Here is a 138,787-nt window from a genome sequence, read left to right as displayed (position 1 = left end):
ACCGCACGGGTGCAGCCGCGGTGCCAGTCTCCGCACTCCGGCGTGGGACACCGTGGCCGTCTGAGAGCAGCCCAGCCAGCAGCTGGTAGGATGGGGTTTGGGACAGGCCATTAAGTGGCTGTTTGGGGTCTGGAGGCCAACAGGCCCAGCAGGACATTCAAGCGTAGGTGCTGGGCATCCTCACAGACGGAGATAAGCCATCCTCCATGAACACGGGTGACTGCCCCCCTTTCCTGTTGGGACAGGCAATGGACTTGAGCAAGCGATCCTCAGATGTACCGCAGGCACGGAGCAGTGGTTCCTTCTCCACATCACTTCCGAGCGCGACCGTCAGCTCTAAGCAATGTCTCTCCCTTCAAATGCCAGATGGACTTCAAACTCTGTACGGGCATCCTGGAGAGAGGGGAGGCCAGAAAATCCCCCCAAACCAAACCTCCAGAGCCAGGCCTGGGAAAGAGGAACACTTCACATCTTCATTGTGTCACCAAGTCCTCAGCAGTACATAGCAACAGGGAAACACAATTATTGAGACAAATGCAGCTGCCTCCCACATGAAGGAAACAGAACTGGTCAAAGCTGGGAAGCTCGGGAGGGGGGAAGGAGAAAATTTTCATAAAATACTCTTTTAATGGCAGCGGGGCTAAACGCGCATTGCACACACGCGCGCGCACACACACACACAAAACAAACAAACAAAAGCCCTAACACACACTGAGGTCCTCCAGCGATGCCTTGAACTGGTTTGTGGGAGGGCCTCCCTGCAATGCCACCATCTCGATGGCCGCCCTTCTCCTGCGCGGACAAAAGGCAGCGTCACACACGCCTGAAGAAGCCGGTCCCAGAGCCTGTTTGCTGTTCTTTCCATTGTTTCACTTTAATGAGTTGCTAGCGAGGGATGACCTTTCCCTCTCCCTCCTCAACAAAGAAACAAATACATTTCTCAAAATCACAGGGGAAAAGAAAACATGTCAGAAAGCGCGATGACCGCAAAGCTACCAAACGTGCCATTGACAAGGACCAAGAGAACTGGAGCGAGCTGGCACGGTCGAAGAGCTGTGGTGACCAGGGGGCATCAGGAGGGCTTCACGTGGAGGGGATGCTCCTGCAAGCCCGGGGCTGCAGGTGCAAAGCGCTCGGGGGCTCAGGCTTTCACCAAGACCTGCACAAAGCAGGTCCCAACAATCTCCTCTGGGGTGGGACTCCATCTGCCAGCCAGCGAGGGGACTCATGCCAGGCCTGAAGGGTTGGTGCCCCAGGAAGGAGCAAGACCTGCCCGTACTCACACACCAGAGCCGAAGCTCCTGGGCCCAGGTTCACAGAGACCCCTCAGCCCCCATGTCCTCACCACCCCAACACCTCCCTCGGGTACAGCAGCAAAGGGCTCGGACCTCATTGCCCCCAGCAGAGGGAAGCTCCAGCAGCTCGGCCAGGTCCCTGCCTGTCCCTGTGCCAGGGGTAAGGCAAAATCATTGAACGCTGAGGTCAGCGCAGCCCTCAATGTGCACTTCAGCTTGGATTTATCCTGCTTAATTTTAACATCTCCGCAGTTAGTGGAGGAAGGCAGGTGACTCCTGGGGAGCGCCCTGACCCAAGACCAACGGCACGGCCCTCTGAAGGTGCCACCTTCACTACAGAGGAGGTGCTGCTCCTCACTTCGGCACAGTGTGCACCGCTACTTCAGCTCTGGGACAACAGCGCTGAAGCACAAAGTCTTCTGCTGACACAGTGAGACCAAAACAGGCCTGTGACCCCTCCCGGTGTCAGCTAGCCAGGCCATCACTTCACCAAGCCGTTGTCTCCATGGCTCAGTTGTCCTAGACCTGCCCAGATGGCTGCTTCTGGGGCTCCAATGGCCACAGCGGCAGTCAGACCCAGGAGTGGCTGATTTGTTTTTAAGGGCCCCACCACTCCTTTTCCATGGCATCTCTGAGCTTCGGGAGGAGAGACAGTCTCAGCCATGCACTCACCCAAGACACCTGCGCCGGGGAGGGCTCCCTCCGCTGCCCAGCACCGATGGGCTGTAGAGAAGGCGCAGGTTTTCCCCGGCACTTCCCACCCTTCAGCCTGTTGCAAACCATGTTGTGTATCAGCAGCTCCACCCAAATCCCTGCCAACGTCCAAACATCTGCAACTCCTTAGCATGCGGCATTCCCTTTCTTTATTTCATTGGTGTTGCTGGAGTTAACCTTCCCACTCCCCGGCTGCGGCCTCACAACCACCACCCAGCATCTCGCCGGGATGCGGTGGCTGCTCGCGGGTGGGCGTGCTGCCTCCTGGCTCCGCAAGCGTTAACGCCGCCAAGCTGCGGGCACGTGAGCATCGCTCGTGCCCTTCCCTCCCATGGTCCTTTTTTTTCTGGTGAGCTGGTTTTCCATGAATTTTGGAGCTCTTGCAGAATGTTTAAGCTGCTGCTGCTCAGCATGGAGAAGCACAACTTCCATGGAAAGCTGGTGGAAAGAGTCGGAGGACCTTTTCCCTGTCTTCTGGGCTCCTGGTGCCAGCAGCCACCTCTTCCTCTCCCTCCCGTCTTGCTGAGGTCCACCCGTCCCCTGGAGGCTGGACATCCCCCTGCAGAATTACAGCTGCTGACCCTGCCATACTTGCACAAAAGCACCCTTCCTTGGCCCCATGCACCATGCTATGCCATGCCCGTAGCTAACTCCCTACTCTCTCCTCTCTCACCGCTTTTCCTCCGCTAAGAAAATCCTCCTCAAAAATACCTTTTGCCCTGTTTATACCTGTGCTGGCTCGGGGAATGGTAAAGATGTGCTGTTGCAGGTCGTCCGGGCTGCCCCAGCTGGAGCATGGCCAAGCACCGGGACCAGAGCCTGCCCTCCCCGGCCGCACAGCAAGAGCACGGAGTCGGAAAAAATTACGTGGGAGGTTTTCCGTTGGAGGACACTCCTTCCCTGCTCAGTGTTCGGGTCTGGAAAGCTCTCGGAAAGTGAAAGGGGTTGACACTTTTGCTGGCAGCGGAGTTCAGCAGGGGTCAGGGCTAATCCAAGCAGAGCCGACGGGAGGGGAGGGAGGTGGCGGGGGGAGTCGAGCGTTGACGCGCTGAGAGGTAAAAGCTGTGTCAGACACTCCCAGGAGGGAGGAAACAAATGTATAATCAAAACAAAACCAGCTGGGGCTCGCGTGGTTGATGGTGGGTCTCTGGGGGGCTTGAATTTTATGTTCAGCTGCTGCGGGCAGCATGGAGGGAGAGCGGGGCTGGGGGTGCTGCTGTCGGGGGCCATGGTCGACTCACCCACCTTGCAGGCAGCCAGGTATCTACCTGGCCTCAAAAACATCTGGATGCCCAACAGTCCTCAGATCAGCCTGCAGATGCTCAAGGCTTGTCTTATGTCCCATCTCCAAGGGATGGTCGGGCGGGAGCTCAAGCTGACAGACACCCTGGGAATCGGGTTAGGACTGCTGTGACATCCCAGAAACACTCCCGCTCCCCCAGCCCATGTTTGCACAAAGCTCCAGGCCCTGGAAATGCAGCCACCAAGCAAAGCTCACCTCCCAAGCGGGAGCAACTCAACAAAACCCAAGCTGCCGCCCTCCGGGCAGCTCTCACCCCGCCAGCCGTGCTGCGCGGCTCCCGTCCTGGCCGGACAGAGCTTTGGAGGAGTCCTGCTGGGGCCCTGGAGGTGCCGGGGGAGCCACGCCGCTCTGCGCGCGGGTCAACACAGGGCCCAGGGCACCGCGCACGTGCGGAGCACCAGCATGCATCTAGAGCAAAGGGGAGATCTTTGCCTGCCAGGACATGACTGACTCGATGTTGAGTCTTAGGCACAAGTCCAAGCCGTGTGATGATACTAAGCAGTGTCTGATAATAAAATCAGCACCAGACAGCAGAGCCCATTTGTTTCAGATCAAGGGGATTACCAAGACTTTTACAGGTTTGCTAACAAACAGTGGGGTATTTGTGTGGAGTTGTTCGGGCCAAATCCATCTTTCATCCAGAAGTCTCCCCACAGCTCTGACGCTGGGAGCTGGGGGAGCTGAGCATCTCCATTTTTAAGACATGCCTTTTGTTCATCTAAACAGGATGCAGGATTGAAAAACACATTGAAATCCCTCATCAAAAGCTAGCCAAAATGCATGGTTTTCTAGCACTTTTGAATGGTTTTGAGTTGTTGTTTTATAACTCGGGGGTCTGAAATTATTCATTTCCAAAAAGAAAGAGGATGCATAGGCAACATGATGTTGGGGGCATGCAGGTGCAGAAGGGCACGTGCTGGTCCTGTTCCTCCAGCCAGGCAGGTCGCAGCCCTGGGCAGTCCTCTGGGACAGGGTCTGCATCTGCGGTGTTGGAATTGATGTTCCTCACCGAGCTCCTGGCCCTGACCCATCCATTACGCTGGTCCCCAGCCTTGAGCTGGGACTGGGAACCCCAGGAACCGAAACCCCAAAGGCAGGCTTCCCTTCAGCAGCACCCATTCATGGAAAATAAGCAGTCTGTGCAGGGAAAAAACCTGCACAAGCAATCAGTCTAGGGCATTTCAGGTTCTTTTAAAGCATCTTAAAGTTTCAGAGTCTTCAGGCCATGCTAGTATCACGTTTTCAGGTTTTCTCCATGGTGGTGGCAGCTCAAGCCTTCCTTTTCCTTGCCAAATCCCCCCAACCAAGCAGAAGCCCCCAGGCACTGTGACTCCAAGAGCTTGGCCCTTAGGAGGAACAGCCAGGACTCGGGGAGAGCGATTTGGCAGAGCTGCAGTGCAAAGTCGTGACATCCAGCTCTCTGATGGATCAATTGGAGGAGATGCAGGATGCACCAAGGGCTGTCTGAGTCACGCCACCGTCTTTAAATCACTCCCTCTCCCAGTATCCCCAGTAGCATTGATAAATGCATGAGAAGATGCACTGTCGATGAGTATATTGTCTGGGAGCAGCCCTGAACGGCTGCTTGGGGACGGCACGATGCCGCAGACTGGTGAAGCTTTATGACTGCAATTTCTCCATCCAGATTGCCCTGGTTTTGCATCGCCGCTAAGCCTCTCACTGCAGCCATCTCCTCCCAGTCCCCACAGGCAGCGGGGGGGTGACTATGTCCATTTTACAGGCAGGGACTGAAGGCATCAGCGGGTCCCAAGCCCAGCAGGGACTTCTGCCCGCTCGACGGCAGGACACGGTGGGATGGCACGGTGCCTCAGCGGAGCGGGGACTGGCTGAGGACCAAATGCAGGAGGTCCCCAGGGAGGGCTCCAGGACGGAGGTAGAGGGGATCTGAAGCAGAGGGGGATGGGACGGGGGGCTGCTCGTGCACCGACCTGCCGACAAGCTGCCTCGATGGGGCTCGACGCCCCTCCAGGGACTCTTCCTGCCGGGAGCAGCACAGCCTCTCCCACTTGCCCCATGGACCACCAGTGTGGGGTGCGTGGTGCCCCTGTCCCCCCATGCCCAAACTGGCAGAAGCCCCTCCTGGTGCAGCCCTTGGGGAGCCGCACCAGCTGCAGGAGCCCATTCCTCCCCAAAAGTGTGGCAGAGCCAAGGCTGCCAACCGCACGGCATCTGAGGGGTTAAGAAAACTGAACCTGCCACAAGAGATTTGAGCAGAAACTCCACTAGAGACCTTGAAATCCTGTTAATTGATGCCACACATGTGCTGCATTTAACCTCTGCCCTTTGCTGTAATAGTTTACACAAGTGGCACGAAGGCCGATGTCTCCTGATGCGCGGGGGCGGTCTGCGCGAGCCCGAACCCGCTGCGATCGGGCCGGGCATCCGCCGAGCGAGGGTCACCTCCTCGGCACCGAGCTCCTCCATCCCAAAGGGGCTCGCGAGCCCTCCGCCAGGCGTTTCAGCTCGCAAGCTCTTGCGCAGGAATCAGCTGCTGTTTGCGGGCAAGTCCCAGGCAAAGGAAGAGTTCATGTGTAATTATTCATTTATTTGAAATAAAACCCTCGCCACGGTCTCTGGGGTGAACGCAGTCCTTCCAGCTGGTGCCCGGGCAGGCGGCGTCCCCACCGTGCTGGGTCTCACCCAGGGGTGGAGAGAGGAGCTACTGCTGCTTGTGGTTAACACCAAGGGTGTGGGACCAGCGTCTTCCCAGCCCTGCCAATGCAAGGTTTGTTCTTTATCACTCATGAAAGAAACAGTGGAGTCAAAACTGAAAAAAAATAAAAGATCAGAAGAGTTATGGCCATTGTTAACCCCTATTATGACCAGGCAAAGGACAGAGTAAACAAATCCTCCCAGGTTTATCCACCTTAAAAACATCCGAGTAGGCAAAAAATTAAAAAAGAAGAACCTCGTAACTCCTACCCGATCCAGGTTCGCGCTTCAAATCAGCTTGTTTCCTCCAGTGCCCAGGCTTCGGGGTGGGACACAAGAGAGGTTTGCTCTGGCAGTGGGGCACTGGGAGGAACAAAGGGAAGGTCTCCAGGACAAGGGAGGAGACGCCAGGACTTGCTGCTGCTGGGAAAGGTCCCAGGGCCATGGGGACTTGCAGAGTTAACAGCGATGATGCTCTCCACGCTTGTTCCTCAGCCTCAGGAGCTGATACTTCACCCAGGATGACAGTGCCCAGTTCACACATGAGCTGTTGCAGTGGGAGCCAAATCCCAGCTGACACATGGGCAGGTACGTGGTGGATCCACCAGGCTCCCCCCAGGCTGGGTCAGTCAAGACACAGTGCTCTTGGGTCGCCAGGGCCGTGCCAGCAGCAAGAGCAGCCCATCAGCCTTCCAGCCATGATGTATACATATTATACTATTACTGTGGTAGGGTTAGCCATGCAATAGGTGATCTGCTCTTGGACAACCCAGAGGTGGATTTATACCGTGTCTTTTTTCATTGCCACTGTTATTACCATCCTGTCTTCACCAATCAGGTGACTCAGGGCCATGACCAAGGTCTCGGATGAAGAAGGAACTGACACTGCTCCATATATTGAAGTGCAGTAGCAGCCCTCGATGTTGGGTACTGTGGAGGTAAGAGCTTCTGGATGCAGGAGAGCAATCTACTCCCTTTCCTGCTCGTCCAATGGCTCCCACAAAAATCCCTTCTGGTAGAGCCATAGGGCAGGGAGAAGCTGCACCCCGTGATGAGCATCTGGCTGCCAGGGCTGAGATTCACTGCAACCTGCAACCGCCTCTCACTCACAAACTGCTCCATCAAAGACAACTCCTAAAGGTTCCCCTTCAAATTCATACCAAAAGATGCAAACAAAAACGTCAGTTCAAAAGCATTCATTTTTCTTCCTCTTGGAAAGATTAAAGAGATGTCAGCTCTCATTTCACTGTTTCTGCCTTCCCTCCACAGACCATGGGGGACTGGCAGGGAGAACCCTGACGCTGGTGGAGAGATGCGCTCTGGAAGAGAACCGACCCCTCCGTGTTCTTCCAACCAGCCGTAATTTTAAACCCCGTAACGCTGAAGGTCCTATTGTATTTCAGAATATTTGTGATCAACCAAGCACCTGTCAATCAAAACACTTGTGGGGACAGAGAGGACTGTCCTGGGTGAAACAGTGGATGCGAGTGAGGCAAGGTGTGATAGCACGAGGGGTTTCTCAGAGATGCTTTGGGCCAGGCTCTCACCACCCCATCACCTCCGACAAAGCCAGATCCCCCAAGGGATCAGCGCCCATCAAATTAAAGGCTGGATCTTCAGTGGCTCCTGCTTGGAAGTGTGTGACCAAAGTTTTGGGCAGCGGCGGTGCAGGGGGCTGCCGGGGTCCCGCGGGCACGGGACCTCTCGCCGGCACCGCCTCCGGGTGGGAAGCCATTTGAGCGCGGCTGCCAGCGCTGCTTGCCTTCGGCATCATGAGAGGGAAGCAAAGCGGGGAACCTCACCCTGCGCTAATCAGCCAGGCCCTTGTTTTATCTTCAAATGTTCCTGCACGCAGCCATTAAAACTGCCCAGCCAATATCCTAGAGACGATTCTCTTTGAACGGCCGCTTTGTCTGGTAACTTTATTTACACTTTTGATGCCAATGTTTATCCACTCTTTAAAAAGCTATTCAGAGCGTCTCCCAAATTAACTTCAGATGTGAGAGCAATGGGAACATTCCCTACATCATATTTCATACACTTTCGTGTTATTTAATTCTTGGAAACTCTTTTTTTTAAATATAAAAATATTTTTTAAAAAATCTCCAAGGTTTTGGAGAGTATAACCTCTCCCTGTGTGGTCTGCAAAATCTGGCTGTAAAGCTCTTTCCTAAAGTTCACAAACTCCATTATAAATCGTCTCCTTATCTTGCTTATTGGGTTTCTGTTTTCACATACATCCTGGATAAGAAAATGCTCCAAGTGGCCTCCACCACCAATGGGCCTGCTCCTCTGGCAAGAGGAGCTCCGTCTGGGGATGGCTGGCACGGATCCCCAGAGGAGATGGGGATGGGGTGGGATGGGATCGGGTAGGATGGGATGGGAGGGATGGAATATGGGGTGAGGAGGGATGGGGTGAGCGGAATGGGATGGGTGGGATGGGATAAAATGATGAGATGAGACGAGACGAGACGGGATGGGACAAGATGAGAAGAGACGAGACGAGAGCACTTGCTTTTCCCCATTTCACCGCAAACCTTCCCTCAGATTTTAATCTTTTTCCTCAGGATGCCATAGAAAAAGGAAACCAACTTTCCGCACAGGAAAAAGAAGCCCAGAGCAGCCTGGTACTCGCAGAGCTCACCGGAGACCCACCTCTGAGTCCCCAGAGGGCTGGGGCAGGCCACCAGGTCTGCTCCGCATCGAGGCACCTGCAGCGGCCCAGCAGACTCGAGCCCATCCTCCGGCCCCAGGAGGCGGCTGCAGTCAGTGCCTGGACCCAGCCCGTGTGCCCATGAGGGTCTGCGCATTGACTCTTCCAGCGGTCGACAGCTGGAGTTGGAGGAAGGCATCACCTATACAGCCGGGATGAGTCTTTCCTTCTCCCATCCCCACCCCACTGGTCTGGCACGGCTCAGGCCATAGGCAAGCAGGTTCCTCCCCTCGCCGGTGAAGACTCTTCGCAGCCACCATTGCGTAGACTGCGAAGGTCTCCCTGGAGGCTGCAGCAGAGCTGGCAACACCGCCGGCTCCAAGACGGAAGGCGTCACTGCCTCCGGTCAGGTCTTGGGCTATGGCTTTCCAGCTGTGAGAGAAGTTAAAAGGCCTCTTCCCAGGGGGGCAATTTTCAGAAAAATCCAGTAGGCAGCTGGAGACAGCCTCCAAAACCAGCCGGCAGAGCTGAAAATCCTGCCTGAATGCAGGTATTTCAGCAGCAGCTGGCCGATGGTCCCTACGGCAGACGGACTCCTCCCGGCCCGCAGCCCGGGATGTCCAGCGGAAGAAGCCGGGAAGCCAAAGGTCCCGGAGCAGATCCAGAAAGGCAGACTGTTCCCGCTGCTGGGCCAAGCCGGAGCAGTGTCCGATGAAAACCACTGCATCTCCTGGGACACTGCAGCTGTGAACAAACCTCTGGACAGGACTGAGAAGGACCTGATGACAGCAAAGGGCTTGGACAGGGAAGAGGGAATCCGAGACACTGTATTATTTGGACTCATTAGCAAGCAAGACTTCCATGTGGTTAACACCCGCCCTGCTCCAGTGCCAGGACCAGTGTGCCAGACAAATCCCTTCCTGACCCAAAAAAAAAGGGGTCTGGGAAAATGGAGGGTGGCTTTATCACCAGCCCTGCAGCCATGGCGGGGGGTGGCCATGCCAGCCCCCTGGCAGGGACCTTCCCCAGGGTCCCCCCGGGAGGAGGCAAGGCTGCACGGCAGGTGCCGGGCTGCAGGGCAGCATCCTGCCGGCTACAGACCGGTGCTGCTTGCACCCGAACGCCTCGTCCCGGGCACCCCAGCAGGGACAGAGATGTCCACGGGGGCGGCTGGGGTGGGAGGAGAGCCAGGAGGGATGCAAGGGAGGCTGCTGCCCTAACCCCGGCACGGTCAGGCATCCAGGTGAGACCGTGGGAAGGGTTTATCACCTTCCCTGGGTGGCAGGGGCGCAGAAGGGGTGGTACTGCATCCTCCTGGCAGGCTCAGAGACATCTGTTATTTATAGAGCACTTGGGGATGCTCAGAAGCGAGGCGCCACACAAGCACGAAATGTCATTACAAAGGATATGATTTAAGGCCGGGCAGGGCCGGGAGGGGAGGGGGATCCAGTTTGCGTGGAAGACTATACAAAATAAATCCTGTTCGAAAGGCTTCCCGCCTCCACAGCAGAAAGTGGAGCTGTATCAGCCAGCCTGTCTCTGCCGCGCTCTCCTTCTTCCTTTTACAGGCATGGAGAGATTTTTTTTTCACTCATCTTTGCTGCAAGACTTGCTGGGTCCCGCCAGCTGATCCATGGCCAAGGGGAACATCAAGGGAGGGGGGAGACAAAGGGATCCAGCTCTCCTCCAAGGTGGGACCTCCACAGCCACGTCCACCCTCAGCCGGGTGACCTGCAGGGTCACCAGAGCAATGCGGGCATCAGAGGGATGCAGCACCGACATCACTGGCCACATGCACCAGCCGGGAGAGGCTGCAGGAGAAGGAAAGCTGGTGAGCCACATCTCCAGTGTGCCATCACTCTACTCCTCTCATTATAGCTCTTCTGCTCCTCTCATTACAGCTCTGCCCAGCCCTGGGCTCCCCTTGCCCAAGGTGGCCATGGCCGCGCATCTCCTCCTGCTGCCGCTCTCAGCCCAGGCCTCTGCTCAGAGAGCGGCTGGACCCGCTCTCCCCTTCCCATCTCCAGTGACAACACCTGACCGCACCGCTGGCGCTGTCCACACCGCACAGCCGGAGCCGCAATGGTACCCATGTACCAGCCGACATCGCTGCCGCTGGGAAAAGAGTGCCAGAGAAGCTGCAGGAAGAGCATCGCTCAAGCCCTCAGCTGTCATGGATGTGCAGACATGGGAAGAGCTGGGCAGGATCCGGCCGTCAGAGAGCAACCTGTGAGCCACTGGCGGAGGGGAGCTGATGGGGAGACCTGGGCCAGTGCCTCACTCCTCTGCCCCCCGCGATGGCTTGGGCAGACCTTGCTGGTGCAGCTGAAGACATGTCCAGGCATCCGCCCTGCCCCTCTGCCAGAGGCTGGGAGCCCAACCTGCCGCAGACCGTGTCCGTCCCTCGCCAGGGCTCCATGGCGGCCAGGCGGGGGTCCTGGGGCAGCAGCAGGGTGCTCGGGGCTCACCGGCCCACGCCCCAGCCCCACCGCAGGCTGGAGATGCCCCGGGTCAGGGCTTGGCCCCGCGCTGCCGCCAGAGCAGGAGCAAACCAAAACAGGGCTCCAGTCGGCAGGAACCCCCCCAAGACTGCTCTCCTTGGCTGGAAATGGGACAAAAGGAAATCGTGGCCAGAAAAGTTTGCCAAAAGTGTTACTTTTTTTATTTTAAGGGAAATTTCAAAATTAAAATTCCTCATTTTCAGCTTTCCCGTGAATTCTTCCCTCTCCCCCCACCCAGGGCAGGTAAGCAGCCGAGTGCCGTTTCCACAGGAAAGGAAATCTCCTCTCCCCTTTCCCTTCCATTTTCTAGGAAGGAGAGGAAACTCAAGATAAAGCTAGAGGAAGGGGAAGCCCATTGAAATAAATTAGCCAGGAGCAAAGTCATTGGGAAATGTTAAATGAACAAACAATAATTTGCTGCTCTCAAATTTCAAACTGAACCAGCTCTGCAGAGGACAGGGATCTCCATCCCCACTGAAGTTCAGGCAGAAGAAGAGGAGGTCCTCTTTGGCTTGTCTTGGCGATGCCACTTCAAGCCCTTCGGGGCTGTGGTGGTTTAACCCCAGCCGGCAGCTCAGCCCCACGCAGCCATTCGCTCGCTCCCCCGCAGTGGGATGGGGAGAGAATCGGAAGGGTAAAAGTGAGAAAACTCGTGGGTTGAGTTAAAGACAGTTTAACAGGTAAAGCAAAAGACACGCACGCAAGCAAAGCAAAACAAGGAATCCATTCCCTCCTTCCCGTCGGCAGGCAGGTGCTCAGCCATCCCCAGGACAGCAGGGCTCCATCCCGCGTAACGGTTACCGGGGAAGACAAACGCCATCGCTCCAAACGTCCCCCCATCTTCCTCCTTCTTCCCCCAGCTTTATACGCTGAGCATGGCATCCTATGGTGTGGGATATCGCTGGGGTCACTGGGGCAGCTGTCCCGGCCGTGTCCATCCCAGCTCCTCGTGCCCCCAGCCTGCTCGCTGGTGCGGCGGGGTGAGGAGCAGAAAAGGCCTTGACTCTGTGTAAGCGCTGCTCAGCAATAACAAAACCATCCCTGTGTTATCAGCACTGTTTTCAGCACAAATCCAAAACATAGCTGCATACTAGGTACCATAAAGAAAATTAACTCTATCCCAGCCAAAACCAGCACAGTGGCTCCTTTCCACAGCCGCCTGGTCTCCACCTTTCACCACGGAGAAGAGGAGCCTTTTTCCCAGGAGAGCCTCCCCGAGGTCTGGATTGTTTTCTTTCTCCGCCAGCTCCGAAGCTCCAAGCCTGGATACCTCTGTGATCTGGCCTTAAGTCAAGCAAGACAAACCCTGGCCTGCAGGCAGCTTTAACGAGGAATTTGCAACCCTAATTAGAAAAATAAGGGCATATTCACGCAACGTATAAATATAAAACAAAGGTTGAGTTTAAAGATTCAGGGTCTACAGAGGAGTGAAACCAAAGAGGCCCCAAAGTTTCCGAGTTCCTGTTGGCTTTGGAGAGAGGTCCACGCCTGGAGAAGTTCAAGCTTCTCCAGATCTCCAGGGTCTGCAAAACCTGTGCCGAGGCTCTCCAGCGAGCAGCCTTGCTCCCACGGTTTCCGGCATTTCCTAGTGCGGGAAGGTCTGGGAAACACTGCAAGAACAGCCTTTTGCGAAGTATTTTGGCACCTTTGCTTCCAACAGGGATGCAGAAAGTACAAAGGCTGCAAAACCTAAAAAAAATTAGGGGGAGGGGGACTAACCAAAGGTTTCAAGCGTTAGCAAGTTTGACTTGGGGGTGGTTCAAGTTGGGGGTGAAAGTTCGGGCAAGGTGCTCATTCTCCGTGAATCAGAGCATCCACATTTATCCTAACGATCACATGATGGAGCTGCAAGAAGCTGAGGATCAAGAGGCAGCTCCCAAGGGACAGGGACTCATACCAGAGCCAGCCCCCGGGGCCAGGGCTGCACGCTCTCCCCGGCCAGGGCAGCCTGGGCCTGGGAGCTGAGCTTCACCCCATGCAAGACATCTGAGCACAGATGGAGGGTGACAGCCCAGGCAGCACATGCAAGAACCCCTGATGCGGGCAGGGAGGTCGAGCAACCCGATGGGAGTACCACCTCTCTGGTTCAACAGCTGGAGATGGTCCCAGGATGACCTGGAGATGGTCCTAGGATGACCCGGAGAAGGTCCCAGGATGACCTGGTTTCCCTCTGAACCCTTAATGACATGCCTCCACCCACCGTGGAGCCGGTCGCACCCACTGAGACGCGGCACTGGGAGGCTGATGCCCCCATGCAACCCCACAGCGCTGCCCGGCCAAGCCGGTGGAGGCACCTGAGCCCCGAGCGTGGTGCTCAGGCTCGCTAGAGAGCAAGGCAGCAGCGCGGGGTGAAGGATGGGGACCGGGTGTTGCGCTCACGGCTGGCACCGTCCCCCTCCAAGCAGCGCTGGGGAGTTTTGAAATTCTCTAATAATGGAAAATTCCTTCTTCTCGCCCTCAAAAAAAAAGAAAAAAAAAAAAACCACAAAACCAAAAACTTGCTTTGGGCAAACTGAAGCATTTTTGCTCTGCTCCGGACTTTCCTTGATTTTGACTTTTCCATTTTGCCTTAGACAATATGATGCAACAGCAAATTACAACAAAGTGTCATTTTTTCCCAAACCTGCACTGGAAATGGCCTGTCCTGAATCTGCCGAATGGAGATGCGCTGACACTGCTATAAAAAAAAAAATGGGAAATAGATCCCAAACTGAAATCCATGCAGCTTCCCAGAGCCCCGCCACACCATCCTGCTGGACACCGCATCCACCCATCAGCATTTCGCTGACCGGCTGCATTTGCAGCGCTTCCTTTCTGCTGAAGCACCACATCAGCATCCCTTATTCCGCTGTTCAGCCAGAGCCTGTACTCCAACCTCCTCCACATCCCCTAGTTATTATATTGTGTGTCTTACGCTTTGTGCTCACAAGGTTTTGAGAAACAGGCTTGCATAGGTGTAAAAGATGCTTGACAGAGCTCATGGCCTGTGTAAAGGCAGAACCAGCGTCCCCGTTTTGCAGACAGCAAGCCAAGTCAAGGATGAAGGCTGCTCGTGGTTGGCGTGGCTGCCCCATCACACCTCGCTGGAAATGCCTAGAAACAAGACTGGAGGGTTTCTCAGGTCCCCAGTGGAGGCTGCAGCTGAGCCTGGTAAAGGACTTGCCCCCAGGCCCTAACGTGGCCCCAGGACTTCCAGGATGGTCCATCCTGAAGCCCATCCTGAAGCCCCCAGCCCATCCCGAAGCCATGCTTTCCACCAGGGCTGAGATGCTACAGCTGGACCCCAATGCAGGCAGGTGAGACAGGAGCATCCTCAAAAAGACCTGTAGACTGGGAAAAGCCTCTCCCAGTCCGCTCTGCTCGGCGAGCCCAATGCCAGTCCCTCCCTATACAGTAGCACCCATTTCTTCAGAAGACTTTGAATAGGGAAGAAAACAACATATGCAATCCAAATTACAAAAACAAAGCCCAAACAAAGACCATAAAATCTAATAATTAACAGAGCAAATAAGCTGAACGCCCATTAGGTTGCACATATTAAGTAATGACAAGTAGTTTGCAATAACCACTTCTGAATGGACTTCACTCAATATGCATTTAATTAGGGTTTAATAAAGCAACAGCATGTTCTTAAAGGCCAATTAGAAACATATTCACTGAGGTTTAGAAGCTATGTAATAGATGCCTGTAGGAACCAGATACGTGCTGATTACATAGCTATTAATCCTCAATAAAGGGTCTAATAATCATTTTGTGCTTCAGGAGCAGGCAGCTGCTTTATTAAATCTTAATGAAACGCATACTTGGGAGCTTTCCTTCAAAGCCAGCCCGCATTAGGAAGATGGGCTTAGAAGTGGCAGTCTGCTGAGAGAAAAGACCCCCTCCTCGTCACCGCCTCTGCCATCACTGCGGCGGGTTTGAGGCCGACTCTGTCCCCGGAGCAGCCAGGATGGCAGCGTTGGTTCCTGCTCCGACAGGAGTGAGAGGTCTGTGGGTCTGGGAGCACCCCGAGACGGTTCACCCTGCGCTGAACACTTGCTCGCATGGGGAAACACCTCCATGAATCAGAGCATCCATCCGATTCACGGCTCCATGTCCGGAGCATCCCTGCGCAGCTCACACCAGCACTCCGGGCAGGAGGGGACCAAAGCCCTGGGCTCGGTGGGGTGGTGCCACATGCCATGAGGAGCAGCTCAGCCACTTCTCCAGGAATTTACCTCCTGCCTGGATTCCTGGCTGCCTGAAAAGGAGCCAGACTGAAGTGAGCTCCCACCCAAAGAAGAGCTGGTCTGATCCAGGGCCTGGGCCAGCCAGCTGGTGGCTTCTTGCCACGTTACCTGTAGGATCGGAGGTTGGTCTAAAACCTGCCAAGCCATTACCAAGTCCCCGTGGATACACCCGGACAAGCTGTGCCCACGCCTTTCCACCACAGCTCCGTCGGAAAGCCAGCAAAATGGCACGGCGGGCTTAAACTGTCAGATTGCAAAAACTTGTAATAAACACCCATCTGTTTCTTCACCTTCTGGTTTCCCAGCCCTCTGACTCATGGGTTTGGGTTTTCCACAGTGGCTGGAATCTTCAGCAACAGGAGTTGTGATGCAGCCACACTTCACCCCTACACTGCCCTGGAAATGAAGATGTACTTGGTCCTCACCCCAAAACAGCCAGGAGCAGAGACCACCCCAACACAGCAGCCGGTTGTCAGCTAAGAGCTGCCAGCCCATCTTCCCCTGCCGCCCAGGAGGACGAAGGCACAGCAAGCCAGAGCCGGTGCAATGGGGCCGGAGCCAGGAGGCAGCACCTGGGGACAGATCCGAGCCCCGCAGCCGTAAGCGGCTCCGTCCGGCAATGCGAGGCTCCACACAGCACTGCCCACCAGTTCAGACTGGGGCTGGAAGGTGCAGGTCCCAGTGGGGCCCTGTCTCGGGCCAAGCCTGGCTGCTAATTAGCAGCCCTTGTTAAGCCTGCAAGACTTCAGCAGTGCTGGGACTGGCAGCCTGCCACCTGCCCCGGCGGTGCCTGGGCACAGGGCACCGCGGGGACCCCATCTGCTCACCCCGGCTGCACCACGCCGGCTGTGGGTCCAAGCCTGGGCGGTGGGTGCCCGGTGCTGAACTTCACACGGGAGCAGCCAAAAGCCAGGAGAAGCCATGGGGAAGAGTGGCAGCAGCCATGGGCACGAGCAGCCCAGGGGTGAGAGGCGATGGAGAGCGGCGAGGGTGGGGTGGCCCACGCAGAGCTCAGCTCCAGCACTCTCCTATGCTCCCCTGGCAGCGGGAGCGGGCAGAGCAGGGAAAACACCCGGGATACTCACTTGACACCCCAGATACACTGCCCTTTTGAAAGCTCTCTGTGGTGTTCCACTCTAATGAGCCCAATTAAGCGGAGCTCCGCCCTGCAGGGCTGGCTGCTCACTGGCTCCCATGCTGGGTAGGAGGGGGTCTGGCTTGCCCCGGCAGGGCAAAGTGCCCCCAGGTCCTCCTCCTGGCCATGGGGCTCTGCGGCCGGGGGAGCAGCTTGGAGGGGCAGTGCCCCACTGGCCCACGGCTGTGGGGCTGAGGAGGGCACCCCCAGGGACCCACCGGCTCCGCGACGGGGTTGCCTCCGCCTGCCTCTCCTGCCTGCGAGCATCACTCGCTCCCCTCACCTGCAGAGCCCCCGGCTCGTGCAGAGCACCCTCCGCTCCAGGGCACCCACATCCCCACGCCGCCCAGACCCCACGCCGCCCTCCCAGCCCCATCCGGGCATCGCTCGTGGTGCCCACCTGCAACCACAGCACCCAAGCATCCTTCATTTTATCACCCAGGTCAGGCATGCACACCTTTGTGGGTGCCTGAACCTCCAGGATCCACATTCCCCAAAATGGCAAGACCGTCCCCTCCCATGCCAACAGCTTCCCTGGCCAAAAGTCTCCGAAAAAGGAGTCACGATGGGCCATAAGCAGGGTGCCGGGGAGTGCCCGCGGGCAGCTCCGAGCAGCTGGTTTGCGTTAGGTGCTGTCGGGCCTCACCTCACCGCAGATGGACAAAATCGCAACATCTCCTGTGTTATTAATTAATATGTTTTCACAGAAAATGGAAACTTCTTTCCAACCTTGCGGAGGAGTCAATCTGCTGCACAAATTGGCCCTACCGACAGCCCCAGCGGGGGCAGGAGCCTGCGGGGACAGCCAGTCCGGGGGAATCAAAGGGACAAGGCATTTCGTTACTATTGCTTCTCCAAGCGATGAAAAGCTGGACCTGGCCAGGGTGCAGATCGCTCCCACCTGCCCATCTGTCCCTCTGCGTGCCCTCCCGGCTTGGCATCCCACTGCCTCGTGGGGATGGAGAGCCTCAGCGGTGGTTCCTGGTGAGACCCCACACGGGAGATGAGGAGCTGGGAGCTCCTCTCTTCTTCTCATCAGTAAAATACCGACTTAACCACAGACACCCACTTTTAAGCATCTTCTCTGCGTCGGGGAACCAGGCTGGAGAAAGATACTCCATGTGACCCTCACAGACTCTGGTTACCTCCATTAGGAGTCTTCAGGTGGTCCTTCCCATCCAGCCAGAGGTGGCTGGACTCCACGCTGCTCTGCTGACGAGCTCAGAGCACAGACCCCTTGGTTGGGCAGAGGTGCCCACGGCTGGCACAGCCTCCCCTCGCTTTTGGGACATCCCGCTCTTCTTGTTCAGCCAAGCCTCGTTTGCCCACAGCGTTGCTGGTCAGCAGTTTTCTGGTGGAAAACACAGCTTCTGCAAAAGTAATGTTTTCCCCGCAAGACAGTTCTGGTTTTCTCCCAGAGGCCAAGCCTCAGGCTTGTTTAGCTGAACCGGAAGGGTTTGAGGTCAGCTCAACACGAAACCTCCCGTGACACATCACAGGTCGCTGTCGTGCACCCCGAGTCCCACCACGAGAGCCCAGGCCCCCACGAACCTCGGTCCAGGGAGAAGAGCAGGGGCTGGCGATGCCCCGCCAGCTCAGGAGGGCATGGGCTGGGGTGTGGGAGCTGAAAGTGAAGTTTGCTGAATTGAGCACTTCTGCCCTCATTTGTTTTTTTTCTTTTTGGAACTTTCCATCCCACAGAAGATTTTAACAAGTTGATTTTTCCACCCTCTTGAGGACAAAAACAAATTCTGAAATATCACAATTTCCACAAGGGCAAAACTCCTGATTTGCAGACACTTTCTCCCAAGACCTTACCCCAGCAGTGCTGCCAGGAGGCCCCAACCACCCACGCAGAAGATGCCTACATATGTACACATATGTCTGGTTGGCAGCCCCTTCCCCAAGAGGGCTCTTGGGTGTTCAACAAGGCACGAGCCCACAGCATCCCATCAGGGCCTTCGTGTGGTCCCCTCTCCCAGCTTGGCCATGGCATCGGAGACGAACACAGGTGCCATCCCCACCAGCTTTTGCTGAGCCACAGAGGAGGGGGACCTGTGGGAATCACAGGCTGCACAAGGTAGGGCACGAAGGACAACCACGCACGTTTGGGGCATCCTGAAGATCATGACCTCAGAAAAGATATATGGAGGCAACAAGGCTATATTTAATGATGATGTCCAAGGGAAGGCTATTTTCTTAAACAGAAGAGCCACCAAAAGACCTGCCTGGAAGTCAAGTTTGAGCTTGAGCCCCAGTAGAGGGCACAAGGCAGAAGTCTTCAGCAAGGATTCTCTTGTACAGGGTCTGCCTTGCCCGATTTTCCTCCCTGTGCCCCATCTTCCAGTTGGTTGGGTCCTACATTCAGGAAGGAGGGTGCCAAGAAAAAGGTTAATTTTAGTGGGAGCTCACAGGGATGCATTTAGAGACACCCCACAAGGTTACACCAAAAGGTCCATCTGACTGGAGTTGTGTGTCCAGCACTGACTGACAGTGGATGTTTAGAAGAACTCAAGATAGACCTTCCCAGGAGAAGTCAGCTACTTTGGGACATCCAAATCACCGTCTTCAATAGCCACCAACACGCTAACATTTGTCTGATCCCCTTTTTGAATCAAACATGGTCAACTGGTGGCATAAAATAAGCCTGCCTGTTGGCTAGCTCTGAACAAAAACTGCAGCTAAGGCATTGCAGATCATCACCAGCCAGTCCCCATCCCGTGGGGGCTGCTTGCACAGATGAGAAGGCCTTGTCATATGGCAATTAGCTACAAGGAATCCCCCAAACCCTCCAACACTGCTGCTCACTGCCTCTGGCCCTTGCAATAAACTTACTGCCGCTCTCCATTTCAGATGGCCAGCTGTTCCTTATTTCTAGACCTGTTTCCTTTCTACTAATTAATCAGCTCCAAATGTCTCTCCGCGTGGCCTGCCTGAACATGAGGCCAGAAACGCGATGTCGGGACACACTCACCCAGACCCCCTCATGGTGAGGGGCCGGGAGTGCTGGCAGCAGGGCTGGGATGGCCCTGCGTGGCCACCGCTCTGGCCACCATGCTGCTCCACGTAGCCAGACCCTGCATTGCCCCGGGTCCAGGGCACGGGCAGTGCTGCCTGTTGGGCAGGGGATGGTGGACAGAGCATATTGATGCTGCTCAGCCCGTTGTGCTGGCTCCCGACTCCAGCATCCCGCTGAAGGAGGCAAGCATTGGCCCCATCATCATGTGCGACTGCAACTCACCTCCAGGCAGAGCTGGGGTTGAAGTCTTGGGGGGAAAAAAATGCATTCACAAGACAAAAGAAAAGCAAAGGGTGGATGACGCACTCCGCAGAGCTGGCCACAGCAAGGTCAGCTTGACTTACCCACAGCTGACATGCCCTGAGCAGAGCTGCCTGCGCACCGAGGCAGCTGCGGGGAAACGCGAACAGGGACTCGCGTCCAGGGCACCGGAGCCAGCGGCTGTCCCGGCCCCGAGCGGAGGAGCTGGGACCGGAGGCGCTGCCAACACGCCTGGGCTCTGCTGCTTCAGCTCGTGGTCAGACTCCCTTCCCCTTGGAAAAGCTGGAAGGAACCAAATTTTTTCTTTTATTATCTTGGATCTGACTTGCACAGGGAAGGTGCTCCAAGGCCGCCTGTGCCAGGACATTCACAAAGTTTCCCAGCAGAAGAATGAAGCAAAACAAGGGGAAGCTCTTTGATCTTTATGGGCCTGACGCTTTGAGCCAAGGAAGCGGCAAGCATGAAGCTGCACTTCCCATCCAGGTTTGCGATCGTCCCTCCTGGCCACGGCCTCAGACAGCAGCACCGAGCCTCTTCCCACCGCTGGAGAGGCCCCGTGGCAGCAGGGCTGACCACAGAGGGGTGCTGGGGACCAGAGCCTGACCTCGACTGCCGCTCGCCTCAGTGCTTTGTCTTCATGAGTGAGAAGGGACACCTGGTAAGCCTCTTCCAGGTCTCATGGTGGAAAGCATATTTAAGTTTGAGGTTCCCCCACACGTACAGCACAGCCGTAACAGCACAGGCTGCTGCACCACCGTAAAGCTCTGCAGATGGAGGATGCCAACTGAACAACAGGCTTTTTTGCCATTTAGTCACTTCTGAACCAGAAAGATCACTTGGGAAATTCAAACTGAAATCTGGATTTTGAAGATTTCATAGTACCAAGGAGGATTTTGGTGCTGCATTTGTCCGACTCTGCTTCAAAACCCCATCTCCCCCAATGACTGGTAGTGGCTACCTCCAGAAAGCAAAAGGTTGCAATATGCAGCCTGATGGCCTCTTCCAGAGGTGGAGAGTCCTTGGTGCAAGGCTGTAAAATGTAACATGCCTTGGGTTTCTGCAAGTGGAAGGACTGTGGGGAGGCAGGACTGTCACCATGGTAGGAATTCGGGTCCTTCTTTAGGGTCTCAGATTCCCTGTTGCAGCTGTCTCAAGTCTGCAGCGCTGGCCTGGAAATTGGGCGTTAAATAGATTTGAGTGAGACTTCCAGCACGGCCTGCCGCCAGCCATGCCGGGAATATGGGGGGTCTGCCTGGAAGAGCAGAGGCAGCAGCAAGCCAGGGCCAAAATAATGTCCAGAGCAACACAGGCAGGCCTGAGTTGGTTGGGCTGGCCAAGTCACGAGAGCCAGGACTTGGTTTTGTTGGGACAGTGGTGATTCCCATCCCACTTCATGACTGAAGCCACAGGGCTGTAGTCCCCTGAGCAAAAGGTACCTTCTTATTCAGCTCCCAGAGGCTACGTGGTGCAAGGACGCTTTTCCTTGCACTGCTGAAGGAAGAGGAAACGTATGGAGCATTCAAATACCACTGTGAAGAGCCCATCCATCGCTTGTGCCACTGCACGGGTCAGATCACCCAAAGCAAGCGAGGGCTCCAGTCCAGCAAGCCAGCAGCTCTTCGTGCAGTAGAGCTTGAATGTTGGCAGATCTTACAACACGGGGGCTGCAAGCCCCAGAGCCTCTCTAGAAACCACTCAACATGGAGAGCAGGGCTCTGCCAAATGGAGAGGCCTCAGCAGCTACAGCACCAGGGCAAACAGCTCGCTGGAGCCGTCCCACAGAGCTACTGGCTCCTCCTCCTGCCCATGGCATAGCTCTGCTGAGATCCGCCTCACCGGCAGCGCGCTGCACCCACCAGCATCAGACCCTCCAGCCTGGAGCGTGCCCTGGCCACCTGCCCTGTGCCACCCCACACCGCGGCCCCGCTGCCAGCTTTGCTCCAGCACTGGCTGCATGTAGGGTTTCAGGACCTCCTCCTGCAGACAGATTTGTTTGTGCCAGCTGAGTTGCTCAACAGGATATTAGCTGCCTGGGCGGCAGACGCCCAGCACACAAATCTCCACCGAAGGATTGACGCCCTGCGGGCATGGGGCTGGCAGCACGTAGCTGCCAGTCCCACTCCCCCGGGGCTGCGCAGCCAGCCCCCCAGCTCTTCTTGGCGCGTGAAGAGCCCTCATCTTCCCCAGGACAGGAAAGGAGCGATGCAAAGTTGTACCAAGCACGTTCCCACGCTGCCGCCCGGGGACAGCGCCAGAATGCCTGTGCAGCTGAGGCCCTCAGACTCGTTGCACCAGCGGCAGCTGCCTGTGAGGTGGATGCAGGGGGCAGGCAGAGCGTGGCCGGCAGCCGAGCTCCAAAATCCCAGCTCTTCCCAGCCCTTCCCAGCCCTTCCCAGCACATTGGAGGGAGAGTGGGAGCCCGGGCCGGAGGTGAGGGGCGGCTGATGAACGAGGTGATAACACCTCAGCAGATGGCTCCAAAGGCTGCGCCGCGCTTGGGGGGCGTAGACAAAACACAGAGGGGAAGCCCAGATGTTTAACTTCAACATCTGGATGTGATTCCTAAACAGAGACACTCACATCTGACCATTCTGCCTGAAAATAAATGGTTTGTTTGACCTTTTCTGTAGCCCGCCCCGATATTTTCTGGGTCTCTCCTAAACACACGGCAGCTGCTCCCTCCTCGCCGGCACCAGCCGCGTGTCAGACGAGCGCCGCAGGCATCGCTGCGGGCACGGCGGCAGCTGTGGGTGCCCGGGACACGGCATCAGGGGACGCAGGGCAGGGCGCAGCTCAGAGCAGTGCCGTGAGCCCAGTGGGATGGAAAACATCCTTCTGCATTGCAGCCGCCCTGTTTTGAGCTCCCACTCAGAACATTTTGGAGCAGGACACCAACGCTGCATGCCCACCCTGACCAAGAGCCCGGCTCATGGCCTCCACCTGCCAGGTGTCTGCTCCTGCCCAGAAATCCTGTGGGAACGGCGGGGGGGACGAGACTATGGAGAGGGACTGGTCTGCAACCATGTCCTGCCTTCAGCCCATGCAGTCCCCACCTGCGACCCACCAGAGCAGCCCGGGTGCCTGAGCACCCCCTCGGCTCGCCCAGGCACCCGGCACAGCCTGGGTCTCCTCTCACCGCAGCAGCGTCCCACGCCAGCAGCAGGGACCGGCAGCAGGTGGCTTCTAAGCCAAGAAGGGACAAACCTGCTCGATGCCTTGGGAGCGCTGGAAGAGCCTGCTCGGGGAGCTGGGACATGCCCCAGGACATGCTGAAGCCAGGCAGTCCCTTTCAGAGAAGATATCTGATCCTGGATCAGAGACACCACGCGCCAGAGAATCCACTGCGCTCCTAATAAGTGGAAATTGTAGGCATTTGGTGGTGTTGAAGCTGACAGTGAAGATAGCGATTAGTGATGACGGGCCGTACCAATTAAGGCTAATCTGCCTAATGGCCAAGTCTAAGGGTAGTGTGTGTGACTGATGGTGACAAGTGATGGCAGCTGGAGGAGGCCACAGTGACCACAGAGATGCAAGACAATGCTGGTGGCAGACAGAGCAAACGAGTGGTGACACAGTGATCTGTTACTTGGGTTATTTGTAATCCTGCAGACACATCTGGCACCCAGCGTGCCACGGTCCTGCGCTTCTCCTGAAGCATCAAGCAGGCAGCACTGGAGGCGAGACCTCGCTCTGCGGCTTCCCGCGGGCAGCGTGGGATGCGAAGCAGCGGTGGCACAGCCTCCGCAACAGCTGATATCTCGGTCCCCTCTAGCCCGGCTCTGCCAGCGCCCTCCGACTCAGCAAGAGGAGGGGAGAGCCGGCAGTGCCCCCCCAGCACAGCGGGACAAGGAGCCCGAGGCCCTGCTGAGCCCCGGCAACCGGCGGCCCACACCGGCCACCCGCCCTGGCACAGCCCCACGCCGGCTGGTCCCTGCGGTGGGAGCAGCCCCGTGCCAGCAGCACGCCGCCCCACGAGCTGCCAGCTGCGGCAGCCGGCCAAGAGCGATGAGCCAGGGTGCCGGGGCGGCTGTGGGGCTATGGGTGCACTGGGTGCTCCATGGCCACTCATAGCCCAGCCCGGCCCCGGGCACGCTGCCAGTGTCCCTGTCCCCTCCTGCGCTGCCTTTAAGTGTCTGGCACTGGCAGGGAGGAAGGACAGGGATGCCCCAGGCAGCAGAAACACCAGCGCGTCCCAGTACCGGTGTGGGCAGCACGTGAAAGCCAGACTGGCCCTCGGGGACCGGGGTGATACTGCACACGGGTGAAAAGAAAAGGGCAAAACATGTCAGCTCGCCGCGATAAGAGCAGTCACACAAAGCAGGTGCCATTCGCAGAGCAATATGTTAACTGTCATCGAGCCTGGCAGCATGACAAGGGCCAGCACCTCATGCCCATCAGATTTATTCTCTGCCTGAGGTTAAAGCTGGGCTCTGGTCCAAATTAAGCTGGTGCAGATCAGCTGAAAGCCACCCAAGTCTGACCACAGAGTTACTAGCACTGGTAGGGTGCAAGCAAGCTCCAGGACTGCTACTAAAGGCTGAAGCTCTGCAACCTGAGAACTGCTCACCAAGCCTGCCAGTTTGGGGTTAGAAAGGCTGGTTTTGTGGCATCTCCCCAGGATGGGTCCCCTCCCACCAGGAGCAAGACAGGAGCTCTGCTCGCACCAAGCCACACTCTCCAGCACCCAGCACCTTTACTCGGGGTCCTTCCCAGCCATGGTGATGAACAAGCTCTGCCCAAATTCCTCTCTAGCAGGGCTGCCCTGCCCACACCGCAGCAGACCACAGTGCAGCCACATTCACCAGACACTGTGCTCGGTGTTTGCTTCTCCAAGACAATCCAGGGAACGCGGCTGATGGAGCTGGGAGTACCCTGGTGCTCCCACGAGGACGTGGCTGCAGCCCAGGTGGTAAGAGCTCACAGGCAGCCGGGGACCTGGAAAGGAGGCCGGCGGTGGTGGTACCAGCCCAGAGCCGACCTGGCAGCCCATGCCACTGTCCTGGCAGGAAGCACCAGCAAAGGATGCGGGCACCAGTGGCATCTGCAGCCCCAGGTCCCCTAGTCCCGCGTCCCCACAGGCTCGGGATGCTCTCCACCGGTGATGCTGGGGACGGGCAGCATGGCACGACAGCACAGCACAGCAGGCGTTTACAGAAGACGTGCCCCAGCGTGAGGGCACGGCGGGGCACTTCCCGCTCTCACCCCCAGCACACTGATTTTATCACCAGCCTCAAGACTTGGATGCATTTTAGTCTCAATTTTGAATTTGCTCTGGTTTTAATTTGTGGGGATGATGCCGTATCTAGTGCTGCAGCCCTTGATTAGCACGCACACCGGCACACACAACATTGCCAGACTCAATCACACATGTTTGATCAAGACCTCTTGGAAATCTTTGGATTCAGACCAACTTTTCTTTTCTTACATGCGTTTGTTGTAGTCCGATATTTATAGTTTACTTAAAATAAATGGCTCCTTATGTTTCCCGCTTCCTGCTCCCGAGGGGAGGGTCTCATGGGGTTGCTGTCTGTCTTCTTCTCTCTTTCCTCAACCTTTTGCTATTTTTTTCCTCTTCCATAAACATTTTTTGAGCGGATCCTACATTTGCCAGATGCTGCTGAGCCTCATCTCAGGTTTTTTCAGTGGTTCTGGTGAGCGAGACACTGGTTCAGATTGAAGCAGACAACACAGTGCACCAGCAGGGCAGCTGGACCTTCACAGAGCAAAATGCTGGAGGAGGAGGAGGATGAGGAGGATGAGGAGGAGCCAGGGTGGTCTCCGGGACATGGGAGCCAAGCATGGATCCCAGCCATGATGCAGACTCGCTCCTTTGCAGCACTGCGAGGATGCAGCACCCAGACTCACGGCTGCGGCAGGGGAGGGAAGGGGTGGCAAGAGTCCCTGCGCCCACTCTCGCTTGCCCCGCTTGGGTTGTGAGCACAGGGCTCCCACCTGCAGCCCCCCACTCCAGGAGAGACCCTCTCCTGGACCAGGGTGCGATGCCAGGTGGTGGAGCCCCATGAAGGCCTCTGCTCCCACCTGGGCCAGCTCCAAGCAGGCTGCTCCTAGGCTGCTCCAGTCAAGGTCTGAGTGTCTCCAAGGCCAGAGATTCCCATCCCTTTCCAGTCCTCTGTTCCAGTATTTGAGCACCCTCACAGTGGCCTCATGATTTGTCCTTGCATTTACAGGGAATTTCCCTTGTTCTAGCTCTTGCTGCTGCCTGTCACTGTCTCTCTGTGCACCTTCAAGAAGCCCCGGCTGCACCTTCCCTGCACCCTCCCATTTGGTCTTGGACAACCAAATGCCCTGTGCCCTACAGCAAAGGGAGCACGAGTCCTCGACGGAGGATGGAAACCTCTGCTCGGCAAGGGCAGGTCTGGGGGAGCCAGAGAGGGGGACCTAGCAGACCCCCAGGTGAGGAGCAATCCCCAGGCAGCTCCCTGTTGCCTCGCAGCATCTCGGGGCACAAGATGCAGGGATGTTGCTAGAGCATCCCTGCCGACAGTGGGAGGACGGAGGGATTAAACCAATGTTTGCGTGGCCTTTCCCATCCAGCAGCCTCTTGGCAGCTCTCTCCATCGCTGGGGCCGATGAGCCCCATTTGTTTTGGAAGAGCCATTTGTTTTCTAACCCTCTGCTGCAAAGGGAACATTTCCGCTGCGAAAATTATCCTCCCTTCTTGTTTCAGGCCCTGGGGCTCCATTTGGCCCTGTCTCCCCAGGGGCAGCCCACCTGCACATGCTCACACCCAGCCCATCTTGTAGCATGCACGTAGGATCCCATATTCCCCGTTTAGACTGGCCTGCACACTGCACATCCAGACACCCATGTGCAGGCTCAAACACTGCCACCCACGCACGCCTGCAGGCTCACAAGTGTGCAAGCTCACACGCTGCATCTTGCACACACACGTGCAAGCTCACACACTGCCCTTCTGCACGAGCGTGCCAGCTCACGCCCTGCCCCTCTGCACACACGCATGCAAGCTCATGCCCTGTCGCATTGCACACGCATGTGCAAGCTCACGCCCTGTCCCATTGCACACATGTGTGCAAGCTCATGCCCTGTCCCATTGCACACACGTGCAAGCTCACACACTGCACCCTTGCAGGTGGCTACCATCGCCTCAGGACGGCAGCCTGGGGACCCTTCTCCCCTCTCCAAAGCACAGCCATGGTGCACGGAGGAGCCCAGGCAAGCTGGAGGAGAGCTGGTCGCACACCAGTCCCCCTCTCAGCCTGCCACAGGGCCAAGTACGGTGGTGGGCAGGGCTGACTCTGCCGTGGCTTTATGGGCAAAGTGGTGCCCAGCACTGCTCCGACCGCAGGCAGGGCTGTGCAGGCAGCAGGGCTGAGCATCCTTGGAGAGAGGCTGAAGCCCCTCTCCACCCCAGGCACAGAGGGGACGGCGCCCAGGACCCTCGCCCGAGCAGCAGCACCCCAGCGCTCCCCGGCTCCCAGGAAAGGCCCTGCAGAAAAAACAGAACCACAGAGCGCTTTGGGCTGGCAGGGCCCTTCCCAGCCCATCCCGTCCATCCCCCTGCCAGGGGCAGGGACAGCTTCACCCAGATCAGGGGGCTCAGAGCCCCGGCCAGCCTGGCCTTGAAGGTTGCCAGGGATGGGGCATCTCCCACCGCTCTGGGCAACCCCTGCCAGTGCCTCACCACCCTCAGCGCAAACAATTTCTTCCTTCTATCCAGGCTGAATCTCCCCTCCTTCACTTTCAAACCCTCCCCCCGTGTCCTGTCGCTGCAGGCCCTGCTAAAAAGCCTGTCCCCCCCTTTCTTGTCGGCCCCCTTTAAGCACGGCAAGGCCGCAGTGAGGTCTCCCCGCAGCCCCCTCCTCCCCAGGCTGAACCCCCCCAGCTCTCAGCCTGCCCTCACAGCAGAGCTGGGCCACCCTTGGATCGTTTTTGATCCCAAAGGCTTCATCCAAGAGGAAACCTGGATGTAAAGGCAGGAGTAAAGCCTGGCTTTCTCCTCCAGGCAGCCCCGCAGGCACGGCGTCCCGTCAGGACGCACCCCCGGCTGATGGCACCACACGGGACTGGGCTGTTTCCGTATCATAGTTTGACCGCAGTTGCTTTTTTCCTTTTCTTTTGCCTTTCTTTTCTCTCTTTCCTTTCCTTCTTTTTTTTCTCTTTTTCTTTTTTATTTTCCTTTTTAAAAATTATTTTTTCTTTCCTTTTTCTTGCTTTTTTCTTTTTCTTTTTTTCCTTTTTTCTTTCTTTTTCTTTTCCTTTTTCTTTTCCTTTTCCTTTTTCCTTTTCTTTTTCTTTTCCTTTTTCTTTTTCTTTTTCCTCTCTTTTTTCTTCCCTCTCTTTCCCCGCCTGCTCCGGCTGCATGCAATCCACGCAAAGAGCATTTGACTTTCACACACCCGTTAATCGTTCGCCAGCTCGGCTTGCGAGCGGGGCTGCAGCACATGGGCGCGCAGCACCGTAGGGCTGGGGCGGGGGTTAGGACTGGGGGGGACAGCAGCACAAGCCTCACGGCACCGGAGGCGGTGGGATGCGGGGACCCGTGGCTGGGAAACACTGGTGGATGCCCCCGCTGTAATGAGCAAAAACCCTCCACAAAAATGCTCCTGCCGATAGCATTACAATGGGCTGAATTAAACCGCCTCCTCAAAACGCTCTCCGCTGCGAGCGGGGCCACCAGCAGCCGCTGCCTTGGCACTGCTGCCTAACCAGCACCCTGCAGGCAGCTCTGCCCGCCCTGCCTCCGCTCGGGGCCGGCTCCCCACCCCGGCACGGCCCCGGCTCACTGCTGAAAATCTTTGAATCTCTGTGGATAAAATGTTCTCAGAGAAAAGGGGATTAACCTGGGCGAGGGGTGGCCTCAGCTCCGGAGCTAGAAGATAAATTGGGCCCCTGGGTGCAAAGTGACAAAAGGCTCGAGGGTCCTCCCGGCCCAGCTTATCCTAGAGCAGGCGGGAGGCCGCGGGGATGGACAGCCATTGAAGCGTGCAAGAGGAGCAACTTCGGACAGCAAACTCCAACCAAGAGAGGAGCACAGCATGGGCCGAGCAATATTTTCTAGAGTGTTTCTGGGCAGAGGTCCTGGGGTTCACGACAGAGGAGGGCAGCATGGCACCTGGATGGCTGTGGAGGGCAAATCCCACGGCAAACCAGCGCCAGCAGCTGCAGGGTTTCACCCAGGAGCTCAAACAAGCATTCACGTCCCTTTCTCCTGGTCTTCATCAAGCCCCTGGTCTTTGCCGAGCCTCAGCCCTGCTCCCATTAGCACACCGATCCTCGGCAGGGGGTGGGACGATGCCATCATCACACAGCAAGAAACAGGACCCAGAGAGCCAAAATGCCCCGAGCCCACCGGGCTGCTCACAGCAGGCTGACGGCCACATCTCCTGGGCACGAGCACAAACTCCTTGGCCGTCGTCCATGCCCCTGGAGGCCTTGTGGAACCTGGAGGCACCAAGGGGCTTTGCTCCCCCCGGGAAACCAAGACCCAGCACGGGACAGGGTCTGGGAGTCCCACGGGAGTGGAGAGCGGGGCCGCGGGAGCCAGCTCACAAATTAACTCCCCAGACCCCCGAGCCACCGTGCAGTGGGAGGGTGCCGTGGGGGTGCCAGGGCTGGCCGTGCTCGCCCGAGGCACGCCGACAGCTCTCCAGCCTCTGCGAGAGCAGTTGATGTCAAGTGGAGCAAAGCAACACCCCACAGAGCTGTGGGGTCAACGCAACCTCTGGCTGTCCCAGGCAGCCTCGCAGAGACATCGCCAAGCGTGGCCACAGTCACCCTCACACCCTGGGAAGTGTCCCCCACCCATGGACCATGGTACCCCCGGTGCGGCCCCAGGGATGGGCGCGACACGGCCCACTCCCCCGGGACTGCGACCCTCCCCGACTTCGACAGCTCGCAGCTCTTTTTGTCCCGGCACAAGGAGTCCTCAGAAAGGGTCCAGGGCATCCCCTTTGGAGGGGAGCTACAGCCAAGCGCCTCGGGCAGGCCACGAGGATCCTGAAGCATTTCGGAGCGCGGGGGCAGGCCAGCGGGACCTGGCAGGCGATGAGACGGGAGGACAATACAACGGCCCATTTGTGCTCCCGGCTCCCGGCCCCCCCGGCCCTGCCCCATGCCATAGTAAGGCTGGTATTCAGGAATTAATTGATGTAATTAAAGTGTGGCATGACTTTGCCACGGCCTCTGAAGGCAGTGGCGGCGGGCCAGGGTCTGCGGGTGGAGGAGGAGCCCCTCGCGTGCTATTCTCCCTATAGAAAAAGGGCAGATCTTGGGCAGATCCAAGGCATGAAATTGGTATAAAGAGATTGTCAGGGAAGCGTAACAGTGCCGGTCTTGCCGCCATCAGCAGCTGCTGGGTGATAATTCATCCCAGCAAGCTGCAGCATCCCATCCCACCGCAGCAGCACCTCTGGCAGGAGGTGCCAGACCCGACACCGAGTGGTGCCCGGGGATGTGCCAACCTGGCTGGGCTCCATGGTTGCTCCGCTCCGGTTCTGCACCACGGCTTCTGAGCACCGACAGGGCTTGGGTACGGGGCTGGGGGCTGCGCTGGCAGGTTGGGGTCCCCTCGCCTCACCCCGGACCGCACACCACAGGACAGGAACATCTCCCGCCTTCCCCTTCCCCTGCCCCAGCTCTCAGAGGCGGCACCATGCAAGCAGTGACAGTAACAATATCCCGAGACCGAGAGCACACAGGGTGAGCGAACAGAGCCTGGCCCTGATTTCTGACCGCTTGCCCGGGTGGGAATAATTTTCCCGCTTGGGTTCCTGTGTCAGAGGGCTGCCGAGCCTGGGGCTAACCGCGGCACGCCAGCTGGAGCCCTCCCAGCTCACTGCCGGCCTGGCAAAGTTGTAAGCAAACCCCCTGGTGCTTTCAGCAGCCGAGGGAGAATGGAGCGGCACGGCCCGGGGGGAGCGGGATCCCACGAGGGGCTCTGCGGCGAGCTGGTGACAGGGGCCGCCTTGCTGTTAATGAGCTGCAGAAGAGGATGCAAACACCCGCCCCCTCGCCTCCCCAAGGGCGCTGGCTCCACAGCCGCCCCAGCAGCTTTCTCGGGGGATCAGAGCAGCGGCAGGCTGACCCCGGCGCTCCTCCGCATCGCCCTGTCTGAGCACCCAGCATGTCCATGCCCAGCGGAGGGGATGCGGGGTGCAGCTCGGGGTGCTGGGCCATGGGCCACAGTCTGACCCTGCAGCACCAGGGTCTTGTTAGTGCAGGGTGGAGGAGTCCAACGCCTTCCCTACAGCACAGTGACAGCATCAGGCCTGACCCCTGTCCCCTGCCAGGGCCCCCACGGGTCCTTGCACTGCTTCTCCATCCGCCCTTCTCGGCACAGTCCAGGCAAACAGCCCAGCCTCCTGGCCAGAGGGAAGGACAAACCAGGAGGCTGGGAGACGAACGGCTCTGGTGTAAGCCTCTCCCCAGGGTCTCCATCCCAGCACCGCCACACCCCCTGCGCCCTCAGGCAACGGGCAGTGCTTTGGTTTCCCCTGGGAAAGGGAGAAACGAGCCGTGTGCTGGCTTATTTCAGATGGCCACAGAGGGGTGATGGTTGTCCCTGTGCCGGAGTGGCATCTCCAGCCAGGCAATCCATCCCATGTGGGCCTTGGCATGGCAGAGCAGGATTGCGGAGCAGGCAGGGCATCCACGTGGCTGCAGCCACTGGGCTCACTGGGCTGGGAACGAGCCGGGAGGCCAGCGCCTCCGAGGACCCTCACAGACCGTCATCCGGAGCAGCAGGAGCCACTGGGTTCTCACCACCGCTCCACCAGTGTGGAGCAGGAGGGAGAGCAGACGTGAGATCAGCCTCCGGAGCAGCCTCTGGAAACCCAAACAGAGCAATGCAGCTGCGTCACCGAGAGCTGGGGCTCTCCCCATCCCTCCTTTCCAAACCCAGGAGCCACTTCTCCTGTGAGCCACCGCCAAAGCCATGCACCAGCTCCTCTGCCTGCAGAAACCACAGCTCCCACGCCTTGCGCGCTCCATCCTCTCATGGTCGCTCGCCAGACACTGCGGCTTGGCCCATGCCCCGCGGACTCGGCGCAAGTGCGCCTGTGGCCCAGGGTAAACAAACAGCCTTTCCTCTGGGGCTGTTGCCTCTTGCCACCGCAGCTGCCTTCGGCTGGCCTGGCTGTGCCAGCAGCACGACGGAGAGGTTTAGCAAGGTCCACCCCTGTGGTCGCTGTGGGCTCGGCTGCCGGCGCTGCCTGCCACCACGGCTGGCGGAGAGCAGGACTGAAACAACAAACAAACAAGAAACATGCATGGCTTGGCTAGGCCTGCACATTGGAAACAGAGATAAGCTGCTCCAAAAGCCGAATCCCAGCGAGGCAGTGGAGCGGGGAGGAGAGGGCAGCGGAGCTGCCACGTGCTGGCTGGGGAGCAGACGGCCCCGGCAGATGCCAGCGCCCACCTCTGGGTGCTGGGGAGGTGAAGCACCCCAAGGTGTGAGCGGGAGCGCCCAGCCGTGCCGCGGCCGCTGGCTCTGCCGCACAGCGCCCAGCTCCGGCCACGGGACGGAGGGAGGTCGGGCTGGGCTGGAGAGCGCAGCCCCACTCCCTTGCACTGCAGCGAGCCCTGCCAGAGGCCACGTGGCTGAGCACACGCGGTGTCGGTGGTGAAACGAAGGGCAGTAAATCATTAAGCTGCTGTGGCTGAGCTGTTAAGACCCCACGCTGGAAGCCCCTGGGCACCTCGACTTGCCTGCGACCACAGGAGGGCTGGAGTCAGGGTCTCTGCACCGGCTTACCGCCCTCTCCGCTGCGCAAGGACCCTTGCGCTCTGCCCTGGCAAAAGAGCAGCATTGGGCTCATTATATTTTTCTAAACAACCAATCTTGTAAGTGCAGTTTGCAGCAGAGCGTCTGCTGTGAAACCGGGACTGGGTTATTTCCACAGCCCTGATTCTTTGGAAACTGCTGAAGCAGGCGAGAGAATAGTTCATGGTCCCCTCGAACGCACCCGACCTCCCTGGAGGAGCTGGCTGAGTTAGTGGTTTGAGCAGGAGAAGACTTGTGCTTTATTCCCAGCTCTGCCACTGACTCGCTGGGTGGCTGTGAGTGAATCACTTCCCTCCGTGTGTGTGTTCAGCTGGGAAGCGCCGGCTGGGGCAGCTGCTGCTCCTCAGGCACCAGGCGGCCGTACCTGGCTGTCTGCAGGACGGGCAGCAAAGGCACAACACGGAGGAGAAGGGCGGCTCTCAGCTCCATCGGGACCAGCCTCTGCCCTGAGGACCAGGTCATCCCTGTTAACAGGCACAAGGTAAAGCAGATGACACCCCAAGCCGTACCCAGCCTGCCTGAAGTACAGCCTGCCGCAGGCAGAGCGGGGACAACACCGCCTGTGCCACCAACGTGGTTTCCGTCCTCTCTCCCCCGTGCCTCCCTCCGCCATCCCCACATCCTTGGAGCCTGTCTTTGCCTCGGACAGCCTCACATGCTCCATCAGCTGAGGGCAGATGGGGCTCCCATACCCCACCCCAGTGCCACGTGCCTGGTCGGAAAGATCCAGGTCAGACCCAGCAGTGGTGTCCCCAGGATTTCAGATGCTTTGGGAAAAAGAGGCTTGTTGCTAGAAATAAAACTTTAAATGTGCTGGACCATCGTGATGACTCAGTGCTGTCAATGCTGTGCAAGCTCTGCATCTTCTGGGCTTGCACAGATGCACACCAGTCGGGGGCTGCACCCACGGGCCTGCGAGGTGTTGCTCCCACGTCCATTGTGCCACTGGGCAATGGCAGCCACGGGGCATTTGGGGTAGGGATCACCAGGTCCTGGAAGAGCTTCCAGAAGAGTGGCCTCTGGGACGTTACAAGGGGATGAAGTGAAGGGAAGAAATGCAGAAACTGGTGGGGAATGTGGACGGGAGTCCCAGGTCAGATGTCCGGGGACGTCAGGAGGTGCAGTAGTTGTGGCTGTTTGGAGAAGAACAAGGGTCAGTCCGTGAACACGAATCCCCCTGATGATATTGGCTCACGGTTTCCTTCCACATGGCATTACCCAGGGACATGATGTTCTCTGCAGTTTACCAAAGAGAAAATCGTGGCAGCAAGAGGCAAGTCAGCTACAGAGGTCGGCAGTGGTGTGAACTCGGAGGGCAAGCTCGGAGCACCCTGCCCAGCACCTCCACCATGCACAGCCTTCCCAGGAGGGCACTGTTCCCCTCTGCAGGGCACGCGGGTGTCCCAGGCGTGCAGCCAGGCACCTTCCCCTCCACAGCGCAGGATGAACAGCCTCAGAGACAGAGAGAGGAAAAATACCTGCATGGGAAGACAGGCGTCTTCCACAGGTAATGCAGCTACCAGGGTCCCAGGGGAGAAAGAGCGGACGGGGAGGGACCTGCCAAAGGGAACACGCAGCGGTCCCCAGCGGCCAGCTTTGTCCCCAGGGCCGCAGAGGGTTGAGAGCAGCTCTCCTCCACCACAGACGGTGGTGCGGCCCTGGGCACATCGGTCCCCGTGCCCACGAGGGCACTCCCCAGGGATGCTCCCGCAGACCGTGGCAGCCGAGCTCTCGGCCGGCGACTCCCGGCACAGCGGAGGCGTGAGGGCTCCTCCAGACCCCCTGCCACCTCCAGCAGATCCGCTCCCGAAGCCTGAACACTTTGTTCCCCTCCACTTCCCAGCTGGCTCCAGGCAAGGCAGGGCTGCGATGTGTTTTGGGCAGGCAGCACTGCCTGCCTGCCTGCCTGCCTGCCTGCCTGCCTGCAGCGGCTCCGGGCAGGGGAAGAGCACCCTCTGCCGCTGCTCCGGCCGGCGCGGCTACAAATCCAGCACCCAGCTCCCAGCCTGGAAAATGAGAGAAACTCCAAGGCCCGGGCTTGTCACCAGTTTAACAGGCACAGCAAAAGGAAGTTTATAAATCCGGTTCGCTTCTCTAAATGGATTTGCATTTGGCATCTCTTTCAACGAGGGCAATGAAAACAGACTTTGATATCATATGCTATCATTTTACTAATAAAAACAGGCCACAGTTGCCAAATACATCTGAGCATCTCAAAAGTGCTCTTTGAATTAAAGAGACATTGCCAAATTTAAAGTGCATGTTCTTAGTTTAGAAGCTAGACTGCACCAATTAGACATGAGTATACCAGCAGAGACGAAGGATGCAGACTGGCTATACCCAGTATGTTCCTACACACATCCATACATGCACACAGCTGCTTGTATAGATGTGTCTGGCCTCCGCTTTGCTTCAGCGGTAGCGTCCCCGAGCGCAGAGCGGACGTCCTGGGCCCGCTCCCTCGCGCACACCTGCCTGGGAGAGCCGGGCTCCCACGGGATCCGGGAACGCAGCGCCGCAGAAAGCCGCAGCAGCGCGGCCGGCTCCCGGCAGCCAGCGCGGGCCGCAGCTGGCCGTGCGCGGAGCAGCGCGCCTCGCCGGGAGCCAGCGCCTTGCCGCCGCTCTCCCACGGCTCTGCGGCCTTCTGGGCTGCTCCCACCTGCAGGAAAACCTGGCGGTGAGATCACCCCGGGGATCGGCCGGCCGCCGAGGTGAGTTCACGGCACAGAGCTGAGAGCCCTCGGGCTGCAATCAGAGAGGACCTGGGCGCGGGTGGGAGCCAGCGGCTTTCCAGCCCTGCAGCATCTCCTCCAGCGTGGCTGCCTGCAGCAAGACAGGAGTGCACGAGAGCAGCCCCCGGGCTGCTCTAGCCTTCCCCAGCTGCCTGGCCCAGGGTTCAGCATGCCCGCGGGGCTGTTGATCAGAGCATGGGGGCACCGCTTTTGGGGGAGAATGGGGGACCAGCAGCCAGGATGGTTGCAAAGTCTGTCCCTGCAGATTTCTATCTCTGAGTCGCTGGCTGATGCTGGCTAACAATACAGGGAGTTATCAAAAAAGCAGTTGTCGAAAGGGATAAGTCTGATTGTTCTTGTTCCTGTCTGCCTAAACCTGTCTGCATACCTTCACGCCATGTTGACACAGTCCCCAAGGCTTGGAAAGGGTCCCACTTCCCAAAAGTCAGAAGTTCAGAGAGCCGCTTTGAGGAGTCCCAGCCTCTACTCGGCATGCAGGAGGGTGCAGGGGGACCGGCCGTCGCTCCCGCCGGCCGTGTCCCCTGGGGAGACGGGACCTCTGTGCCGGGTCCCCTCTGGAGATGCCCAACTCGCTCCCAATCTCAGCTCCTCAGGAAAGGGTCTAAAATTGGGAGAGGTGAATCACCCCCTTCCTTGTCCCTAGGGCAAAGCTGGTCAGGAATTTTCTGTCACTGTCATTTTCCTAAAGGAAAATCCACTTGTGCCCAGCCACGCTTCTCAGCTCTGTGACCTTTAAGACTGACTGTCTGCTGGGAAAGCAGGAAACAAACAGATTTGTTTGGTTCAGTTTGATCCGACTCGAAATATTTTTGGTTGTGGTCCTGATCCAAAGTGTTTCATCTCAGATCAGTTCCACATTAATCCATAATTCCCTGGCAGGCTGCGCTGCCAGCAGCGCTGTGGCTGGGATGCTGCTCCCTCCTGGGGCCCCGCTCCTACCATCCCGTGGCTGCGCGGACCGGCGCTGGCCAGGTGCGCCCCGAGGGCCGCAGGCAGGAGCGTTCTTCAGAGGTCACGGGCCCCCGACTGTGAGCACAGGTCTGCGACAGCCTCCCTCACCGCCGTCCCCGAGCAGTTCGGTGCCCACATCTGCGCGCTGGCTGAGAACTTGGCCTATAAAGCATCAGACAGGCCTTTGCAGCTCAGCGGGAGGCTCCTCTGGAGCAGCTCCTCACTGTCTCCTCTGCAACTTGTATTTGCTTCTCTCTGCTCTAGGACTGTCCCATTGCTTTCCAGCATTTGCCCCGTCACCAGCGACCTTTGTCTTCCAGACGCTGTACCCCTGCCCTGCTCATAGTGCCGTGTGTGAGCACGGGGGGAGCCCAAGCCCTGTGTAACAGTCAAAAAAACCTTGGCTGACTCTTGCTGCTGGTCTCGCCGGTGTAAGTCAGTCAATGTTGCAGGACACGGAGACGTGGGGGCGGAGGCCGGCGCTGCCGGTAGCAAAGCGAGGGCATCGTGTCAGGGACGGCAGCGAACAGGGGCTGTGAGTGCTTGTCCCACGCCAGCTCCCCCAGGCCAGCCCGGCTCCAGGCAGGCGCGCTCCCAGCGCAGGAGGTGTTGATGGAGCCGCGGGCCTGCGCGGGGGCCTGCTCACAGGCGGTTGTGTCTGAGACAGAGCAGGGTTGCTGCGACCGGGGGAGCAACCGCAGGCAGGCAGAGAGCTCGGCCAGGAAGGCAGGGTCGGGTCCTGACATGGCATGAACTCGGGGTGCCACATGGCACAACTGTGCTGTCCCTTATTCCAGCGGTGGTTGTCCTCAGCGCCAAGCAGAAAGGATTTGCCGAGCATAAGGACAGCACCCTTCCCTTTGGCAGGGTGCACCCGCAGGTGTGCGTATGCAGGGAGCTGGTCTGCAGCAGGGTCAGCTCCAAGGGCGTCCCTGCCGGACGTGCAGGCAGCTCGCTGTGCTCTGCCCTGAGATCGCAAGGGAGGGCTCGAGCATCACTCACCTCACCTTGCCACTCACTGCAGAAGTTTGTCCAGGCACCAAAACATCCCAGCCAGCCTCCGTGGCTTTATCTGGAGGGTAGAAAGGAGCATCTCAGTGAACCCCTGTCCCGTTAGTTACAGTCTCCTTCCTCTCCCTCTTACAGAGCAACTGCAGGTGATGTAGGAGCCAGCTAGTGCATGTCCTCAGATGGGAGGGAGCAAAAGGCACGCTGAAGCTGAGGACAAGTCAAGACGGTGGCCTTGGGTGGAGCCATTGAAGAGCGAGGATCCTGATGAGCACCAAGAACCTCTGTGGCCCCGCGCAGCCTAGAGCCCACAGCCGGGGCAGTGCCGTCAGCGGGAGGACACGCGTCCTCCAGCAATACCTGTGAGTTACCTCAGCGCCTCTGCTTCCCACTCTGCTGCAAAACGGGTTTATAAACGGATAGATCTCGGCCATGGGAGGCTGCCGGACACACAGCCTCCAAGGAAGATTTTCAGGTTGGTACTGCAGAAAAATCGTACAGCATCTGGGTGTTTCAGCCTGCCTGGCTGAGATAGCAGGCACACATTATCATCTCAAGCAGGCCAAGGCTGCCAGGAGCAGCATTACGAAGGCAAACGTTTGGATGCTCGAGATTGCTCCGTGGCCCCTAGGTACATCTTCGCTGTCTTGTTTGTTTCTGAAGCACTCCTGGTCTCCGGGCCAGCTCCTGCACAGGGGCACAAGACACACCGCTGCTCACCCGAACAATCTGTCACTTGAGCACCCAGCTCCCGGAGCATATCTCCTGGTAGAAGACTCGCTTCACTTCCCTCTGACTCTCAATATTTAAGACTGCCAGCCACACCAGGGGAGCATCACCTCACAGATACAGGTCCCACGTGCCATCCCCCCTCTGGACGGGCACATCCCCCCTGCGGAGGGGCAATTCTTCACAGAACCACAGAATGGTTGAGGCTGGAAGGGACCTATGGAGGTCACCTTGTCCAGCCCCTCAGGGTGGGCTCTTTAGAGGAGGGAGGCCCACATGGAAAAGCACGTGGCTCTAGGGCAAGGCTATCCTGACATGTCCACAGGCAACTGCCACAAGACTGTGCCGACACGCTCACGAGCAACCGCATCACCGCTGCTTAGCCCATTTCTGCCAGCTGCCATCCGCGACCATGCGGGTGCTGCAAGCCGTGGAAACGCATGGAGAGCTGCGGCCGTGAGCTGACTCCAGAAAGAGCTGCATGACTGCAGCGCGTGGAGCTGCTCAGGGGAGGTCACAGCCTGCCCAGCTGCTGATGGTTTCTTTATTCTGGCTCCCTTTTAAAATTTTTGCAGTTCTTTCTCTAGAAACACCTTTGCTGCTCTCAGCAGTTGTTGCTCTTCCTAACTCAACTGTAACTTGCTTTATTTTGTTCTGTTTATCTTTCCAAGGACACTTTGCCTGGTTTTCCTTATCTCCTCTCTTCTTTTTAAAAAGCCTTGAATCACACCAGGGCAGTTACTCTGCTCACCATTTTTGTGGTTCGTAATACGTTGCTTGTGGTAACCATCGCTCACACCAGCTACAGTTTGACCTGCCCTCTCCCTTGCTGAGTTTTGTGGGAAGGAAAGCTGGACACACAGCCTGGAAGGGAACTGTGACACGCTCTAATCCTGCAGATTAGGCGTAATTTATTGTTGTAGGGCAAGGAACCAAAGCGCAGTCCTGTGCTGCAGGGGCAGGCTGGCCTCTAGCTTCTACTTTACTGCCACAAACAAAAATCCCAGGTAGCCAGGAAAGCCAAGCAGACCAAAAACTTCTTGGGTCACCTATCGCAGCATCTTCATCCTCCTGCTGGTTGGAGTCCAGGGGGCAGGACCTGTCTCGAGCAAGCCCGCTCTGCCAGCGCCAGCACGCCTCGGGCCGCTCCGCTCTGCTGCGGCTCGCGTTGCAAGACTCCAGCACCTGGGAAAATGAGTGCTCTCCCTTCTGTGTCCACATTGTGTTCAGTGGGGCTTGCTCTCTGCTGGCGGAAGCCCAAGACCAAAATCAAGCATTTCTTAACCCAGTTTTCTCCTCTGGCTATGTGCGCACCTTAGTAAAGTTCTTTGAAACCCGGCACAGCAGGATCTGCAGTTTCAGGCCAGCTGCTGCAGATCAGCATCTCTCAGCTGGTTCCAATGGCACAGAACTACTTTACACCAGCAAAAGATCCCGTCCAGGAACTCGAAGCGTTGTTCTCATTACCTCTGCAACGCTTTTGGTCACAAGCTATGGAACGGTGGAGCTGGCTGTTTCAGCCTGGCTTCCAGTAGAAACAAAACTTAAGTAATCACGCCATTTGTGTTTGTTCATCCATCCCCAACAGCCTGGGAGCTCAACAGCACGTTTCACTCCACTGGCAGAGGGGTCAAGCAGCTAATGGGCTGACTCGATTCGTGACACGAGGTCCCGCTCTCCTACCAATTGCATGGGAGGAACCCACACAGAAAGCTGCTGTGAGAGCTCAACTTCTGCCAGACACCAGAAAACAGTACCCAGAGCTTCCCCAAATGCCCTCCTCATGCAGAAGCTTTAGGCAGGACTCACACTTTCCAGGACACCAGAAGATCCACCAGAGAAGACAGAGCCCTGGGGAGAGGAGGTTTCCTTGAGCTGGCCGCTCAGACTTGCCGCCTCCGGTTTTGCACTGAGGCTGCCACCACCATAAAACAGAGCAGTTAATGCTGAGAAACAGAATGACCAAGAATGCCAGTACCTGATGGAAAGAAGCAGCCCCCTGCCTTGGGAGACCAGCACCCAAAAACGCCAGGCAGCATCAGCCATGCCCAGGCCCCAGAACTGCAGGAAGGGCCACGATTTTCCCACCCTTCCAGGAAGGTTTTAAAGGCAATGGTGTCTTTTCTCCAGGCTTCACCAAACACTCAGAACAAAATCCGGGGGAAACAATAGATGTCAGTGACTGATGTGCCCACTACAGCACTTGAGCTGTTCATAGGAAGAAGCACAAAAATAATACAAGTTCACTGTTTATCTAACACCGGCCAAGGGCAAAGTCAACAAACAGCCTTGGTATCTCTCAGGAGACACAAAGCTCTCAGCCCCAGCCTGCCCTGAACAGGCACGGGGTGCATTGACTTTGGCAGCGCTGACTGCTGCATGCTGTCATGTCAATAAACATCCCCATGCAGAGTTCTGAAGGAGGTGAATGGTTGTGGGACGTGGAGAGGAACAGCGTTTGCTATAAAGAGACAAGGGAGAGAGAAAAATCAGTCTTACAAATAACACTTCACTCTATGATATGCCCATGAATAAGGAAAAGTAAGAGCGCTGACGGGGGAGGCTGTCCCAGACGCTGCCTGGAAGACGCGGTGTTGCTCGTGCGGCTGTGCAGCTGCGTACAGCCGAGGAGGCGGTGGTGCTGATGATGTGCGCCCACCATCCTTGCTGCTGCTTTCCTGTGTGCTTCCAGGAACGCCCTCACCTCGCCGCACAGCGTGGACCTCTCTGGTTACGCCTCTCCCAGAGCACGGTCCCCATGTGCCAGTTTGCACAGAGAGGGATGCAGCTCTGTGCAAGGCTGCGGCTGGAGAGCCAACCTGGGGCAGGGCTGCTCCGAGCCCACACCTCCTCTCAGATCCAGCCCCTTTCCCACCCTACGGCCCACGGGCAAGTCATCAGAAAAACGACATTAGGCTGATGCGGTAGCTTACACGTGGCTCCTGGCGATGCTGTTACTGTGGGAAACACACAAGCACAAAACTATGGCTCACACTGCAAATTTCACTCACCGAGATGTGACTAGCCTAACACAATCCCTTCAGCTGATTACTTTGGGAAGGGAAGCTTGTTTCCAACATCTTCAGAGAAATGGGGCTGCCTGAAGTGGAACCAAGAAGCAAACGAGCAGCCCGGGCAGCAGAGAAAAGCCAGGCCATCAGCCCTGAAATGCACATCACAGCATAAAACATGATGGCTTGCAAAGGTCCCTCCGAATAGCAGCTCTGCCCTCCAGTGTGTCAACCTTTTGCCACCAATCTGGTATCGTCCACAAGCTCGCTGAGGGCACTCTAAGCCATTAATAAAGGCACTAAACATTATTGGTCCCAGTGTCAAAAAAGCATTGAGTATCTCTGCCTTTCCATGTCCTTTGTTTCTAGGTCCTCTGCCCCGGTAAGCAGTGAGCCCACACTTTCCTTAGCCTTCCTCTTGCTGCTGGCATACTTGAAAGAGGTCCTTCTTGGTGTCTCACATCTGCTGGCTCCAGCACTGCTGAGCTTTGGCTTTCCTCACTCCGTTCCTGGTTGCTCCGGCAGCGCCTCGATGCCCACTGCAGGTAGCCTGTCCCTGCTTCGGCCGCCTGGTCAGGACTCCCCTCCTGAGCTCCTCCCCGAAGCACCGCTCTTACACCAAGGAAGCTGGTCTCTGTCCAAGATGCTGATATTTCAGTGGAACCAGGATGAAAAGGCAGGCAAAGCCGCAGCCCAGTCTATCCAGGGGGAATCGAGGGTGAAATTCCGCCCTTCCCAAAGCATCTAACCCCCATGTACAGTACAGAACCATTTTAAGAGCAACGATGCCCCCTGCCTGTCTCCGTCCCAGCGCTCTCTTCCCATTCCTTTGAATTTCCCGGCTGCAAATCAGTTGATTTAGATCTGTCCCCTCTCTCATACCACAGCTAGGGCATGCAACTCCAGGTTTAGGGGAGGTGGGACTTTCAGGACTGGATTCTGCTTCAACATGGTGTAGGGTAAGGGTGGCTTCACTGAACTCTGCTGTTCAGCCTGAACCAGGGCTTGGTCATGGACAAGTCAGGCCCCTTTCAGAGGCCCACATCCTCGGGAGCACCCAGAAACTCAGCTCCTTCTGTCCTCAGTTTCATAATCCATACTGGTAGCTTCATCTTGCCTCTCCTTTCAACTCCTTCAGCTTTTCCAAACTCCGACTGTGCCAGAGAGAGGATATTGCCCAGATCTTCCCACTGACCTCACTAGTGTGCTCTGCATCTTCTTGCTCTCTAAGGGCAGCACCTTGTCTTGACTCACGGCTTTCTCCAAGTGGAGAGAACAAGCAAAGATGGAGGAGAGGCAGGTCACGGTGCCAAAGGAGGCCTGCTGGGCTGGAAAGGGACAGGCGTTTGTGGAGTGCACTGATATGCTCTGAGCCATGACCTGGGTCCTCACGGGGAGCTGGTTGCCTGAGTACCCTTGGCTGTGAAGAGGACTAGGAGAGCCTGTCCCCAGAGGAGATCGTCGTGACTCCACGGAGCAAGGCAGGAGAGCTGCCAAAAGTACTCTCTGGAGAGACAAGGGCCTGGGGTAGGATCACAGACATCCCTGACGCAGAGGAAACCGGGTACTGGGAACCTGGAACAAGGGACGGAGAAGCACAGCAAGGGAAGAATTTGGGGCGATGAGTCACAGACTGAACGCAAACACAGGAACAGGCTATCACGCGGTAACCAGTTACTGCGTGTCAGCATTACAGTCCATGTGCATTCGCTTAGTCCGTGCAAATAAGGTCATTTCAGCCAGCTTGGTGCGGTTCTGTCACATTGGCTAACTCAAATTGACTTGCATGTGCCATGGATTAAGGGTGTGCACATGGATGCCCCCCACCGTCAGCTGATGTACAGCAGCATATTCCTCTGTGATAACTTGTCCAGCCTGTCCGTGCCTCCAGCTTCATAAAAGCTTCATCAGTGGGACAGGGAAGCCTCAAGAAAAAGCACCTGGGGCATGGTAAGGTAGCTAAGGAGGTCCCACAAACCAGGGTGCCAGCGGGGCTACGTTCAAGCACAATGAGGAGCCATCCCACGCCATTTCTGCCTTCCATCTTGGGCGTGCCTTCTCCAGCACCACAGCCTCCCATGTTCCTCTCCTAGGCTGGAGCCTACCAGGCTTGGAGATGGCTGCTTGACAGAACTGCCTCGTTAGGAGGTTTCGCAACAAGCTGCCTGTGACTGTATTAAGCGGCCTGCATCATCTGTTTTGACTTTGCTGGATTTGTCTGTGTTCAATATATTTCTTGCAAGGGTCCCAGTTCAGCCCTCATTGACGTCAATGGGAGTCAGTCCATTCCCTTCAGTGAGAGCGAGAGCTGTCCCTTGGTGCTTGTATCTCGGCTGTTTCATTTCAATGCCCAGCTCCGTACACCCTCCTACCTTTCCCATCCCTTCGACATGGCGGGCGGCTCCAGCCTGTCCCTTCTGGCTGACTAGCGGATCCTGTCCCGAACTCGCTCCTTGTTCCCTGACAGCGTACCGCTCATTTGTTGTTCACCACATATCTTGATTTTCTGAGCACCTTCAGCATCGTATTTCCTCAGCTGGACCCTCAGCAACGTTTCCATTTCTTAAACATAGACAAAGCAAGTTTTGTTGGCTGGCCTCTCCACCTGGGCGATACGCTCCTTCTACAGCACGCTCATCCACCTTGGCAGTAAGGAAGGCTTTCACTTCAGTTAGTTTTGCTTCTGCGTTAGCTCCTCTACGATCAGTTCCTATGCTAGCTTAGATCTCTGTGTGGGTGATTATCAAAGAGGAAGGCTGGACAGCCACTGGAGACCGAGAATCTGGTTTCAACACCACACTCTTAAGGAATCCCACTGAGATTTCAGATAAGCCATTTAAATTCTTTGCTCCCTCCTGTAAAACCAGGAATCGTGCTCCCCTCTCTCCAGTGTTTTTTGACGGTGAGATGCCCTTACAGTACTTTTGAGACCACTACTAAATCTCATGCAGAGAACTTTGCATCCCCAAGCCTTTTTGAGTTGCCTTTTTGAGTTAGCACCATCGTTGCTTCTAAAACACTTCAAAAATGAAAAAACAAAGATGCAAAATATTAGCTGATCAGCCACTAGATAAACCTTTCATCACATCCACGGACTGCCAGAGAAGAGGCAGGACAACACAGGCCATGCACGCATTGTTTTAAGCCCTTTCCTAGAGCACTCGCTCCAGCGATGCTGGGGAGAGGATCCTGCACTAGACAGCTCCATGGTGTGACCCAGTACAGCCTTGCTTACGTTTGCACGTTCATCCTGGAGCCAAACTGTCTGTCTGATTTATATTATCCTACGGAAGATCTTGAGTTAATGGCACTAAAGTTCTCCAGAGAAGACCCATCTCATGGAAGAGGGAAAAAGACAAGGAAAGAGGGAACAACGGGAACTCTTCTCCTTCCACATCCCAGCTGGGCTTGGCTGGAGCTGGCTCCAATTATGCTGGTGGAGCCCAGCTCTGTGTGCACTTCTGAGGCTGCCACAACATCTCCCAGTGCCAGAGACGCGCTCCCAGGCAAAGCGGGAAGCAGATGGGCTGAACGCGGCACCCCCACCTCCTTGCGGCAGGCACAGTTTGAGAGAAGGGGATCGTTTTTATCAATAACAGATATTCTGCTGGAAGGGGGCAGGCTTCCTGTGAGCTCCGGCAGTGAGGAGGGAATGGCAAAGCACTCAAACAGCAGTCAGCCACGGTTCCAGGGGAACGCTTTCAAGATGTGGTCTGTCCCACTGATAGGCAATCACAGGGAATTCAGCCTCGGGGGCAACCCTATATCCCACTGGATTTAGAGATGAGAAGGAGGACAGACAATGCTTCAGAGCTGATGGTGTCCAGGGTACCCCTGCACATCATCTCCCTGGGTTTCTGCCGCAGGGAAAGCCGCTCTAAAGCGCTCACGCCCGGCTCCCGTCTCGCAGGCACATCATGGGGAGTGAACTGTCAAAGCCAAGGCCAGCCAGCATCGCGCCCCCTCAGCGCTTCGCCTGCACAGCGCCGGTACCAGAGACGCAGGGGATGGGGACACACAGTGACACTGCTGTCCGACTAAGGAGGAGCCAGGGATGTGAGGAGGGGGAAGGAGGAGGGATGGAAAAGGTGAACATGGGCTGCCAGAGCCTTGCTCAGGTGGGAGCTGGGCAGAAATGGCAACGAATCCACTATTTATGAGGAGTAAAGTGTTACAGAGCACAGCTGGGCCTGGACTACCTTCGCCGACACCACGGCCTGCCAAGCTCCTAATAAAACCCAACGCAGGTTAACTTGGGTTCTCATGGTGCTCCAGAGCAGCAGCTTCCCCTCCCCACCTGGGGCCCACATGCGCTGTGAAGCAAGCGCTTCCCCAGCATCTCACCGCATCCAGGGCCTCGGGGGCTTCCCCACCCACCGCCGAGCGGAGCAGCCCAGCAGCGGGTCCATGCCCTCACTGCTTGCCCTGCCCTCCGCAGCCCCACCTCGCCACACATGCCTCCCGCTCCGAGCGGGGATGGAGTACGCCCACGGTCTGTTGTTGTTGGTTTTGGCTCAGCAGTAGCAGGCTGCTTCCAGCAAGAGTGGTATGAATAATTGCCCAATTAACTGGAGGAACTTCCAGATGTGTGTTTGCTTTCATACCCATCCAGCCCCCCTCAATCCCACGTGCCTAACGCCGTGGAGAGCGGTGGGGGTGGGAGAGCCAAGGCTCTGCTAGCTCTCGCAGCAGCGTGGGCAGGGCCAGCCTGCTGCCTGGCTCAGCTCCCCTTTCCATCCCCACCTCCCTCCCACTCTTTAAATGGGGAAATGGTCTTTTTTTAACGACCCCGGGGAGAAGGAAATTTGCCCTGCCTGCCAGAGCTTGGCTACGCATGCCAAAAGCCGAGCAAGCAGAGAAGAAAGCTGATCCCATGTTATGATTTTTATCAGGTGCACACAGAGTGAACCCTCTTAAGACAGGTATTTTTTGCCATTTCCCCCCCCTTTTCCCACTGAATAATCTTGCACTCAGCAGAGGTTTCATTATCAGCCAAACTGCTTTCACCCTGCGGGATGCACCGAAGCATTGCAAGATTGTGGCTCTCCTCTGTTATCAGTGGGATCCAGCCCGAGCATTGCCACCCATCCGCTTCGCACCGTCGGAGAGAGGGGGGCTCTTCCTAGGATCCGGGGGGAGATTTGACCTGGGCACAGGGTGTCTGAACTCGGTCAACAGAACAAGGCCAAAAGGTGGCTCAGACCCCACAGGCGACGTGAGCTTCCCACCCTCCCTCGCTCGCACAAAAAGCGCAAGGGGTGGCTTTCACCTCCTCTGATTTTAGCGCCCGGTTGGGCACCTGAATACCTGAGCTCCAGTGAGAAGAAACAGAAGCAGCTCGGCAGCGACCTGCTCCATCCGATAGTGCTTAAGACAAATGAGCTGATTCACTCACGGGAGGCTTCAGTCTCTCCCCGCTGCACAGCACAGATGGAGCTCAAAGGACAAAATTACACCAGATGGCAAACTTCGAGACAGCCACTGTTTGGGGAAATGAATGCCATCCAAAACACATGCCCTGCCCGACCACAGCATGAGTGAAGCAACGCCAGCTCAAGGCATTCTCCCAGACCAAAACCTCAGCCTTGGGACCCCTTGGACAGGACGTCCAGAAATCCCAGCAGCTAGGGGCAATGACTCTGTTTGGAAGTGGCATTAGCTTGGCATTGTGGGCATCACACGACTCCTCGTGTCATCCAGCTCCCAAGGTTTTATCTTGCAAACCTTCAGACGGCAACTAGCGGAGAGCGCCTGGGACTTAGGCACCAACACAACCAGAGCCAGAACACCTCCTTTAGCACCAGCACGCGGGTGCACGTACGGCGCTGTCGAAGCAGAAGGCTCACAAGACCTGCTTTTTACCCAGCAGCTGCCAAAGACGGAGCCACAAGAAAGAGGACAAACTGCCATGTGATCCTTCCCCACGGTGTACGGAGAGCCTGGCTCCCTGCAGGCCAAGCAAATGCTCTCTCTAACTAAGCAGCTTCGGGGAAAGCGTGCTCCCGAAGCTGGGGAAATGGTTCAGACAATGCTCTGCTTCCCCATCCTTTGCATCAGGACACCTGGACAGGGCAGACAGCCAAGCTCCAAATGCCTTTAAAAGATGAACGACAATGTTTTCCTGAGAGAAGCTCAACAGCCAACATTAACTTCTCAGTAATCAGCAAATAGCCCAGTGTCAAAAACACTTTTCCGTGATGAATTTCCATACCGCACATCGCAAGACTGGGGTATAAAGTCCCATTTCTCACAAGTCTCTCTTCAATCACTGGAAAAGTCACTGCTGCCAGGAATGACTTTCCCTTGCCCCCTAGATTGCTATTCAGATCCATCCCACCTACCGCAACGACGATTCATCTGTCCCCTTCTCTCCACAGCACATTTCCAGGGCGATTACAGACGTGGCGAACTAAACGATCAGCTTGTTTGCTTCAGACAGAGCACGAACCTGGGTGCTGGGGAGCAGCTGGCCTGCCGTAGTGCCCGTGCTTCAGGAGGAGTTACTCACAGCTCCTGTGCTGGATCTGCTGCACGTGGGGCAGCTTGGGCACGTGTTCCTCCACAAAAGGACAGGGCATCAGAGCCTGGGGAGGAAGGAGGAGCTGCCACGGTGCGAGGAACGGGAGGAAGGCAGGGGCTGAGATCCTGGCCTGGGGCGTGGAACTGTACAGCACCAGAAGCAGCAAAGATGGGGAACTCGATAAATGCCCGAAGGGAGACAAAACCGCCTGTTTCCTAAGGACAACCAGGCCTTTCGTCTGTCCTGGGCCCTGGTGTCTCGGGCTGGTCTGCCATCCGCGGGGCCGGGCGCTGAGCCTGCCCGCCCACGGCGCTGCTGTCAGGAGGCAGAGGAAGCTTTCGGGCTCCGCAGTATTTCGCAAGGGTGGAACAACTGGCTTCCCCTGCGCAGCCGTCGCCCTCCCCACCACCCCGCAGGGCTCTAAGTGGGCCATAAATGTTTTCAGCGTGGCACTTTACCAAGCATACGCCATAAATTACAGTCCCGTGCCGATAATAAGTCAGGTAATAGCGCCACTTTTTTGTCCTGCCAACTGCACAAAAGGTGGCAGAGGGGAGGGAGGGAGGCGGGGGAGACGCCTATTAGCACCAGGCTGGGTTTTACACGCGATGGAAAGTGTTTGTTCAGCTGGAAGTGAGAACGGTCCTTAACCCAAGAGCGCGCGCTAATGAAAACAGAGCGTGCAGAGGGGGCGAGGGGCACCGGCACAGAGTGGCAATTCACGCTCCGGCGCAGGTGCGAGGGTGGCGAGCAGCAGGCCCGGGTCAGAGCGCCCACCGAGCCTGCTTTTGCTCCGGCTCCTTTCACACCTTTTGGAAACGCTAATTGCAGGTTCTGCTTTGCCCTGAGGGAGAACGCGGCCAGGTCTGAGAGCGCCCGGTGCCGTGGCTTGTGGGGCAAAGCCCAGCTGACGGCTGAGCTGGGGACCTGCCCCGGCCGTCGGGCTGGGACAGCAAGGAACCGCTCCAGCCAGAGGCCTCTGGGCACCAGACCCTCTCCTCGTCCTTCGCCCAGGTGGGTTCAGCCTATTCTCAGGTCTCCGGAAAGCAAAGCCGTGGGATGGCAGCCTGGTTTTGCACACGCTTGCCCAGCCGCCTCTGCTGTGAACTCTGCGGGCCCCTCGCCGCTCCCACTCCATCACGCCATGTGGTAAATGCACCCAAGACCCGGAGCCAGCTGCCCAGGCGGAGGCACAACGTTACAGTGGACATCACCGCCCAAAAAACCAGATCCTGCTTTGCCTGGTGAAAGCCAGTAAGTCCCCTGAGAAGAGGCAGTGCTGCGTTTGGGATGGTGCAGAGGAGTACAGGGGGAAAGACGGGACCAAGACAACACAAGAGACAGCGCAGGGCGTAAATCAAGCAACATTTAGCTATCCATCCATGTCTGCAGCATGTGACTCACCAACAGTCCCTGGAGCTTATATGATACACCTGCCCTTAAGAATAAACCAAACTCCTTCAAAATCACCCTCTCAGGACAAGCCCTGGGAAAATAAGCCATTCCCTAAGACCCCACAGGTCGTCAGGCCTCCATGGGTGGAGGCAAACTGCCACACGCAAGATCCCTCTGCAATGAACTCCCTTCCTCCGGATAGTCAGGAGCTGGAAAGGGTGCCCCAAAGGTGCCCAACAGCCCGAGGGACCTCTGTGGACCTGACCCTACCGGGTACCTAATGCAACGGCGGTACCTGCAGCCAAAGCCGGGTGCTGACAGGCAGTCATCACGCATTCTGGAATACCTGGCGCAATATGCTGCGAGCGTACCGCACGTGTCACCACACAGCTATGTCCTGGTCCCCTCGTGGAGGGCAGGGATTAAAATCATCCAGAAGGGAGGCTGCTAATTCCCTCCTAACAAATCCCCTGCCCGCGCCAAGAGGATCACCCAAAAGCTAACCCTTCCCGTGGCGTTCAGGGTAGGATCAGACGACTGCCCGCGCCCGGGAGGCAGGAGGTACCGTAGCTGGGGAGAGGGAAGGGACAAAGGAACAGGAAAAGCTGGCTGCAACCCGTCCAACCCAACAGAAACATAGCGTCTGCAGAGCACTCCTTGGAGCCACGGAGAAACGCGCGGCCACCCTCACCGCAGCGTCCCGCTCAGTGTCCTGAAAGCATCCGCCAGCACTCTCCCGGTTTCGGCACCTTTGGCTTTAGCCTCACCCTCATCGCCAGGAGGAACATCAGCAGCTCATCCGACGGGGCGGAACCAGGCCTGGCTGCTGCAGGTGGAAGATAAGGTGATCCACACCACTGGGCAGACCTCCCATTAAGGCGCTGGCACGTGATGTGGGAAGGATTTGCTTAATTATCCCAGGGTAATTCCCAGTTTTACCCACAGGAGGTCACACTTTGCCAGGCTTATCAGCTTTCCACGCAAGCGGCCCTGCACAAACAGCATTGCCGTGGGACCAGCAAAGCCACAGCTTTACTAGCCCAGCTCAGCGTTTGGCCTAAGTCCCTCCTGCGCATCCTGGCAATCCCTGCTGATGCTCCAGCCGCTCTCCTGCCCGGCCCGCGAGTGCCAGCCTGCTCTCCAAGGCTGCTGGACACCTGTACGGACAGCTTTCCTCTGTGATGGCCCATTCCACCCACGCACACATTTCTCACTCTCTTTTCCTGCTTTCATGTCCTTTCCCAATCCAGCCTTCCAGTTCCTCCACTGCCCCTGCCAAGACGACTCCGTTACACCCAGTGCCTAGACCATAACTCCAGCCTGGTTCCATAAGAAAATGAGAGATATACAGCTGCATGCACTGGAGAAATTTCTGTTCCAATACATTTCAGGAAAACGAATACTTAGGTGCAATAGCATCCACACACAAAGAAACGGTTCAGTATGAGCTCACCCATTACTAGTTTTCGGAGAATAGAGAGAGAAGCCGCCCTGAAGACACAAACTCATAGGAAAACAGGCTTCACTGAGCACTGCACTTGTGGAACTACTTATTTCGTGCCACGTGAAAGTTCTCCAAAACTCAGGGAGTTGTTGGTTGGCAGCCCTATAAACGAATATCCTTCACTTATCCCCAGAAAGCCCTTGCAGGCTCGTTGCCCTCAGCGCCCAGGGGGGCCCTGGGTCTTGCTCTTTGTTTGAGCCGCCGCAGGGTTTGGTCCTTAGCACCCCTTGGCTTCTGCAGAGCTGCAGCAATGAACCCCTTTCTCCAGGAAGAAAAGCAGATGCACTCAAACACATTTTCCACCAGCCATCAGCTAGGTAGTCAAGCGTGGTTTGCACCCTCTCTCTCGCATAGCCACAGACGGTCCAACAGCCTGAGCACAGGCTAATGAAGATTATTCCCATGGCCGTGCAGTCTCCAAGGCGTGAAGACAGCAGACAGCATCCACTCTGCACACATCATCTGCCGTTTTATCAGCCTCTACGAGCCCACGGGCTGCTGCCGGCTGTTATCCTGCCCCCCTTCTGAAAGATCTCCCCGCGTGGACCTTGTCCCCGTGCAGGGCGCTGCCTCCTTCAACGCTGTCCCCTCATGGCACCGGGGTTACTGGAATGATAAAACCCTCAGGCAATGTAGAGACTTTGGTGACAAAAGTGTCACCTTTATACCCCTAAAATATCTCTTGATAGTGCACCACTGAGCCTTCAATTACTTCTGCTTTCTGAACACTGAGAACAACCCTCTGCCTAACGGCTATGTTCAGTCCACTTGACGATCTTAAAGGTCTTTTCCAAGCTACCCGATTCTATGATTCTATGGGTCACACTTCAGCAGAGAAATTCCTGAAGTCCCGTCCGTCTCCCTGTGCCTGGTCCCACTTTCCTAAAGCCTGTCGGTTCCCAGTTCTGTTCGCACCACGTGAACAGCTTCTCTCTGCCCGTTTCCCTGGAGAAACACGGGAATACCAGCGTGCTTCACCTCAGAGGGGCACCATGAGCCCAAACACACAGACCACGCAGGCCCAGGTACTGCCGTGAAGGGATGCTATACATACTGAAGACAGAGGGAAGCTTTTCAACCTCAGCAAATACTGCCCACACTTATCTCTGTCCCCACACCTCTCCCTCTGCTTTCATCCTCTTCCGAACCTGCTTTCCTTGCTAGCTCAGCTTCGTTTGGCGTAGGGAACGTAATCCTTTCCACGAGTGCAAGTGCCCTCTAGGACCCTACAGAACCAAACACAAGCGAACGTAAAATGATGCGCTGTATTTCCAATTTACACGTGGATAAACGAGCGATTTCCCAGCACAGCTTCTGGCAACGGCTCTGCCACGTGCTGCCGCGACACAGGCCCGTCGCTGCCGGCAGCAGCGTCGGGGGCCGCACGGGAGCCCCGAAGGCGGCACAGGGACGGGCCTGCCCGGTGCCTCCCCGGCGCTCTCCGCCGGCGGTGGAAGCAGTGGGACCAGGCTGCCCTCCCAGGCGCTGCCGCTGCAGAGGCAGGCGAGCCGGCACCGCCCGGCACCGCGCTGCCCGAGACCCCGCTAACCGCCTGTCCCCGGCAGGACGCACGCTGCGTCTGTCTCACCGCCCGGTAGCTTTAAGGTAAATATGAAAAATCCTCTCGAGACCCCGTTTAAAATCCAGCTGCAGTGGTTACAGCTCCTCTTTGTGTTTTATGTCTCACTATCATGTCCTGTCCTTTCCTTGTGGTCCCCTGTGGTTTCTTTCAGATTGCAAACCTTTCGGGTAAGGGATTTGTTATCTGTTTGGCAAGAGCCCGCGTTACCAAGCTGTGTACATTTACAACGCCATATAAAAGATTAGTACTTTATTGGTCACTTAAGCATTCCTAGTTAATAATCTTTAATGTGGCAGTTATTTATCCAGTCGTAAACAGAGCACTGCTGCCAAGTCAAGTCAAATAAACACTATGCAAGTCCTTCATCTTTGAAATGAACCCATTTCTGTCCCGGCCATTTCAGGCTTTGAAAAAACCAGTCGCTTTGTTACTGAGCACAAAACTCTTCAGCTCTTAAGGTGTTCTTACAGCAACAACTGTATCTAAGATTTGCACTGAGCTTTTCCCCCGAGCCCTCCGCAAGGCTGGTCAATGGCGTGGTCTCCAGCGCAGAACCACAAGCTCGAGGCCTCTGTGCCCAACAGCCCTGCCTGCAGCGCCAGCACCGACCCTCACCGCCACCACAGCACCCCGTCACCCCCCTGTCACCCCTCACTGTCACCCCATCATCCTTCACAACCCCCCTGTCACCCCTCACACCCCCCTGTCACCCCTCACTGCTACCCCATCATCCTTCACAACCCCCCTGTCACCCCTCACACTGCCCTGTCACCCCTCACCGCCACCCTGGCACCCCTCACAACCTCCCTGTCACCCTCACCACCATTCCAGCACCTCTCACAACCCCTTATCACCACCCTATCACCCCTCACACCCCCCTGTCACCCTCACCACCACCCCAGCACCCCTCACAACCCCTCACACCCCCCTGCCACCCCTCACAGCCCCGGCACCCCTCGCAGCCCCTCACCACCACCCCGGCACCCCTCACACCCCCCTGTCACCCCTCACCGCCACCCCGGCACCCCTCACAACCCCTCACACCCCCCCGTCACCCCTCACCGCCACCCCGGCACCCCTCACAACCCCTCACACCCCCCCGTCACCCCTCACCGCCACCCCGGCACCCCTCACAACCCCTCACACCCCCCCGTCACCCCTCACCGCCACCCCGGCACCCCTCACGACCCGTCACACCCCCCCGTCACCCCTCACCGCCACCCCGGCACCCCTCACACCCCCCCGTCACCCCTCACCGCCACCCCGGCACCCCTCACAACCCCTCACACCCCCGCACCCCTCGCAGCCCCCCACCGTTGCCCCCCGCCCCCTCCCCTCTCCCCGCCGCGGCGCCGCGCGCTCGCCCTCGACGCCGGAGACGCCGCGCACGTGCACGCGCCGCCCGGCGGAGCGCAGGCGCATGCGCGAGCCCCTCCCGCCCCCCCTCCGCCGCGCCCTTTGCGCATGCGCGCGGCGGCGGCGCTCGCTCGCGGCCCGGCCCCGCCGGAGGCGGCCCGGCGGGCGCGGCGGCGAGGGCGGCCCCAGCGCCGGTAAGGGCGGCCCCGGCGCCGGTAAGGGCGGCCCCGGCGCGGCTCCGCCGGCACCGGGAGCCGGCGGCGGGGGTGGACTTCGGTGCCGGGACCGCGGCGCGGCGCCTTCCCGGCGAGCGGGCGGGTGGGACCGGGAGGGGGGCCTGCCCCGAGCCCGGCCTTCCTCGGGCCCCTTTCGCGGGGACTCGCTGCCGGTGCCGGGCCGGGCCCGGGCCGGGCCGGGCCGGCGTGGCTGGGGAGGCGCTGCCGGGGGAGGGTCGGGCCGCGGCCCCAGCCCCAGCCGCCGTGTCCCTGGGCTCCGGTGCCCGCCGTGACGGCGGTGGCGCCTCGGGAGCCGCCGGCGTCCGAGCTCGGCCCCCTCTCCGCCGGCCCCGGCAGGCCCGGCCTTGGCCGCCGGGCTTGCGGCAGGGCGCGGAGGCTCCCGGAGGCGTTTAGAGGGCTGCGGTGGCGCCGGTCCGCTGTTGCCGGCCGGTCCCGCCGGGAGCGGGGGCGGCGGCGGCAGGGGCTCCCCCCGCCCGCGCAGGTCCCGCCGGCTGCTCCCCGTTGCAGCGGCCGTTCGTGCTCGTGCTCTGCAGCTTCTCCCTTGAGTATGTTAAAATTTCTATCACGAAAGTAAAATTTTGTTAGGAGTTTATTTTCATGTTGGCCTTTACCTAGGAACCGCTCTCTGGAGCGTGTATACGTATGTTCAGCACATCCTGAAGCGGACGACGGGCGCTGGGATATTGGGGCTGCCAGAATGTTACCCAGCTGGACACCGCCCTTAGGGCGCCCGCTAGAACCTGCCAAAGTGTTCCGCGGCCTGTCTGGGCCGACGAACAGCAGAGCAAATAACCAAGTGACTTGCAAATGCCCAGAGTGCGTGGTTGCCTCTGGCCCCGGGTGCTGTCCGAGGGCAGCAGGAGGGGTGATGCCTCGCAGGTGCTGTGTAGCTCTGATGAGAGGGAAGTTGGTGGTCCTGCATCAAACTGTGTTATCTTAAAACCTTGCATTTTTATATCCAATTCCTACAGGAAGCTGGAGCATCTGAAAGCTTTTCTGGCTTACAGGAAGTCCCTGTAGGATTGTCAGAGCATCCGGGAACACCCGGCGCACAGAAATGACATGGATCACATCTAGGGCTCTGTTTTACCAGAAAAGGGATTTCTCTGTTGTTAGAATTTCCTTCTTTGTGCAATCGCTAGCAGTTAGACCGTGTTGCAGAAGACTTCTCTCTAAGATAGTTACTTTGCAGGAGCAGCACTGATAACTCGAACCCACGGACTCCAGCAACATTTTATGTTCGCTCTGTGTTGCTTCCAAGCAATACATGATACTTCCGTCCTTTGTAATTTGCAGAATGGCTGTGGATAGTATCACACAATAATTAGCTATTGGGAATCTTTGTACCGCATGTCTTTTCTGTCATTAATATTTGAAAGTTTGCAGGTGTTCCTGGAGCTAGAATTTGAATGCAAGGGAAAGCAGCTTTCTGCTTCTCTCTTTTTGCTGTTAATAATTAAATGCTGCCAAGTGAATGTTTATAACAGGCTGTCTGTGGACCTGTCACATATTTAAGCACCTCTGCTCTTCCCAGCTCTCTCCTTTTATTGCGACCTTTGTTTTCTCCCCTTGGTTATCTTTGCTTCTTCATTCTGTTAATTTGAAATCTTGAAAGAGCCTCCTTCCCCTCGTCAGCCTTGTCATTTGGACTGTAAAGAAAACGGATGAAAAAGCTATTCCTGCACTAAAATTACCCTGTCCGTAAATTTAAGGCAGGCGAGCAGGCAAAGCAAACCAGTCCACACTGCACACGTCTCTCACCATCTCCAACACCAAGGTTATTGCAATCTGATAATACCACCCCAGCATTTGTTTAGATCGTAAGTGCTGAAGCTGGATGGAGTTAGTGACAAGCAAATTATTGGCAACAGACCTTGAATTTAGTCCTTGCTGTTCTCCTAGCTCTTTGGAATATACCCTGCCCTGCCTGTGAGCTTGGGGAGGCCGTTAAAACTGCTTGTGCCGGGCTGTAGGGATGCATGCGCAGAAGCAGACAGATATATGTTAACACTCAAAATAGGTAAACTGTGTTAATAGTCTGAAAGAAAAATAGCTATTTATATTCCATCTGTACACAGCCTTGAATTGTGACTGAGAACTAAAGAACTAAAATTTCTTTTAAATGTCTGCTCCTTTGGGGATGCCTTTGCTGCCCGTAAAGGTTCTGACGTGTTTGCATGGTGTGTGACTTGGGGGGGTGCAGTGGGGTTTGTCTAAGTAATGCTGGTTTCTAGCCATTTGCAGTGCCTTTTGTGCTTGACCAGGCAGTCACGCGACCTTTCTGATATAAAAATAGACAGACCTAATTGCACTACATTAATGATTGACTTGCTTGGAGTCCGTGTGTTTTGGGGGGAGTACATGCTGGAGAGGTCCAGCTGTGGAATCAACTGTTTTAAATTCTCTGAGATTAATATATGATAGTGCTCGTATCTCTGGTGTTCACACTCCTAGGCTTTACCGTATCTCATTTGTTCTTCTCTTGCTTAAACTGCTAAAGTTCAAGGACAATTACCTGAGCTTTCAGACACGTTGCAAAAAAATGTGTGTTGTTGATTCCCACTGTCTCAGGAAAGAGGCTCAGAAGAAATCTCATGCCTGTAGTAATGCCTATGTCTGTATTAATGAGCATGCTTAATTGTGCTTGGGGTGTACAAAGCTACATTATGTTAGCAAATAGGTGTAACTTTGGTGTAGCTACACCTACACTGGATTATTTTGTTACATTTTTCAGGGGAAAACAACTTAAGAAATAACTCGTACACAAAGTTGTTGCAACAACTGTATGTTGCAGGAAACTAGAACTGGGTTATTTCAAAATCTGCTAGGCTGAAGTCATTCATTTGAAAAGAAAAATAATGTTCATCAGATTAGTTCAAACTTTTCTGCCTAATAGGACAAGGGCCTGGCATATCAACCCTCAGCAAGTCAACTGATCTGAACCCATGCTGCATTGCGTGTCTTCAGAATACAGTTATTTTTGTTTCAGAACTGGGGATCTACATACTGTAAGCTGCAGAACTGGTATTCTAAAATCCCCTACCTGTTAGTCCTAGGAAGAGAGACCTCTCCAGAGGCTGCCTGCTGAATGCAGAATTTTGTAGTCCTGTGGAGAGAGGGCGAGGGGGGAGCACAGCAGTCAGCTGCAATGAGAATGTTAGCTAAAAGTGTTTATGACAAAGATGCCACAAGTAGTAACCCTGCTTGTGGTTTTAGAGACCGAAATGAGTTGTTTATGCTGTAAGCACTTTAATAATGTGGTTAATTAGCTGCTCTTCTCTATTGTGAGGATGTTTGTCCCCATGTTCTCTGTAGCACAATTGCAAGTATGAAGGTTGGAAGCCATGCAGAAGTGCAGGCAGATACCTTTTTTTTTTTTTTTTAAAGGTATGGAGGTCAGTGGTGCACCTGATGCACGTGGATGTTGCCCAATGCATTGTTTAAAAAACAGTCTAATTTTTAATTTTTTTTCCCCCCACCGACAGGCCCAGCAGAAGGGAGTAAGTCATAAGAAGGTCTATACAAGGGCAAGTTCTAAGGTAAGGATTAATAAAAGCACTTCAGTCTGGGGGGTGGAGGAGTGTTGGGGTTCTTTGTTTTGTTTGGGGTTTTTTTGGTAATATCTTCACTGTATACAGAAAAAGTTTGCTTTATAATCTGGTTCCATGCGGAGACAAGATTCCTGCTCCTGCTTTATGTTTCAATATGCGTGTAAGCCCTCTCCTCCACTTGAGAGGCTTTGAATCCATTGGCCAGTGCAGGGACACTTGACAGAGGAGGCGGCGTGTCAGGTATGTTAAGTCCCTTTAGGTTTACTCAGAACAGGCATAGGGCTAAAGAACACCATCAACAGCAAGGCCTCTTCTTAAATATCCTGTGCTCAGGCCCCTAACTGTCTTAATGGCCTTCTAACGGGGCTCGTCTTCCCAAAGTTTTGCCCCACTAGTAAGGCTAGAGATTAGCAATGTACACTAATAGTAAGATTCTAAACTCAGCAGCCAATCTGTTGTTATAAATGCCCTTTGATTTTAAAATCATAATCAAAATAATGCAGGACTAGTTTGGGATTCTACATTGATTAGTTTTTCATTATGAGGTGCTGTTTCTGTACCTTTGCTGCTCCAGAGGAGGTGCGTGTTGCTACTCTTTGACTTCTAATAGAGCATAACTTTGGAAAGACTACAGAAATAAGTATCAAAATGAAGCGATATATTGTTCAAGTTCCCGAAATGCAACTGTTGGCATTCTGCCTGAGATTAGGTCCTCCTTTAACTGTGAAGTGTATTTGCAACTGGCTTGATGTTGGTGTCTGAACCCTCTCTTGTGTGTAGGAGAATCTACCCTTTGTTGTTTCAGGAGAGGGGTAATCCGTTATCAGGGATACCAGATTATTGAAGCTTATCTTGGGGGGAAAGGGAGAAAATCTGAGGGTTTTGCAGAGCTGGAAGAAAATAAATCCTGTATAAAATGACAGCTTTAACTTTGTAATTCTCATATGCTCGTCTTACTGTAAATCGGCTTTTGTTTTCCAAAAGAAAACTTCTACACCCTTAGCACTTAGTGCAGAGAATAATGAAATAGTCTGAGATGATAAGATTTTCCTACCCCGTTTTTAGCTGCCAGCTGAAGTTATGGGAGCACAAAACTTTCCCTGGAATCAACAAGATCTAGTGATAACTGCTGGTGTGACTGGAGCGTCCCTCCCGTTTGCTTGCTCCAGAGGCAAGGAGTGCATGCAGCAGTTTCCATGGGCTCGCTAAGAGAGTAAGGACTTGTGTGCTCGGTCAGGCCAGGGTTGCTGGTTCATCTGCCCGTCATCTCATTTAGGTATCCCTTAAGCTCTCCAGCACTGCCGGGTTAAGGCTTTGTGTATTCATAAATTGCACTGGGAGGTCTTAAATCAGTGTAAACATGTCCTACCAGTTAATTTAACAGAAGAATTAAATTGGTGTAAGTATCCACACTGTTACTTTTACTGCTTTGATTAGATTAAGTTGTGGTTTTGTTTTTGAAGACGATGTGGGGAATTGGGACGTTGGCCTGTTTCCTTATCAGACTTTAAATGGCACAGTTCATATGTTGAACCTTTTGCAAGAGAGAATGTGCAACGTTCGTCTGTGGGGACATATTTTTGATAAATGTGAATATTGTGAAGAAACTGAATTCAAGCATTAGTTTTTAAAAATGTGATATATATTTGTGTATGTATTTTATATATACAATATGTATATGTACAATGCAATGTATGTTTTGTGCGTATTTGTATATATATTTGAATGGAAAGTGTATTTATATTAACAAGGTACAGGCTGAGACTGTGATGAGCCAGTTCTGCTTGTACATCAGTGGAACAACAGGGGCTTCCCTGTAGCCTGTGGACAAGGCTCCTGTTTCTACCTGGCCCAGCCTAGCGGACATGTGGTTAAATCCTACGCGGAAAAGCTACCATTTTATGGAACAGGATAAAAACAAACAAACAAAAAAAACGGTTATATGGTATAGACCATGACTTGGAGAGTGCCGAGGTTGTCTGTAGGAAAGTGTACGTGGCTGTGTAACAGGGTGCGTTCGTCTCCATAAAGCAGCTTGCGCTCTCTTTCTCAGCGCGATACGAACGGTGGCAGCCTGAGGCCGGGGGCTGCTGTTAGCCAGGAGGCTTGCGGTGTTGTAGTCGGGCCGCGTTCATCTGGGGACCGGCACCCGCTGGGCTTTGGGGTGCCAAGTGTTCAACAGCTTAGCGGTCGCACTGTCACGTAAAGGCTGGCCCGGAGCAGAAACCACACGCTTCACGGAGAAAACTCCTGGACACGCTGTTGTGATACTTGGTCACAAAACCTATTGAAAAGGTCTGATCACGTACTATTGAAATTGGTCAGAGAGTGGGAGGAACAGGTCTGGGAGGTATGTGCTCTGTAACCTGTGAAAGGTTTTATTATACTAACAAACCCATAAACATTGCCATTGTCTGCGAAATGCTTCTTGGCAAATGTGTCTCTTGGGTAGCAGAAAAGGTCACACCTAAGATTGTGTCTTCTGCTTGTAAAAATCTCCACGTTTCCGTTCATGCTGTCAGCTGCTGTTCTGGACCTAAAGAAACTCTAAACACGTAAGAAATAAAACATGGCTACGTGTACTCCTGTAGAGAAGGCTTAGATAGGAGGAAAAGAAAGAAATCTGTGTTCAACATAAACAAATGCAGACATCATGTCTAAGAGGAGAACATTTCAAAGCACGGATGTTTAAAGATATTTTTATGCCAGTAAGTGTTTGTAGTGGAGAGGGATCTAGAGGTGATGGACGTCAAACTGACGGAGAGCGTTCGATGCAAGAGAGCGGGAAAAGGGGTTGGTTTATTGCCTGTGGATTTGCTACCATGTCAGAGCTTTTCACTGACAGTTACACTGCATCTTTAGTTGTACGTAGTGGACTGTACTTCCAAACGGAGAAAGATATGAACTGAGGTGTTTAGGGAAAGGGAGAGGAAAAAAAAAAAGATTGAAGATTGCATGTTCAGTGTAAAAATTTTTGTCAGAGCCAGAGTTTGCTGTTGAAGGGAGACCCATTTCTAGTTACTTCAGTTTTTGAAAGAAAGGGAAGAAGAATAATTAGCACAATGTCAGGGATTTTTTTGTTGTTATAATTTGGAAGAAACCAGAAGGAAAACGCAGTCAATATAGCAGGGAAATTGTATTGATTTTTCTGCACTACTCTCACAGATTTTTTTTTTTTTTTTAAATGGATCATTTTTAATACATTGTGTAAAGTAGTTTTGCTGCTTAAATGCAGTTTTCTTTTTGTTTGGGGGGGGGGGGGAAAGATAGGAATTGTCCTCTCTTTAATTTTACTAGTTCCTTGGGTTTTTATGACGTGGACAGGACAGAAAGCTCCTGATCTAAAGCTGCGATAACATTTATCATCCAGTATCCTCTTACAATGCTCTGTTCTTCAGCCTTTTTCACCCTTTGTGGAACCACTAACCATTTCTTTTCTCTTCCATTTTTTCAACAAGAGTGTTTTGGGGTTTTTTCCAGACTTTTATCTTGTTTGGGTTTTGTGTCTTTATTTTGTACCTCTCTGGTATCTCAATGACCGGTACAGCTCACAGCACCCACAGTGACTGAGCGCTAGAAGTGCTCGAGTCGTCCCAGGGCAGGGGATGGGAAGGACGGGGTGCTGCTTTGCACTGAAGTGCTTGCAGATATAAGGCATGCACGTTCTCCTAAATATAAGTCCTGTCATTTATCTGGCCAGCAGTGAAGAGCTCATTGTGTGTCTCAACTTTTGACTGTGATTAAGTACACAATAGATTAATCACAGTTAATTTAAAGATCCTGTTTAAGAAGACAGTAGTACTTTCCTAAGAATGAAAGCATGGGGTTCTAGGACAAACCTTCTGCGGCTGTACTTCACCTGCAGTGGTGACATCCCAAGAGAAATCGTCTAGATGCCTAAAATGATTTGTCCTGTAGTGTACCCTTCTATCAGGTCTTCATCAGTTACTCAGGAAAGCGAGAGGTTCCTAGACTTTGTCCCAAAAGAGTACCAAAAAACAGCGGGGAGCAGCTAGCTAATCCCTTGTTGTTATTGGTAAACTAGTATTAAACGTTATCCAGAATTGTATTCCTGGAGCCCAGCTTGTGCTGTACACAGCGCCCAGGGCGAATCATAGAGATCGAACTGCATTTAACCTCGTTAAAGCAATCCATCGAACTCTGTGTACGTTATCGAAAACGATCATCGCTCCAGAGTGCATCAGCGTGGTCCCGATTGCTCTCCTACACAGGACAAGCTAGTTGTGTTCAGCTTGTTGCTAGCGCTAAATGGAGTGCTTAATTTTGCCTCTGATGCATGCGTCTTCCTCGGTGATGTGTGGCGTAGGAAGGAACTGAGGCTGTAAACGTGACAAAACGCGCTTCTGAGCAGGAGGTGCTGGGAGGAAGGGGGACGGCACTGTGGCGTCCAGTCTTGTTTCCAGGTCCAGGCAGCGGAGGTTTCAAGGTGTGCTGGTGTAAGTCTTGGCTTGGGGGAAACCGCAGGAGGCACTGAAGCACGCGGGGAGGAGCGAGGAACTGTCTGCAAGCTGTCTTTTATTCTGCAGTTATCGCTGTCTTGCTGTGTTGCTTTGTTCTTCTGTCAGGTTCTTCGGTGTATGAAGCAAACATCTCGGATGTGACTGAGTATTCCTCAAGGATGGGAAATCCTCTACCCAGTTTGGGGTTTAATTTTCTCTTACTGGGATGAGGAGTAATGGCTAGCAGTCTTGAGGAAGCAGTTCTCATTACCTGTTCATGTGCCTCCTGCACAGATGAGTTTAACGAGGTTATGATAGAGAGTAGACTTGAGTCTTCTCCCTGGCTACATCACTACTCAACAGTATAAACAGCAATCGATATGCTGCAGGTCTGGGAGTCTAGCATTAGTCTTGATCTGTAGAGCAGCAAAGAAAATACTTGCTTTCTGTTAGCACGTTATAAAAATGCATGCCAAAATTTTGGTTGTCAGTATCTAGCTGCATCTGTACAGTACGTAGCAAAAAGCTGAATCAAAGGTGTTGTAACTGTCCGTGGTTAAGATGAAAAATGTTATTTTCAAAGTTTGGGTTTCTTGTTAGAGAGCAGCTATGCTAGATTTAAGTGTCTTAATTAGCCATTACTTTCAGAACACAAAGTTGCAAGAATACTTCAATGGAGTAGGGGACAAGGTTTTCCGGATTAATTACAGTTTGTGTTTTTAGGAAACTTTTCTGTGTCTATTAAAAGAATATCAAATCACGTAATCTCAGGTTTTAACCACAGTTGGAATTTATTTTTTAGAAGTTTAGAATGTAAATATTTCGCTACTGTGGAGTACTGCATGTACTCTGGATCTGAAAGAAATAATTGTCCTCTGGGTTAGTTGGACTTCAGGTGTTTCAGTTTGCTAATTCCTGCATTTTGGAAAGCAGAACAAAATTATTAAAGTTGGCCCTAGGCATCTTATCTTTAGTGAAATTGTAGCCCTATATTGCCCTTAATGAAGGTAAGTCATAATGCAAATCTTCTCTTTTCCTGCTGTTGTATTTTAGACACTTTCATAGAATTTTTCTTCACAGGCAGTATCGGACTTTTGACTTCACGCTTGGCTTCCCTGCTGTATATTTTACAAATTCAGCGCAGTTTTCAGCTCTCTTCTGAAAGTAGCCCAAATGACAATGGGGAGAACTAAGGGAATGGAATGGAATGGAAAATGTGGCTAGACTAGCAAGCTAAATATTTCCTAAAAATTTAGTCACTGACTGGAAATCATGCCAGTTCTAGTTACCATGGTCATTGCTTGGTTTTGAATTGTAATGATTACTTGCTTGCTTCGTAGTTTAAACTTAACCTTGAAAAATCCTTTGCTTGTTCTGCAGCCATTTTTGGCATATCTTCAATATGCATTTTTCTAGTTCTACTTCTCACTTGCATGGTTTTTTTTTTATATTGCACTTAACTGAAGAGCTCCGCTATAGACTAATAGATCTAACAATCTCAAAATTGTGTGGCAGTTACTAAGAAAAAAAGCTTTTTCTCCTGGTTCTGTTCTTCTGTGTTAATTCCTACTGTTTTGTAAAAGTCAGTCTGATCAGATAATGGCTGCTTCCCCTTAAATAAGGTACATATAACTTTCAAGCGTTGTCGTTATGAGTAATGTAATTTTTTACTAATTTTTACAATCCCCTTATAGTTCTGTTCTAACAGGTACTTGAAAGCGTTTCGGTTCTGTGCGGTTCAGGTGCTGATCCATCCTGTTGTCCTCATGTCCAGTTAGAGGATACTTACCACAACATGGTGCTAACTTCTCTAAAGTTACTTCAGCAAGAGAGAAGGAGGTTTGTTGCGATAAGGAGGTATAAATGTTTCTCTCCGCCTGCCTTTAACCATGTCTTTATGCAAACATTACATCCTGAAATGCTTTTTCTCTTCTGCCTGTGTCTTACCCCTTCTGTATATGTGAAAGCTAGGTAGTTTAGGTGAAGATGGGACTGTGACACAGACACGCACTGCTCCTTAACTGACACCCCAGCCTTCGGCCCCTCCGAATATGTCTGTACTGCCTGCTTGCTCCCTTGCGGTACGAGAGGTGGGTAGGAGACAGCCCGACTAGCTAGCCCTTTGCTGCTGAACGAAAGACAGCTTTTGTCTCCTCTTCCCACCAGCTCAAGGTTAAACATTGCTCTTTACATGGTTGCCAGAAGAGAGAGAACTTGCCCAGAGGGATGGAGGGAATTTCGGAAGGAGTGGGAGGAGGAGATGGAATTTTCCTGAGATTTCTTGGGCTCTTCTCCTTTGGCAAGCAAATACTCCCCATCCGAGGCCTGCAGGCTTACAGTAGCTGTTGGCACAGCGTCAGGAGCTATGCACCATTACACTGAAGCACGCTAATTCTGTTGGTTTTGCAAGCACAGTTAAGAGCTGGTCATGCTCTGGCAACCTTGACAATGCCCATTTGCTTTGCTGTCATTTTTTCTTGCAGCATCTAGAGCTTTGAAAAGCGTAAGCAGCCAGACCTACTTGCAGACCCAGCAGATTTATCCCAGCCAAAGTATGTTTAAGACTGTAAGCTCAAATCAAAAGTTCTGGCACTCTGACTTCCATCCTCTAGCCACGGACTTCAGGGAGCTCGCTGAGAAGCACATGCTCATCAAATTCATCAGTTTCTGGAACGGGCAGTAAGTTCTGGAGGGAAAAATGACTGTTTGATGCAACCTCTAAATACGCCCATGTCTCTGAATGATAGAAAATAAGACAGGAGAGAGTAAGGAGGAGGGAGAAGTCTATAGGAGAAAGGGCAGTCAAGATGTAACTCCGAGTATCTTAGAAGTTGTCTTGTACGATGGACATTTTACTTAACCCTCCCTAATATAAATACAAGCAGCTCCCAAGGGATCATGGCAGAAGGGGGAAGCTGTTGCATAGTGGAGACTCCAGCAAGCACAGCATAGAAACAGTTTCTAGGCTGAAGTGACCATGAACAGAATGGTTCATCTCTCCATGCTTTGGTCACTGCTAAATAGGATTAAATTTCTCTTCTCCATGAAGATCTTATTCTAGGGTTTGAATTAAAGATAATGAGTTTCCCTATGATTCCCAGCTGGAGAATGACAGAAAAATGCTAACTTCCACAGAGCTGACATTGACTCGGTGACGGACCGGTGTCCCACCGTTACGGTCTTTGTGTATCCTGAAGACGTGCTCTCAGCGCACACTGAGAGGCATCGTTTCTCAGCATCGTAAGAGGTCTCGCTTTCAGAACTGCAGTTGGGGCAATGTGTTGCCCCCTTTAATTACAGTCTGAGAATTAGTTTCAGATGTGGAAGAATACAACAAAAAGAAATGGTGAGCATTTCTGCATTGCTCTTGCATTGTACAATGATTACTCAAAAAGAATCATCTTTTTATTTCAAAAAAAAAACTGAAGTAAATATTTGGTAGAGAAGAGCCATCTGAAAGCCGCCTCTGAAAAGCTCCTGTGTGTTGCTGCCAGCCTTTAAAAGAGGAGTTAAATTTTGGAGTTTCAGCATGTGATTCCAGACTACCCGGATTAATATTTAGTAAGAATCTAAAACTGTCTGAATCAAATGTATGGCTGTCCAAGCTAACGCTAATTATACGTTTACGAACTTCTGTCTACTTGAGGCAAAATGTTTGTTTTACTTTCCTGTATGAAGTAGGGACGATGAGTTGTCTGTCTTGGTGGCGTATCTACCTTATGAGTTTCAGATCATTGTAATGCACCTCTCGTAGGAAAGACCACACTGATAAATGTCAAGTTCCACGCATTTTCCAGTCAGTTGACACAGGAATGACTGAGGGTTCTTTGGAGGCATTTCAGTAACTGTTTTTGTTGATTTAACCTTGCTACATAATGTCTTAATTGTACAAAACAGTTTTATAGGCCTGTTATGTTTTATAGGGATTATCTGCCTCTGCAGAGTGTGCCGCATCAACGGCCGTGTGCTTGCTAGCTTTGATCTGGCACTGAGGACGCGTTGGCAGAGACGTTCCCGCGCTGGGCAAGCCCGTTGCCTGCTGTTATTAGTGCATTTTATTCTATCTCCCCTTCTAGTTTTGCACCGACTTGATTAAAGCTGATTCAGGTCTGGCTGCTAGTGGTTGCAGTCATGCTGTCTGCTGGGACACAGGTGTCTTGACTTTCAAGCTGGAGTCAACTGGTCGATCATGTAAACATGTGGTTTGAGGAGCCAGAGGCCAGAACCTGACCTTGCAGCTCCTGGTGCTATCGCAGTGGTGTGCGTTTTGAGAATCTTCCAATGTTGGTGGTAGCAGGCCCTCTAGAGGGTGATTTGATCATAGAAGCCTGAGCAAGGTCAGGACCAGAAGCCCAGTGCAGCACTCGAGAGAATTAAGAAGCAGTTTCGTGAAGCTGCCGTCCTGTCCCGCAGTCAGAGCGGGGGGTTCTGTCCTGCGCTCGCCTCGGTTCTGGCACCAGCGTTGCTCTGGCTGCGCATCTTGCTTATCCGATGGAAAAGAAAAATTGTACCAGATTAACAAGCTGATCTCCGTGACTGTGTGGCCACATAAGTGCTGGTACCAGCATGAAGAAGTGACCAAGAGCGCATGGCTGTGGCTGGCAGGAGGTCAGCATCTCTCGTCACTGGCCGCACTGTCTTAGTGTAAGCTGCTCGTGAGGCTGCATCCTTGCGGTATAAATAACGATTACTTCCCCAGAGAATTAGGAAGAGAGATTGCAAATTGAAGGGGCTTTACAATGGATGTTTTTGAAGTGGGAGGCTTCTGTTCTCAAAGTGAGAAGTTAACATAAAGGTCCATGCCTTGGCTTGGACCTTCAGTGAGGGAAGTTCACTCCCTGGGGAGATGTCCTCGGAATCGGCCTCTCGGCTGGCCGTTGGTAAATTACTTCGGTATGGGATATTGACAGAATGGAAGTAAAGTTTGGCTTAAAGATAAAAAGGCACGTATCTCTAACTTTCTTTGCTTTAGAAAACAGTTTTGGCATTGCAGGAACAAGTTGGATGTACGTGTGTGTTCCTGAAGCAAATGGGAGATTACCTGTTCCTCAAGCCTCTTTTTTTTTTTTTTTTTTTTTTCTTTTGCAGGAAAAGCTGCAAGTCATTTAATGACCAAATAAGGTCTCCATTCTTGTGATTTATCTGATATGCTTCTCCTGGAGCCATGGATGAATACAACCGCTTTGTGGATTGGGACAAAATGGATGTTACTGTCCAGAGCCAGGATGCGAAGGAGCTAACCTGCACGGAGTTCCAGGAGCTCAAGCAGCTGGCCCGGCAGGGCTACTGGGCCAAGAACCACTCTCTGAGAGCCAAGGTGTACCACAAACTAATCAGCAACATCCCATGCCGCACAGTGACCCCAGATGCAAATGTGTACCGGGACATTGTCGTGAAGATTGTCGGAAAGCGTAACAGTAGCTCCCTTCCACTGCCGGAGTTTGTGGATAACAGCCTGGTCCCCACGTACTGCTTGAATGCAGAAGGCATCGGGGCAGTCAGGAAGATTATATTGTGCATTGCGAATCAGTTCCCAGACATATCATTTTGCCCAGCGCTACCTTCTGTGATAGCTTTGCTCCTCCACTACAGCAAAGATGAGGCAGAGTGCTTTGAACAGGTTTGTCGCATCCTTGCTTGCAATGACCCATCCAAGCGGCTCATTGATCAGACGTTCTTGGCTTTTGAGTCCTCCTGCATGACCTTCGGTGACCTGGTTAACAAGTACTGTCAGGCGGCACATAAGCTGATGGTGGCCGTGTCCGAGGATGTGTTGGAGGTGTACTCCGACTGGCAGCGGTGGCTCTTCGGAGAGCTGCCTATGGTGTACATCGCTCGGGTCTTTGATGTGTTTCTGGTGGAGGGCTACAAAGTTCTCTATCGTGTTGCGCTGGCTCTTCTGAAGTTTTTTCACAAAGTCAGAGCTGGGCAGCCCATGGAGTCTGACAGCATCCAGCAGGACATTCGAGCTTTTGTGAGAGACATTGCCAAGTCAGTGTCCCCGGAGAGGCTTCTGGAAAAGGCCTTTGCTATCCGCCTCTTCTCGCGGAAGGAGATCCAGCTTCTGCAGATGGCCAACGAGAAGGCTTTGCAGCAGAAGGGCATCACGGTCAAACAGAAAAGGTAGGGCTCTCGCTACAGGCGGCCTGAGCCATCCCGTGAGTTTGAGCGGTCGGTCAGTCCTGGGTGACTGCTGGTGGGGAAGGAGAAGAGCTCTACTGGTGCATGCTGCTATCGCGGCTGATTTTTTTTCCTCTGCAGAAAAAGTCAGCAGCCCCAAAATAAAGCGTTGCTGGGATTGTAATGAGAAGTGTAACTGAATGTTATGATACAAGAGAAACAAAGCAGTTTCTCATAGCTTGCTCCGTGATGAATTTATAATTATTTTTTACAGGTACGTACTAATTGCAAGTATTGTACCTCAAAATTGTCTTTCACAAGCTGTTTTTAAATTAAAAGGCATTTTAGCAAAGCTGGAAAAAACACCGATGAATTACTTGGAAGAAAAGTAGCCAAACAAATGTGAAAAGTAATTCTTAAATATGAGACTATTTGTATAAAATGTCAATTTCATGCTGCCCAGTACTGTGAATTCGGCAGTTTCTTTAGTGTAAGTAGGCAAACAGTCTCCCAGCTGGGAACGTTTTGCTTATCTGGGGAGTTATTTTAATGGAGCAAGGAAGAAATAAGTTTTATTTACACGTTACTTTTTAAATTAGTTTGACTGCAAGCCTCCTGAAAGTCAAGAGTATCGTAATCATAGGCAGGAGTTGACCTGCTTTGTGACAGGTCCACGTACTGTTAGAAATAATGATTTTGGAGGAACCATGGAAGAGAAGAGTGAGGATACTGATCCAAACGATGGTTGCATAATCACAATTTCTTTTCAGAAATGAGGGGAGGAAAAGCCAGCTGTAAAACTAGTAAATTAAATCCTGCTCCAGTGGGATAGTAAAAGCCACAATAATAAAACGCTTAGCTGAAAGACCTCTCCATGTATATAGAAAAGGCAGCAATATATTAATCTAAACAAAATTAGCATCTTGCCAAGTGCAAATGAATGTGCAGGTAAATACTGGTGTTGTAGGCATGTTCTGTTTCTCCTAAGGCCTTCTGTGACTGCAGAAAACTTCTCCCAACAGCTTTTGAAATCTAAGTTTAAGTGTTGAGCAGTTTTATCAGCTGTCCTGACCTCTGAAGGGAGGATGACTTCTAGAAGGCTCCTGGGTCAGTAAGTGTGATATCTGGGACTTGGTATTCCAGAGGGACAGTCTTTCATTTTTCTCAAAATCTTTAAAAAACAAAAGGTACCCGCCACTGATGTATTAGGATCTTACAGACAATTGTGTTGCTGAGTTAGTCACAGTAGTTGCAAACAGATACCATTCCATGGTAGTGAAATATATACTTAACCAGATTTCAGCCTATAAAATAACATAAATGTTAGCTGAACCTCTTTCATGTGCCCGAATACATGTAAAGTTCCCTCCAGTCTTTTCCAATGGTTTATTTTTAGATTCACAGTTTGGTTTACAATTAGCTTGTGCTTTATCTTGCTTGTATCTTGGAAGAGGCTGCTCTGTCAGTCTCAAATATTTCAAGGCCTTTAGCCACTGGAAGGTCACATCGGGTAGAGCTCAGACCACCGTATCTGGGACTCACAACCAGAAGTGTTAACTCTTCCAGGGTGTAGCTTTTCTTTCTGCACTGAAGTTCGGAAGAGTTGTAATACCCTTTCTGAGTATATTCTTCAGCAACAGAATGAGAGCTTTAAAAAGAAAAAAAAAGAAGCCAACTGCAAAAAAAACAGAAGCTCCTGCTGTGTTAACTGTTGTAGAGGTGTTCTTGCTCAGAACAACAGTGACGCCTTCAAAGGCAGTGAATTCGCACCCAAATAATGCCAGTAGTTACTGCCTTACCAGGCGGAGTGGCTAGTGGAAAACTTTCATCCTCTCTCAGCTGCTTTTGTAAACATACGGAAACCTCTCAGTGTCCCCTGGCACGGCGCTGCTGCGAGCTGGGCTCGGTTTGGGTCCCAGGGTAGGCAGGTGTGGGTGCTGGAGGCGTGAGCTTCTCTCCAGTGCTCGGCGGGATGCGGGTTCTCTTGTCCTGATGTGTCTGGCCTGTGCGAGGAGAGGATGAATTATTTTCCAATCAGATAACTACAAGCAGGTAGCAAAAAAGGAAAAAAAAAAATAGAAATAGGAAATATTTTAACCTGTCTGTTTGTTTGTTTTTCTTGTGCTTGGTGATTCGAATCAAACTTTACTTTGTTTCTCTCCAGGCTCCTTTCATTCACTTTGCTGCGGATGTAGGAAATCACTGATCTTTTCTGTCTTTTTTTGTCTTTCTCCTTCCACGTTCTCCTTCTGTCAATTCCCTGCCCACTGCACCCCTCCTGTTTGCAGTGTTGCATCTCCCCAAAGGTAGGTTACAACACGTGAATCTTTGCGCTTTGCTCGTTTCTTCTCTCTGTGGCTGGTTATTTTTTCTGAGGCTGTCGTTATTGCTAATGCTGGGGCAGGAGAAGCAGGGCAGCAATTATAGCATCCAATTGCTGTGTACCATCTCCTGAACAGACTCTTGCAAAGTTAGTTCAAAGCACCTGCAAGGTTGTAAGATAAGGGGTCATGGGCCAGCCAGTCAACGTCGCGCTTCCACACAGCAATACAAGCCTCTGTTCCCAGAACGGAAAAGTGTAATGTTAATGGTGGGATATAATTCCTTTCTTCATTGTAAGAAAGTGTTATTTTTTTAAAAACATCTGGAGTAACGTCTTCAGAAGTGTTAGGTATTGTCCCACATACAAGCCTAGTACATGCTGTTGCAATACATGTGAGACCTACTCAACTTTTTTTCTTCTTTGCAAGCTTTCTGCAGTTAATTGGAAAGATGTTGGACTGAACCCAACTTGGCACACTCCTAAAAGTGACTTGTCGCCATTCATACTATGTTATATTTATTTTTAAGTAGATTTTTTTAGAGGCAAGAAGACAGGCTATTTTCCTGTGTCAAGGAGGTCAGAGTTACTCAGCCATATAGCATTAATGGTTAATGAAGTCATTCATCAAGCCTTGGCCTGAAAAGCAAATCTTAAAGAACAAAACCCAGTGGATTGTGATATCTGATAAGCAGAGAACTTGGAAAGGAGAAAGGCTGCCCTGTGAGTATTAAGTACCACAGATGTATGGGTTTAAATGAATGACTTTGAGAATCTTTTGGCCTTGTTGCAGGTGCCCTGAGTTAACTTTAGTGAGTAATGCACACTAACATTTGTACTAATGTATAAAATCAAAATTGAAGTTAATTTCCTCATGTTTTCATGTCTGAAAGAACACCTTAAGAGACTTACCAAAGCATGTTCCACATCATATATCCTGCGTGTTGAGGATTTTACCTCTAGTAAATCAGCAGGCTGTTAATTCCAGCCAAGCAAGTCTTCAATGTCCGTGTATTATTTTACTGTAGTTACAATGTTCTGAAAGCAGCAGAAAGCCTTGATTTCTGCTAGGAAGCACATAGTTTGGGTTTAAGGGGACTTAAGTAGATGCAGGGTGTCTGTTGACACAGATCTCAACACAGGATTACGTTTCGGGCTCATACACCACATATGGCTCATACTGCCATTTGTGACTGAGAAACGACATATCACTTCTACCACGCGTTTATGCCCTAACTGAAATTATAATGGACTTTAAAGATAATGCAGACCCTGTAAGATTTGACCCCAAACAAAGTAGAGCAGGAAGATGTACTTCAGTGAGTCAGACCCTGGAGCCTGGTATTTGTCGTCTTGGCATACGTACGGAGCCTGTCCACTGTGACAGCTGCTACCGCGTGCCGCCAGCGTTGACTTGATCTTCAGGAACTTTGAGGTCTCTGAAGTACATTGTGTTAACGATATAGCTGTAAAAACAACATTCCTGTGAAAATAGGAAATAAGCTGCTTTATTAAACATTTAAATTGTGCTACTTTTCTAAATCTCATTTCCTTTGGGATAGTAACACTTGAACGTGTCTTTCCAACGTCAGCAATCAATAGAAAGTTGTCATGCCGATCCCAATAAGCCAACATGAAGAATTGAGGAAAACGCTCATGCAGGGTAAAATCTTAATGAATTTTTTTGGTTCTAGTGGTAGGCTTTAATGCAGTGCCAGTCCAAATTTAGGGTTCTCTCCAACTGCTGTTTTTTTACCAGATAATCCTGAAAGACCTGGTGTGGTAAAGGCTAAACTTAATTTTTATCAACCAGTATAAACCAAAACGTTGTTTTTTTTTTTTTTTCTTAGCCAACCTGTGTGCTGTTCATTTTCACTCATTTACTACTTTGAAAAGCAACTACTCTAGGCAAGAGCACAGTCTAGACAAGGTGGCCCAGCACCCTGTCCAGCTGAGTCTTAAAAGTGTCCAGAAATACTGTCAAAAATGAGAGGATGAATACAGGTTAGATACTTCTAACTCTAGTTGCAATTTTCTGACATCCCCCCAAAAAAACTTGTATTTTTGTTAAGCAGCGCAGAGTTTGGTTCGACGTAGGTGCGGGCTGTGTATTGATGCTGGTCTCAACACAGGATCAAGTTTAAGTCTTAAGCACCTGCAGCTGTGATTTATGACTGGGAAATAGCAGGTCATTTCATTTCAAATCCTTCGGTCAAGCTACGGCCAAGATGTTACTGAATGGTGACATTAAATATAATGATTTGCCGTGATATTCAAGGGGCAGGAAGGGCATGCCTGGAAAAGTTTTAAATGGCCAATACAATGGTAAATGCTTTCTAGTAAATCAGGAAGATCTGTTTGTAAAGATGGTATTCTGCCTACACGGAGAAGTTGTAGGAAGCCACAGGGTACTGAAAGTGATGTGCTACTGTGAATACTGCTGAACACAGGCTTCAAGTGGGGTCTGGGTAGGAAAGTCCCCTTAAAGCAGCAGTTCACAGTAGCCAGGAGAAGGAGCAGAGGCAAAAGAGAAGGTACACTGAGGTTGAGAGCCGTTTAGGAACAAGTACGTAAGTTTAGTTGCCCAAACAGATCGCATAAGTGTGAAAAACGTACATACCAAGCATACAAATAATTGAGACTTGCTTGTTTGAGGTTTAGTAAGTTTAAAACTGTTTTGATATTTCCTACTAACTCTTAGCCTGTTTAGCATCATTACTTTTCCTCCAGAAATTCACTGTAATAAACTAGTTGACTGCCCTGAATATTTCTTAATTCCATGAATGTGAGAAAAATCTAATTTCTGATGAACTGAAACCAAGGCTTTGTTTCTCAGCTCTGTTCTGTCGCGCCACCAGTCTTTAGCTGCAGACCAGACAGGACCAGGAGGGCTGAGACCTAAAGTAAGATTCTGAAGGTGTGGGTTCAAGTCTTGGCTCATACTTTGCTTCAGTTGATCTCTCCTGTGCCTCCGCTTGCTGTGTTTAAAAGCACAAATAATGTCCTAGTCAGTGATACTGTAAGTTTTAAAACCCACCATAGGTGTCCATATGAGTTCTTTGCTAATTAAATAATGCAAGGTAGCGATGCAAGTAGTAATTTGGCTCATTTTGCTAGAGGAAGCAGTAATTTTTTTTTAAGTGGCATAAGGAGTCAATTCATTAGAAATGCTGGCACTAAGGCAGCTACAATAAACTGCAGAAAGCATTTCCCAGTGTCTCCAAGGAAGCACTGCTCTAAAGTACAGTGCAAATGCTGCTGATTTCTTGGTACTATGAGCCAGAAAAATAATAAATAATGTATAGTTTGTGTGTTTTAGGGAGTGAGCTAAGCTATTCGGGTACATGCAGATAGGCAGTATTGAAGTCCTCTTTATGTTCCATGAAACTGAGAGGAAAGAAATGTGCAATTGTCAAACAAACCAACAAACAAACAAAACCCACCAGAAATTGGCAAATACTTGCAACTGAACCCTTGCATGCAGAGCAAACTGCCTAAAGCTTCATTTAACTAATGGCTACCCAGTAACTTAGTATCTTGTGTAAGTTCCTCTGTCACTGCCACCATGTACTTGGCTGTCACCCTTGCATTTTAAAAGTCTTTAACATCGGCCACGGACGCAATAACACTTGTTTAATCCCCAGGCTCTGAGTTGGTATGCTTATTTAATCTGAGAAATGAAGGCTGGTTAAGATGATGACGATCATCATCATTATTGTTGTTACCTTCAAATGTTCAAAAGCCATGAATCAGTTCTGGTAACTGTGTGGGACCCCTCTGGGGAGTGCGGAGGCCTGCTTTCCGGCGTGAGTGTCTGGCATTCCTTCGTGTTTTCAGGCTCCATCTCTAACCATGAACCCAGGAACTTCTTTGATTCTTAATGAAGTGGAAGTCATTGGTAATGACGTGTTTCCAAGAGGTGGAACTTTTTGCAAAAGCTTTAAATATTTGCCTTGGATTAAAATCGCTTAGCCTGGTAATACTCATTCCTCTTAAGATTTCTGAGGGTTTCAGGAATTCTCTAATTCCATGATACAGGCAGGACCTCAGAGGGGGAAAAAGTAGTACCTCTTCCTTTCAGATCCTGGCTGTTTCTTTAGGTATTCTGTTCTGCAGGCTTAAATCCTAGCGCCAGTGAGACTGCCTCAAACAGCAAATACCATTTGATCTATTTAAGGTCATGGTCATCCTAGCTGGCTCACCATTACGTCCTCTCTATATAAAGGTGCAGGCCACAGCTGCCTTACAGAGGAGTTGCCCCAGGTATTTCAGTGAGGCCGGACCACTGCCTCTTGAGGATTACGTTAAACTGCAGTAGTTTATCATCTTCACTAAGTCATGGCCTTCTAACCCCATGGGCTGGGGCTTTGAACAATGGCATATCTACCAGGGTCTTTTAGTGTTCAGCTCTCTTTGCATGTTCCTGTCCAGTAATCTGAAACTTGTTTTGTTGCTAAATTGTTGTTTCTCAATGTTTTGTATTGTATTTCTCAGGCAGAATGTGCACTTAGCAGTTCATGCTGAGAACTTCAAGTCCGAAATTGTCAGTGTGAAAGAGATGCGAGATATCTGGTCGTGGATCCCAGAGCGATTTGCACTTTGCCAGCCCCTCTTGCTTTTTACCACCTTGGAACATGGCTGTAGTCTGAGCAGGTAAGGAAAACCTTCCCTGCTCTTCTCTAACGTAGGGCAAAAAAGAGCGACTGGCGAACTGCTCGCTGGATTGACAAAAAGGCTATGCCTAGTCAAAACTTGCTCTGAAGAATATTATTAGCAAGGGGATGTAACCGTGACAAATTCCTCTTGGTTACAGCATTTGACCAGGATACTTCATATGCCAGAACATGGCAAGCCATTTTTAAACTGTCCAAGACCAATTGGAAAAGTCAGACTTGCATCAGTTCACAGAATATGCTGGTCTGAGACTGGTTCATTCCCTCCTGGGTATGAACGGTTTAACTCAGTGGCTGCTCTGCAGGCTCTTTTGGTAGGTAACCACATTCAAACTGATCCAAAGAATAAGGGAACTGGAGATTCCTCTACCTATGAATCTGATTGTTGTTATTTTTAAAGCAGGATAAACTAGGTACGAGTTCTCCTTGCACTTGACACAGAAGACTGTAATCCTGTAGCTCCTAATAATGACTTTGACACCTGCAGTTGAGGTACTGAGGCGGGGAGCGGTCTGCTGTCCCAGCCCCATGTGCGTATGAGGAAAAGCAAGCAAAGAGAATGCATCATCATTATTTTCTGTGAAAACTGAGAGCTCTTCAGACACAGCCATCAGTCCTCAGGACACAGCTTCCTTTAGCTTGTCGTAATTCAAAATGCCGTAAAATGCCACTGTTGTGATAGGTAGTCTAGTTATTTTGCAGAGGCATAAACAACTGTACAGAGAACTGAGTAGAGAAGAACTGCTTGATAATGTTTGTTTACACTCAAGTCTGTTATTTACAATGGACTGTAGAAAGCATTTGCAGGAATATCCTTGGTCTTCAGATGTCCTTTTTGCCGTGCCATCAGTTGGAGGAGGAGGTGGTGCCTGACGTTGAGGAGGAAAAGAACTGCAGTTGGTGGTAGCTGAGTGCTCATTTTTGTGTACTCTGCACTGCAGGTTCTATTCTCACAGCGAGGGACATGAACCAACTCTTCTCCTCATCAAGACCACAGCAAAAGAGGTGAGTGGGGTGAAAGGCAACTGATTAAATTAGGCTTTAGGCAGTTATGTAATGCGGTATTGCAACACACAACTGTTTATAATAAAATGAAGAAGCAAGGGACCTGAAATTGCTTGGGGTTTTGTTTTTTTAACAATGCGTGCTTTAAATGGTTCCATTTGTTCATTAGGGGACTGTGCATTCTTGGGTAAATCTTGTAAACTAGGTCTTGGTCAGCTGTTCTTTCTCTTGTAAGTAATGTGAGCTGATGGACTAGAGTAACTCAGGGAGCTCTTGGACAGACTCTCTTAATTGCAGAATCAGAGGGAGAGGCCAGGAAATTGTGGTGAGAAACTCGTAATTCTTGGGAGATATTTTCATTTTCTTCAGGATATCAGGAGAGAATGTAGCAGAATTTAAATGGTATGAATAGTGTTGGACTACATGTGGAAACAAAAGCTTTAGCTTCATCTCATTCTTGTTTGGAAGAAAAAAATAAAACAAGAAGGCTCTGAGAACCTGAGGAGTGCACGCAGGTGCCTTATCTAATGACTGTGTATGACAATATTGGACAACATAATGTGAAAACAGAAACATTAGCTTCATCTCATGCATTATTTAAAAAAAAAAAAAAATGCATAAAAGAAGAAAGCTTCCCAGAACCTCCAAAGGAGGGCACACAGGTGCTTCCTGTAACCAGCACTGGTCGTCTGCGCCACTGTGCATGACTTCCAAATATTCTGTGTATAACGTTAAGCTGTTATTGCAGCCTGTGGGCTTATATTTCTACTTACGTTCCCGCAGGATGACTGTCCATGAAACAAGCCCATTTCTACTCCTATTTGCACCTACCTAATGCTAATGCTCCAGGCTGTTCCCTAGTTCTCTGTATGGTTTCTGGCCATCGCAGGCCTGCATTGACATGCCAATGGCTTATAGAATGCCTGTGGTATCTAAAGGGAAGAGGAAAAATATTTATTTATTATTTTGCTTCTTGTGCTGGAGCATCTAAAGTCCAGCTCTGTAAGTGATGCTGGTTTTCATAGTATGATTTGTTTCTTATCCCTCAAAAAAAAAAAAAAAGTAGTCCAAACAAAAAAGTAGGAGAAAAGTATGGGGTTTTTTGTTTGGTGGTTGTGGGTTTTGGTTTTTTGCACAGGATTACATTCATCTTTTATTCATATGTCTATAGTTACATTTTAGAAAGACGAAAACTTGCCTTCTGCTTTTCTGGCTCTCATTTACTTCAGGCATATCAGATCAAGTGGAGTTCTGGGCCATCTTTTTGTTTGTGCACAAGATTTATCTATATAAATACCTGCTCTTCAGTAATTTTGTCCTAGGAGCTCTGCTTGTGATGCTGGAGGAGGCTATACAGCGAACGTACCTTAAACAATTCTGTTTAACCATAGCTTCTGGGAAAAAAATGCAGGGTTGCTTTCACCCCTTTCTTAGAACTTCGTTGTTTGGTCTGTGTCCGCTTGGCAGTGATGCTTATTGCTGGTAGTGAGAAATTCTTCTGGTGCAAACAAAACACTACAGAGAAAAGCTCATCCCTCTAAGGATGTGTTTTTCTTTATTGGAAACTAGTGAACACCATGCTGTTTGCATAGGCTGGTTTAAATATCTGAGCTAGTTCAGCATTGGCTTAGCTAAGCTGATTTTAACTTACAGTTTGAAATGGAGAAAGCCACCAAGTTACTATTCATGAGCAGAAAATGTTCAAGCAGAACTGCTCATACTGTAACTTGTGGCAGTACTGTTGCTTTGGATGCCAAAATGGCAAGTTTGGAGTGATTTGTGTTTTGCTACCTGGGGTTATGTTGGAACATTTCTCCTTCAAGGCCTCAGAGATGTGAAATAATTTATGAAACTCTTAGGATTTAAGGGTACCCACCAGTGGATTAAAGCAGTTTAAATATATCTTTAGATATATTTAAAAACCTGTGCTGGCTTAATCCACTCATATAGAGATTTTGGAAATCAAACTGAAATAAAACCTTCAGTTCTGCACTCTGAAACGTTGGTATCAATTGGTTTAACACACTTTCTTCTTCAATGGGAAGCCTCCTGACGATGCTGTTTGTGCTAGGTCTGTGGTGCCTATCTGTCAACTGACTGGAGCGAGCGCCGGCGAGGAGGGAACAAGCTGAGTTTCTTTGGAACTGGGGAGTGCTTCGTATTTAGGGTGAGTAAAGTTTTATTGTCGCTACCCAGTAGCAAGGCAGAACCGCTGTGCTGGTGTGAGTAACTCTGACTTCCTTTCCACTTGAAGAGGCTGGATCATATGTCCTCCTAGTTTATAAAGTCTACTGAACTCTTCATGTGGAGGAGAAAATTTTACTCTTCAGTTTTATGGTAACTCTTTTTCTCCCCTTGCATGGAATATTTTCTTAAAAGATGTAATAAGGTAACTCAGAAAACACTGCATCGTTTCTTCAATCACCTAAAAAGCAAAGATATAAAGAAAGAAAATAACATCTGGCCTAAAAGACAGTTTGGTCCAGTCTTTACCGGTAATCGTGCAGGTGGAGTCTGAGGGGCTTCAATGTTCTTTGCTGTGCAGAGCTCTCTGTGTAGTGCGTGTGCCCTAACTAAAGCTTTGCTCTTCTCTGCCCCTATGCAGCTGCAGCCCGAAGTGGAACGCTACGAGTGGGTGATCATAAAACACCCAGAACTGGCCACAGCTGGTTCGGAGCCGGAAAATCATGCCTCGCCAGCTTCCAGCACCCTCTCTTCCGGCAGCGTCCCGTCAGACCCCTCAGATCGCCTTTCTCCCTTCTTATCAGCTCGGCACTTCAACTTGCCTTCCAAAACAGCCTCCATGTTCATGGCTGGCAGCAGCGAATGCATCATTATAGGTCAGTCAGTGTGAGAATTTGAGCATACATCCTACCAGCTCTTCCTATCCGCCTTACATAAGAGACTCACCTATATTTACCACATATGTATTTCAGTATCGCTACAGTTAGAGATAAAAGCGGCCAAAACCTGATATTATTACCCAAAATTTTCTGTGGGAAAACTTGCATATCAAGCATTTTAGAGTAAGATAGTAACTCGTAACTTTAAGCACAGCCATAGCTTCATACTGCCTAATTCATGATGAGAAATAGTTCTTGAAGAGGAACTTACTTCGCACTGAGGCTTTTGAAACACAGGGTAAACTATAAAACATGGTAATTCTCCTGGAACTTTATTGGATCTGTGGTGCTGCTGACTTGGGCAAAAGCCTGCTTAGTAAAGTTGTCACCTAAATGGGATTTACAAAGAACAGGTATAAAATCGTAGTTGTCCTTTTCCCAAAAAGCTTTACTTGACACTTGTTAGGAGAGCAGCTAGCCTGGTGGTTTCCTCTGTAACACCAAGTGCTGGCTGATTCCCCACTTAGCAGCGTGTGCTCCAGTTGACCAGAAGTCGGGCTGCTCCAGTACCAGCTAGGCTGGTGAGAGCTTCAGTGCCTGTGTCACTGAATAGATATTGCAGAGATCTTTACTCTTGAGCATATATCCCACCAACTCTTCCTGTCAGCCTTAGATGAGAGTCACTTGTATTTACCATATATTACACTATGGGTAATAATAAGAGAAATACAAGCTTGGGTAGCAGATATGTAGAAATGAATGCTGTACACAATTCCAGCTGTAGACCAGGATTTCCACCCTTTTGATTCTTCAGATGTTTTCGGTAGCTATTCTTAGACAGTTGCCCTGTAAGCAATAGGGGAGTCTTCCTTTTTGTTTTCCTAACACATTTCTGTCTAAGTTTATTTCACTTCACTGCATCCTCTGAATGCAAGCTTTGTCAATATTGACATAGACCCACAGATAATCAAAACGCTTTTATCTCTGATGTGTTTTGTAATGATTTAGAAGACCAAGCCAGTGCTGTTACTTATTGATCTTGTTCTTCTCCCGGCTTTGATTTTTGACTGCTAACAGAATTCTTTGTTTTTTCTCTACTGGAGGGAAAATATGCAGTTGGTAGCTTCCAAGATCCTACAGCACTGAAAAACAAATCTTAAATGCAGGCATTTGAGTGAGGCTTCTTGTTCTTACTGACTTGCATTACTGTCTTTTTAAATTTAAAAAAAAAAATCATCCAGTTCTGATAGTGTCATTTAAAAGTTATGCATTTGATCATACTCAGTTACACCTGAAGACAGCAAGCAAACATCACTTAGGGCTTCCAGTTGTTCCCATGAGAAAAACACTGAAGTACTTTTTTTTTTTTTTTAAATAGCAGTTTCCCATGCTCAGAAATGCAGAGACACCCTTACACTTGCCTTTGTCTCTTCACAGGAGGTGGTGATGGCCAGGCTCTTTACCTCGATGCAGATCTGAACCACGGAAGAACCAGCCACTGCAATACTTTCAATAATCAGGCACTGTGCTCTGAAAGCTTCCAGATCTCGGTCTTGGAGGTGTGGGGCTTCAGGGACACCATGAATGGTTGATGTGACTATCATTAATCAGCTAGTTTTGCAGTTGTCCTAGGATTCCCAAGGCAAATTCTAATGCAGGAGCCAAGTTAGAACGTAATTTCTGTGGGGCTCAGTGTTTTTTAGTAATTACTAAGTGGTGCACTTGAATGCAGGGCTTAGTTGTTTACTCTTATTTTAAGACAGGTCAAGGTGAAGTAATGTATCTGATTAACTCCTCAGCTCTTTACCTCTAGAGACCTGGATTCAGGTCCTGTTATTAGGTAAAAATGAAATGTAACGATTTCAAACCATCCTAAATGGATACAAGTCCGTCTCACAGGATAGGTTTGCAGTTTGATGCAGAGCCTGAGAGGCACAGAGCTGGCTGAGGTGTGCTGTAGAGCTGTGTGCCACTGGCACCAGTATCTGGCTTGAACCCGTAATATCAAATGCCTGTTCACGGGGAACACTGATGACCTCAGATCTGAGGTAGAACAGTAGTTGATAAAATCATTGCCCTGCTATAAGCAGACACTTTGCAGACAGATCAGCACCATTTCGTAAGTTTTGAAAGCCCTCAATTCACACAAGAGCTGTGATTGCTAGTTATCGCTCTCCTTGCACCTGAGCCCTTGACACATTCCAGTTGCGTCTGTTTGAGGAGTCTGCCTCTGAGAACGGCGTCCAGACTGGACAACGATATCTCAAAGGCTTGATTATGTTTACATTCCTATTCCATATCAGTATAAGGACTTCGAACTGACTCATGTTTCAGGCAGCTGAAAGCCAGAGCATATATGCAGTGTTCAGAAACTTCCCTTTCTTCATCTTTCCTGGAAGTTGAAATGGAGCTTTAAATCTGAGAATATCTGTGCTGATATCCCTACGTATCTGGGGAATTAGACATTGTGATACAGAAGCTTAATGCTTTCCCCACAGGTAAATGAAGGGAGGTGGGAGGGGAACCTTCTGTGTAATGTTATTCTGGGAGTGGACGAGTTTCCCAGGAGAACTCTAGGTGACACTCTTTCTCCATATCATGAGTCCTCCCAGTGATGCGATCCTGAAAAAGGTAACGCTTTTTTGCCAGCAGTGTTTTGGTAGGGTTTGAGTGATGCAAAGAGGCTTTTGCTTATTCCTGAGAGTTCATACAGTTCTCTGCAAGCCTGCCCTGTGGCACGCGATGTCTGGAGGCAATCGCCCAGTGTCTTTATCTAAAACTTGCGGTATCTGCTGTGGAACTTCTCCCACGTGGAGCACGAGTTCTTAAACATCGATGGATAGTCCAGAGCATACGACAGGATGCTCTCAAAGCTTCAGTGGGTGATTTGCTAGTAAGAAGATTTGTCACAACAGGTAAAATGAAGGGAAAGAGGAATTGCTGGGTTTTTCAGCAGTTCAATCTAAAAAAAATGCTTTAGAGTGGGGGGAAAGGTTATTACTACTTAAACTTGAAGTTCATTAAAAGGAAAAACTAAAAATTTATAGTGATAAAATCTCAGCTAGGCTGGCCAGGGTCATGTTTAATGTTCAGGGGTCACAGGTAACGTTGGCTTGTTTAGCTTGCCATCAATGAAAATTCCATGTGTCTCGGTACAGTGTTGCCTCTTGCAAAGTGCGTAAACAAACATGGCAAAAATGTGATTTGCTTCTTAAGGTGCCATTTTGATTTTTTGTCAAAATAACTCTTCGAAACACTAGACTGTGTATACAACAGTTTAAGATGTCTTTTGCACCATTTATATTTGCAATTAGATTATTTCACCCTGTTTGAGAGTCAGCACTGAGCCTCTCTTTCTTTCCCACTTCCCACTCAGTGAGTTCTGTCCAGCTGTCTTTTCGTAGGTTTACTGTAAGTTTGATTGAACTGGAAGGGCAGATATAATTCAGTTATATTTATGTATTTTGATGGGGAAGAACTTGAACAGTCATATCTGGCTTTTTACAAATACTGGCTGATGCTGCCTTCTGTTATTTTTTCAAAGCTAGCTGTATCACTGTGCACTTGCTAGTATCCCACAAGCGTCCTCCGACAAAAGAAATCACTCAGAAAATGTAACCCATTTAGTAGGTTCTCTTAAATGTAGGTGGGATTTCAGTTTTGTCCATATCTTCTCTCTTTCAAATTTGTCTTGAGGTGCCCTTGGGGGGAACAACCAAAAAAAAAAACCCACAATAGCATTAATTTTCAGCTTGTTAAGTTGTCAGAAATTCCCTCGAGCTGTGTGTTGGCAGGATTTGTGGGACTTTAATATTACACTCAAAATGAATAGGTCTTATCTGCAAAATCTATCCTGCAGCTGGCAGTGGTGATGTGATTTTCTTGCTCCCTATCCCTGCCAGATGCAGCTGTGTCAGCGAAACCCGAGTGCTGTACCATGCCTTCAGCCTTATCTAAGAAACACTGTTCCTTTCCCTGCTCTGTTCTTAGATTTGGGTGTTTGAAATCAGAAGTAACTCATAGTTGCTCAGAAATTCATCATAGGATATTAGTATGAGAATCCACGGAGCAGTACTGAAAATCGGCAAGGTTTAGGCATCTGAGTCTCGAGTGTCTTTCAAAAGCCAGTCGCAGGCCTCACCTCAGCTTCCCGTGTGCCAGATGAGTACAACTTCTGACCCCCCGGCAGCGAAGGTCCACAAAAGACCCCTTTTTGGTAGCTTATCTGGGTGGCCAACCAGTCTTTCACATGGGACTAAAGGTAAATCTTCACCCTTAAAGTAAGGCATTGCGCCGGGGGGCTGGCAGCGTCGAACAGCTGCTCTGTCCGCGTTTGCAGCTGGTGTGGGGTGCTGGGAGCAGGCACTGCGCCCAGAGCAATTTGGGCAATGACCTGTCTGGGTTTGCAAATCGCAGCGGCGGGTGAAGGGGTTAACGGGTGACGTCCTGCTGCTGGCGGCGCGTGTTCCTGTCCATGTGGCAGGGATGGTCTTGGTTTGATACCGCACTGCCCTGCCGCAGGCATCTGCAGGACCAGTACCCGTGGTTTAAATTTTGAACGGCCTGAATAAGCAAGAAGCTGCAATAATCTTGCAAGAGGAATCGCACAACGCTGTGTCATCTTCACACAGTCCTTCTGTGCAGTAAAAAATAATGTTCCTTTTCATGTGCTAATTCTCGTTATGGTTGTGAGACACCTTAGAGGAATAACATTGTGACTTGGTTGTCTTTCCAGTAGTGAAGAGGCTTTTTTTTTTGTCTGTGTAGTTGATGGTTGTTGCTGACCAAGTGTACATCAAAGTTCAGGTAATTAAGCCAACAGTTTGTGTTACCTGCAGAACTCCTGAGGTGGAGACCGCGGGCTGGTTTGTAAGACAATGACTACAATGGGCGCCTTATCAGAAAGTTAAAATTATCTGAAGTACCCCAGCTGTGAAGTGCTCGGGTCACGTTGTGACCAATGTTGTGATCAACGACTGTCGATGTAGTTTGTAGTCCTGCCGGCAGCAGTGGCAGCGAGGGTGCCAGTGTGGAGCGCTGAAGGCTGGGCGTCAGCTACCGCCGTTCTTCAAGAGCGTATTTGCTTTCCTGAGAAGCCATTTTTGCTTTGTAATATTCTCTTGAAGGCAGAAAAGGCTAGAAACTCCTGACATCAGAAACTTGAATTTATTGTAAATGGCATCTAAGCTGTTTCCAGGCCACAGGAGCCATTCCCAGCTGTTAGCCGGGCTGGACGGGCTGCATCCCTGCACCCAAAAGCTGTCATTCCTACAGATCATGCACTTTGACATGCCCCCTTTTCTGATGAAGTATGTTAATCGGCCTCTTATTAATAGAGGCTAGTTAACCAAGGGAAAGGAAAAACTCCTGTTTCCTCTGTGTTCAGATAACTGAAGACAAATTGGAGGGGTGGGCAGTACTGTTCTTTAAAGAGATCAACTTCATGCCAATCGAGATCTGTGTTTAGCCATGGAGGGGTGGCACTTGCAGGTCGATCAACTGCGATTTATGTGTGTGCATTGAAATTGTGTGCTTTGTCCTGGAAATCCGTCCTCACTTTTGATGGGGAGCGAGCTCCTGTGCCCACTGACCGCAGGGTGGCCGTAGCGACGCGGATGCCGCGGCCGGCGGGGACCAAGAGCTGGAAGAGCTCAGCTCCTGCGACTGACACCCCGAGTCCGGTTGTTGGGCAGATCGGAGGCTTGGGCACCCGGCTGTTCACGTCGAGATGCCTTTCTGCCAGCTCTCTGTCATGAATTTCAGACTATTCATAGTTGAGATGAGTGTGCGTGTTATTTGGGGTGATGATTTTCTTCAGATGAGTGGTGGTGTGCTGCTGAATTGGTTTTCTACCCTGTCATTGGAATCGCTGCCCTACATTGATGGTATTTTTGTCACTGTGCAGAATCTTGGATTGTATTAAAAGGTGTTTGACTGTGGAGGCAACTGACTTTGTCCTTCATTCAGTTATTTGCCTTCCTGTAGACCTCATAGCGAATGCTGACACTGGGAAACAAACCTCAAAGCATGTGTTCTCTCACATGAACTCTTAAAATCACAGAATCATTCAGGTTGGCAAAGACCCTTAAGATCATCGAGTCCAACTGTTAACCCAGCACTGCCAAGGCCACCACTAACCCATGTCCCTCAGCACCACATCTCCCTGGCTTTTAAATCCCCCCAGGGATGGGGACTCAGCCCCTGCCCTGGGCAGCCTGGGCCAGGCCCTGACAGCCCTTTGGGGGAAGAAGTTTTTCCCAATACCCAACCCAACCCTGCCCTGCCGCAGCTTGAGGCCGTTCCCTCTCGTCCCATCGCTTGTTCCTGGGGAGCAGAGACCGACCCCCCCGGCTCCAGCCTCCTTTCAGGCCGTTGCAGAGAGCGAGGAGGGCTCCCCTCAGCCTCCTCTTCTCCAGGAACCTCTCTCCATAGACTTCACTGCAGCAAAGCAATTACACAGTTCCTGACCGTTTTAGGAGATCTCACGATGCTTCCACTGAGATCAGGTGCCAAACTGACTGTAAAAAACCTGAGATTGGCAAATTCTGAAATGAGCCTTCTTCCCTCTGGCAGAGCCAGAGAGCATGTTCTGCCCCAGCCCAGCCTGCGTTTGAAGGGGAGGTGTCTCCTGGATCGTTGCAGCGGTGCCGTCGCGTCCTCCGCATGTCCACGCCGCCATCCATGGGCTGCAGCGCTGCAGCGGCTGTGCGCCAGCAGGCAGGCAGCTCGGGCAGGGAGCTGCTGTCAGAACGAGCATTTTTGTTCCCCTTGATGGCTTGGTTTTAACCTGGATCTCTTCCCTGCCCCTGATAACAGCGCGGGTGCTTTTGCCGTGGTTGAAAGGAGCGTTTCTAGTTTGCAGCACTGGTTTAAACAAATATTCCTGTTATTTAAGCCTAGTCTTTGCCAGGGCCTGAAACTCAAATGTAAGGCTTGTGGGAACTAGAGGAACTTACTGGTATAGTTGGAGGATATCGAGATCCTCTGCGCAAAATGCCTGTGGAGACTCCCCGCAGGCGACGGCCAATGGAGCAAAAAAAGCTGTTTGAGTTTCCAGTGAAATTCCACTAAATTCTTGGGGTTTGGGTGAAACTCCTGGCAGGCACGAGGGAAAAACAAAAGCCCAAACCCCAGCATATGCCCACAACACGGGGCCTCCTGCGCTGCTGCGCACGCGTGTGTGCAAGGGCAAAGCTGTGCTCTGAGGCGATGCAAAGCACGAAGGAGGGATGCGGAGCTTGCAGAAACGATTCACAGCTGATTTTCCTGCCCGCTCTGCGCTGCCAGGAGGGTTTGCTGCAAAGAAAGCCTGTGGCCACCAGAGGTTCCCCTTCGCCTGGCCCTCGGCTTCTTTCTCCTCCATTACAAATAAATCCATTCTTGCAAGCCAAAAGTCCCAGAATTCGGTAAACATTATCAAGCTGAGTACTTCTTTTTTAAAAGAGACGGGACTAGGGAAAAGGGGCATGAACAGGCTTTCTGCACTTGATTTCCAAAGGTGAGCTCTGCATTAAATACCATAAATCACAATTTTGCAACTCCCTTCAAGGCCTTAAACTTAATGACAAAGGTGCTCAGTAGCAGGAAAACATAACTGGGGGATCTTGAGTTGCTCAGCAATGCGGGCCGCCGGTTTTGAACCTTACAGCTACTTCAAGCTGTGTGACTGAGGACCTGAAAGGAAAACGGTGTGCTTGATGGCATCGAGTAGCGGGAGCTCTCTACCGTGCCTGGAGGGCTCGATGAGGGAGTTATGGGTGATGTCTCAGGGCGCCGGTGGTTCCTAATGAAGCTGGAGGGCTGCCCTCTGCCTTGCCGTGGTGCTGCGGCGTCAGAAGAGCGTCGTGCTTGCTAGTTGTGCCTTTTTTCCTGGATTTTCTATGCGCAGCCTTTTCTGTAAACGTGACACGGATACCAGCTTCCTTGGGAGATGTTTTGTAACCAGCTGATGGCACAAGGCTGCTTCTGGCAGCAAACTTAAAGGTTTTCCTGCCTTTTAAAGCACCCCGTTGGGTGTTTCCAGACCTGCCCCGCTATCGCTCTTCCCAAGCACCGCTTTGGGCTGCGGAGCCTCTGCGTGAGCAGCTGGGAGGGTCGCGGCTCGGCTCCTTGGCCGTGCGCTGGTGCCGTAGGCTGCTTCTGACTCTGTTCTCAAATCACGCGCACGGCTGCTCACTGGAACTGGATCCAGACTTCAGCTGGGCGATATCTGAGAGCGTCCAGCTCCTGTTTTGCTAACCTGGTGCTGGCTTCTCTTGTGCAAATGTAGATAAGGCGCTAGGACTGCCTGCGCTGTCCCTGAACCTGGACACGCTCCTCCCGTTGCTGGCACAGCTTCAGTTCATTGCTTGCTTGGTGAGTCACCTCCCTTTTTGTGGTGAAGTTGTCCTCCAACGTTAAGGGCTGTGCCCTCCGTCTGCCGTTGTCTGGCAGGGTTTCTGACTGGACTTGTCCTCCTGATCGCTCCCGGCCGCAGGGTGAAGGGGGCAGCTTTGGAAACCCATAGGGAAGAGTGCAGGCCCAGCCAGCCAGCGGTCAGTGCCTCGTCCTCCCAGCCCGCCTGATGCTGGATCCTCCATGCCGCAAACCGCTGGGAGTCCACGTTTTTGACCTGTGAGTGGTGCAGACGGAGCAGCGGCAGCGTCGGCTCCGCCAGCTCGGAAGGGCCAGCGGGCTGCAGCCAGCGCTCTCCCAGTCGCCGTGGCTGGGGCGCAGTCTATTTCTCTTCCTCAAGTGTTCCTCCTCGTGCTGCGAAATCCTGCTTCCTTAGAGCCCTCTGGGTTAATGTGAAAACCCGCTTTTGCCCCCCCAGCAGTGCGAAGCTCTGCTGTGCCGCAGGGATTGCCTCAGGCAGGCAGTCCCTGTCGAGAACCATGGCACACGGGCTTCTGCATCGCTTACCTTCTGCAGGGGTCTGAGTGTGCCGAGCTTCGGTAGGCTCATCTTGTTGAGGCTCTGAATTCAAGCCCAACAAAGACCGCAACTAGAACGAGGTTGGTTGCTCACTGTGAATCCTGCAGAGAACAACTTGTCCAGTTGTGTTCAAGGGAGGTTTAGGACCAAAACTTCAAGAGTTGTCACTGCTGAGCTGAGTAGAGGTGTGTGTCCAGGCTGGTATTTTGTCCCTTGACCTCTTTCATGCTGAATGCTATATGCTGATGGAGACGGCCCTTAGCAGCGAGAGGGCGGCTTCTGCCTGCTCGAGCAGCACAAGGCCGGTGGCTACGGGGTCTCACTGGGCTACGGGGTCTCACTGGGCTGCGGCGCCCCGCAGCCACAGCCGTGGCAGCCAGCTGGCGGCCGAGCTGGCAGGATAGGTGCAGCTGCATCAGTCCTTTCTGTCATCTCAGCACCCACAGAGGCTTTGCCACACGCCAGCTGCGTCTCCGCAAGCAATGCAGCAGGCACCCTCGCTCGGAGGGCAGCGTGTAGGGACAAAACCCTTGGGGACGGTGGAAGAGGGGAGTCGAGGGTTCCTCGCCGCCTCCACGGCCAAAGTGCTGCGGGACCTTTCTCATGGCCACGCTCACGCAAATTTAATGGGGGGAAGAGGCAGCAAAGTCTCAGATAAGCTGAGTTTCCCCAGGTTTGGCTGCCTGTCTCACAGACCCGGGAAGCGAGCCGCTACTGCTGCCTCCCCGAGGGAAGGGCCGCAGCGCGGGTGTCACCCCTGTTGGGTAGGAGAGAGCCCCCCGTTATCCACCCTTGAGGCAGAGGAAAACTGATTGCAGCAGTCCCACAGCTCACAGAAGCACTTGCTGATATTCTCTTCCTCTAAGGAGCGGCCTTATTTTTACCAGTTGTTGTAACCTATGCGCGTAAGTTCCTTATGCTTTCTCTTACGCTGCAGGACTTGCAGCCGCGGCTCCTACATAGTGGCTGACCTTGCACTCGTTTGGGGCAGATAAAGGCAAAGTGCTTCCCAACGTGGCAGCCTCGCTTGCAGCCGCGCCGTGGGTTGTGCTCCTGGGTTTGTTCCCCACTCGTGAACCGGTGACTCTGGAGGGAGCAGCTCAGCTTCGAGGACTGCAGGGTTCTACTCAGCCGTAACTCCCAGCATTTCTGAGGGTGTGGGTCTTCTCGGGACAGCTTCCTTCCCTAATGAGCAATAACATAATCACGTACATATTTTTGAAATTGCAGAAGTGGAAAGTACAGGAGGAATAACTGACTAGCAGAGGAAATTTGATTAACGTGTTCGACACAGCCCTGGGGGTGGAGGTAGGGACAAGCGCAGAGGTTTCCAAGGAAGAGTCAAAGCACCTCTCTTTCCAGGACGGCTGCCTACCTTGTGCTCAACCCCCTGGCAGTTTTGGAGCTGCCTCTAGCTCGGACTGGCACCTTGGAGAGAATTTCTAGCCTGTATTTGGGAGGGGAGATGTGCTGCTCCTTTGGCCGCTGGGAGCAGATGTTCGCGCGAGCCCACCTCCAGCTGGTGCCCGCCCCGGCTCACCGGCAGCCCTGCAGAGCTCTTGGCAAAGAAGAGGGCCCAGGGCTCCCAAAAGAAAAGGGAAGGGCAGGCTCGTGGCCCGTAAACCAGCATAAACAAGCCCCAAGCAGAAGCCTTTGGCCTGAATTGTGTCTCATGACCTCTGCCGTGATCCGGCTCTCGCGCAGCCAGAACCTTCTTGCGGGGGCTGGATCTGTGTTTCCTTGTACACACGACAAGGGTATGCGCTCATGACCATCCGTACTAGCCAGTTCCTGCCCTGCCTTTACGCTGGTTTTTTTGAGGCAAAGGATGTTTTTAAGGGCTTAATGTTTAATCTGCACGCTACTAACCAGAAGAACTTGCAGAGGTTAAACAAGACCGGGAGACGGCTGCACAAGGTCCTCTTCCTTCCCAGGGTCCGTGTGCCTCCGGCCTGGGAGGTTTTCAGTAGCGCAGGGATGTGAAATCCAGCCGCTCGCTGGGGCTGGTGAAAGGCGCATGATGAACCACCGCCTCCAGGGCAAAGGAGTTGTGCTGCGAGCACAGGAAAGAGGGAGAATTAGAAAGTTTTGAATTTCTGGGCAGTGTTTTTGCAGAAACACGCCGTTCTTGGCAAAGCAGGAGCAGACGTGTTCGGCAGCGAGCCCTCCGAGGCCCAGGGCACTGCAGCAGCAACGCCTTTCCCACCGGTCACGCCGAGGCCGTGGGACCGGCTCTGTCCCTCCTGCCATCAGGCACGGGCTCCTAGACCACCTCAGGGTGGGACCGGGCGGCCTCCCCCCTCCCAGGGCTGCGCGGCTGGGGACCAGCAGGTCCCACTTGAAACCCGGAGCCAGCCGCTCTCCGCCGCGCAACGCCTCTGCCCTGGCCTCAAACAACCCCCGGGTTTTCTCTGCAGGACCTTATCTCGAACAAATCTTCCCCACTGCTGGTTGCTCACAGTCGCTGAAACAACCACAGAAGGGATCTGTCCTGAAAGCCCCTGGGGGCCAAAAATCCGTCTGTCCCAATCGCCAATGTTTCCTGCGGCCTTTCCCGCAGGGGGGCACGCAGCTGGGTTTAGACCCCGTGGTCCCCAGGGGCTCCCCGGTGAGGTCCAGAGCATCGGGCTGCCGCCCCCATCCAGCCGCCCGGCGGGCAGCTCCTGGCCCGCGTCTCCCGCTGAGCGAACGGCGAAGAGCCGAGCGCCACAGGCTCTGCCAGGGCTGCTGCAGCCCACGGCAGCTTTTCTGCAAGCGTGGAAATGGGGCGGGTTGGCCCACGGGGATTGCGCCGGGACGGAGCAATAGCTTGGGTGAGCGTGGTGCCTGTGCATCAGCAAATATTACTAATACATATGTAGCTGTACAGGCATTCTTAAATAATGAGCTATTCCTGAGCTCAGGCTGCCCCATGTGATCCTGACTGTGTCAGCTGATGGGAAAAAATCCCTTTATGGAAGAAACGGCGTGTTCCTCGGAGAGGCCCGGGACCGTGCACATCCCCCGTCTGCTCTGTGCTCAGCCGGCTCGGGGCCAGCCGCGCGCGAGGGTGGGGTGAGGACAGAGCGAGAGGATGGAGGAGGGACCAAACGCAGCCTTGGCTCCAGACGTTTGCCTCACTGGAGATTTACCACCCTGACCTTAATTAAGGGGCTGGAATATAATCGCAGCCCCCCACGTTGCTGGGAGGTGTCCTCCCTTTCCCGGCACCCGCCAAGGGGTACCCGGGCGCCTTCCCCCTCCGGGGACAGCGGGGCCGGGCTGCGGGGAGGCCACAGGCACTGCGCTCATCCCGGGCTGCCCCCGGGTTCCGTCGGGGGACTGAAGGCGATGGTGCCTCCCCCTCCCTCTAAAGACAAAGCAGTTACAAAGCTGGATTTATTCCCACTGTAAAACCCCTTGGTGTTATAAAACCCTCAAAGCAGTGCTGGAAAGCACGATGCTTCGTTACCTGTGTTGTCATCTGGGCTTCGTGCTGCAGGTCTCCGTACTTCTGGCTTTCTGAACCATGCCAGTATATTTCAAAACCTGACAGAAAATAAAATGCATAAAACCAGCTTCTTTTAATCTGTTCCACATATGCTGCCCTTTACTTTCTGCACCATACTTACGTGATATGGCAGAAAGAGGAACCGATAGTTTTCATGTGTCCCCCACATATTTCCACTGAGTCTCCTCTACCTCTTCCCCTTTTCTGAGCCAATATCCCTCTGTGATCTTTTCTCTTCCACAAACGCTCCTGCCCTTTTCATCCGCATCCACTGAACTTTGCCGTCTCGGCTGTGTCTTCTTCAAAACCCGGTGGCCAATGTAGTCATGCCTCTCTGCCCCCAGCAAAGCGCCCAAATCCAAGATCTCCCTGCAGCCCTGAGATGCCTGTTGAGCCTGTGATGGATGGCCAGCCTAAAAAGCACTAAAAAGCAGAGGCCTGGGCTTTGGAAACCCTGCGGTCATGGTCCAGATCTGCTGCTTCGGTGGCTTTGAGGTGAGCAGGTCCATGCTGCAGGACCGCGCTGCAGGTCCGTGGTACACGGTGACATCTCCTACCCAGTATCATCTGTCTTGGGTGTTTCGCCCTTGAGCAGTGCATCTCCTGCCGACAGCTGTGGCACAGCTGGACCCTGCCTTTCTCTGAGGCTTGGGGTGCGCCTGTCATGCAAATACAACAGGAGAGTAGGAACCCGCAGGTAACCGACCCGCTCCCTTCTCTGCTGAAAACTTGCTCTGCCCCCTTTGGAGGTCTCTGCATTTCTTTGCGGTCTTTTCTCTTTGCCAGTAGAGCAAAGCCATCTGATTAAGGCCATGTTTGGCTAGACGTGATGGAGCTTCCTCCAGAGCAGGGGTTTGATGCCATGCCCAGCACGGCCCAGGACGGGCATGGGTGAAGGAGACCGCAGCACCATCCCCAGCGCGCCTCCGGCTCCCCAGGAAAGGCTGTGACGGCCCCCGGCTGCCGGAGGCCGTGGTCCCACCAGCACCTGCCTCCGCCATCCCCGGCTGCAGCGGCTGGAGACGCTCGCTGCTCGTTCCCCTTCGCAGGCGTGCGCAGAGCTGGCCCAGCCACCCCGGTCTGGCAAATCCCAGCCTTGGGGCTGGGGCTGGCGGGGAAAGTCTTGTGATTTTTCTTCTCTCTCCTGCAAGGCGGCTCTAAACAACAGTCCTCAGGGACTGGGCACGACCCTGGCTGCAAGCACCAGCGCTTTCTCTCTGGAGGTTTAGAGGAGAAGGCAACACATGAAGCCAGGGACAGGGGAGACCCTGAAAGCTCAGCCCAGCCCAGCCCACCCCGTCTCGGGATGTGAATTTTGCACAGTGGGGGTTTGTGGTAATTCCCTGCAGCCCAAGAGGAACAGAAACTCCTCCCTCCCACCGCCGGGGCCTTTCCCGCATCCTTGTGGCCTTTCTCATTCCCGATGAGATGCTTATTCCTGATGAGGCATCCGTGCTTTTGGAAAACAGGCGCTGGCCTCCGCAGCCAGCGCACCGGCACAGCCCGGCGGGCACCGCGTGGCCGCCCGCCCCGGCGCGGGGCTCCGGGCAGCTCAGATAAGCAGATGTGCGCTTCATCCCCATGATTAGCTAACCGTCCTCTTGCTGGTGGCGCGATGTTTCGCATCGGGTGTTGTAGGAGGGGAACTGCCTGCAAGAGAGATGTGAAACCCAGGAAACAGAAAAATTACTCTTAAAATAAAAAAGCCTCGTGCCTTGCCCGGCAGCGGCTCTGGAGCCGGCCAGGGCTCAGCAGGCAGCTCCCATTCCCCAGCAAACGAAGCAAGGAAATAACGGCCTGAAAGGGAAATAACAAAAGCAAAGGAAAACATGTTCCTTCTCCCTTTCAGCTTGTCTTTGCTAAAACAAAGCGATAACCAAGCACTGTTTAATTTGGTTCACCCACAGCATTTTGGTTCAGGTGCTGCTGGGCAGCAAGGACATGGCTGGGAAAGCGGAGCCGGCTGCCGCATCCTTTGCCCGCCAGCTGGGCACGAGGCGAGACCGCGGGGATGCCGTGCCCCATCGTCAGTGAACGGAGGCTGCCGGGGGCCGGAGCGCGGTGCCCACGGACCCCCAGCCAGGCAGAGCGAGACTGGGGTGCTGCCAGCACCCGCACCCAGAAACTCGTCTGCAGGAAACTTGGTTGCCCCAACTCATGCACAGAACAGTTGTTGGGGACAAGCTAACCCTGTTTTGGCAGATTTCTTCACCCAGTCAAAAATATCCTTTCCTGTATGTATTAGTCAAGACTGGCAGAGAAGTGCCTGCAGGAGGAGGGCGGGAGGCAGGGGTGCGCCGCGTCCGATGAGCCCCAGAGGAGAGGAGCTGCAGGGGCTCCCAGCCGGCTGCCACCCAGCTGCCACCGGCACCGACACCAGCGCGATCTCATCTCTAGTTTTTGAGGGGTCCATCGGCATGAAAAGCCCAGAGGAGAGGTCAGCATGGCACGGCACAGCCTGGCACGGCACAGCCTGGCACGGCAGCCGGCCGGAGGCAGCGTGCCGGAGGAGATACCCCATCAGAGTGCAGGAGCCGAGGCTGGAGGAGCGAAAAGCAGAGCAGCCACGCGGGAATACCTGGGAAGTGCCGGAGGGATTGGATTTAATTTGCTAACTGGTAGCGGGGTGCTCTGATGAGAGCTGAGCCGGGCAGGGAGGCAGAGGAGGGGAGGCTCCCGCCCTGGCACGGCTCAGAGCAGAAAGACGGCGATTTTCTCGTCCGCCTCGCCACGCGGCAGCGGCAGCTCTGCAGAAAGGCGGTGTGTCCTGCCGGCCAGCCAAGATTTTATTTCCCTCTCTGCCTGCCAGCTCCGCAGGCCGAGGGAGAGCCGGCAGCACGGAGGAGGAGCGGGTTTGTGGAGGGGGGCAGAGCCATGGCACTGTCCCAGGCCGGGGACAAAAGAGAGACTCGTGGCAGCCCGGCACACGGCTCTGAAGCAGCTCCCGTCCAGGCAGCAGAAAGCCTCTGCCCTCACCTTTCCTGGTAGAAACCAACCCATGTTTTCTCTCCAAAATTGAGTGTTGTGCTGAGCAATGACCCAAAATCAGGCTTCTCTTCCTCGGCACCCTGTGGCTGCTCGTTCTTGGCATCCGCCGGCAGCTCCATCCCCAAAGAGAGGTGGCCCCGCAGCCAGAGCGCGGCACCCTGGGCTTTGCCTTGCCCTGCCACGTCCTGGCCCCGTGCGCTCCTCACCCCTGGTGCCTGCCGTCCCCTGGCAGCTGCCTGCGGGGCAGCCGGGCCGCCGGCTCCCGGCGCCGGCAAGGAAACGTCCCTGGGCAGGCGAGCCCCAGCTGCATCCCGGGCTGGCTCCTGGCTCTCCCGCGTGGGATGCTGTCTGCCATCGCTGTGGGGAAGATAACAAATACCACCTGCTCCCACAAGTGTCTGGCAGGAAAATCCCGCAGTTTGGAGGCTCCAGTGCCGGGCCACCCTGTGCTTTGGGTTTACGCCGCTCTGGGTGTCTCCGCATGGAAGCACAGCCCCACACACGGCTCCCTGCCACCGAGCAGCCCTCCCACTGGCTTTGCCAGAGCTCACTTCTGCCAGGTCCAGCATCAAGGACAAGCTCTGTCGCCTGTGCAAAGTAACATAAGCATGTGCAGTGCTTTACGCACTGAGCTGCTGGCCACTGTTGATTGAGGAGCCGTCACCGCCAGCTTCCAGCCCACGGGAGAGCAGCACTCTGCATCCCCATCTCACCAAGCATCACCTCTCCAAAAGTGTCTCTCCGGGACACAGCAGCGGCTCCAGTCGCCCGTTTGCAGACCGGCCTCCTGAAAACCAGGTGTGGGGTTGCGGCGGGGAGGTTTGCCATGTCGGCTCTCAGTATTTGTCTTCAGGAGCTCTGAGATACAGCACAAGCACAGGCTCAGCACTGGGAAAACCACGTCGGCTCCTTCTAGCAATGCAAACCTGGTGACTGAGGACCCAAAATCTGCTACGGCACTGCAGGTGCATCCAGCACTTTAAAGAGAGGGTTGCTGAAAGGTGTGAGGTGGCTAGGGCATCCCACACAGAGCTCACCCAGCACCCAAGAAATTCCTGCAATTTTGATGGGTCCATTTGATGGTAAAATTAGCCAGTCGTGCCGCATCGGAGAGAATCACCCAACCAAGCAGCAGAAGCGGCGCCGTGCGACTTCCACAAGTAACTATGGTAACCCAGAGCAAATAAATGCTATTTTCAAACCACGGGCAGAACCTCCTCGTGGGAAGCCCTGGCTGATCCCAGCTGCCAGCTGAGTGCTGGGGTCCAGGCATGGAAGCCCTGCGGATGGAGGGATGGAGAAGACCAGCCAACACACAGCACGTGGTCCTGGAGAGGACCAGGAGCTCCTCCTGCTTGTCTCCTGGCGTGTCAGGAAAAGGGCAGTGGAAAAAAAAACCAGCTTGTCTCTGCACTGTCCCCAGGAGCTGAAGAAACTGTAGAAACAAGGATAATTTCCCAGCTGCATTCGTCCACAAGCATGGCATGGAAAAGAGGGAGATCAGAGGTTTTATATAGGGCAGGAAAGTCCTGGACAGAGAGATGAGAAGGGAATGGGATTAGATTAGGTTAGATGAGCAGAGCAGAGCAGAGCAGAGCAGAGCATAGCATAGCATAGCATAGCATAGAACAGAACAGAATAGAATAGAAAGGAATAGAGTAGAATAGAATAGAATAGAATAGAACAGAACAGAACAGAACAGAACAGAACAGAACAGAATAGGATTAGAGGCCCCTAATTTGCCTCATCAAGAAGTCTAGCACTGGGTAGTGTCCCAGATAAGAAGGAGTCAACAGCTCAGGATGGAAATCAGTTAATTAAGACCCAAGCAGAGCAAGAGAAACCTCATTTGCAAATTGCCCAGGGTCCTGACCTCCTGGGAGATGGTGTCACCCCAGGGACCTGGGGAGCGGGGAACGGTCCCCCCGAGCCCCGTGACTCTGGCCGTGTGATGCCGGCGAGGCGCCGCAGGAGAGACCAAAAGAGGAAATGCTCCGGCCAGGTTTGCTCCATTGCTGGCGAGTGTTTGCTGCCGAGGCTGAGGGCTGCGGGTCCGCTGCCAGCCCTCCTTTTCCCATCCCCGCTCCTGGCACCAGCTCAGCTCCGCTGACCCCTTCAAACCCCCTTCCCCAGCCCTGGCCGAGAGCCCGCCCAGGCTTGTCCTGCGCTGAGCTGCGGGGCCCTGGGAGGTGTAGAGCATGTTTAACACACTAACACCAAGTCCCCGCGGGAGGAGCGGGTGGCCGGAGCATCCCCTGCCAAAGCACCCCTGTCCGCAGCAACGTGCCTGCGTGCTCGGACCTGCCCGAGGGGCAGGGTGCTCCCAGCTGGCTTTCCAGACCCCTTCCAGCCCTGATTCGCAACATGGGTGAAGATGCCGGCATCGCTGAAATGTTTAGAAGCAGGAGCTTGGAGCAGGTACAGATCCCCTGGCAAACAGCTGATCCAGCTTGCCAAAACCCAGCCAGGGCCAGGGCAGGGAAGCAGCCCTGCTGCCCCGGGCGGCAGCACCGAGCAGCCTGCAGCCGGCTCCTGCTCGCTAAAAGCAGCTGACGAAAGCTGGAGCCCTGTGTTAAATCGCTCTCTGGCACGTTTCGTCCATGCAAAGACAGACGCACGGTCCCAGGGTGGGGAGAAAGGCATCTGCCATAAGGCCACTCAGAAAGTGACCCCAAAAGGCGGTGGCAGCCAGAGCCTGCACCCACCGTAAATCCCATCTCAACCCTCTGCTCCCTGCCTCGGGCTGGGAACGGACAACCTAAAATCACCCTCTGGTTGCGTTTGGTGCGGTGCCGCGCAATACCGCCAGGCACGCACACGGGGCAGGGTTAATCCAGCCCAAAATGAAAAGGCAAAACTGGAGACGACAAACTCACAGCCTCCATGGCGAGCGCGTGCGCGCGCTCGGTGGCAGCCCGGTAAGCGCCTGCCTGGCGGTGTGAGGAGGGTGAGTGCGAGTTGCTGTGGGAACAGTGATTTGGGCTGTTCTGCCTCTGGGTTTCTGGCTCTTTGCCTTCGACATTGCGTTCGCCTCCCAGTTTTGCGTTAAATTTTGTTCCCTCCTTTCGTCGTCCTTTCCCTGAGGAAGAAAGCATCCCTGCACCTCCTCGAGGCAGCACCAGCGCTGGCATGAGAGCCTCGGGTGGCCTCGCTTCGGGGTGGCAGCGGGGCCAGCGGCACCCGGGGGTGCTGGATGGGGTGCAGCACCCATGGGGGCAGAGCTGACCCGGCTCCGAGGAGCGGGATGAGAGAGACCCCGGCCGAGTGGGGCCCATCGCTCCGGGGTCTGCACGGGCCAGGAGGCCCAGCTGCAGCAGCAGCGTGTTCCTGATAGTGGAAATACCGTGCTTTTAAACAGCAACAGTGCAGAAAGGATTTAATAGCATTGAATTACTCTTGGGGACCCCCTGCATCTCGCCTGGCACCCAGCCACAACAGGGAGCCAGGCAAGGTTCCCTGTGCTGTCACCAGCATCCAAGCGGTCCTTCCCCTCCTCTGGCTCACGGGGGCTTCGTGCATCCTCATGTCCACCCACTCCACCACACCTGGGGCAACCGGCGTGGTTCAGCGGGCATCCCTCCGTTGGCCATGGTCAGGCCAGGGTCCTGTGAATCATAGAATCATGGAATCGTTAAGGTTGGCAAAGACCCTTAAGATCATCAAGTCCAACCGTGAACCCAGCACTGCCAAGGCCACCACTAACCCACGTCCCTCAGCACCACGTCTCCCTGGCTTTTAACTCCCCCCAGGGATGGGGACTCAGCCCCTGCCCTGGGCAGCCTGGGCCAGGCCCTGACAGCCCTTTGGGGGAAGAAGTTTTCCCCATACCCAACCCAACCCTGCCCTGGCGCAGCTTGAGGCCGTTCCCTCTCGTCCCATCGCTTGTTCCTGGGGAGCAGAGACCGACCCCCCCGGCTCCAGCCTCCTTTCAGGCCATTGCAGAGAGCGATGAGGGCTCCCCTCAGCCTCCTCTTCTCCAGACTAAACAACCCCAGAACGCTGTGGGGCGAGTGGAGGAGGACCGGGCAGTCCTGGGTGGGTGGATGGAAGGAGACGGATGCTCCTGTTTCCAGCACCCAGTCCGTCCCCGCACGCGTACCCCGAAGGGAGGAGCGTGTTTGCACTGGGACACGCGGCAGGAACCGCACCAGCCCCACCATGGGCTCTCCTTGCCTCCACCTGGCCGGCTCCAGCAGCGGGGGGACGAGCAGGGCATGGGGGGCTGAATAAATACAGGGCAGAGGAGAAAATGTAAAATGAACTATTTTGGAAGAAAGCATTGTCAAAAGCATAAAAAAATATCCTTTCTATGAATCAGCAATTTCTGATGAAAACCCAATCGATTTATTATACCTTTAGTGCTGGAGAACTGAGACCCAGAGGCATTGAGTGAGTCCCGAAGGAAAAGCATGGGAGGAGGAGGAGGAGGAGGAAGCAGGGAAGGACAAGAGGGCTTGGCTCAAGGCACTCGTGCCCCCGGGATTTTGGCTGCGACCGCAGCGCAGGGCAAGGACGCCCCCAGCATCCCACAGCAAAGGGCAGAAGGAGGGGAGCTCGGCCTTTGGGGGGACGACGGAGCCAGCGCTCAGCCCTTCTGGAGACACGGCGTCCCTGAAGCACCGCCGACGCCGCAACTCGTGAGCTCACTGCTACAAGGAGGCTCTTTGTTCGCCGGCGATGGCCGTTCGCTGGGTGGATGGGAGCGACGGTGCGGAGACAGTGCCGGATGGCTGGTGGGAAGCCGCCAGTCGGCGAAGGGCAGCAGGGCCAGGGCGGGCGGCTGACACAGAGCCGGGCGCAGGGAGAGGAGAAGGCAGCGTTACGGCACGTGGGGTAACGGGAGCCGCTGCGTCGGGCAGCCAGGGCTGCCCAGCGGGACAGGGAGACCTCGGTGGCAGCGGGTGCCCGGAGGCACAGCGGGAAGAGCATCCTCTGGGGGCCCCTAAAATCCACCCTGCTCCCTGGGTCACAGCTCGAAGTATTGCTGCCAGTGCTGCCCCAGGCCACGGCTGTCCTTGGGGCTCCAAAGCCCTCGCCCGGTGCCGTGTCAGCACGCATCACGCAGCGGCTTCACGGATAAATGCCGTGGGGGCAGACGACTGGGCTCGTCCCTGCCGGCCAGGGTGCTCGTGCCACGCTCTGCCTGGGCTCTGCGCCCCGCAGCGACCCCGTCGCCGCAGCCAGGCCAGGCCCGGTGTTCGGAGGGACGCCCGCTCTGGGCGAGGCACGGCAGCGACGCAGCCGGACAAAGCCGAGGCAGGCAGCGGGCTCGGCTGGCACAGACCTGGGTGCGAGGAGTGGGATCAGGCACCGCCGGTCCCCGCTCCCCTCAGCCGCCCACACTTGGGCTGCCAATGCCGCTGGTGCCTGCGGGATGAGAAATTCACCCAAAGACCAATTGCTCTGGACCTCTGGGGCAGGGATTGTCCCCACCCTAGCGAAAGGCTTCCTGATGTTAATTGGGGCTGCTGGAAACACTCATTAGTAATAACAGCCATCACCACAGCAACCGTGACAGTACCATGCTGACAAACTACACGTCCCAGCGTGCAACGCTGCAGGAAAAGCAGCGTGGTGATGGTGGTGACTGTGGTGGTGGTGGCAGTAGTCATGGTGGTGGTGGTGACAGTGATGGTGGTGGCAATGATGGTGGTGGTGGCAGTGATAATGGTGGTGGTGGTGGCAGTAGTGATGGTGATGGTGGCAGTGGTGGTGGCGGCAGCGATCATGGTGATGGTGGCAGTGGCGGTGGCGGCAGTGGTCATGGTGGTGGCAGTGACAGTGGTGGTGGCAGCGGTGATGGTGGTGGTGATGATGGTGGCAGTGGTAGCAGTGGTGGCAGTGGAGGTGCTGATGCTGGTGGTGGAGCACACGTGGGACCCACAGCCCCTACGCCCAACTCTGGCAGGGCTGGGGAGGGTTCCCCCTCTGGGGCTCTGCCCCCCGGCAGTGCCCCACAGCCCTTCCCTCCTGCCGGCACTGCGCTTGCAGCCAGTCCCCACCACAGGCCACGTCCTGAACGCCCCCACGAAGACCTGGCGACAGAGCCAGAGGCTGCCGCAAGCCCGTCTCCCCCAGCAGCTGGTCCCCAGCAAGTGCCCATGGGAGCCGCGGGCTCTCTGCTGCCCGCTGCAGCGATGGGGCTGTTTGTGTTCAACCAGCAGGCAGGGAATTTGCCAAGCAGGATTTAAACCCTGTTCTCACCTTCCCTGTGAGCTTTGGCAAGGCTGAGGTGTCCAGAAAAGTGGCAACAACGGGAAAAGGTAGGTGGCCCTCAATTAATTAAGAAGTCTGGTATTTCAGGACATCAGAAGATCAGCAGGATTTGTGGCAGCAGCAAAAGCAGGTGCAGGCAACTATTAATGAACACCCCAAATCCAGAATTAATGTGGGTTTTTTCTAGAGTACCCCGGGTAACAGGAACGGCACCAGTCGTCCCTTCGAGCCGGGCTGCAGTAGTATCCCTGGGGTGTTTCGGGATGGGGTTAGCTCAGAGGGGGTTGCCTACACCCTGCCTGCAGCGGGGGTGGGTGGCAGCACCCGTGGTGGGGTGACACCGCAGTTCAAACCCAGCCCACCCCTTCCCCTCCACCCCAGGGAAAGGGTGGCCCAGAGATGCCAGTCGTCGCCCAGCAAGGGAGCAGGAGGCACGCCGGGGAGAGGAGCGGGGAGATGGCGAACGCCAGCGGGATGCTGCTGGGACCGGCCCCCGGGCAGAGGCGGAGTGTGGGGGCTAGAGACCCCAGAGGGGACCCCAAGCCAGCAAGGCCCCGTGGGCACAGCGACGTCCCCTGCGGCGAGCCCGCAGCAGGGCAGCATGGGGAACAGGGCCCTGACAGGGAGACGGGGGACGCGGAGCTCAGCCTGCGGATGGGGCGCAGCGGCTGTGGCACATGGCACACACCATGGGGGACATGGCACTGGGGACGCGGCACATGGGACAGGGGACACAGGACATGGTACATGGGGGACATGGTGCCAGAGATGTGGTGCGTGGGACAGGGGACACAGGACACAGTACATGGGCTGCACCGTGGGGGACATGGCACCGGGGACGTGGCACACAGGAGAAGGACCACAGGACATGGTGCTGGGGACACGGCGTGTGGGAGAGGGGACACACCATGGGGGGAATGGCACTGGGGACGTGGCACACGGGAGAAGGACCACAGGACATGGCGCTGGGGACACGGCGTGTGGGACAGGGGACACAGGACACGGTACATGGGATGCGCCATGGCGGACATGGCGCCAGGGACACGGCATGTGAGACCGGGATGCGCCATGGGGGCTGCGGCATCGGGGACACGGCATGTGGGAGCGGGGACACAGGACACGGTACATGGGCTGCACCGTGGGGGACGTGGCACACGGGAGAGGGACCACAGGACATGGCACCGGGGACACGGTGCGTGGGAGAGGGGAGAGGGGAGACGCCGCGGGGCCGCGGCACCGGGGCCGGGGGGCAAGGGACAGGGGCCGGGCAGCGGGGCCGGGGGGCAGCGGGGCCGGGGGGCAGCGGGGCCGGGGCCGGGGCCGGGGCCGGGGCCGGGGCGGAGCGGTGGGCACGGAGCGGGCGCCCGGGCCCCGGGAGCGCCGGCCGCCGCGTGGGCGGGGCCGCGGCCTGGACACGCCCCTTATGCTAATGAGCGCTGAATCACGCTCAGCGGGACGCGGCAGGCGGACAGGACTGAACCACCCGCGCGGAGGGGAGGGGAGGGCGAGCGGAGCGGGGCAGAGCGCGGGGGGGGAACGGCGCGGCAGAGCGCCCCGCTCCAACACGGGGCGCGGAGGAGGAGGGAGCTCTGCTGGTCCTGGGGCGAGACCGGCCCTGGGAGCGGGGAACCGGGCGCGGGGGGACGGGTCGGCGGGCGGGGGCCCCCCAGCCGCGCGCGCGTGGTGGCGGCGGAGGGCGGGGCGAGCGGGCGGGAGCCGCGGGTCACGTGACGGGCGGGCCGCCGCCATTTTGTCCTGCGGAGGCAGTATTTAGGGCGCAGCGCCCGGGCCGCCGCGCACTGCCGCCGGGACGGAGCTCCGCGCCGCCGCCGCCCGCTCCCCGCTCCGCGGCCGGCCCCTTCCCTCCCGCTGCCCGCAGCCGGCCTCCGCCCCGTCTCCCTCCTCCCCTTCCCTCCCTCCCTCCTCGCCTCCGCCATTTTGTGGCCGAGCGCTGCCCGCGGAGGACCGGCGCCGCGGCGGAGCCTCCCGCCTCCCCCCCCCGCCCTTTCGCGCTCCCGCTCCCAGCGGCGCCTCGCCCCGGCCCGGCCCGCGCAGCCATGTCCTCCAGCGCCAGCCCGGAGTACGCCTCCTTCTTCGCCGTGATGGGCGCCTCGGCTGCCATGGTCTTCAGCGGTGAGCGCCCGCCTGGCCCCGGGGGGTCGGGGCCTGGAGCGGCCGGGGAGCGGGGCGGGGGCGGCGCGGTCTGGCTCGCCCGGGGGCGGGGGGCAGCCCTTTCCCCGTCCTCCCCCTCCCTCGGCGGGGCGGGATCCCCGGGCCTGGCGGCGGGGGCGGCCCCGGGACTGGGGGCGGCCCCCGCTCCCCCCCCCCCCCCGCCCCCGGCTCCATCCGGGCACCGGGGCGCGGCGGAGGGGGTCTGCGCGGGTGACGTCACCGCGGAGCGCGCCGGCGGCGGAGCCCCCGCTCCACGTGACTGCGGCGGCGCGGCCGCGCCTCCCCCCGCGGGGGCCGGGGGCCCGGTGTCACCGCGGGCCCCGGGCCCGGCGCCGCTGCCGGGCGCCTTCGCGGGCGGGGCGGGCGGCCGCCGGGCCTCCCCTCGGGGTCTGGCCGCGTCGGGGCCGGTCTGCCCCGCTCTTCCGCAGCGGCCAGCCCTTGCCCTCCCGGCAGGGAGCGTCGGCCCGGCTCTCCGGGGGCTGGGCGCAGCACTTCTGCGGCTGTGAGTTGGACCGAGTTGCTTTCTGAACCATCCCTGGCATAACGCACGACCCGCTTTTAATGGCATTGAAACCTAAACGTGCCAGCGATTTAGGAGTGAAGTCAGCCTTGAAGGTGTCAGTGGCGCTAAAGGGAACTGATAGGCCCCCTTGAAATGGGCGATGCACGAAACGGTGAAAAAGGGAAGCTCTGCTCTAGCGGCCGTCCATCTGCACCTCGAGTCATGGAGGTTCAGCGCGGAGTAAACTGGGTCATTCTGCAGTGTCGCTCTCCCTGTTGAAGAGCGCTTATGTAGAGACCCATAAACGCTGTTTTATACTAGAAGGACCATCATATGATGCCTCGTCTCTCGGAGCCTGAGTAAACCTTCTGCAGAAAATGACTGCTGTTCCTGACGAGAGCATTTACTGTTTCCTGATGGGTGCAGACCTGCCCTTCTCTTTGGGGGCTAACATGGGGAAGGCTTCAGCTCGATTTTTTCCCCATGCAAGTGTTACAGTAACTAGGAATACAAGAACGAGGCATCAGTCTGGTTTTCTTTTCTGAAGACAGCCAGTGCCTCCCCATGTGGGAGCATACTGACTTGTCTTCATCTGCCACCTAATTTGGCTCCCAGCTGAGGAATCAAAGCACTCAAGTACTGAATTGGCTGTAGCTCGACTTACATGTAGCTGTTTATGTGCATTATATTAAAGTAGCTTCTGAGATGGCAGCCAGGTCTGCAAGGCAAATCTGTGGAACTGCTCTTGACTGATTAGTGTGGTAGATTAAACTGTGTAAATAGCTAAGTAGACAGTGGATTAAAAGTAGCGTTTGAGAGGAAGCTGTCTAGCCATGCTAGTGTTGGCACCATTGAATGGTTTCACACCAGCCATGTTGATGGCTTTGATCCTTGCAACACAAAAAAAGCCTGACTGGCTGTGTTTGGCCTTGCTCAGTTTGTGCCCAGTGGTGGGATGCAGATGTCCTGTGCTGAGGGCAGTTAGTGGCCTGCCACCTTCGAGTTAAAATGTTGCGCTCGCACTTGATGGGTAAGGACTTCCCTGAAAACAGTATGGCTGGAATGCTGTAGGGGCCAGCATTGGGACTACTGACCTACGTGCCTCTGGGCTAGTGAAGATAATGGAGGAATAGACTAAGACCCGGTTACTTGTTGGGAAAAACAGTCAGCAGATCACTGCCTTTTGCAAAATAGCAGTGATTAAAGTCCTAAATACTGACCTTTCTTCCTGAGGAAGGAGTCACTGTATTCCTCTTGCAAAATTAAACTCAGAAGCAAAAGAACATGGTTGTACAGTCTTTCAGACACTGGTTTTGTGATATGCCAGCTTGCTTCAGTGGAAACATCAGTGAGGGATGCAAACTTGAGTCAGCATTTTAGTAGGAATTCAAAGTGTTGCTTAGCATGTCTAAATGAAAGGGAAGCATTTCCTAGAAGCTGTGGGTTTGGTGGCATGGTACTGTGGGTTTGCAAGCTAAAGGGGCGGGTTTGAGTTAGGTAATTCAAAGGGAGTGCTTAAGCGATATTGATGAGGGTTTGGTAACTACCGTGTTGCTGCTGGCATGTGCCTGGTCCTTGATGCAGAATCTGTGTCAGATGGTCCTAATGCCAGCAGGTCTGAGCCATGCAGTTAGTCCCTGCCAGGGCCTAAGCGCATCTGATGGGTTCAGCCACTGGAACAACAGGTTATAGATACTGCTGATGCAAAATTATTCTGTAGTTGTGAACGTTACTGAACTGCTTGTTTAGTGAAGCAACTTGGATTTTTAAGGCAATATGGCAGAGTCGTCAATATAGGATAAACCAAAACTTGCAGTGTCACGTAGCTTTCCGAATAGGGATGTGGTGCTACAGCATGTTCTGATGCTAATTGAACAGTTGTTAAAAAACCCACCCTGACTTAGAAGTAAGGAACTATGTCTGGACAAGCAGTGTAAAACTATCTAAAATTGTCCTCGATCAGTGTTAATTAGTGCAGTGATCACGCCTGACTCATGCTGTATCTAAAGATCAGATTCTTGTGGAGCTTGTAGTTCTGAGACCTGTTTCTAGTAAACATGTTCAAGTTCTATACTGTCCAGGCTAGTTTGATGTGAAAACAAGTGACTTTATGCAGTACTGTTTGATGTTTGAACATTAACTGCTGATGGTACATAGATAGCAGAACTTGTTCTGGTCAGCTAGTACTGATGGCAGCTAGAAAGACTAAAGCAGGCTGTTGTGACCTTGGCTATCTTCGAGCCTGCTTATTCATTTGCTGGTTACAACTTGTTCCGATGGCTGAAGGTCCTTCGCTTCCTATGTGTAAAACATGTGGCTGGCGCAGTGTCAGGTGCTGCTGAGTGATCAAATCGTTGTGGATTTCCCATGTGACTTCAGCATGCCAAAATGGAAAAGTATGGCAAAATGGCAAAGCTGTCTGTGCTTGCTGATGCTCCGTGTAGAAAAGCGTGATGTCCCAGTGACCCCGCTGTGGCCTCCATAATGTGGTAAGGAGTTTTACCTAGACCTGCGCTCTGGATGGGCATTCCGTGCCCTCAGTACTGCTTCACTGTCAAGCATCTGGAAGACTGCTAATGAAGAGAGCTCTAGCCAGCAGTGTTGAGGTTAGTCCTGTCTCTTACTTCTCATTGTTGCTGCAGAGCTAATGAAATAGTACTTTTTATTTTAAACCAGGGCTGCAGATATTGTAGTTGGTTAGCTATTAAGGGACCTCCATGGTGAAATTGCTGGCTCAGAACATCTAGCTTGATGCAGCTGACAGCCCTGCACAGTCTGATTCTAGAAGGTGGCATGACTATAAACAACTTGCAGCCTTGAAGGCAAATTACATCTGTGCTTCCTGAAATACTGTCTCTTGAGGGATGGGGAGGTGGTAGGCAGGAGAGCTGCTTGCTTCTCAGTAAGTAGCTGTAGACCTCATCCTAAGAGGAGCTTGCAGACTCCTTAGCTGGAGCTTGCAGGAAAAAATGAAATGGTGGAACAGAGTGCAGCTCAAGGTAGTCTTCTGTTCCAAATGTTAGAGTACTTCAAAGGCATTGTGGTATGGGCAGGAAAACTCAGTGGGTCAGATGTTCGAGCTACCAGACTGTCTACAGTAGAGGGACTAGCTTAAGTATTCATCCTTAACAGCAGGTACATCGGTGGCCTATTAAGGCATAAGTGTTGTAACAGAAGTAAACCAGATAGGCAGTATTTCTACAACTCAGTCAAATTAAGGGAAGACATCTCAACAAGGGCATCGTTTCCACTCAGTAAATGCTAGTCTTAGGATCATCTGAAAACCAGCTCGAGCATCAGGATAAACCATTGGCTCTCCAAAACTTGGCTGAAGCAGATATGCTACTGCTTGTACTGTGGCTTCTGGGTTTACCTGATGGGACTCCTGTCTCACTCCAAAGTCACTGTAAGCTCCAAAGTCTCCAGGTGCTTCCCCTCCGATGGGGATGTTCAGAGCAGCAGTGCAGATGAATGCCAGCTGCCTCAAGACCTCTTAGTCAACTTCCTTTTTTCCCCTTCCTAAACTAGCCTCTTCCATCTGTCCAGAGCCTGACCGATTTCCAGCAGCGGTTGCAACCTCAAACTCTCCAGCCTGGTCAGGCTGTTTGGTGATGCTTGAAGCAATGGTTTCACAGAAGTGCATGCTTCCACCTGCTTGCAGTCCTCACCAAACAGTAAGGCAGAACTTGCTGAACTTGCTTCATTCAGACTGAGTCTTGTGAGCATGAGGCTTCAAGTCAGGCTCGTCTGGCCACAGGAGTGTCTGCTGGGTGCAGTCAGATGACCTTGGCTTTCCCACGCTTCAGAAATGAGGCAGCTTAGCTGTGGATGCCTGCTGGTGAGTGGTGTAAGCTGCTGTTAGCAGGAGCCCTCTTCATCGAGTTGGTCTAACTGGTATAACAAACTACCTGGAGTACAGTGGTCCACCCGGTCTGTGAAATGGGTCATCTTTGAGGTTGCAGGGGAGCTTGTATGATAAAGATAGATAAATAACAAGGGACTGGACTTCACTGCTTGCAGAAGAGTAAGCCTGTGCTCAGTGGTGTGAAGTGTCAGCCTTACCATACTTCAAAAAAAAAAAATAAAAAATTGGTTTTGTGTGCTGTCAGACAATCCAGCGTACCAGTTGGAGCTGCTTGGGCAGTTGACTGGTAACTCCTCTTTTCTTTGGACTGCTGCTATTGCAGCAGCTTCTCAAGGAGCTCGTAGACTTTTAAGTTCTCAAATTTACTGAACAAGAGTAAATGGCCTGCTAGCCTTGCAGGTTGTTTTTGATAATGCTGTAAGCTGACAGCGCTAGGCTTGTTTGAAATCCCCACACCCTGTCATAACACTAGGGAAGAACAAAAAGCATGCTGTCCCTAATCCTATAACAGGTGACTCAGTAAAGATTTTCAAAGCCTGCAACTTCCTGCAGGGCAGCTTATCTGTTTGCCCCTCCAGTTATCACTGGGGGCTGGCCGTAGCCAGTCTTCAGTCAGCGTGATCTGAATTTGCATAGGCGCCAGATACAGTTCTAATGCGGCTTCCTCTTCTCTGGAGATACAACTGGACATAGCAACAGGGTTTTTCCAAGGCAGCCATGGAGTATCCATTACTGTAATGTGAGGTGGAGCTGTGTTTGTGCTAAATGTGGTGGTGTAGGAGGGGCTTTAGAGTACCAGTGGGAAGCAGCCTGTTTCTTTGAAAATGCCCGGGTTTCTGGCATGGCAGAGCAAGGGCCGTACTTGACCTGGGTATCACCTCTAACAGTTCTCCAACCATTTAAGAACAACCTGCTCAGGGATGAGCAGCCATTGAGGTGAATTGATGCCTGCTCTCTGGTTCAAGGGAAGCCTACCTACTGCAGAGGACAGCCCCCTTTGATAATGGATTAATTATAAAAGGCTCCAGATGTAAGTACTCATGCAGAGTGGTCTTTCAGACTTGCTGTGATATAACCCATGGTATCTTAATTGAAAGTTTGACTTGTGTCACTAGCTCACTTCCTAATGCAGGGAGATTATGCCTACTAGTGCTCTGGGAGTCTTTCACACATTGCAGTGTGAAAACCTGCTTCTCTGTGGTGGGACACAGGAGGAATCACTGGCTCTGAAGGGACCAAATGCTGCCGGAGTGTGCGGCTGGTTCTGAACCTCTCTATCCTTGGGCTGAGCATGTCTGAATGTATTGCAGCTGCTGGAACTGCATCTGTGCAAGTGGTTCCCTGGCTTGAAGGCTCCCGATAACGTGGTTGCTGTCCAGAGGTGCATATCTGTCTGCAGTGCTTTGCAAAACCGATGCAAGGCTTTTGGTAACAGCCTCTTTCTGTATTGAGGGAGTGTCGCATGAGGTGACTTGCAGCTAACTTAGCTGCAAGATTAACGTTCTTGGTGCGTGACCTTACTGAGCACTGTAACTATAGCTACAAAAGATTGGTCCTAATACTTGGACCAGCACTTGATCTAAACCACAGGCTGCTCAAGTATCGACAGTGAATATCGGAGGCAAAGCTCTACTGGAAGTCCTGGCAGTGGCAAGACTACAACTAGTCTTCAGTCCTTACTGAAGCTATTGCCTATATGGCAAGTTACTTTCTAGCTTGTACTTCATCTTGGAGCTGCACAGCTATACTACCTCTGCTACCACTTTTGACTAATAGAAAGTAACAGCCGTGGTGGGGAGCCAGGCAGCATATCCACAGCCCTGTGGGAGCGCGTTTTGCCCCCAGGAGCAGTACTAAACCAACTCTGGCTCGTGAGTTCAAGGAGTTACTCTTCAGAAGTATTTCAAAATCAAGTTAACCTTTGAAACAGGCTTACTGGGAGTAGATGGTCTTGAATGATGTATTATAACACCATTGAACTTATAAATGGCACAGTTCCTAGTTACAGACCAGAATGGCTTCCTTCTGTGATAAAGCTAGGTAGGCAAAGTGCTTCTCCAGCTGCCAGGTAAATGTTTTGATAGCTCTATGTATACTTTAGAGGTAGTGTTGCAGCTTAATTGATCTGTATGTTAGGGGTGATGGAGCTGTAGTATCTGAAGCAAATCCATGGAGTCTTGGTGTGTAACAGTGGTACAGCTCTTGTTCCATTTTCCCTGTCTTCCACATGGATACCTTCAAACCCTATTCACTGAGAAAACTTTGGAAAACGTCCTTCCAACTCATCAGTGGTATTTAAATGTAGCATATGAAGCCTATGTGCTTCAAATGCTCACAGCTGCCAGAGGTACAAGTCAAGATGCGCAGGAGGATTGACCTCAGTGCCCAGTGGCCCAAACTGACTAGCTGTGCCATGAATGGCTGTGTCACGGTGGGAAGTGGATATCATCTTTGCCACTGGACTGTCATACTGGGGTATTGCCAAAGGTGCAAGGAGAACTTCTCAGGCTAGTGAAGAGCAGTATGATATTGGAGATGCGGCTGCGGGGGACTCCAGTGTAAGCCTGTTGGTCAGGATGCTGCTAAAGACTTCGCTGGGAGCAGATGTGCCAAGCTCTGAGGCTGTGCGTGTAGCACCTGTGACTGTCCACCAGATCTTTTGTGCTGTCTAAAAATGGACTGTTACAACTAGCTGCCACAGAGTGCATGTAGGCTTTATTTGTAATCTGTCTAGACCAAGTTCAAGGCATAAGATCTTGCCTATTCCCTAGAAATGGGATTTAACAACTGGGAATTGACAAACTCGAGCTGATCTGCCCTTCCCCAAAAGCTTAAGCTGGCTGGCTTTCTGTAAGTGGGATTACAAAATCAGCTTCTGTAATCCATCACTGTATTAATTGCAACACCTTTAAGTAACTTCAGACTTGGAGGAAGTAAGGACTGATCTAATTTTAAATAGTGAACTTCCCTCAAGAGCCTCAGCATTTCTGGAGAGGTTTAGAAACAATTCCAAGTGAGAAGTGGTTTCTGCTAAATGCTGTAGCCAGTTTAGAAGTTGACATAGCCTGAATCTTGATTCCGCTTACTTCCAGTCCGTAGAAGATGCTTCATCCAACAGAAAAGGTTCCTAATTCAAGTTAGTGATTTCTTTCTAGACTTCCTAGGGGCTAGACCCTTAAGCAGTACCATCACTGATGTTGCTAGCTAAGTCTGTGCACTAGTTTCCAGGTTCAGCTTACGTTTGCAGGTAAAACTTGTCTTCTGCTCTTGGCTCAGGCTTCCAGCTAAGCTGGAGTCTTGTTCTGAATTGTGCTGAGCAGCCCTTTACACCCATCTCATCTGTGACAGCCAAGGCTTCAACAAAAAGAGGATCCAAGTTACAGGAGGTTCAGGAGCTTTGCTTATACAGAACCAATTGTAGTTGATAATGAGGCTTTCCTTTCAAGTTTCTGTAACTAAAACCGAACTTCCTTCTGATGGTGAGTCTTGTGTTAGTGCGGCGGTATTACCTTTATTAATCTTCTGAAGTTTCTTAGTGCAAAGCCAGGAGGATTACTGCTCAGAGATAGGCTTTATGTAAATGCCGAGTGAGGAGCAGGAAAGCACATATCCTAAACCCTTTGGATACCTCCCAGCGACTCTTTTGGTCAAGGTGCACCATCTCACACTTGGATGCTGGCGTAAGAGGCAGCTACAGATCTTTGTGGAACAAGCTCTCCCCTGTAGAAATGTTAGTTTTTAAATGGGTGGAGCAAACTTAAAAAGTAGGTCTCTGAACAGTACAAAGATTTGAAATCCCTGTGGCTTTAATACTCTCCAGTAGCCTTTAGAGCAGACAAAAGAATTTTTATGCTTCAATAGGACTGTTAGCTTTCAATATCAGCCTGATGGTGTCTGAAAAGGAGACTACCTACCCTTCCACATACCTTGCGGTGCTGCTTCAGGGACTTAACCCTGGATGGCTGCAGACCTGCATATCATCTCCTGGGTGATGGTGAGTGCAGTCCAGAGTTAAGGAGTTCCTAGAGTACTCCAGAGCAAGGCAGGAAGGAAAAGGGTCTTTCCGAGTACTTCAGAATCAAGGAATGAGGTATTTGTGGAAGCTTATAAAGTTTTCAAGGCAGAAGTTACTTCTTGGGGTAGTGCTTTGTGACTCTTGATCCTAGCATTTCTCAGTTGGTGGTGATAAGCCCATGTTCTGCTTTGAAAACCAAGCTTTGGATTCCTGTGTTGACCTCTGCTTGCTCAAGTGTTGACACAGGTGATCAGTGAACCTTAGGGGTAAGGTGATTAGAGTGCAGCTTGTGGTCCTCTGACCTATGAGCCACACTCTACTTTGTGGCTCCAGTGGTTGGATTAACAAGTGTTTGGACCTGAATCCTTCACAGGTGGGGTTATTGACACATGAAGAGGGTGTCCTTTCTCCAAGGAATGAAGTGCAGCAAGAATATGTGAGTTTGCTCTTGCAGTATGTGTCTGATGAAGCTGAAACAGCATGTTTGACCCCAGGACAAAGCATAGGCCAGATGGGACCTCTTCCACAAAACCTGTGAAGGATGCCAGGAGGTGACTTGTTAAATGTTGGGTGCATCTGAGAACTCGGCCCATGTGGCTCAAAGTTCAGTGTCTGTAAAATCTGGCTTTCAGCCAGGTGACGTCCTGCTGCGGTAGCAGGACACGCTTTGCTGCGTTTCCTCTGCAGTTTGGCTGAGTGGAGCCTCGCAGCGTGGGCTCTGTGAGGGCACAAGCTCTGAAGTAACGAGTTCAAACCTTGGGTTTTGGTTCCTAAACAGGGAATGAATGTCTGCTGGGGAGTGTACCCTGCTGGGAGGCTAGCTTAGAGAGGGTATTCTGTTGTCAGTACTGTTTGAACAGCACCTTTTCACTTGTCGGGCTTTGGTCTAGGGCTCTGGATAGGTCACCTCCTCATCCCTTAGGGGAATATTCCTGGCTGACAAACCAAGAAGTCAAGTGACCATGTTAGTTTTGCACAGTTCTTCCTTGTGCTGACTCATCTGTTCTAGCACTGCAGCCCAGTGGAGGAGACAGTATTTGGGGATGTGTCTAATGCATGTTTTTCTTTTCCAGCCTTGGGAGCTGCATATGGAACAGCGAAGAGTGGTACAGGTATTGCAGCCATGTCTGTCATGAGGCCTGAACTCATCATGAAGTCAATCATCCCTGTTGTCATGGCGGGTATTATAGCTATCTATGGCCTCGTAGTGGCAGTCCTCATTGCCAATGCCCTCTCACCTTCTATCACGCTATTCAAGTAAGTTGCTGCATCTGTCAGTTTTGTTTGAGTTTGCCCTGTCACTATTCTGATGCTGCTGAATGGGCGGGTTGTGCTCAAGACCCCTGGAAGGGCTGTCAGTGCTAAATGCACCTCCCTGGGCTTAGGAGTAAGGGCTGGATGTCGGCTGTCCTGCCCAGTGCCTTAGCCTCAGTGGTAGTGCTGCCTGTTAGTTTGCTGCATTAGCTAGCAGATCAGACATCCCACTGCTAGAGATAATGCAGTGGTTTATGGCTTGCAAGAAACTGCGTACAGGCAGTACTGGGATGGGAGGCTAAGCTTGTTTCATGGTGCCAAACTGTAGATGTGGAATACACAGGTCTTTCCAAGACTACCTAATCAGACTGTCTAAATAGTTCTCCTGTTGCCTGGGAGATGCAAGTGAATAATTAATATTGCTTGCTGCTTCATGTGCTGGTAAGTCAATCCTCAAGCTATACATTGGGCCTCTACACCAGCTACAGTCTGAAACTTAATCCACTCTTGGCTTTTGAGAACAGCTGGAACTGGCTTGATTGATACCTCTCAGAATAAACCAATGCTTCTGAGGCCTGACAGTAGATATCTGTGTCACTGTACAAGCTATGGCCCGTGAGCAGTGTGGTTGCCCTAATAAGCCATGATCTAAGAAACAGCAGGTACAAATGCTGCTTTGCAGTTACCAGGTGGGCAGATCCTGATAAGGACTGCTCCTCAGGTGTCCCTGCCTGGAAAAGCAGACCATTCCTGTCCAACTCTTGCAGTGCAAGAGACCTGATGATCACCTGGGTGTGCTATGGCTGTATAATAAGATCGCTAAAGGTGCGAGACAAAAGCAGCTATTAACAGGCTGCACAGCACGGTGGGACAGGCATTACTGCAAGTGCTAGCCCCCATGGCTGGAGTAAGTACAGCTCTGGCAGCATGCTAAGCCTGCAGCTGACTGCAGTGGCTACAGGTGAGCTGGGTGGCCATGTGAACTCGCAGGCCCATAGCTTAGCTTAGCGTATGAGCCACACCTGAGTATCAGCTAAAGATCTTGCATAGCTGCCCATTTTTCTAAGTATCAGAGCTAGGAGTCTCAGGAAGGCCCTGCTTTGTGAGACATACTGTGCTTGCTGAAAGAGTACAGGAGCTCTTTCTGCAGGAAAGGGGTTCCCTTTAAATGTTAGTTCTTATTTCCTTTGGGGAGAGAAGAAAGGCTAGCCTGAAGTTGAAGGGTTGGGGTCGTGTTGCTTGTCACTGAAATTCTTCTCGTCTCTGTCCCACAGGAGCTTTCTTCAGCTGGGTGCTGGCTTGAGTGTGGGCCTCAGTGGTCTGGCTGCTGGCTTTGCCATTGGCATTGTGGGCGATGCAGGTGTACGGGGAACAGCACAGCAGCCCAGGTTATTTGTGGGCATGATCCTGATTTTGATCTTCGCTGAAGTCTTGGGTCTCTATGGCCTCATTGTTGCCCTTATCCTCTCCACAAAGTAAATGTCGCGGTATGATGTAAAGAGATGTAACAAATCCATGTTTAAAGAAAAAGCTCCAGAATGAAAATGGTCTCTCCAATGTGTACAGTTGTCCCAATTTGGTAGTTGATCTCTTGTAAATGCGCAATGTATGTTAGTGACTTGTCTGTCCTGTGTGTACTTCAATATTAAATTGGATGGGCTGCTCCAAGCCTGCTGCATGGCTTGGGGTGGCCTGTGTGCAATTTTCCACCCATTGCTGTTAGTACTTTATGTATAAATACGAACTAGAAATGTAATTTTTTTCTCTTCACTGGATGTTTATTTATAAAAGACTTGACATGTTCATACATCTATGGAGCAAGGATTTTCAATTTCCCATGCTATATATATTAATCTTATATATAGGTAGATTACACTGTGGGGTCAATTGTAAGTGCAGAGAATTCCTTGGATGTAACTTTGATTCTAAAGATTGCTGTAGTGTCCTGGTATTGGAGTATGAGAATTTCGTGTTTTATTACAGCAATTGTCCGAAACACTCCTGTGTTTCAGTAGTAACCGCGTATGCTCCGGCATCAGAGTCGTGCACCCAGTGTTGGGTTACAAACTTCTACCATGTTTCCGAATAAAACTTCCTCACTACATTGCTGTAATGAGTCCTCTGCCTCTGATTTCGTGCTCTCGCTGCTCCTTCAGGAAGAGGAGGCGTTCCTTTACGGGGAGGCAGGTTCTTGAAGTGACTGAGCACCATGCAGAAGTGATGCTGTCATCACTGCTAGAGCACAGCCATGCTGTTTCCAGCTGCTGCCCGTGGGCAGCACTCATGGTGAGCAGGAACGCAAGGCTGTTGCTGTGCTTCGCTCACCCTGATCAAGCGGTGCGTCTTTGCTCTGGCACAGGGCAATGCCAGGTAATAAACAGGCTGCGCAGCACGGCCTGAGCAGGCAAGGTCAGGGAGCGAGGGTGGGGGCTTCAGCATGTGAGGAGGAAGAGGAGCTGCTGAAGAGCCTTTATGCAGCTTGTCCTTGTGATGGCTCTGCAGAAACTTAGCTGGTTGGAAAGCTGCGCTGCTGGCAGCAGTTGCCACTAAAGTACCTGAACAATAGCCTCATCAACAAAATGGGTTCATTCAAGAACTCTTATTTTTAACTTGTAAATCAGGAGCATTCGAGCTGAGAAGTTCTGCTTTTGCAGCTAGTGAATGCTGTAGCAACCTTCTGGTCCTGAGGATTTAGGAGCGTTGCAAAGCAATGCTGAAGCTCGTATGGGAAATAGATGTCGGACCCTTACAGATGTAGAGCTTGTTCTAGATTGCCTTTGGGAAGTACATCACATTTCTTTAAGTTGTATAGTGTGGAGAAAGGTCAAGCTTTACCTTGTTCAAGCCAAGATGTTAATGCTGCACAGGTACCCAGTACTGCCCTTGTGGTCACACTAAGCTGGGGAATCTGGAGTGATCTGTAGGAACCTCTGTCGGCCTGGTTGGGAACGGAGATGTGGTGGTGGCGTGCATGGGTTTCATCCATATGCCTTGTGTAGACCTGTGCAGCAAAAAAGTCTGGTGTGAGTACTGGGAAGAGCTGTGGCCGGAGCACGAGGGATTCACTGAAGCTATGCCTGGAGCTCCTTGCCTGGCAGGAGCATTCACCAGCCCGGGCCTGGGGGCACCCTGTGCACCTTCTGGGAAGCTGGTCTCCAAACTGGGGACCGTTCAGGAAGGAGACTTCAGCTATTAGCCAGTCATTCAGCTAGTATGGATTTTCACAGACTTCTGTGAAGGTGTAGTTTTAACAGTTGTTGATCATCAATAATTATTAACAAATTAATTGGTTTATTCTGTTTGCTAAAAAGCTGTTCTGTCTGCATTCGTTCAATAGGCTGTCAGCTGCTTGGCTTTGGGTGGGCTGCACCACTGGTTTTGTGTTTCAGAGGGGCTTTTCTTCGTGGCAGTCTGAGCAGTGGTGGTGCCTGGGCTGCACAGAGGCGTGAGCCGATTTAAGGAAAATTACAGATGTCTGCTGAGGCACTGCCGGGGCTAAGGGAAAACTTCCTGATCTGAATTGTGTTGATCATTCTTTTCTTCAGCAGAAGCAGTAGACTCTCAACTTCTGGATTAGACTTTACACAGGGGTCATAAACATTTAGGGCAACTATAGCGTAATTCCCTCTCAGCACTGATCACAGCGAGTGCCTTCCCGGTACTTCTGTGCAGAGTCTGATAGAGCTTGCGGCTGGGAGGGGGTGAGCTGTGGATTCAGGCTCTCTGGAAAGCATGTGCACCTTGCAGGTCGGGGTGAGAGGAATGGCATTTTGCGTGTGTAGCAGGACAGGAGAAGGTCCTGGCCGGGGCTGCAAACACATAAGATCTGGTTTTGCCTTCTTTAAGGGGAACCTGCTGCCAGCCTTGTGTTTTGCCAATTTACAAGAATATGAGCAAATTGCATTTAAGAGAGGAACTAAATGGTGGTGGTAGCTCTCATCTCTAAGAGAAATAAGCAATTTAAAGGCAGTGGTCTACAGGAACTCGTAAGGATCCCACTGTCGCTTGGTGACACCTTGCAGAAGGCAGTTAGTGGGCTCAGGGTGGCGATGGATGCTTGCATAACCAAATGCAGGCAAAATCCCATTGACAGCGTTTTGGTTCACGCCTTGGAACATCAAGCCTTTCTCCTTTATATATAAACCCATGCGAGTCAGGAGAACAGCATAAAACAAAAGCTGGGGTTAGCAGGCACAGGCGGAGGATTGCTTTGCGCTGAGTACCTGCAAATACGCCGGGAGTAAAATTAACGATCTGATGCCTCAGCCAAGCGTTTTCTGACAGCGATGCTCTAGATCCTCATTGATGACTCCCAGGTGAAAACTTGCATTTCGAGTCTTTCACTGATGCTATTGCATCAGCAAATTTCTCAAGTGATTCAGGGCATTAAGAAAATTAGGGACCTTTTGGCCCCCTTCCTTCGTTTACTGGCAGCAGTGCGCTAGATCAGAGCGCAGTCCCATCTGGCGGGGATTGGCTTGGGTTTGGAAGAGGGGAGCAGGCAGACTCGGGGCGTGAAATGACAGACTCGTAGAGTGCCTGATTAAAAGAGGTGGCGTGTGCTGGCACGTAAACAGCGCTCTGTAACGTGGCAGATTGCGCGCCTGCGAGTGCACTGCAGAGTGAGTCAGCCCTGCGGAGAGAAGAGCAGGGTGGCTCTGCAGCAGCGGCGGAGGGAGGGTGGATGTCCATTAGCAGTCGGCTCAGGCTAGGGAAGGTTAAGGGACGCCTGCTGCCAGAGGCGCCCGCATAGGCAATGCCTTCACAGGGCTTGCTGACCTGTCGCTTTTTTTAACTCTTTCATACTGGCTTTTTTCCCAAAGGCTGCAGATTTTTTCTGTTTGGTTTTTTTTTTTTTTTCCCCCCACTGCTCTGTTGGAGAAGCATTTTTCAGTATTAGGATTTTATCTGTGATTGGTCAGGGATTGTCTTTCCTTGGGAGACCTGGTTTACAGAGAAGCGTAGTAACCTGGAAAAGTAAATGAGCTTTGGGGAAATAAAAACCTCATTAAGAGAAACTGATCCCAGAAACTAAGCTGCTGTTTTCAACTACAGGGTAGCAGCAGATCTAATGAAAACAACTCCCAGTAAACCTTGTTTCCTTCGCAGTCTGACCCTGGGGATACGGATTTTATGGCTTTTTGCTGCTTCCATCCAGCCTGACTGTACACACCATCACTGTTCCTCGGGTGAGAATTACCTCTGTCTCTGACACAGGACTTGCCACCTCTGCTCTTAGCATATCTCTTTCTGCTCTACAGGTGTTAACCGTCTTTTTCTCTTGACATAATTAAATTAAACCCAGAGTAGTAAGTCCTCCTAGTGCCGCTTATCCTGGAGTGGGAGTTTTCTGTTTCAAAGGATTGTGTCCCGAAAAGCTTCTCCGTTTTTGTTCCTATTACTCACTAATGAATGCTGTTCTTTTCTCTGCAAGCCACGCTTCATTTAGCTCCTGAGACAGTCACAGCTTTGCAACTCATATCGCTGAGTTTCTCTTGAGCTAGTTCCCGTGTCATGGCGCCAAAGCAGGCAGGAAAAAATCCTCCCCCATCCTTACAGCGCGTAAGGCCCGAAGCTCTCCTAGGGGCCAAGCCGCAGGGTCCCACAAGGCATCCGCAGACCGCTGACGGTTCTCGCTGGCCTGTGAGAGTACGAGCTGGGTAGCAGGAGGGCAGGACGAGGTTCCTGGAGAGCCAGCGGCTCGTGTTTGCCATCTTCCTTTTGCTGAGGGGACAAGAAGCACACACGACAGGCTCAAGTCCTGGCTCTTCTGGATTTACCAAGGGGATACTAGTGGCTGTTTCAGTCCTGGACCCTTTTTTGGTGCTTTGAACTGTCCTGTCCTTGCTATTGCACCTGTGCTTTCCTCCTTTGCCTTCGGGGGAGGGTAAAGGGGTGACCTCGAGCGGCAGGCAGCGACAACGACCACCTACACCTGATGGCTTTGTCTGCCCAAGGCAGGCTGAGGACAGAGCTCGGGGAATCACGCATGTTCCCAAGATCGGCAGGGTGTTCTCAACTCATAGATGTAACCAGCCTCCCTGGCTCCTGTGTGCATTAGGACAATTTCAGACCTCTTTCTGAATGCATGTGAAAAATTAGAAGCCAAGGCTGCATCTCCACAAGCACTTCTTGGCAGCAGTGCTGGCCTAAGCCCTCCCCCTGGCCACCTAGGCCTTCTTTCACATCTGTAGCACACGCTCCCCTGTTTCTCCCAAGCGTGCTGGTACAACTTCTCGTGCTGCCAGGCAGCGAATCTAATTTGGGAATTGAGCCAGGGTAAAAATAACTCAACCTGAAGAAAAAAACGTTTGCTAAAGAAAATGCAAGTGAAACCACAGCTTGTGATTCCCTCAGCCTGTTACTGGGGCAGCAGAGAGAAAGAACGCACGGTTATTAGAGAAGGAGCGTGCAGTTATTGGTGATGCAGGACAGGGTTAATTTAATACTGAGAAATAAAAGAAGAACATTCAAATGGATAAGACTTAAGCAGGACAGATAGATGACGAAGTTGGGCTGGGTGGCATACCTACAGCATCAATGAGGCAGATTTCCATACCTTTCATCTCAGCACAGACTGTTCTGTTCCTCCCAGCAGTGCAGAGGGAGGTCCGGGCCATTTTCCAGCGTTCTGATTCAGTGGTTCGCTTTAGGGCTCGCAGCCTAGAAAAATGTTGGATCTCTTTGTCGCCGAAGGGTCGGTGAAGCTGTGTCAGCGGGGTGGCCCCCGTGGCAGGATCTTTAACGGTGGATGTTACTACCTGTAAGCAGTCAGTATTTGTGTTTACCTAGATGTCTCTTCCACTGCCAAGAAAAGTTACTGTCACCAGTCTGTCAGCACGTACGTTCATGTGAAAGTGCCCTTTGGCCACAGGCGGTTTGGGTGCTGTATGAGCCTTTTGACATCTGAATTCAGCTTAGCAGCTTGGGAGAGTACTTCCCTCCTTGCAGAGTCGTTTGCTCAGATAAGCAGGCCTGAGATCCACTTTTAGGATTAATTTTCTAATCTTCTGGTTTTGGAGTCTCCTTGACTTCACCTGTACTGAAGCCACAAGTCATATGCTGCTGGGTGCCCCAAACGTGGATCATTTCAGCCACAATGAGGAAAACCTGCCTGAAGCCACTCTTGGCCTCAAATTCCCAAAACAGCGCTGCACGTAGTTTTCCTGGCCTCAACTAGCAGCATTCCCAGCTCTCCGTTTCAGGGGCCTTTACTGGCATCCTGCTGGCAGTAAGAGGCAGCTTGTACTGTGGACAAGCACTGACATCATGGAATAGTAAGTACAGCATAAAACCTCATTAAAATTCAATTCCTGGCCAGACGGGGATGTTACGTTCATGCACAATTACATTTCCCATCGTTTATTTTTCCCGGCGTGATTCATCAGTGGAGCTCACATCAGCACCCTGCCTAGGCACGGTCCTTGATGAGACACTTGACTCTCTCTGCGATACCGTGGGACACCAAACGGGACAAACGCGCGAGCGGGAGGGATAGGCGGACTGCTGCAGCGCACAGCAGTCCCTGTGGAGCAAAGAGGATGGAGGGGGAATGGAGCCATCTGCCTGCAGATGGTTAGGAGTAAATGCTCAGACTGTCGGGGACGCTGGCTTTAATTTTAACAAAGCGTAGGACTTGCCTTTAACGTTTTGGAGATTGGACGTTGTTGCCCTTTGGCCACAGAGCCTGCAGACACAAGCACCCCTGGTGGCACGGTCTGCTGGGGAGAAAAGGCAGGGGCCTGGCTGTAGGGCGCAGAACAAGCTTTCTGTCTTCTCTCCCAGGCTGCTACTGACCTGTCAAGTGACCGTAGGAGCCTGCCTACAGCAATGCTGTCAGCTGAGAAAGTAACATTTAAAAGAAGTAACGACCTACCTGTTGCAGTTAACTCTGCTTCCCTGGAGCTGAGACTGAGAAAGGAACAGTCAAGGGGGGGGGTCCAGAAACCTTACTTTGCCTGAGCCAATAAACAGTTCAGATTTAATTTTGTTACTGTAATTATTATTGTGCCCAGCCAGACTTCCAAGCCGGTACATGCTTTGCAGCACTGGTCTGCCAGCTCTCGGGGGCAAGGTCCCTTTGCGACGGGTCCCTCCCGCACACCTGGGTCCGCCCGGGGCTGCCATTCAAGAAGTACCTAATCTCGAGTCAGGTGAAGCAGGCCCTGCACCGGTGTTTCCTCGCACGGTGGGTGTAGCCCGCGGGCCCCTCGTGGCACGGCGTGCCTGCTGTCCCGCGCGTGTGCGGTGTGCCACAGCAAGCGGAGCAGTTTCTCCAGGCAGATTCATTCCCCAGAGAGGAACGAGTCCACTGTGGCCGTTCAAGCCAAGGTTACTTATTCACAAATTCACAGACTTACAAGCCATTAGGAACCACTAATTCATCTCCTCTGACCTCTCAGGCCTTTCAACTTTGCCTGATAAAAAGTAATACCTAGCGGGTAACGCTTCTTCCACGAAGGCATTCCCGTGTGACATGGCTGCCCAGCTGGCGGTGACGGTGGCTGTACGAGAGCTGCGGCACGGCGCAGTAAGGCTGCGGGATCCTCGGCTGGAAGGTGCCGGGTACTAGTGAACGTGCGGTGGTAAAGGTGCCTTGAGCTTCCTTTAGCCTGTCCTGGGGCTGGCTGGTGGTTCTTGAGTGACGACGCTCCCGACCACCTGCGCTGAGGAGCTCCAGCTTGGCGTCAGTGGACACAGTGGAGAAAGATTCTGCCCCAAACGTTTCTCATGTGACGAGTGGTGTCCCTCAGGGGTCCGTACTGGGACCAGTACTGTTTAATATCTTCATCAGTGACACAGACAGCGGGATCGAGCGCACCCTCGGCAGGTTTGCAGGTGACACCAAGCTGAGGGGTGCAGCGGACACGCCTGAGGGACGGGATGGCATCCAGAGGGACCTGGGCAGGCTGGAGAGGGGGGCCTGGGTGAACCTCGTGGGGTTCAACAAGGGCAAGGGCAGGGTCCTGCACCGGGATGGGGGCAACCCCCGGTGTCAGCACAGGCTGGGGGATGGAGGGGTGGAGAGCAGCCCTGCCGAGAAGGACTTGGGGGTGCTGGGGGATGGAAAGCCGGCCACGGGCCGGCAATGTGCTCTGGCCGCCCAGCAAGCCAAGCGTCTCCTGGGCTGCATCCCCCGCAGCGTGGGCAGCGGGGCGAGGGAGGGGATTCTGCCCCTCTGCCCCCTCTGGGGAGACCCCCTGGAGCCCCACGTCCAGCTCGGGGGTCCTCAGCACGGGAAGGACATGGAGCTGTGGGAGCGGGGCCAGGGGAGGCCACCGAAATGCTCCGAGGGTGGCCCAGCTCTGCTGTGAGGGCAGGCTGAGAGCTGGGGGGGTTCAGCCTGGGGAGGAGGGGGCTGCGGGGAGACCTCACTGCGGCCTTGCCGTGCTTAAAGGGGGCCGACAAGAAAGGGGGGGACAGGCTTTTTAGCAGGGCCTGTAGCGACAGGACAAGGGGGAGGGTTTGAAAGTGAAGGAGGGGAGATTCAGCCTGGATAGAAGGAAGAAATTGTTTACGCTGAGGGTGGTGAGGCACTGGCAGGGGTTGCCCAGAGCGGTGGGAGATGCCCCATCCCTGGCAACCTTCAAGGCCAGGCTGGCCGGGGCTCTGAGCCCCCTGATCTGGGTGAAGCTGTCCCTGCCCCTGGCAGGGGGATGGACGGGATGGGCTGGGAAGGGCCCTGCCGGCCCAAAGCGCTCTGTGGTTCTGTGGTTCATCAGAGCACGCAGCGAGAGGCAGCAGGGGGTGTGTGCAGACTGGCGGGAGGGAGGTCTGGGGGAGACGGTCGTGACTGAGAAGCAGATGTTGACACCAGCAGCTCCTCCTCACCCCTCTCCAGCTTCCCTGAGCTCAACCGGGCCTGGAGTTCCCCCCGGGTGAGAGGGGTTCCCTCAGGACACACATCACTCCCCGCTGCCACCGGGCCTTTTCAGGAGCGTTTTGTCAGCGCTGCGTTACATTTGGTGGCGAAACACCAGCGTACGCTGCTGCCAGCCCCCTTAGAGGCTCCGGTAGGGAAGATTACTCGTTTCTATTTAATGCTTAGTGTGATTAAACCGGACTCGGAGAGGAAATCCCCTCAGACGCTCGCTGCAATGAGGGAGAGCAGCAGGCCCGGGGTGTCGCTCGGCCTGCCGGCAGCTCGCAGAGCTGCCGGCAGGCCGAGCGACACCCCGGGCCTGCAGGACAGGGAGGGCGGCCTCCCGGGCAGGAGCAGGCATCTCTCCACGACGCCGCCGGTCCCCGCAGCCGCCCCCGACGCCGTGACGGTGACAACGCCGGTCCCGCCTCTGCGGAGCCGCCGACCTCCTCAAGATGGCGGTGCCCTTCCCATGATGGCGGCTCGGGGGGGGGGTCACGTGAGGCCGGCGCCCGCCCCCACCCCCGGGCGTCCCGGTCCCCGCCGCTGCCCCGCGGAGCCGGGGCTGCACCGGGCCCGGCCCTGACCGCGTCCCGCGGCGGGGCCTGGCCGCACAGGGGCCTTCTCCTCGCAGCCTCGGCCCGGAGCCCCGGGGAGAGGCGGGGGCCTACCCGCCGCCTGCCCCCGGGGCGGTGCTCCGGCCCCTCCGCCCCTCACCGGCTCCTCCGTTCCCGGCTGCGGCCGCTCGCACCGGAGCCGCGGCCTTGCCCCGCTCCGCCACCCCCGGTCCCCGCCCCTGATCCCGGTTCCCGCCGGCTCCCGCAGCCCCGCGATGCCGTCCAACAAATCCGTCTCGGACGCGCCCATCCTCCAGTTCACCAACTGCCGCATCCTGAGGAGCCACCGGCTCCAGAGGTGAGGGCTGCCGCGGGGCCGGGCTGCCGCGGGGCCGGGCTGCCGGGGCGTCGGGGGGCCGGGCTGTGGGGGTGCCGGGGGGCCGCGGGGCCGGGGGGCCGGGCTGTGGGGGTGCCGGGGGGCCGGGCTGCCGCGGTGCCGGGCTGCCGGGGGACCGGGGGGCCGCAGAGCTGACCTGCAGCCCGGGGCGCCCCGGGGACCGTCCCCAGCTCCCCCAGCGCATCGGCTGCCGGCCCTCGCCCCCGCCATCCCTCGCCCCCGCCGCCTGGTTCCTGAGGGGGACGGGCACGCCGGTGCTACGGGCACGCCGGTGCTACGGCCCCTCTCTGCTCCCCTCGTCTTCCCTTTTGCCGCCTCTGCCAGCCCCTGGGCCCCTTGGCCATCGCCACCACACCTGACGGGCAGCCCATGAAAATCCCGTTCCCCCGAGTTTTGTGAAGCCAGAGGCCAGGCAGAGCGGGCTGCCGTCGTCTCGCTGCTGGAAGAGCGGCTTTGCCCTGGCAGACGTGGGAGAGCCCGCGGCGGAGGGTGCCGGTGGGGTCTGCTCTGCCCGAGGCCACTGCTGTCACTGGGGCCGCGGCCACCGGCTCCCGTGCGCTCCACCGCAGACGGCAGCGGAGCTTGGAGTGTGTGTAACTGTCCCTTCAGGGAGGACCTGTGGGTGCGAGAGGGGAAGATCCTCAACCCGGAGAAGCTCTTCTTTGACGAGAAGGGCTCTGCTGACATCCAGCTGGACTGCAAGGACAGCATCATCGCCCCGGGCTTCATCGACGTCCAGATCAATGGTACGGTGAAGGCACACACGCTCGCAGCAGGGTGGGGGTCCCGGGTTTGTCCATCACTGACCTTCAAACCCTGCTGTGTGCGTGCTGCCCATGACCACGTGCGTTTCAGCTGCTCGAGGGAGATGTGTTTCGCCAAACTAACGATAAAGAACAATTTTGCCCATGGTTGCTGCTGTCACATAATTGATCCCGTTTGTCTGGGTGGGGTTTTCAGCCCAGCTTTCCTCCTAACCTCATTTTCATCAACAGTCCCTGCCCCTGCGCTGGCAGGGTGCCCGCCCTACCCTTCCCAGGATGCGGGGAGGACGGAGCAGGACTTCTCAAGGGAACAAACCTTACCTGCAGTAGCTCTTTCCTGAGGGTCAAAAAAGGCTTGTTCCATGGTAGCTTATGTTGGAAGTTAGGTCCCCTCTTCAGTGGGGAATCCTCAGGTTTTGCCCTGCATCAAAGTTGCTAAAACGCTGAGATGCTGTGGGGAGAAGCGCTTCATCAGGAACGCGTTGGTTTGTACTCGCGGAGCCTTGCAAATGTAGGACAGGAGAAGTGCTGGTGGAGCCCTTTGCTTCGGGTCAGTGCTGTACAAACAGAGTGGCTCACTCTGGTCATGCAAAATGTTTCTTCGGCATTTTCAGGTGTGAAAGCATCCACTGGGGAGGCTGCAGCTTCATCTCTGTTTTGTTCACGGTGCAGGAGGCTTTGGGGTGGATTTCTCCCTGGCTACAGATGACTTCAAATCAGGGATTGACCTGGTCAGTCAGAAAATCCTCTCCCATGGAGTGACCTCCTTCTGTCCCACCCTGGTGACCTCTCCTCCATCTGTGTACCACCAGGTAAGAGAGTTTCTCCCCCTCTCATCCGCAGGGTGATAAAAGGCTGAGGTTGGTACCAAGAGGTGAGAGGGCCAAGGCTGGGTCTACAGAGACTGGGATAACTGCCTTGGCGGAAAAGCCGTGGGCATGAGGAGCTGGACTCTACCCCTGGATTTCTTGCCCTTAACCTTTAGTCCGCTGAGACAGCAATGTCTCCCAGGCCAGCTTCGCACAACGGGGCTTGCAGGTGGCTTTTTCTTTGCGAGCTGTGTTTGGCTGACGGTCCCAAGTGGTCCAGCTACAAAGCTCTCTCCAGACCTGAGGTCTGGGTTTGTTCTGGCAGGCGGGGGGGCTGTGTCTGGGGTGCCATGCCTGACAAACCCCTTTCTCTAGGTTCTCCCTCAGATCAGTATAAGAAATGGTGGAGTCCATGGAGCAGGTATCCTGGGTAAGTGGTTTTGTCCCTCGCTGTCCTCTCTGGTGCTACGCTAGGCAGGCCATTATCTTGTTCATTGTTAAGGGGAAAGAAGCTACTGTAGGACAGCACAAATGGGGGCTGGAGCTCTCTCTGGGAGGGATGCACAGGTGGGCACAGACCCGCTTTCTCCTCAACCTGTTCCTGGCCTTTGCCATGGCCTCTGCCATCGTACACGCACCACTCTGGCCCTTTTGGGCCCCACAGGGTAATGGCAGTGGGGTGGCTCGGCTTGGCCAGTCACCAGCGCTGCATCTTTCACTGTGCTGAGCTCAGAGTTACCTGAGCCGTGTGTTTTGCTGCGCGAGAATAGCAAGAGCTTGACTGGAGCAGGGTCGACGCAGCATGTTTCTTGGTCCTTGGCGGGGAGAGGAAGGGTCATGGCTTTGTGTTCCTGTTTGGGCAGGGGCCCATCTCGAAGGACCGTTCATCAGCAAGGAGAAGAAAGGAGCGCACCCGGAGCACTGCCTCCGCACCTTTGAGGAAGGTGCCTTCCAGGACCTGCTTGCCACCTACGGGTCCCTGGACTGTGTCCGGATAGTCACCCTGGCCCCAGAGATGAAGAGGAGCAGTGAGGTGATCCGGGAACTCACCAAGCGGGGCATCTGTGTCTCGCTCGGTAAGGGCTGGGGAGGAGGAGGAGGAGGCGTAGGGAGGCTCCGTCTCCCCGTGCCACACGGGCCAGGCAGCCCCTCTCTCGCAGCTGTAGCTTCATGGTGTCTCAGTGCGACTGCACGGGGTGGGATTTTCTTTTGCCTGGCCTATATGGAGGTGACAGACTTGTCACAAATGGGGACCTCACTTGATGCTGCGAATCTGTTACCCTTTGTATGGTAAGGGCCAAACTTCATATGGACTGAAAAGCCCCTGCAGTTTAACACAAGGTAACATTTGGTGCTGTAAATACACAGGAAAGAATAGCAGTCTTACTTGAATAAAGGTGTAATTGAGGGTTGACGACGTGGAAGGGTTCAAACTCTGAAGTTCAACTGCTTTAGGCCTTGTTTGACAGGTGAAATAATTTTCCAAAGGTTACTATTGAGTTTTGATAACTCTGTTTTTCAACCAGAAGCGGTGTAGGAGACCTCTTCCTCCGCTGCCTTGCAGGCCCCTGACTTAAAACTGGATGCATTTTTCTTGTCCTCTGTTTCACAAACTCTTCTTTGTCTCAGGTCATTAAAGAAATCCTCTTTGGTTTGGGTTTGTTTTTTTTTTTTTAAAAAGGGGGGAGTTATTCAGGGTGAAATTAAACCTTTAAGTGAGAAGGGCATTCATACAGCAGAGTCTCTCTTATCTCACAGCCACATAAAGTGGAGAACCACAGCAAGGCAAAGTTTGCCCACAGAGCATTAGAGCTGCTGTCCATGCTGGGGAAAACAGAATTTTCCTTTTGGGTGGTTTTATCGCCATGTTCTTTCTTGGCAAAGTCCCCACTGTCTCTACTCCCTTGACAGCTCTCTATAAAGCCTTTAAATACCTGAGGACAGCAGAAAGGCCTGTCCTTGGACCTCTAGCCCAGCCTGAAGGCAACTCTCTGGGAGCAAGGCAGCATTTGTGACGGTGGTGATGTGAACAGTGAACGTGTTCAGGTGAAACGCTCACTGCCAGAGTCCCCCACGGCCACGGCCAGACACCTCTGTGCCGAGGCTGGCATCTCAGACCTCAGAGGGCATCAGAGTCCTAGTGACAGAGCATCTTTGCTCCTGTAGGGAAATAAATGGCGAGAGGGGGAGAAAAATCATGTGTTGGTCTTTGTCCCCAGGTCACTCGGTGGCTAATCTCTCCCAGGCTGAGGAGGCTGTGCAGCACGGCGCTACCTTCATCACTCACCTCTTCAATGCCATGTTGCCGGTGAGTAGCCGAGGGCACTTGCCCTGCACTGGTATTGCTTTCGGTGCTTCCTCTCCTGCTCCCCACAGATGCGTATTCTCCCCAGCTTCTTTCATAACAGGCCTTGCCATGAGGTTTCAACACTGAACCTCTGGCTTCACATTTCCACTGCCTGATCTAAAAGAGAGTCAAGGCTGTAGCAGACTCTTGAAATTCAAGGAAATGCCCAGATTTGTCTGGTAAAGAATGGAGCACCCAGCTGCCAGGCACTATTTGATAGAGATGGCAGCTGCATCCCCTGATGGGAAGGGTCTCAGCCCACAAGTCCTGGCAATGCTCCACAGCTTGTCCTCTCTCCCCTTGGGCAGTTCCACCATCGCGACCCTGGGATCGTGGGGCTGCTGACAAGTGACAAGATTCCTGCTGGGCGGAGAGTCTTCTACGGCATGATCTCTGATGGCATCCACACCAACCCTGCCGCCCTGCGAATCGCCCACCGAGCCCACCCCAAAGGTGAGCTGTGCCGGGCCCACGCAGCGCCACCAGCCATCCCGAGCGCTGTGCCATCTCTCACAAAACACTCGCGCAAGTGCTGTAGCATACTGCCCTCGCTGCCTGAGAGAGGTCGCAGCCGTGTGTGCTGATCCACCAGCCCTCTTGCTTCGGTCGGACGTGGCTAGAGATGCTTTGGCCCCTCTCTGGGAGGACCAGCATGGCGCAGTGCTCGGAGCTGCAGCAAGGTCGGCTGCAAAGGTAACGCAGCCTCTTTCCTTGCGTTCCTCAGGCCTGGTGCTGGTGACGGATGCGATTGCTGGCATGGGGCTGGCACCAGGTCGGCACACGCTGGGTCAGCAGGTGGTAGAGATCGATGGGCTGAACACTTACATTGCAGGTAAGTGCCGTCCTGCAAAAGAGCTGGGGCAGCGCTGCCACTCGTGTCTGCTCCTGGAGAGCTCAGCACGCCTTGCAGTTCTTGCTGGTTGTGCCACGCTCTTGGGGTTTGGTGCCTGATCGGTTAATGGCTCTGCAGTGACATGGCCCTGGGGAGAATGAGGCACCTCGTGAAGAGGGGGATTGCCCCGTCTTGGTGGAGTGAGCAGGAGTCTGTCAATTTTTACCTGTCCGCAACACCTTTGAACACCTTGTTGCCCAACATCATGGATGCTGGAGGTTCCAGTGGGGTCAGAGAAGACAGAGGAATCCCACAGATATTTATTGTCCTTTGTCTTTACTATAACACCACCACTTTTTGCTAACAAATTTCCCTAAACTGCAAGCAGTTGGAGGCCAGGAAGATATTTCAGAGAAGGATCATTCCTTTCTCAGTTCCCTTCCTCTGTCTCTGGCAGCAGGTGCCTGCGTTGTGAGCTAGAGCTTCACCCAGTGCAGCTGGTCTTATGGTGGAGCTGCAGGGTGACATCCCAGTACCTCTCCCTGTGCTGCCAGCACAGGCTCTCTCTCGCCTTGCTCTGTCACTCGGCAGCCATGGCTGCGGGCCCTTCAACTCGCTCCTCGTGTGACCCAGGATTTCTACCCCTTTTGGTCACGTTATGCTTTCCCACCGCCCCACGTCTTGCTATGAGCTGTGGGACCTGCTCAGTGCCATCCTGTTCCTCTCCCAGGCACCAAGACCCTGAGTGGCAGTGTGGCGACCATGGACACCTGTGTGCGACACTTCCAAGAAGCCACAGGTAAGTGAGCCTTGTCCACACGCTGTTGCTCCCTACGTTGACTCGGGAAGAGGTCTCACTCTTGCCAGCTGTGTCGGCTCCACCAGGGAATGTTCCCCCTTGCCTGAGACATGATGAGAAGGGCTGGGATCAGCAGCACTGGCCTCAGATGAGCACCTTTCTGAGGGGAGGTTTCATTTTAACCCATAGCACTAATGAGAGGTGAACTCTCCTGCTCCTTTCTCACAAAGGTGAATGATTTTCCCCTCCCCGTACCCTAGGTGTTCAGTTCTCCTCTTCTCGCTGTCTCCCGTAGGGATGTTTCCCCTCCCCAGCTCCATATGGCTGTGGCGAGGGTGTTCCAGCTTGGGTCCCTGCCAGGCTGACAGTTGCCTTAGCCAGGGGGGTTGGGGCTGTTTGCTGCCCTAATGCCTCCCCCTTCTCTGTCCAAGGGTGCTCGGTAGAGACCGCGTTGGAGGCAGCGTCTCTGCATCCCGCTCAGCTCCTGGGGATTGAACACAAAAAGGGGACACTAAATTATGACTCCGATGCAGGTACTGGTATGGGGACAGCAGGTACTGGTATGGGGACAACAGTGTGAGGGCTCCCGGGTGCTGGAGCAAAGCAGGAGCCGCTGTGAACGCATCTTTATCCCCTCCTTCAGTGGGAGCTGCAGGGAGACTCGCTCTGCCTGGGATTTGCTCTGGGCTTTCGCTCCAGGCTTTTGCTCTGGTGGTTTTTCCCTTGGGTGCTGGTGGGGTTTTGGGAGCCCTTTGGAGAGACCCCCGCATCTCAGCCAAGCATGGAGCAGAGCCGTCATAGCAAGGATGGCACCGCACTGCTGTCCTGCTGCCGTGTCTGGGTGGGGAGAAGCTCTTTCCCTTGGAGGCCAGCTCCTCCCAGCCAGCTTCAGCTGCTCCCCTTATCTGACGGCTGCTTCCTTTCTCTCTCGTCCGATGCAGATTTCCTGATGCTGAATGACGGTCTGTATGTGCAAGCCACGTACATCGCGGGTGAGGAAGTCTGGAGACAGGATGCGTTAGGCATGTGACGCTGGGCTGTCCTGGTGCCCTCCGAGGCTCCCTGGCACTGTGGTTAGCAGCTTTGGTAACCACCCCACTTCTCTTTTTTTTTTTTTTTTTTTTTTAATTCCTTCCTGCAACTCCCTTAAAGGAGCCTCATACCAAAGAGCTGCGTTTTCAGCACAACCGCTGCTTCCAGTTACAGCCATGCCTGCAACAAATTCGTTGGTGCTCAGTTGGTGGAGTGGGGAAAGCAGGCAGATCTGCGTTGGGGGGGACTGTCAGCCCCCAGCGTGACCTGAAGGACTGCGCAGCTGTCCTGCATGGAGTCCCCAGACAGAGGTGCTCCTGTCGCCGTCTTACAGCAGTGTGAAGCTCTCACAGCACACACTAACCTGCCCCGTGCCTGAGGCAGGCTCAAGCCATTTCCATTCCTCTGCCTGCCGTTTGCCTCGCTCCCAGGCAGCCGTGGCTGGTTAGCCATCAGCTTCCACCAGCTCAGCTCGCAGCTCTTCACGTTAAAAGGTTCCTGTTGTGTCAGCGGAAGGTGAGGATCATGTTCTGATCCCCCGGCAGTCCCTCTGTCGTGCATCCTCCGGAGCAAGGCTGTCACAGCTCGCCGGCTCGGTGCCATTGTGAGGCTGTGAATCCATGTGGGCTGAATCCTCAGGGCAGAGATCAAACCCAGGAAAAATGAGGCATTGCTGGTCCCTTTGTGCCTTTTCCCTGCATGGGCATTGAGTCCACAGCACGTGGTTTCGGCTGGAGACATGGACAGCATCCTGCCACAGAAAGCAATGTTCCTCTCGACCCTCTGTTCTGGCTGGATGGGTTCCGCAGGCTCTGTGCCCAGCCGTACCCAGTAGGGCCTTTGCATCGCCTGGTGGGTTTGCGCATTCCTCAGGCCACAGACGGGAAGCTTTAGCTTTAGGGGGTGCACCCAGCGGGGCAGTGACGGGCTCACAAGCCCTCGGTCCAGCTCAGGGACTGAGGGAGAGGAGAACTGCAGTGGGATTCTGGCCTTTCAAGACAGTTGCTGATAGCTCGTTATTCCTGTGCTCATTACTATCTTCTCCGATACTTGACTGTCAGCTCTTGTCCTGACACTTGGACACTTCTACGCGAAGACCGATGCTGATTTTGCACCTACCGCAGTCAGAAAAGCCTTGCCATAAGTCTTAGACAACCTCTGACAAGCCTCAAACCAATTAGACGGGTTCTGTAGCGAGGGCAGGGCTTAGACAAGGGCTAAGTCTTAGCAAGGGCGGAGGTTGTAAGGCAAGACAAAAGTCTGGTCGGGATTGGCGGAAGTGTGCCGATTTTTCCAGCACGTTTTTATAACCTTTAACAGTAACATTTGGAAGTGCTTTCCTAGCACTTCAGAGCTCTGCTGGAATAACTGGCAGCCTTGGAGAATTTCTAACATCAGCTGCCAATGTCAGCAGAAACTGTAACCTCCACGACTTCAAGCATTTGAAAGAGACATCAAATACTGTGCTGTGAAACGTGACGTGCTACAGCATTACAGATCTCAGCGGGGGCACTTTTGACTGCTGCTGAAAGAAATCCAAGGGGAAAAAAAAATGCATATGAATCAAGGTGTCTAACTTTTTTTTATTTACAAAATTAAATAATCAAAAGGAAATCTGAAATGGAATTAGACAACACCTGTCTATGTGTATTACCCTGTTTTGTCTGCCAAAGGTGCGCTGTACCCCGCCGTGGGGGCGTGTGGGGGCGTATGGTGGTGGTGGTGGGTGGTGGTGTATGGGGGTGGGGGGGGTGTATGGGGGCGTGTGGGGGTGTATGGTGGCATATGGGGGCGTGTGGGGGTGTATGGGGGCGTGTGGGGGTGTATGGTGGCATATGGGGGTGTATGGGGGTGTGTGGAGGTGTATGGGGGTGTATGGGGGTGTATGGGGGCGTGGGGGGGTGTGTGGGGGCGTGTGGGGGCGGTGTACGGTGGCGAGTGGCCGGCGGCACGGCGGCCCCCGGCTCCGCTCCATGGGGACACCGCAGCCGGGGACAGCTCCTGAAGGTGCCGTGGGCTTTGGCCCGCGGGGGGCGGCCGCGGCCGCCGTCCCGCCGGTGAAGCGGGGCCCAGCGGCTCCCGGCGGGGCTCGGGAGGGAGCGGGGGGGCAGGCGCACGGCCACGGCGGGAGCTCGGCTCCTCCGCCCGGCCTCCCGCCGAGGCGTCCCCAGCCGGGGCTCAGCCGGCTTCCGAGGGAGCCTTCGTGCCTCGGCACCCCGGGCCCTCCCGGGCCCTCCCCGGCCGCGCTGCGCAGGCCGCCGGGGAGGACCGCGCCGGTGCCGGTGGCCTCCCCGGGCCGAGCGGAGGGGCCGCCCCGGCGGCGGTCTGTGAGGAGCCCCTCGCCCCCGGCCGGTAGCGGGGCCTTTCGCCGTCCCTCCCCGGCGGGGGGCCCAGGGGCGAGGCGGCCCGGGCAGGCCCCGCTTTCCCCTCAGCGCGGCGGGCGGAACGGAGGCGCGGGGCCCGCGGAGCGGCCGGAGGGGCGGCGGGCGGACCGCGGCGGGGGGACGCCTTTGGGCGGCGCACGGCGGCCGGGCCCTTCCCGCCCTCACCACCCGGGCCCCGGCGGCTGCCCCGGGCCCGGCCTCGGCGGCCGAGGGGCGGCGGGCAGCCCCGGGCCCCCGTCGCTGGTGCCGGCCCGGCCCGGGCCGCGCTGGAGCCCAGGAGCCCACACGCTGTTCCGTGGCCGGAGGTGGGCGGCGGCAGAGGGGCCCGGCTTCCTCCCCGTGGCGGCGCGGAGGCTGCCCAGCATGGAGCGGGTAAGCGCTCTGCTCGGCCCCGCTCTGCCCCGCCGCTGTTCCGAGGCACCCTCTCCTCCGCCGGCCCTTGGCCGAGGCGCCTTTCTCCGGGCCCCGGCTCTTCCCCGGCCCGCGGCATGCGCCCGCCGCCCGGCAGGTTTCCGTGAAGGCCTTCCCTAGCACTCGTGCTGCCTGTCCCGGTGCCCGGCCGGCTCGCCCTGTGCTCAGGCAAGGGCTCTCCTTTCCTAACGCGTCGTGACGGTTGTCTTGTTCACAGGCAGACTTCTTGGCAGCTGCTTAGCAGGAAGCATGCAGGGTAAAAATGCAGCAAAGCCAGTCTTAGGGAGTTGTGTTTAGCGTAAAGATAAATTCTGTGTATTGCCAGAGCTGCGCTGGAGGGAAATTTCCTGCTGTGGAGACATACTGTGCCATAGAATAGGCTTCAGGAAAAATGAGAAATCTTCCATTTGGGGCCTTTAAAAAAGGAGGAGGAGGAAGAAGAAAGAAAACAATCTGTGGGAACTGTTGGCTTGCCAGGAGTGGGTGGCTTACTGCTAGTAAGAGTTTATTGTCTCTAATTTTTGTAACGAAGAGGGCTCATTTGGTGCCTCCGAACAGGGAATATTGCAGGGCCTGTGTCCCACCCTGTGCTGTGCTGATTATGGTATAAATTGAGCTGTTAGGCAACACGATCCAAGCGTAAAGCCAGAAAAGGGGTTATGACCCGCGAGTCTGATCTCCCACACAAGAGGGGAGAGGACTTCAGAAAACTCAGTTTTGGAATCAATTTTGTGGGTGAGAGATTTGTGCTTCTTTTAAACATTGTGCTTTCCCCCATCCCATGTTCCAGGCTCCCCAGGGCACGTTCCAGGATGAGCTGGAGTGGTGCATTTCACAGCTGGAGGCAAATCTCCTTCGCCTCAACCCAACCCCAGCACAAGGTATGTTGCCTCTCTCAGTCTGCAGCCATGTTCCAGCCTCAGTTCTGATTTAGCAGACATGGCCATTTTTATGTTTCTTCTCACCCATCTGTTTCCTATTCTTGCGTTATATGGGATTTATTCTGAATACAAAACAAGATAAAGCATTGAACTCTAAGAACTATCTGTCTGGAAGCAGCTTCATCTTTCATTCCCATGACATTCATTATCCCTGTTTTCTGTATTCTTTCTCATGTTCTCCTTTTCCCCATCTAACAGCTTGTTGTTTGGTTCTGCTACAGCTCTGCTTTTGTTTTACAGTTAAGACTGGGCATGCTGTGTCAATGCGTCTGGCCCTTAAAGGCCAGTACGTTTATTTTTGTGAAGCTTGTTCCTCGTTGTTCTTGTTCCAAGGAGAAATTACATGAAAGATACGATCCTATAAAATACTTTTCAGAAGATCACAGTTTGATCTAGTCAGTCCAGCTTGTAAACACATGAAGACATATGTCCTGCCGCTACCGATGGCTAGTACTTAATGTTTAGAGGAGGGGTGTGGCTGCCCTTGTAAGAAGCCCATGTGGATGTTTGCTGGTGCACCTGTGGATGCAGCAGTGATAGATACTTGCCCACACACCATGCTTGAGCATCAGACTGCTTTGTTACACCTGGTACCTAGTGTCCAGCAGCAGCGGGGGGAGGCAGTTCAAGGTCTGGATCAATGAGGTACCTGCCTGCAGCAGTGCTATGAGATCCTCAGCTTAAAACAACTCCCAGGTGAGGGAAGGGAGAGGTTCCCCCGAAGCTCTTTCTAGCTCTTTCTTTGTAACAGCTCTTATTAGTGAGCAGGCCTTGAATGCAGCCAGCTAAACTCCTTGCAGCAGGGGGAAATGTGTGCTCAGGACCCTGACGCCCCGGTGCTGTGAAGATACATCCCGCTTTTGTGGGTGGATACAGCCTCACTGCGGCATTTCTGCCTCCCACTTGCGTGCTGTTCCTCTCTTCCTAGCATGGGACTCTCAGTGTTGGATCTGCAAGATACATTTCATTTGGAGAGTCCCAGAGAGATGCACTGCAGCCAAGAGAGATGGGTCTGTGCCCACTCCAAAGCACTAGTCTAGTACATCAAGCCTTTTTGTGGCTTGAAATGTGTGAGACAAACACCAGAAGTCTATGCATACCTGGAGTTCAGAAACTGAGGTCTTTGGGGACTGCTGTCACAGAAGAACAACTATGCTTTGCAGAGAATTTGCCCTGATACAAAGACTTGGGATTACTGTTGTGGTCAGGGCGGTTTGTATGAGAGTGAAGCAAGAGTCCTGCTTTTCAGGGTGTGCCCAGTACTCAGTCAGATTTCTTCTTGTTTTCCAGAGAAGACACACCGGGCTAGGCTCTCGGATTTGTCAGCTGCTTTGGGGGAAGGGTTGTTAAGCCCTGTGTAGCTTCTGTGCCATTAGTAGTGCACTTAGTGCAGTGTAAGGTTCTTACTGCATCTAATAAGCAGTTAAGATCTATTTTTTTTTTTTTCCTTTAAGAATATTTCACGGTATTTCAGCTTCTAGAAGCACTTGGAGTTTCCTTTCAATCGAATGCCAGTCATGGATTAGTCAGAGGTGGTATGAACACAGAACACATTCAGAGGAGACCCAGTCATCAGCATCCCACAATACGGTTTGTAAGGCCCACCGTAACCTGTTTCTTGTCTCTCTTGGTCTTTTTCTTGAGTGCAGCAGAGGAGGCACAGCACATTCTCAAGGTCCTGTGCTCCCATGAGACTCCTTTTGTGAAGAAGCAGCAAGTGATGAACCGTGTGTTTGGGGATTATCGTCTCAAGATGGCTGAGGATCAGAAGAGCATGGAGAAAGCAGGTGAGCTTGAACCGTCCCTTCAGGGGGAGGTGATATTTGGTTCTTTTCTGTGGATTTCTTACATTGCAGCTTTTGATTGGATCGCCTCTCTGCGGCAGTGCCTTACAGAGGGAGTTGCCGTAGCGGTGGCATCCCCATAGTAGGAAACTGGCAGATTGATAGAAACATTATTCTTTATCTGTTCTAGATGTGAAATCTGGTGATGTGGAAGTACAGCAAAGCAATGGGCAGGCTTCAGATGCTGTGGTATATGGGAAACAGTCTGACCAAATCCCAGAAGACGACTGTCCTTCGGTTCCACTGGTTCCAGCAAGCCAACATACAGAGCATACAGCAGATCAGGAAGTGCTGGGTAGTTCGCTGCCTACCGAATCAGCAGGTATGCCGCGGATTTCAGCCTTGCAGAAGCCTGAGTTGACTCAAACTGCAGGTAGTGCACCCAAAGAGGACAGAAGCCATGTCACGTTAAAGATTCCCCAACCAGAGACTGCTCCTGGAGGTGAGACAGTGACAGAGAAATCAACAGGAGATGGAGCTGCCCAGAAGAAGAAAAAGAAGAAGAAACAAAAAACATCTGTCAGTAAAAAGGAGATGGAAGAAACTGAGGTCAACAGGAAGGCAAAGGCAGAAGCTAACAGATGTCAGAATAAAGATATTTCCCACCAGGGTGAGACCTCTCAGGTATTGAAATATTGGTCGGATCCCATAATTCATAAACCCTTGAGCAAAAGAGAAACGTTATCTCTTTGCCTAGTTTAACAGTTAGCATACTGGCTTGAGATGAAAGCTGAAAGACAAGGATTGCTGCTTATTTCTTACAGTAGCTGTTTTCTTTCTCTGCTAGACAATTGAGGAACCTAACTAGTGGAAATGGTCTTTTGTTGTCTGCTTTAGACTTGTGATGGCTAATCCTGGGAAGCTGGCTGCCACATTTTCTTAAAAAATGAAAATAAAAAATGGAGGTAACTGCCCTCAGTCAGTGCCAAGCCGGTACCTCTGCGTGCTGAACCACACTTGCATGTTACCGGGTGGGATGAATTGCTCACGTAACGCAAATAGCGAAGCTGCGGTGCAGAGCTGCTGGCTGGTGTAGCCAAGGCTGTGGCAGGGTCTGGTGCAAAGCCCAAGGGTGCTTCCGAGAAGGTTCCCGCTGTAAGGCATGGCCCAGAAATCGACTGAAGTTGCAAGTTGTGTGTAAACACACCATTGAGGCACATCCTGAGGTTTTCTAATGTTCTGCTGAGGTCCAGGTCTTCATTTTTTTTTCCTTTTCAGCACTGCTGTAGTTACTATTAACAAGCAACGCCAGCTGAGCAATACTGAAATACAAAATTGCAAAAAACTTGCTTTCGTTAATATTCTACACTGAAGTCGCATTGAGTGTTTACCTGCCTCTTGAAGCATTCCATCCAAAGTGCTGCTTCACCAACAACCCTGCCAATAACCGCTGCTGAGCACCAGAAAGGTAGAAAGATTTGAAGGTGCTGTAAAGCCCTTCTGGTCCATTGGAAGGAGGCTGTTGTAAGGAAAGGAAGGAAACGGCATCAGGGCTTTTGTGTTCACATGTACGTAGCAGTTAAGAATTGCTTCAGCCCCAGGATGCAGCCCCGTTTCTCTCCCTTCCGCTGCTCAGTTAGCCAGCTGGCTTTGCTTGATGGGACTTGGCTTCTTCCATCTTCGTGGGCTTCAGCTCCCTTCTCCTCATGCATTTCTGGTTGAGCAAGCACGCAGGAGCTGAGACACCAAGACTTGGCTTCTGATTTTGTCCATTGTTTGCTTTTTGATTTTGAGCAGGTTTGGGGGTAGGGTGTTTTTTTGTTGTTGTTAATGCTTATTCCTCCCATCTGTAAGTTGATTTGACAGCTTCTTTCAGAGGAAAGGCTCTGGACAGCTTTCCAGAAAACTGTGTCATCTGAATGGCAGCCAAATATTAAATCCATCAAATACAGGCAGTGAGTTTCAACTAGACATTTGTCTAGTGCTTTAAGTTTATTCAATGAAAAGCACTATAGGGAAAATGTCGTGAAGTCTATGAAGTGATCACCAGAACATGAAATTTGGAATAGTCCTGACTTTATGCAGATACCTTTTTTCCTGTGTAGCAACTGCTGCTCTAATTTTTGGATGACTTATTTCCTCATGCTCACTCTGCTCCGTGTTGCATAGCCGTCAGATGACCAGCTGTGGAAAGAGGTGGACTGGTGTGTGGAACAGCTGGAACTTGGCCTGAAGACACAGAAATCCACTCCAAAGCAGGGTAAGCGTTCAAGTGAACGAGAGATCTCCCCCGTGGGAAGGGTTGGCAGGCGTGCAGGGGCAGAGCCAGTGGGGAGTCAAACTGTGCGTTGTTTCTCCTTTGCGCTGCTTCAGCTGAAGAGGCTCTCCGCGCAATCAAGACACTGCGCAATGACAAGGCTCCACTGGTGAAGAAGCGTCAGCTCATGAGAGCCATGTTTGGTGACTATAGGAAGAAGATGGAGGAGGAGTGGTGCAAAGAGCTGAAGCTCATGGAAGCAGGTAGGAGAACTTTGCATGCCGGGGAAAGTGAAGAGGAAAGGGCTTCGCTCCTGCCCTCCGTATTGCTTTGCAGAGTGGGACCTCACTATACGAGATGACTAAACATCTCTTACTGCTCTTTTCTCCCTTCTTTAAGCTGCAAAATCTGCCAGCGTCGTGGAAGTGAAGGGAGACATCCGCAACAAGAACTGCCAGTTCATCCGGAAGCGCTCAGGAGCTTGCAGGAAAAGCCAAGGTTCAGCAGGATCCCCTTCAGAGTCACCCAGGACACTTAACACAGGCTCATTCAAATTCACAACTTCCCAAGAAGAGTTTCGCTTTAATTTCTTCTAGGAAAGTCTTTTAGACTAAAACTGTGGCTAAAAACTGTGCCAAATCTCCTATAAACTTAAGAACGGTGGAAAGATGCTGTGCGGTAGATGTTGTTCCACAAGAATCTCTGTGTATTTCCTAAAGAAACGATCCTCTCGGAGTCCCTTAAACCTGGAGGTTTAAAACAGATCTGCCTACTACACATGTCACCCCAAGACTCAGTCTACAGAGTACTCCTCTGTCCTCGCGCTGTAGAAAGGCATGTTTGCAAAAGATCAGCACAGAGTCTGGAAGGATCTGTTTTTCTTCCTGTAGAATTGACGTTAACCTAAGAATCTGTCTTTTATCCTGCGAGATTTTCCCATTCTCCTATTGCTTTTAGATAGAGCAGACCTTTTATAGCAGATGAGGCGGTGATGCGTACAGAAGGGAGCGGTTTGTAACGAAGATCCAGCTTCTGTGACGATCCAGCGGTGTAAGCATGCTGGACAGTTGAATGCTTCCACTCTGTACGAGTCTGTGTGAATGCAGCTTCTGGTATCCAGAAAGCACGGGGCAGTGCGTGTAATCACTGCCGTCTAGAGAGCACGAGTTCAGGATCTTGGAGGAAAATAAGTGAGAATCATCCTTGCTCGTTCATCTCTTTCTAAGGTCTACCGTTCTAAGTCTACAGGTGTAGACTTAGAACTGCAATGCTGATTTGATCTAGCCTGGGGATGTGAGGACAGTTGTTTCCATACAGGGAAAGATTTTTGTTGCTGAAGCCGGGTTCTGGCCTGCTGGGAAGGATACACAATCAGTTCTTAAAATAAGTTTACTTTATAAGTAGCCCAGTTACAACCACCAGTGGCTCAGAGGATAAGTCAGCTGCATGCCAAACCTTGGGTGGCGGTAAAATGAACTGTGAGAGCCCAAAGATCCTCTTGCATTTGATTTGTATTAAATTTTTGCTTTCTGAACAGTTGAATGTGTGTCTCCAGTGTTTCGATAATGCTTCAGCCATTGAACCCACCTCCTGGGTTCATGCAGAAAGTCTTCCCCACTCAGCCTAAAAAAGC

The 138,787-nt window shown here is 53.4% G+C and overlaps 4 protein-coding genes across 13 annotated transcripts; all 4 read left to right on the top strand.

Moving 5' to 3' along the window:
* The first annotated feature begins 53,497 nt into the window (after positions 1-53,497).
* TBC1D24 (TBC1 domain family member 24) lies at positions 53,498-90,902 on the top strand. 8 transcript variants are annotated; one of them, XR_014228408.1, is made up of 10 exons: positions 53,498-53,549; positions 57,077-57,130; positions 66,691-67,725; positions 70,011-70,028; positions 74,537-74,695; positions 75,657-75,720; positions 77,792-77,887; positions 78,326-78,560; positions 80,001-82,824; positions 83,402-90,901. XR_014228408.1 is itself a non-coding variant. In XM_082314357.1 (10 exons), exons 4-10 carry the CDS (start codon positions 66,767-66,769, stop codon positions 80,153-80,155), a joined length of 1,686 nt encoding a protein of 561 aa, XP_082170483.1. In that variant the 5' UTR covers positions 53,498-53,549; positions 57,077-57,130; positions 64,086-64,281; positions 66,691-66,766; the 3' UTR covers positions 80,156-90,900. The 8 variants fall into 8 exon arrangements, 7 of the variants coding, with proteins under 7 accessions (XP_082170483.1, XP_082170480.1, XP_082170485.1 ...); XM_082314357.1 differs by adding an exon at positions 64,086-64,281 and having other exon boundaries at positions 80,001-90,900; XM_082314354.1 differs by having other exon boundaries at positions 80,001-90,900.
* Positions 90,903-101,949: 11,047 nt separating this feature from the next.
* ATP6V0C (ATPase H+ transporting V0 subunit c) lies at positions 101,950-120,926 on the top strand. Of its 2 annotated transcripts, XM_082314578.1 has the most exons (4): positions 102,856-105,450; positions 106,373-106,682; positions 111,798-111,981; positions 113,253-120,926. In XM_082314578.1, the coding sequence occupies exons 2-4, from the start codon at positions 106,673-106,675 to the stop codon at positions 113,455-113,457; spliced, it is 399 nt and encodes a 132-aa protein (XP_082170704.1). In that variant the 5' UTR covers positions 102,856-105,450; positions 106,373-106,672; the 3' UTR covers positions 113,458-120,926. The 2 variants fall into 2 exon arrangements, with proteins under 2 accessions (XP_082170703.1, XP_082170704.1); XM_082314577.1 differs by lacking the exons at positions 102,856-105,450; positions 106,373-106,682 and adding an exon at positions 101,950-102,303 and having other exon boundaries at positions 113,253-120,922.
* Positions 120,927-122,150: 1,224 nt separating this feature from the next.
* On the top strand, positions 122,151-130,968 carry AMDHD2 (amidohydrolase domain containing 2). The gene is made up of 12 exons (XM_082312806.1): positions 122,151-122,755; positions 123,404-123,540; positions 124,231-124,370; positions 124,743-124,797; positions 125,231-125,443; positions 126,587-126,675; positions 127,023-127,167; positions 127,439-127,546; positions 128,277-128,345; positions 128,777-128,878; positions 129,287-129,337; positions 129,498-130,968. The coding sequence occupies exons 1-12, from the start codon at positions 122,673-122,675 to the stop codon at positions 129,641-129,643; spliced, it is 1,338 nt and encodes a 445-aa protein (XP_082168932.1). The 5' UTR covers positions 122,151-122,672; the 3' UTR covers positions 129,644-130,968.
* A 956-nt stretch (positions 130,969-131,924) lies between these two features.
* LOC309591693 (UPF0488 protein C8orf33 homolog) lies at positions 131,925-138,158 on the top strand. 2 transcript variants are annotated; one of them, XM_082314420.1, is made up of 7 exons: positions 131,925-132,133; positions 132,963-133,053; positions 134,763-134,900; positions 135,088-135,581; positions 137,067-137,157; positions 137,271-137,417; positions 137,554-138,158. In XM_082314420.1, exons 1-7 carry the CDS (start codon positions 132,125-132,127, stop codon positions 137,748-137,750), a joined length of 1,167 nt encoding a protein of 388 aa, XP_082170546.1. In that variant the 5' UTR covers positions 131,925-132,124; the 3' UTR covers positions 137,751-138,158. The 2 variants fall into 2 exon arrangements, with proteins under 2 accessions (XP_082170546.1, XP_082170547.1); XM_082314421.1 differs by lacking the exon at positions 131,925-132,133 and adding an exon at positions 132,142-132,340.
* Positions 138,159-138,787: the final 629 nt, after the last annotated feature.

The sequence above is a fragment of the Platalea leucorodia genome, assembly GCF_965183815.1.
Source record: "Platalea leucorodia genome assembly, chromosome: 5".
Classification (NCBI taxonomy): domain Eukaryota; kingdom Metazoa; phylum Chordata; class Aves; order Pelecaniformes; family Threskiornithidae; genus Platalea; species Platalea leucorodia.
Note: the sequence above shows the minus strand (reverse complement) of the source record. Positions and strands in the feature narration are given on the sequence as shown.

Excerpts from the sequence above, each read along its gene's own strand:
- AMDHD2 (XM_082312806.1), top strand. The coding sequence starts at position 122,673 with ATGCCGTCCAACAAATCCGTCTCGGACGCGCCCATCCTCCAGTTCACC. Across the intron at positions 126,676-127,022 it reads TCTTCAATGCCATGTTGCCG|TTCCACCATCGCGACCCTGG; the intron begins GTGAGTAGCCGA and ends CCCCTTGGGCAG. Across the intron at positions 128,346-128,776 it reads ACACTTCCAAGAAGCCACAG|GGTGCTCGGTAGAGACCGCG; the intron begins GTAAGTGAGCCT and ends TCTCTGTCCAAG.
- LOC309591693 (XM_082314420.1), top strand. Across the intron at positions 134,901-135,087 it reads GAAGAGCATGGAGAAAGCAG|ATGTGAAATCTGGTGATGTG; the intron begins GTGAGCTTGAAC and ends TATCTGTTCTAG. Across the intron at positions 137,418-137,553 it reads GCTGAAGCTCATGGAAGCAG|CTGCAAAATCTGCCAGCGTC; the intron begins GTAGGAGAACTT and ends CCCTTCTTTAAG.
- TBC1D24 (XM_082314354.1), top strand. The coding sequence starts at position 66,767 with ATGGATGAATACAACCGCTTTGTGGATTGGGACAAAATGGATGTTACT. Across the intron at positions 74,696-75,656 it reads CATGGCTGTAGTCTGAGCAG|GTTCTATTCTCACAGCGAGG; the intron begins GTAAGGAAAACC and ends TCTGCACTGCAG. Across the intron at positions 77,888-78,325 it reads GGGAGTGCTTCGTATTTAGG|CTGCAGCCCGAAGTGGAACG; the intron begins GTGAGTAAAGTT and ends GCCCCTATGCAG.
- ATP6V0C (XM_082314577.1), top strand. The coding sequence starts at position 102,228 with ATGTCCTCCAGCGCCAGCCCGGAGTACGCCTCCTTCTTCGCCGTGATG. Across the intron at positions 102,304-111,797 it reads GGCTGCCATGGTCTTCAGCG|CCTTGGGAGCTGCATATGGA; the intron begins GTGAGCGCCCGC and ends TTTCTTTTCCAG. Across the intron at positions 111,982-113,252 it reads CCTTCTATCACGCTATTCAA|GAGCTTTCTTCAGCTGGGTG; the intron begins GTAAGTTGCTGC and ends TCTGTCCCACAG.